We start from the raw sequence: 144179 nt of genomic DNA, 5'->3' as shown, positions 1-144179 counted from the left end.
ATCGCTTTGGTTTACTCCGAGACGCCTCGATACTTCCCTTGTTGAGAGCCCTTGCTGGCACAAAGTAACAGCGCGGACGCGATCGAACCGCGGTACTGACTGTCCAGGCATGGTTGAACACGAGCCGTGTATCTCCTTCCTAGTGGAATGACTGGAAATGATCGGCTGTCGGACCCTCTACGTGCTCATGCATGATGTTTACATCTTTGGCCGGTTTTATCGACGTCTCTGAGCCGTCAAAGGGACTGTGTCGGTGATACAATATCCATATATCTTCAGGAGTTCTGGGAACGGGGTGATGCAAAACTTTTTTGATGTGTGTCACTGACAGGGCTAAAAGATCATTTCACACGATAACTGACAATACAAAAGAAATTGTCGACTAGGACAAAAGGAAAAAATGCATTGTTGCCGAACATGTTTCCAATAGTATGGACTACACAGTAAAACTGAATGAGACACAAGTCTTAGCCAACACATAAGGGCATTATTCACGTCCAACGAGGGAAGCCTACGAGAGACGTAAACATAAAAGATGCTTTGGCAGCAGAGATGTAACGCAATTAATTAGCGACTTATGGATTCCGTCATTTGTGAAAACTAACAACCGTGAATAAACTGCACTGCACAGCGTCAATGGACAGTGTTGCAGTCAACTAAACAGGGCGAAAGCCAGTCAGTCCCTATAGGTGTTGCTAGTCGTCAGTGTAGGACCCGTGAGACCGCGTCTGCGGCGTCATCTGCTTCCTCTAATGGCTGATGGCCAATGTCAACACACAGTAACCCAAGTTGCATGCGTCGGTATCTGTTTCAAATCCGTAAATGAAACGACTTTTGTGCCTACGAAATACGATTTGCGGACGGCATTGGTTTCTGTTATCATTTGAAGAAAACTACTGCAGAATCGCATGAAATGCTTGTCGAAGCTTTCGGCGAACATGCTCTTGGAAAAACTGTCTTTCGAGGGGTTCAAAAAATTAAAAAGTGGTGATTTTGACATGAGAAACGGACTCAACAGGAACTCGCAGAACAATTGAATGTGAAGCAGAAAGCCGCTTCTCTTCGGCTGAAAGCTATTTCAAAGGTGCAGAAAGTGGGAAAATGGCTTCCGCACGAACTGAATTGAAGACAGCCAGCAAATCGAATGATCACTTGTAAAATGCTGCTCGCGAGACACAAAAGAAAGTCGTTTCTACATCGAATTGTGACAAGTGATGAAAAGAGGATATAATTTGAGAATCCTAAGCGTCGTAAATAATCGGCGAATCCAGGCAAACCATCGACTTCCTGTTCAAGGACAAATCGCTTTGGAAAGGTCGTAATGCTCCGTGTTTCGTGGGGTCAGAAGCGTGTCATCTATTATGAGTAGCTAGAACCTGGCGAAACAGCTAACACTGATCGCTACCATCAGCAAACGATCGATTTAAATCGAGCATTACGTGAAAAACGACATGAATATGGAAAAGGCAACACAAACTCATATTGTTCCATGATAACGCCCGCAGGGGGAGGGGGGGGGGCAGTTGGGGGCAGCTGCCCCTAGTGAGAATCCATTCAGTTTACGAATATAAAAAATACCTTTAACTTTACGGCTCAGTTACGTATGATTAAAAATACCTGTAAAATTACCACTAAAAACCCGGAAAATATCGATAAAAAGACGTAAAATGATATAAAACATATGTAAACAGAATTACAGAATGAACTAGAGCAATGAAAAACTTTAAAGGAGAATCGGACTAAAAATTAAAAAATGATGATAAATTTTAAAATGGTATGTTTTTCTTTAAGATATCTCGTTCGCTGAAGATGTGCAAAATTGTTATATATCCGTCTTACAGCTATTGACTACGAAGAATCTTTATTTTTATTTCTACACCCACACGTGGTAGAAATTAACAACAGCAAGTGAGGCAACAATGGGAATAATCAGATGAACCAGCAGTTTATTGTTAACTTTTACAAATGGATTATTGAGGAACATTTAAGCGTTTTTCCTGAAGGCACGCCCATTGTTCGTTCTTTACATATTAAAAGAATCAGTTCTGTCATAAAGGGACGTCAAACACAAGCGTAAAAAAATGATGTTGTTGTTGTCGTGGTCTTCAGTCCTGAGACTGGTTTGATGCAGCTCTCCATGCTACTCTATCCTGTGCAAGCTTCTTCATCTCCCAGTAAGTACTGCAACCTACATCCTTCTGAATCTGCTTAGTGTATTCATCTCTTGGTCTCCCTCTCCAATTTTTACCCTCCACGCTGCCCTCCAATACTAAATTGATGATCCCTCGATGCCTAAGAACATGTCCTACCAACCGGTCCCTTCTTCTTGTCAAGTTGTGCCAAAAACTCCCCAATTCCATTCAATACCCCATCATTAGTTATGTGATCTACACATCTAATCTTCAGCATTCTTCTGTAGCACCACATTTCGAAAGCTTCTATTCTCTTCTTGTCCAAGCTATTTATCGTCCATGTTTCACTTCCATACATGGCTATACTCCATACAAATACTTTCAGAAACTACTTCCTGACACTTAAAGCTATACTCGATGTTAACAAATTTCTCTTCTTCATAAACGCTATCCTTGCCATTGCCAATCTACATTTTATGTCCTCTCTACTTTGACCATCATCAGTTATTTTGCTCCCCAAACAGCAAAACTCCTTTACTACTTTAAGTGTCTCATTTCATAGTCTAATTCCCTCAGCATCACCCGACTTAATTCGACTACATTCCATTATCCTAGTTTGCTTTTATTGATGTTCATCTTATATACTCCTCTCAAGACACTGTCCATTCCATTCAACTGCTCTTCCAAGTCCCTTGCTGTCTCTGACAGAATGTCATCGGCGAACCTCAAAGTTTTTATTTCTTCTCCATGGATTTTAATACCTACTCCGAATTTTTCTCTTGTTTCCTTTACTGCTTGCTCACTATACAGATTGAATAACATCGGAGAGAGGCTACGCTACCTGTATTTTACCCCTGCCACCCTCATAATTTGAAAGAGAGTATTCCAGTCAACATTGTCAAAAGCTTTCTCTAAGTCTACAAATGCTAGAAACGTAGGTTTGCCTTTCCTTAATCTTTCTTCTAAGATACGTCGTAAGGTCAGTATTGCCTCACATGTTCCAACATTTCGACGGAATCCAAATTGATCTTCCCCGAGGTCGGCCTCTACTAAATTTTCCATTCGTCTGTAAAGAATTCGTGTTAGTATTTTGCAGCTGTGACTTATTAAACTGATTGTTCAGTAATTTTCACATCTGTCAACACCTGCTTTCTTTGGGATTGGAATTATTATATTCTTCTTGAAGTCTGAGGATATTTCGCCTGTTTCATACATTTTGCTCACCAGATGGTAGAGTTTTGTCAGGACTGGCTCTCCCAAGATCGTCAGTAGTTCCAATGGAAGGTTTCCGCTCCGGGGGCCTTGTTTCGACTCAGGTCTTTCAGACCTCTGTCAAACTCTTCACGCAGTATCGTATCTCCCATTTCATCTTCATCTACATCCTCTTCCATTTCCATAATATTGTCCTCAAGTACATCGCCCTTATATAGACCCTCTATATACTCCTTCCACCTTTCTGCTTTCCCTTCTTTGCTTAGATCTGGGTTTCCATCTGAGCTCTTGATGTTCATACAAGTGATTCTCTTATCTCCAAAGCTCTCTTTAATTTTCCTGTAGGCAGTATCTATCTTACCCCTAGTGAGATAAGCCTCTACATCCTTACATTTGTCCTCTAGCCATCCCTGCTTAGCCATTTAGCACTTCCTGTCGATCTCATTTTTGAGACGTTTCTATTCCTTTTTGCCTGCTTCATTTATTGCATTTTTATATTTTCTCCTTTCATCAATCAAATTCAATGTTTCTTCTGTTATGCAAGGATTTCTACTAGCCCTCATCTTTTACCTACTTGATCCTCTGCTGCCTTCACTACTTCATCCCTCAAATCTACTAATTCTTCTTCTACTGTATTTCTTTCCCCCATTCCTGACAATTGTTCCCTTATGCTCTCCCTGAAACTCTGTACAACCTCTGGTTCTTTCAGTTTATCCAAGTCCCATCTCCTTAAATTCCCACCTTTTTGCAGTTTCTTCAGATTTAATCTACAGGTCATAACCAATAGATTGTGGTCAGAGTCCATATCTGCCCCTGGAAATGTCTTACAATTTAAAACCTGGTTCCTAAATCTCTGTCTTACCATTACATGATCTATCTGATACCTTTTAGTATCTCCAGGGTTCTTCCACGTATACAACCTTCTTTCATGATTCTTAAACCAAGTGTTAGCTATGACTACGTTGTGCTCTGTGCAAAATTCTACCAGGCGGCTTCCTCTTTCATTTCTTAGCCCCAGTCCATATCCACCTACTACGTTTCCTTCTCTCCCTTTTCCTACACTCGAATTCCAGTCACCCATGACTATGAAATTTTCATCTCCCTTCACTATCTGAATAATTTCTTTTATTTCATCATACATTTCTTCAATTTCTTCGTCATCTGCAGAGCTAGTTGGCATATAAACTTATACTACTGTAGTAGGCGAGGGCTTCGTATCTATCTTGGCCACAATAATGCGTTCACTATGCTGTTTGTAGTAGCTTACCCGCATTCCTATTTTCCTATTCATTATTAAACCTACTCCTGCATTACCCCTATTTGATTTTGTGTTTATAACCCTGTAGTCACCTGACCAGAGGTCTTGTTCCTCCTGCCACCGAACTTCACTAATTCCCACTATATCTAACTTTAACCTGTCCATTTCCCTTTTTAAATTTTCTAACCTACCTGCCCGATTAAGGGATCTGACATTCCACGCTCCGATCCGTAGAACACCAGTTTTCTTTCTCCTGATAACGACATCCTCTTGAGTAGTCCCCGCCCGGAGATCCGAACGGGGGATTATTTTACCTCCGGAATATTTTACCCAAGAGGAAGCCATCATCATTTGATTATACAGTAAAGCTGCATGCCCTCGGGAAAAATTAGGGCTGTAGTTTCCCCTTGCTTTCAGCCGTTCGCAGTACCAGCACAGCAAGGCCGTTTTGGTTATTGTTACAAGGCCAGATCAGTCAATCATCCAGACTGTTGCCCTTGCAACTACTGAAAAGGCTGCTGCCCCTCTTCAGGAACCACACGTTTGTCTGGCCTCTCAACACATACCCCTCCGTTGTGGTTGTACCTACGGTACGGCTATCTGTATCGCTGAGGCACACAAGCCTCCCCACCAAAGGCAAGGTCCATGGTTGATGGGGAAAAAAAAATGATATCTTCCTTGAAAAATAATCTCCGATACAGTATCTATATGACGAAAAATACATAATTAAAGATAGATACCTATAGCCGGTATATTCGAGATTTTAGTAACTGTAAACAATGCATATGTGATTAGGAAAGACCGCTTGCATGTTAACAAACTCTGGGCATTACTAATAAGCTATAATAAAATAAAGTGTACCTATGGTCTAGGGGTGCCGGCACGGTAGCTCAGCGTGCTCGGTCAGAGGGTTAGCTGCCCTCCGTAATAAAAAAACTGAGTGAACGGATCAACAAGGAACTTCAACGGGCGTCAGGGGACGTCCGCCACGAACAATTGCAACGAACTATAACGAACAAAATGAGATTTAAAAAAAGGGGGTAGCGTCTTTGATTAATAATCAGAACATCTTCGGTTGCGGGTTCGATACCCACCACTGCCTAAATTTTGACAAATAATCAGCATTGGTGGCCGAAGACTACCGGCATAAGAAGTGAGCCTCATTCTGCCAACGGCCTTGTCAAAGCGGGCGGAGGAGCGGATAGAGGTTCAGGGGACTCTCTTGTCCTAGGGGTGGGAAATTGCCCCTAAAGGTGGAAGAATCAGCAATGATCAACGACATGAGGATGCAGAAGGCAATGGAAACCACTGCATTAAAGACACGTAACGTGTATCCACAGGACATGTGGCCTGTAGTTGAAGAAGTGTCATGATGATCTCTCCATTGGCAAAAGATTCCGGAATAGTCCCCCATTCGGATCTCCGGGAGGGGACTGCCAAGGGGGAAGTTACCATGAGAAAAAGATTGAATAATCAACGAAAGGATAATGTTCTACGAGTAGGGGCGTGGAATGTCAGAAGCTTGAACGTGGTAGGGAAACTAGAAAACCTGAAAAGGGAAATGCAAAGGCTCAATCTAGATATAGTAGGGGTCAGTGAAGTGAAGTGGAAGGAAGACAAGGATTTCTGGTCAGATGAGTATCGGGTAGTATCAACAGCAGCAGAAAATGGTATAACAGGTGTAGGATTCGTTATGAATAGGAAGGTAGGACAGAGGGTGTGTTACTGTGAACAGTTCAGTGATCGGGTTGTTCTAATCAGAATCGACAGCAGACCAACACCGACAACGATAGTTCAGGTATACATGCCGACGTCTCAAGCTGAAGATGAACAGATAGAGAAAATGTATGAGGATATTGAAAGGGTAATGCAGTACGTAAAGGGGGACGAAAATCTAATAGTCATGAGCGACGGGAATGCAGTTGTAGGGGAAGGAGTAGAAGAGAAGCTTACAGGAGAATATGGGCTTGGGACAAGGAATGAAAGAGGAGAAAGACTAATTGAGTTCTGTAACAAGTTTCAGCTAGTAATAGCGAATACCCTGTCGAGAATCACAAGAGGAGGAGGTATACTTGGAAAAGGCCTGGAGATACGGGAGGATTTCAATTAGATTACATCATGGTCTGACAGAGATTCCGAAATCAGATACTGGATTGTAAGACGTACCCAGGAGCAGATATAGACTCAGATCACAACATAGTAGTGATGAAGAGTAGGCTGAAGTTTAAGACATTAGTCAGGAAGAATCAATACGTAAAGAAGTGGGATACGGAAGTTCTAAGGAATGAGGAGATACGTTTGAAGTTCTCTAAAGCTATAGATACAGCAATAAGGAATAGCGCAGTAGGCAACACAGTTGAAGAGGAATGGACGTCTCTAAAAATGGCCATCACAGAAGTTGGGAAGGAAAACATAGGTACAAAGAAGGTATCTGCGAAGAAACCATGGGTAACAGAAGAAATACTTCAGTTGATTGATGAAAGGTGGAAGTACAAACATGTTCTGGGAAAATCAGGAATACAGAAATACAAGTCGCTGAGGAATGAAATAAATAGGAAGTGCATGGAAGCTAAGACGAAATGGCTGCAGGAAAAATGTGAAGACATCGAAAAAGATATGATTGTCGGAAGGACAGACTCAGCATACAGGAAAGTCAAAACAACCTTTGGTGACATTAAAAGCAACGGTGGCAACATTAAGGGTGCAACGGGAATTCCACTGTTAAATAGGTGGAAAGAATACATTGAAAGCCTCTATGAGGGTGAAGATTTGTCTGATGTGATAGAAGAAAAAAGAGGAGTCGATTTAGAAGATATAGGGGATCCAGTATTAGAATCGGAATTTAAAAGAGCTTTGGAGGACTTACTGTCAAATAAGGCAGAAGGGATAGATAACATTCCATCAGAATTTCTAAAATCATTAGGGGAAGTGGCAACAAAATGACTATTCACGTTGGTGAGTAGAATATATGAGTCTGGCGACATACCATCTGACTTTCGGAAAAGCATCATCCACCCAATTCCGAAGACGGCAAGAGCTCACAAGTGCGAGAATTATCGCACAATCAGCTTAACAGCTCATGCATCGAAGCTGCTTACAAGAACAATATACAGAAGAATGGAAAAGAAAATTGCGAATGCGCTAGGTGACGATCAGTTCGGCTTTAGGAAAAGTAAAGGCACTAGAGAGGCAGTTCTGACGTTACGGCTAATAATGGAAGCAAGGCTAAAGAAAGATCAAGACACGTTCATAGGATTTGTCGACCTGGAAAAAGCGTTCGACAGTATAAAATGGTGCAAGCTGTTCAAGATTCTGAAAAAAGTAGGGGTAAGCTATAGGGAGATACGGATCATATACAATATGTACAACAAACAAGAGGGAATAATAAGAGTGGACGATCAAGAACGAAGTGCTCGTATTAAGAAGGGAGTAAGACAAGGCTGTAGCCTTTCGCCCCTACTCTTCAATCTGTACATCGAGGAAGCAATGATGGAAATAAAAGAAAGGTTCAGGAGTGGAATGAAAATACAAGGTGAAAGGATATCAATGACACGATTCGCTGATGACATTGCTATCCTGAGTGAAAGTGAAGAAGAATTAAATGATCTTCTGAAAGGAATGAACAGTCTAATGAGTACACAGTATGGTTTGAGCGTAAATCGGAGAAAGACGAAGGTAATGTGGAGTAGTAGAAATGAGAACAGCGAGAAACTTAACATCAGGATTGATGGTCAAGAAGTCAATGAAGTTAAGGAATTCTGCTACCTAGGCAATAAAATAACCAATGACGGACGGAGCTAGGAGGACATCAAAAGCTGACTCGCTATGGAAAAAAAGGCATTTCTGGCCAAGAGAAGTCTACTAATATCAAATACCGGCCTTAATTTGAGGAAGAAATTTCTGAGGATGTACGTCTGGAGTACAGCATTGTATGGTAGTGAAACATGGACTGTGGGAAAACCGGAACAGAAGAGAATCGAAGCATTTGAGATGTGGTGCTATAGACGAATGTTGATAATTAGGTAGACTGATAAGGTAAGGAATGAGGAGGTTCTACGCAGAATCGGAGAAAAAAGGAATATGTGGAAAACACTGATAAGGAGAAGGGACAGGATGATAGGACATCGGCTAAGACATGAGGGAATGACTTCCATGGTACTAGAGGGAGCTGTACAGGGGAAAAACTGTAGAGGAAGACAGAGATTGGAATACGTCAAGCAAATAATTGAGGACGTAGGTTGCAAATGCTACTCTGAAATGAAGAGGTTAGCACAGGAAAGGAATTCGTGGCGGGCCGCATCAAACCAGTCAGTAGACTGATGACAAAAAGTAATAAAATAAAGCGAATCTGCCGACAGACAAACTACTACATGTGTACGTGGTCCCATTAAGAATGGTACCGATGGTGAGAGTTCCATCTCGGAAATGTTGACTTACAAGGTACTAAAATGTCACCCTCTCTTTTCCCACCTCACTAGGTACAAACCTCTTCATAAACCTCAACTGGCAACACAATACAGTTGCACAACAAAACACACTCAGCAAAATTTTATTCTTTCAAATTTCAAATAATGGTTAACAATTGTCAGACGCTAATTTAAATTAGCGTATTGTATTATGTTCCTTTTCGTTTGCTGAAGAAGTGTTCGAGGGTACTGTGTCGCCACTAATATCGCTACCTGTCTGTAGAAGTAGGTAATATTCGTCATTGGAACTACTGTCAATGAACGTGATCTATCAGGGTGTGGCGTGAGCCACCTTTATTTCCGGAACATTCTAGATGCGTCTTGCTATGTTCTAATAGGAACATATTGCATAAATATTTCCACATATATCGGAAGTAACAATTATTATTAGTAAGAAAACAATTTATTGGCAGAATACGGTTAAAAAAAAATCTGGGAATATATATGAAGCACGCGCATGCGCTTATCGCAACTGTCACTTGCAATAGTCAACAATGCCATGCCTGTCCGTGCCTCGACATGAGCCATCGTTCGTGAATTGGACTATAATACTACAGCGCCTCAGTATGCATATATTATGCTGCCACTGAACACAGTCCTTGAGAGTGCTGCGTTTTTTTTATTGTAAAATAAATGAATAATTTTAACGGTATAAATGTCTTGTAGACTTTAATTCGTGTTGTCCAATGGAAAATGCCACACGTAAGCTACGCGATTAGTGATTGTGAAATGTTTGACCTCCGCTTTGTCTTGTGGAAGGCTGTTACGTAAGCTACGAGGAAATGCTCAGCGTGCAGTGTGAGACCGAGTGCCGATGACGCTCTGATACGAGCCACACGTAACAACACACTCATCGCAGGAGAAATGTGGATCTACTGCTTGCCGCGGTCCCAAACTGTATCAGACGGGATGAGAATAGCAGAAGTGAATAACATTAGCTGTATTCATCGGTAGATCACTTTTACAATGACTTCGGACGTGTTGTGGTGTCACAATTTAAGAATAACAAAAATAACGTAATTCTCATTATAGGGTGTTAAAAAAATTCAGTGGCCAAACTAACAGGGATGATAACGGAGACGAAAACAAATATAATGGTTCAAATGGCTCTAAGCACCATGGGGCCTAACATCTGAGGCCGTCAGTCCCCTAGACTTAGAACTACTTAAACCTAACTAACCTAAGGACAGCCGGCCGCTGTGGCCGAGCGGTTCTAGCCACCTCAGTCCGGAACCGCGCGACTGCTACGGTCGCAGGTTCGAATCCTGCCTCGGGCATGGATGTGTGTGATGTCCTTAGGTTAGTTAGGTTTAAGTAGTTCTAAGTTCTAGGGGACTGATGACCACAGATGTTAAGTCCCATAGTGCTCAGAGCCATTTTTTTTTAACCTAAGGACATCACACACATCCATGCCCGAGGCAGGATTCCAACCTGCGACCGTAGCAGCAGCGTGGTTCCGGACTGAAGCGCCACAACCGCTCGGCTACAGCGGCCGGCTAACAAATATAATGACGCGAAAAATCGTAGCACCAAAAACTAATTAATGTAGAGTAATGAAATTTCGGGAATACATATTTATATAGGTAACATACGTAAGTCATTAACACTGCAACATCACAGGCTAATGTAAGTGCCACATAACCCAATGTGAAATGCTGGTGCATTATTAACTGGTGTAATCACCAGAATGTTGATTGCTAGCACGTAAACGTCCATGCATTGTGTTGTAAAGACGCTGGATGTCAGGTTGTAGTATGGACTTCCATGCCTGTGGAGCTTGGTCGGTCAATAGAGGGACGTTTAATGCTGTTTTTGGCTGACGCTGGAGTTGTCCAATGATGTCCGTATATGCACGATTGGAGACAGATATGGTGATCAGCAGGCCAAGGCAGCATGTCGACACTCTGTATACACAGTGGTATGTGAGTGAGTGTTATCCTTCTGGAAAACACCGTCTCCAATACTGTTAATGAATGGTATCACAGCAGGTCGTATCACCAGATGAGTACGAATTTGCATTCAGTGTGTGTGCGATAACCACGAGTTCCTGCTGTCATACGAAATCCCTCCCCAGAAGCAGGTACAGCCGGCCGGGGTGGCCGAGCGGTTCTAGGCGCTCCAGTCTGGAACCGCGCGACCGCTACGGTCGCAGGTTCGAATCCTGCCTCGGGCATGGATGTGTGTGATGTCCTTAGGTTAGTTAGGTTTAAGTAGTTCTAAGTTCTAGGGGACTGATGACCTCAGCAGTTAAGTCCCATAGTGCTCAGAGCCATTTGAACCATTTAAACAACAGCTCCAGATGTAGACCCAGTGTGTCCAGCACGCGGTCAAGTCGGTTGCTGACCCTCAACTGGCCACCTCCTAACCACCACACGGCCATCACTGGAACCGACTTAGAACCAGCTTTCATCAGAAAACACAACAGACCTCCACCCTGCCCTCCAGCAAGCTCCTGCTTGACACAACAGAAGTGGTAAATGATGGTGGGTTATGGTCAGGGCACCTGGCTCGCAGCTGACCTAGAAATAACCGATTTGTAACAGTTCGTTATGTCAATGTGGTGCCAACTGCTGTTCAGATTGCTGCTGCAGATAGAGTACGGTGCTCCAGAGCCATACGCAGAACACGACGGTCTTCCCTCTCGGTAGTGCCACGTGGCCGTCCGGATCCCGATCTTGCGACAATACGTTCTCGTGACCACCGGTGCCACCAGCCATGTACAGTGGCTACATTCCTGACAAGTTGTTCTGCAACATCGCGGAAGGAGCATGCAGCTTTTCGTAGCGCTATTACACGACCTCGTTCAAACTCAGTGAGGTGTTTACAGTGGCGCCTTTCTTGCCTTAAACATATTCTTTACTAACATAGCTCACCACGTCTAATTTCAAAGGTAACTAACGCTCATGACCGCTACAGCGTGTACTTAAAGCAAACCTGATGTGGGCACTCTTATGCGACTGGCACGAAATTTGGATAGACATCATCTTTCGAATGTTGAAACATACCTACCAACTTTCGTTTACCTCGCACAACTCCTTCTATTTGTTTCGATTTTTTTCCGTCAGTGTATATTTCGTAAATTAACCACGTGTCGGAAACGCATATTGTTCGAATACTGAGCATGCAGGAGGTTATTGTGCATGACTGAGAATAAAGCGGTGTTAAATGTTTTTCATTGCTTTACTGTTCGAATCACGATTACAATACAATACGTTACAATAAATACCGGCACCATTAACCTCATCGCAGAGACGGATCGAGGTAGGAGGAAGTCCAGTGTTCTCTGGGAAATGGTGGTGTGTTCTGTCTTCGTGTGGCTGCTGCAAGAATTCTTGCAGCCAGTTCCGTTTCCGGGTCAACATCTCCGCTTTCAAGTAGTTCGAAATAAGGAACGAAATGATTACTAAGCCAAGATCTTAAGCTGTCGACAGGCATCGATACACATAATCGGGGACAGTTGAAAATGTGTGCTCCGACCGTGACTCCCCAGGATCACCTGCTTACATAGCAGATGCTCTATCCATCTGAGCCACCGAGAGCACAGAGGACAGAGCGACTGCAGGGACCTATCTCTTGCACACTCCCCACGAGACCCAACTTAATGTCCACACACTACATTCGTAGTGCCCCTGCTCGTTACACTCATTACTCGCGGCAGACAATCTTACCGAGTCCCGTAAGAGTTCGGCAATGCGTGCGCATCCGCACAGAAGTAGAAGGTCAATGGCCTGTTAGCCGTAACTATATATGAAGATGGTATCTGTTCTTTCGGACATCTTCATACCAAGTAAGGAAGTTTAATGCCTCCCCGGCAGTTCCTACGATTACCGAAAGTACTGGTTATCACTGCTCGGACTGGTTCTGTCGGCTGGTCCCGGCGGAGGTCCTCCCTCGGGCGTGGGTGTGTGTGTTTGTCCTTAGGATAATTTAGGTTAAGTAGTGTGTAAACTTAGGGACTGATGACCTTAGCAGTTAAGTCCCATAAGATTTCACACACATTTGAACATTTTGAACTGGTTCTGCAGTGTGCACTGGGGCCGCATCACACTGAAACCACATTATCTTTCTTTCTATGTTCCGCCTTCAGTCGCACCGTAAACAAAGTTATGTCTCGCAGTTCTCCCCATGTGTAGCGCTCCATGTTGACACTGCAACTGTCATGCATAAACTAGTGCTACTGACTCTGTGTTGAAGAGCCTGACGTCACAACATACTACGTATCTGAAAATAAAATTTTGCGTAACAACGTTAGACACAACGAATTTCACCTGTCCCACTCGTGTATTAAATATGCATGCTCAGTGCTCACGAAGTATAGGTTTCCGAAGTACAGGTTTCCGACAAATGGTTACTTTACCAAATATAATTTCTTTTGTCTCCTGTATCATCCCTGTTAGTTTGGACACTGATTTTCTGAACACCTTGTATACGTGTTACAGTAGAAACCATCCTACTATTTGCCTGAAGTAATTTATGGAAACCACAGAAAATACAGTATGGCCTGATGAAGACTGGAGCCTTCAGCCTTCCGAATACGAGGCCAGTCTCTTTAAAACAGTTCAACCTTATTCGGTTTATCCTCAGTTTACAATAGTTTTGTAAAGAAGTTACGTAATAATGTAAAAGGCCAACGTTACACTGTTCATCCACTTGTTACTCCCAAGTCCTCCACCTATTACAATTTTTTTTAATATTTTGTATACCGCATCTTCCCGTCTGCTAGCCTAAGAAATTTAGTCCGCTTTCCTCTGAGCCGCGCGGGTTAACCACGCGGTCTCTGGCGTCTTGTCACGGTCCGCGCGGCTCTCCCCTCCCCTCCCTTCCCCCCCCCCCCCCCCCCTGCCCCCGTCAGAGGTTCGAGTCCTCCGTCTGGCATGTGTGTGTGTTAGATTAAGTAGTGAGCGATGACCTTAGCAGTTTATCCCATAAGACCTTACCACAAATTGCCAAATCTTTTTCCTCTGAGTGAGATGTTGAGCTCAGAAATAAGATAAGATGTTATTATTAGACATCGTATAGCTTTGGGAGTACAGTCTTCCAGAAAAGGAAAAAAAAATAGAATAAAAAAGAAGAAGAAATGGAGTATGAAAATGTTGTGTGAAGTGATAAATGTTTTAGTGTCGTAATTTTGTTTATTTATTTATTTTACTTTTTAATAAACCCTTGGTATGTGTTGTCCAAGTACTCCATCACTTTGCTTAACAGGTAAGTTTTCACTGCCTGTTTGAAAAACTCATTTCAGTAAGCCCGTCAGTCTTTTTGGGTAATTTATTGTACAGTTTTATACGTTGGTAGAAAAGACTCAATTACATATGTAAACCTTGAGACTATGTTACTCACAACTGGACAAGTGAGTTATCATACGCAGCCATACATCCGAAAATCACTGATTTGCTGATTTATATATGCTGACTGATGCGACGAATGAAAATTTATACCAAGGCCGGGACTCCAACCCAGGTCTCCTGCTCATGAGGTAGAAGCGCTACTCACTACGCCACCCTGGCATGGTGGCTTTGCATACCTGCATGGAATATCCTTGCATGCCTTCCTCCCCAGTTCAAATTCTCTTTCACTCCTCAGCCCACTTGATATATTCCCCCTAAACTCCAACAGCATTGCAGAGGCTGTCCAGCTGCATTGCAACAGCAACTCAGAATCGAACTAAACTGGGGGTCCTATCTGAAGTCCAGCATAAGTTCCATACCCAAATGAAACTATATGGTTTCAGAGAACATTTCGAGTCTCAATCATCTCTGAGGTATGTACGCAGACTGAAAAGATGAATGAAAATTAGTACTAAAGTTAGGATTTGAGTCCAGGTCTCCTGCTCTCTAGGTAGAAGAATTAACCATGACGCCACCCTAGCACAGTGGCTTTGTGGAAGTGCACGGAATACCCTCGCATGTCTCCCTCCTCAGTCTAAATTCCCGTTCATGCCTCAGTCCACTTCGTATTCCCCGTAAACTTAAACAGCATTGCAGAGGCTCTCCAACCGTACTGGAGCGCCACTTCAACATCGAACGTTGATGGATAGCATTTCTGTCTAATGAACAGGAGACCAAGATTCAAATCCCGGCCTTGGTAGAAATTTTCATTCGTTGCTTCAGTCTGCATACATACCTCATAGATGTTTGAGACCCGAAATGGTCTCTGGAAACCCATATTTTCATTTGATTTCTGTTTTGCTGGTTGTTTTCAAAGTTATTTACTCAAGCAGATCGGGAAACTTTCGAAATGATAGAAACCACGTCATGACGTCACAGATCTCACCTGCTTCGTGTCCTAATTAGCGTTCATGTTACATGGGATAAAAGCTTTAGCGTATAAATGAGCGAGCGACAATAGAAAAGTGTTTCAGAGACCCATCGTAGATGCCTGCAGAAGCACATACCCTGGGGTTTTGGAAAAGGATGCACTGGTCCGTGATTCAAAAAGAACAAGGATCCAGCAAAGAGGGCAAAGAAGGCGTGGAACATTTTGAACGTTACTAATGATTAAATACTGTAGACGAAGAGGGGCTGGTAGCTCATTGGTCACTGCTTAGGACAGGACCCACCAACGATTCGGGAGGATTTCAAATGGCGGTGAGATACAGTAGGTAAGTAGAGGGGATGAAGAGTACTGGTCCCCACCTTATGTACAGTGAATATTTTCGTTGGCGTGGAGTGTTCGTTGATCGGGCAACAATATGGTTACACGGTGAAAGCAATTATTAGAATGGTGAGAGTTTGGTGAACATGTGATGTGACTCACACGTAACCTTGAAACCAGCCTGTTCCGTCAGACGCTGGGATTCGAACGGGGGTAAGCAACCTCGAACCAAGCGGAGCGTCATCTAATAAAACAAGCGAGTATGTAGTAACTATTCGGAACCCTTATGAAAATACTCGTAACACAGATGTTGAGCAAGCAGTGACTAGAAGTCCATGACAGTCAGCCAGATAACTCACGTTAACCCTGAAAGTTAGTGAAACATAGCTGAGAAGGTCTCTTCAAGAAGGTCCTAGTATTCGCTCTTACAAACTTCAGACAGTCCAATCTTTTAATGCAAGCGACTGTAAACGAATCCGGTTCAGTGTTAATAAGCTCAGTATTTAGTATTCGCTCTTACAAACTTCAGACAGTCCAATCTTTTAATGCAAGCGACTGTAAACGAATCCGGTTCAGTGTTAATAAGCTCAGTATTTTAGAAGCTGTGCTGTTTCTCCGGGTGCAAGGTATCTCTTTAAAAAGTTTGACGCTACGGAACGTTTACCTTCACAATTTTGGAATCGAATAAGGTTAGCTCGGTTATTCTCTGTCACCCTATCACACCACTGACAACTGACAGATGCGGTAAAGTGCCTAATTCCGGGTAGCTGCATGTCTCCCTTGCTTGGTGCTGCACTCAGAACCTCGCTTCGACCTCCAGTATTGAAGGTCATTCTGATACTCCATTATGAGTCTTGTGCCTGTGCTGTTACCGTTTCGTTTTCCACAGATATTTTTGCATTGTGGTCAAGATGAACACTTTTAACAGAGTTCATTTGGAAGTTCTTCCTCGCCCCAGTTAACACGTACTATCAAAATGTTTCATATGAGACAGTAGTATGAAGCATATTCTTACTTATCTGATTGATAAAAGTTTCGTCCACAGCTCACTTAAGGGATACGTTGTGCATAAATAGAAAAAACGGAAAAGTGACGGCCCCTAATACCAGGTAGTAAAAGGTTACTCTACTTCGGGTACCTGAAATTTGGGGTGCCTTATACAAACAGATATTCGGAATTTTATTCCAGATGCCACCTTTCATGTGGTTGAGAGACAAAGACGTGGTACCATTGATGGACAAGGTATATTGCAGAGCCGCAACAATATAAGTGGCTCCAAATGGTTTCAAAAATTGTGGGCTCTATTCTTGTGACCCCGTCATTTTTTCGTCTATGTATTTACCTCCTCAGCAGTATGCAGAATATGCTGATAAGACCTCAGAAGCTACAGCAGGGCCATTGTGGACAATAGTTACTGGAATGGAAGGAGCAGCAGGTCCCACTTTTGAAACCAGCTTACCTGCTCTGCTTCCACCATCAAGCCCAACATCAAGAGCAGGCAAAACAGCAGTGTCGATGGCATCTCCTTTTAAAAAGGCTTTGGAGCAGTCCCTGGCTGAAGGGAAAAAGAAAGCAAGTACCAAGCTGACAGCAAAGACACGACCTTCAACAATGCCTACTCCAAGAGGTCCATGTGCTGCATCTGATAGGACTTCAGCATCTGAGGCCACCAAAAGGTAGTTCTCCGGAAGAAAAAAAAAACAGAAAGTCACGAAGCAGCAGGATCATGGAGAGGGAGACCACGATTCAAGCACTGATGAAATCATCTTGAAACACTCATCATTTGAATGTGAAGAGAGAGAGGAGTACTTTTTCTGCGACCAACTGATACTTGTAAAGAGACCTGGGATAAGAGGACTGGTTGCTTTTGCTGATGTTGTGAGTTTTGTGCAGGTGTCGACGATGATACTCGGAAACGTTTTAAATGTGTCAAAAAGCACTAAAACTGAACATTTTTCTCGTTACGGCTGAAAGGTCTGAGCAGTAACCGAATAAAGACTTTGTTACTAATTCATTATACTTTTGAGTCTGTTTTACAGTCTGTAATTAGGAAACCTAAAAACCGGGAATTAGTGACGATATTTTCCGGAAGTAAAAACCACACGTCTTAATTCTTTCTCCTGTTATTACAGAATGAGAAAATATTCGGAGGATTTCTTCAGTGCTAGTATTTAAGTATTCTCTAGTAAAATTTGAAAACGGTACCCGGTAATAGGGCAGTTTCTGCTATTAATAGCCACTAAAATGAGTCTTGTTCCAAAAAGAAAAATAGCTAACGTCAATAAGTGATACTGCAAAATTACCGTTTCGTATATGCAGCTCCCTCTCGCATCCCTGCCACGTTATTCCTTTGTCAGTGAACGAATGCTCGATCACAGCTCAATTGTAACGACGCATCAGAAGCTGTATTATAAGTTGAGCGGACCAAATGTTAGTTATTCCTTTAATAGTGGCTTTGGAGTGCTGCAGATGATACCAGGCAGTTATGTAATCGTAACTCATGGTACTGACAGGGGCCGGAGATTAGTAACATGCCTTACCAATGACAATTGGTGTCAAACCAAAAAGGAATTGATGCCGTCGGTGAATGCAAACCGATATCATCCACCTTCCGAGCGAACAATTCGGAGGAAACTGCATAAACGAACACCGAAAGTAGGATAGCTCGAAAAAAAGTCATTGGTTACAGCGTCACATGAAGCTACATGTATTATATGTGAGTGACCACACAGAAATTGGGCAATAACTGACAGGAGGAGTGTGCTCTAGTCCAACAAGTGACAATTTTGCCTCTTTTCAAATGATGCAGGGTGTCGAGTGGTCCAACGAGACATCTGATCCACCGTGTGTGGAGGGTGTAGCTGAAGTCGGAGGTAGTTCTGTAGTGTTCTTTATACCATTCACTCAGGTTACCGTGGACAAAAACGAGTGTATTTGTTTCAACATCCTCTGTTACCAAACATCGCCTTGTCTTCTATAATTTCATGAGTATTCTGTGGACATTCACATCTTCCAAGGTGACAACCATAGAGTAGAAATACCACCGGAGTGAGCATTGCGTTCTGCACATGTCAACATTAAGCTGGAACTGTCACGTGATTTCGGGGGCGACGCACTGTGTTCAAGGCCAATTCACGTTTGTTATCACGTCACGGTGCGGCATATCAAAACATTCCATAATGCATTCCAAAATGACATCATTCATACAGGTCGTCTACAGACCGTCACATGACGGCACGACACGTCAAGATTTCTAGAGAAGAAAGTTTTGACGGTATCGTCGTCCGCTAACATTGTAAGTTAAACCATTTTCGCCCAGCACCCTCGTGTTATAGTAGTGGATTTCGCGCTTCTGTTTCTTGAAGGATTATGTTTTGTTTTCGTGGCAAATTGCAAACGTTCCATGACTACTTGGATATTTTTTTGCATTGAGCGTTCTTCCACAAGCGGAATCAGACATCTGAAAGCGAAAAATTATTTAAGTTTTACGATAATAGAAAAGAGCTGATGCCCAAAGTGTACGTAAAGAACAACAAAGTTGATGAAGCAATTTCCATTATACAACAGGTTAAGCGAAAAGGTCAGTTTTAATGAAGGAGAGAAGTAGAGCTGTTTATGACGTTATTGGCTGCGTAAAGAAAAATAGTGGCTAAGATAAACTGACCCCATTGATTCCTTTATAGCTATTGCTTGACGTGTTTATATGTATATATTTCACCTAGCAAATAAATTTCGATGTTTCGAAATCCTGTTTCACTTCCCAGAACTTGACCACATAAAAGTCATCGCGAACATACGTTATGAAGTTCGCTTTGACTTGTCGTTGTCGTTATTCTCAATTCCGATACTATAGTTTACATTTTGTATCACACATAGCAACTCATGACTGCACAGTCGCGACATGAGTGCTCCAAGCGACGATCAAGCTACAGTTCTGAGTACGCAGCCGGATTAGTGCGAGTAGTTGCGTTTATATTAATCTGTAACATAGTTGCTACAATGAGAAGTGTATGTTGTGTAATAAACATCGATACTAAGAAATGACACGTCAGATGGCTTTGTTTAGTTTCCTAAGGACACTCGGATGTATGAAACGATACATTATAGGAAATTTATTTACCATTATCTTGTGACCTACAGATATTTATTTAAGAATGCCATTTTCTTTTAAGAACAAAAAAATTGTTATTAAACAGCAGAAGACATGACCTTTTGCAGGAAAACTCCACATATCCACACAATTATGTAAAGCTTTGTTCATTACACTTCCAGTCATATCCGTGAGTGTGGAACGCAGGAAACTTGTATGGAATGCAGTACCTACGTTATGTAACGTACCAACTAATCCATCACAATTGTAGCTAAAAGGAAAACCACAGAGACTTGATAAGGTGAAAAAACAGTTGACCAACAAGAAGAAACCAATTTCACAGTTGTTGCTACATATGATCAACAGACCACAAAAATTTTCAACTCTTTCGCTGTTGAAGTAAAACTAGTTAAGATTACAAAAATATCCCTGCATTTGAAAGTCGAGCGAAGTGTATTAATGTGCGAATCATTAGACTCCACACAAAATTGTCAGGTATCAAGGAAAGTGCCTGTCGCAATAAGTACATACAACAGAAGTATATGTTTCTCATGCATGAAATATGTGTGTATATTTTCTTCATTTCATTGCTATAAGCCGCAAGTATGCATATATTCGACAGTATTTCTTCATGAATAAATGGTATCTTATCACACTGAATCAGTGATATTCGGCTGTTTTTCAATTTATTTACGATAATTCACGTTTCTTGATGATTTACTAATGCTTCGAATGCAAAAAGTGTAATATCTATTTCGTTAATTTTGTACAAAAATAATTGAGAACAAACGTTAATCTGACGGCTGCTTTCTTGCCGCTAGGAGCGACAGTGCCATTCCAACTGCCAGATGGTAACAGTTGTCACAGCAGTTGAGTGTCACGACTGTGTATGTTAGACAGTGGTTCGGTACTGGGCTAAGCGAACTGGCGTAACATGTGACAGACAGTGCAAACAGACGCCAAGGTGGCGGTACCGTGACGTTATGCATGTTCATTTTGCTCGTCAAAGGCAAGAGCCCAGTTTATTCCACGTGTCAAATGCAAATTGGTACGGTGTCTACTAAACGCCTGTACCAAATCTACAGCACCTACAAGGCAATCTGTCTGCACTACAGATATGACGACATTCAAAATTTATAGGATGCATTACAGAAAAATCTACGCCGTCCCTAGCTCACTAGACCACAGCGGCAATGTATGTTGACAACAGGAAATCAATCTTGCGCATTTGAATGCTCACTGCAGATATTTTTCTACCCTACAGCGACAACAGGCACGTTCACTGTCTGCATGTGTACGTTATTTGTTTGTGGAGCATTCAGACACCCAACTGCACGCTGACTGTCCCCCTAGATCACACAATCTTTATCCCGTAGCGAATATACGTGACAATCTGGACCAGTAGTAAAACGTAGTGGTAGTAGTAATAGCTTTATTCATCCGTAGATCTGTTTTTACAAGGATATGGGACATGTCAAAGTATTTAGAAGTTTAGATCAATTTAAAATAAGCTAATTCGTACACACATATACACTCCTGGAAATTGAAATAAGAACACCGTGAATTCATTCTCCCAGGAAGGGGAAACTTTATTGACACATTCCTGGGGTCAGATACATCACATGATCACACTGACAGAACCACAGGCACATAGACACAGGCAACAGAGCATGCACAATGTCGGCACTAGTACAGTGTATGTCCAACTTTCGCAGCAATGCAGGCTGCTGTTCTCCCATGGAGACGATCGTAGAGATGCTGGATGTAGTCCTGTGGAACGGCTTGCCATGCCATTTCCACCTGGCGCCTCAGTTGGACCAGCGTTCGTGCTGGACGTGCAGACCGCGTGAGACGAGGCTACATCCAGTCCCAAACATGCTCAATGGGGGACAGATCCGGAGATCTTGCTGGCCAGGGTAGTTGACTTACACCTTCTAGAGCACGTTGGGTGGCACGGGATACATGCGGACGTGCATTGTCCTGTTGGAACAGCAAGTTCCCTTGCCGGTCTAGGAATGGTAGAACGATGGGTTCGATGACGATTTGGATGTACCGTGCACTATTCAGTGTCCCCTCGACGATCACCAGAGGTGTATGGCCAGTGTCGGACATCGCTCCCCACACCTTGATGCCGGGTGTTGGCCCTGTGTGCCTCGGTCGTATGCAGTCCTGATTGTGGCGCTCACCTGCACGGCGCCAAACACGCATACGACCATCATTGGCACCAAGGCAGAAGCGACTCTCATCGCTGAAGACGACACGTCTCCATTCGTCCCTCCATTCACGCCTGTCGCGACACCACTGGAGGCGGGCTGCACGATGTTGGGGCGTGAGCGGAAGACGGCCTAACGGTGTGCGGGACCGTAGCCCAGCTTCATGGAGACGGATGCCAATGGTCCTCGCAGATACCCCAGGAGCAACAGTGTCCCTAATTTGCTGGGAAGTGGCGGTGCGGTCCCCTACGGCACTGCGTAGGATCCTATGGTCTTGGCGTGCATTCGTGCGTCGCTGCGGTCCGGTCCCAGGTCGACGGGCACGTGCACCTTCCTCCGACCATTGGCGACAACATCGATGTACTGTGGAGACCTCACGCCCCACGTTTTGAGCAATTCGGCGGTACGTCCACCCGGCCTCCCGCATGCCCACTATACGCCCTCACTCAAAGTCCGTCAACTGCACATACGGTTCACGTCCATGCTGTCGCGGCATGCCACCAGTGTTAAAGACTGCGATGGAGCTCCGTATGCCACGGCAAACTGGCTGACACTGACGGCGGCGGTGCACAAATGCTGCGCAGCTAGCGCCATTCGACGGCCAACACCGCGGTTCCTGGTGTGTCCGCTGTGCCGTGCGTGTGATCATTGCTTGTACAGCCCTCTCGCAGTGTCTGGAGCAAGTATGGTGGGTCTGACACACCGGTGTCAATGTGTTCTTTTTTCCATTTCCAGGAGTTTATTTACAGAATTCTAGTTAGAGACAGTCATTAGATTTACTCCTGGTATACAATACTTTTCTTACAAATAACTTATTAAATAATGTAATACCACACTGTTCACTCATATCTCACTATCAGTCACTGCACACACTATACACACATTGTTTCATAACACTTCACTCACTACACACACACACACACACACACACACACACACACACACACACACACACACACACACATACACTGGTGACACTGTGATCTCTGGACCATTTTCTGTACTGCCTCTTCCCATTTGCTATCCTGAAAAACTGAGTCAACATCCCTCCATAATGAGTGAGATGTTGAGCTCAGAAAGAAGAAGAGGTGTTAGTTTCGTGCTATGCATAGCTTGGAGATATTTCTAGGAAGGAAAGAGGAAGGGAAAAAACATAATGTGTGGGTGCTATGTGGAATGTTGGATGTTTTATAATCATTATTATTATTATTATTATTTATTTGTATAAATTTTGTATCAAGTTCCTGTTCTGTTTTATCTAAGTAATCTTTCAATGTATAAAATGTATTGCATAACAAGTAATTTTTAGCTGCCTTTTTAAATAAGTGTAGTTTTGCAATTTCTTTAATCTCTTTTGATAATTTGTTGTACAGTATTATTCCTTGGTAGAAAATACTGTTTTGAGTTTAATGTTTATTTTTTCTTGGTAATTGTAAGTTGATTAACATGTGACAGACAGTTGTTGCATGGTCATGGACAGAGCCGTTAGTGCAATAATAATTTTTTATGTGTACAGTAATGTGTGCAGTAATAATTTTTTACGTGTACAACTGACTGGTAAATGTATCCACATGGAGCAGTTAAAATCCCCAGTGTTTTGAACATATCTTTACAATGAGCTCGACTAGTATTTTTGGTTATTATTCTTATGGCTGTTTTCTGGAGTTTGAAAATTGTGTTCATATTTTGTGCATTTGTTCCCCAAAAAAGAATGCAGTAGCTAAAAATTGAGTGTACATATGAATAATATGTATTTAAAAGACACTGCATGTTACACACTGATGGTAGGATTCTAAGGGCATAACATGCTGATGACATTCTGTTTGCAAGTATCTTTGTGTGTTCACACCACTTCAACTGAGAATCAATGTTCATTCCCAGAAATTTTGCATTTGTTACACAGTCTACAAAGGTGCCATTTACATTTAATTTAACATGGTCATTTTTCCTCTTGAAACTGAAATTCATGGTTCAAATAGCTCTGAGCACTATGGGACTTAACTTCTGAGATCATCAGTCACCCCTAGGGCTTAGAACTACTTAAACCTAACTAACCTAAGGACATCACACACATCCATGCCTGAGGCAGGATTCGAACCTGCGACCGCATTACTTTTCTTTATGTTTAATGTCAGTTTATTGCTTATTGACCAATCATAAACCTCCTTGAGAGTTTCATTTGCTTTCTCGGCAAGGAGTTCTGTTTTTTTCAGTGACTATAATATTGCTGACATCAGCGAAGAGAATTTTTTCACCATGAGTAACACTACTGGGAAAGTCATTGATGTATATCAGGAACAGTATTGGTCCTAATATTCTACCTTGTGGAACACTTATATTAATATATTTTGATTCTGGTAAGTGTTTTACTAAATGTATGGATCTATTTGAAGTATGTGTTATCTCTACTCTTTGTACTCTGTCTGTTAGGCATGATCGAAACCAGTCATTAGCTATTCCTCTTATTCCTAATGCCTCTAATTTATTTAATAGAATCTTGTGGTCGACTGTATTAAACGCCTTAGAAAGATCCAAAAATATGCCTGTGACACACTCATCTTTATCAAGAGCATTTAGTACAACTTTTGTGAATTCTACTATGGCTGACTCCGTATTTTTGTCCCTTCGGAAACCAAACTGTGAATTGCTTAAAAGATGGTATTTATTCAGGTAAATCATTAATCTGTCTTTCATAATTGCGTCCATTATTTTTGAGAATGCTGACAGCAGGGAAATGGGCCACTAATTTTCTATGTCTTCTGCATTGCCTTTCTTAAGCAAAGCAACGTCATAGGATCGAATCATCGGTGGCTGTCTTCAGCTGGACATGGCATACTTGCAAAAACTTGTAGACTGTCTTCCTCGCCAAATTGAGCCTTTTTTGAAGGCTATTGTGTTGGTGTCTCCCGATAATGACTGCGGAGATCTGGTCTGGGTCTGGCTCTGGTCTGGGATCAGACCATCTCAGTCGCAATTTCTGATACGGAAATATATTTCCGTAAATAAATGAATCTGATTATGGACAAATTTTTTTGTTATTAGTTAATTTTCAAACAATATCATCGTTGCCAGGGAACGTTCTGGTCAAAAGCCAGAAAAAACAGGAAGTGAATGAGTAGTAACCCATTACTGTAAAAACCTTTGCCCAACTGACCCGACATGCCAGACGTAGCGGTGACGACTGTAACAGTGTGTGAGGTGGATTGTATCAGGCAGTCGCCAATATGTACCCCTCTCCACTGCGGCTGGTGCCCAGGGAAGCTTCGCCTGATTGCTGCAGGAAGGCAGTGATTCCTCATGCAGTCACAGTTGGATGGTGACAGAACGAAATTTTCACTGTGCAGCGGAGTGTACGCTAGTATGAAACTTCCTGGCAGGACACTGGGAGATCAGGTATTGGCAAAAGAAGAGCTGCGGCGACAGATCGTGCGTCGTGCGTGGGGAGCTCAGTGGGGAGAGCACCTGCTCGAGGAAAGCAAATGTTCCGAGTTCGAGACTCGGTTTGGCAAACGGTTTTGATCTGCTAGGAAGTTTCAATAATGACACTACCTGCGAGCGTAGTCGCTATGTCACTAACAAGTACAGTACCGCGAGGAGGAAGAGAACAGGATACCACTACAGTATTTTATCAATTCTGTGCTAATGAAGAACTTCATAACACTAATGTTTGGGTTGCTAAATGTAACAACATGACGTCAGTTGCGTACATCTGTTCACGTCAGGTGTATCTAGAAATTTTTGAATAAATAATATTTGAGATAATTGTGTTTTGAAACCAAACAAATAGAAACAACAGAAAATCTGCACTTTAAACTGTAACAGACTCTACGACTTACTACTGTTTATTTTTTCAGATCAGTTATTTCAGTAAACTCTCATTAAGATCACGGAAAGTTCTCCAATATAGATGAAAAATTAGTACGACCTTGAAATTGAAGTCTTAAAATACATGGTAAATGAGTTACGTCATAAGCTAATTACCAAATAATACAAAACTGGAAAAGGTTATCTAAAAACATAGAATAGCATCATTTTTCACACTGGTTAGGGTCCGGTGAGATGTATCAGGAGCTCTACAACCACTCACTCAGTATTAGTCTGTGCAGAAGAACACGAATCTAAAGAATAACTACTTTACATCACATCATTTTATGCTGCCGACATTTCAAGTACCAAAAATAAATACGCTATCTCGTTTCAGGCATCAGCTACTCTCTATCAGGAAAATATTAAAATCGCGGCTCATAACTGTGTCGTTCTTTTCAGCACCTAGAAAGCACGCGGGGTGCACCAGCATTTTGCAACGGAGCGTACCTCTACTAGTAACACTGGCTCACTACCCACGGTTTCTATGTGGTCACTTCCAACGTGCACAGACTGAATTCAAAAAGCGCAGTCAGTTGTGACTCGTAGTTTCACAATGAATGATTTACATTGCTAATAACGATAGTTGATACAGAGGACTGCTTGTCGTTGTTACGTTGATAACTTTATGCTAGTTCTCATTCTGCTCCAAGACTTACATCTCGATTATATTTATTTTGGAACTGGCTACCAGATGCCATACTGGAGCTACAGACGGGTCACTTTCACTCTGGCAATCCCTGTCGCCCCGGAGCTCTGTTCTTGTCGGAATCATTATACAGATGCCACATAAAATAAATACGAGAGGCGCTCAATAATTAGTGCAACATATATTTTTTTCTCGGCTAATTTCGGTTGAAAAAATGAGGGAAGTTGTTGTGGGACATCGTGCAATATTCTTGCTTCAGCCCATGTAGTTTCATGAAATTCCGATACGTGGCGGGACTGTACGTAACCTCCAGAACGGCGTCTGTGATGAAGATGTGATCCGAACACAGAGCTATCAACGAGTCTGTTTCGGCAGAAAATACTCATAGGTACTTGCAGAACGTCTACTGAGGCCAGGCAGTGAACAAAAGGATAGTAAATTGTTGGACGAGGTGTTTCGCATCATCCCAACGACGTCCCGAAAACCAGTCCGAGCTCTCGCGTGCCGGCCAGCCGCACGGACCTGTGACTCCTGCAGTGATGGAACGTGCAGACGCTCTCAATCGATGAGATCGAGGCATCGCACTCAAACACCCCCCTGCTCAACTGGACGTCTCTGCCTGTAGCGCTGACACACTTGTCCATCGATCGGGCTACCCAAAGCTGTGTCTTCGCTGGGTTCCTCGCCGCCTAACAGAAGACCATAAAGAGCAAGGGAAGATCAACTGTGGGCAATTGCTTGCGCATTACGTAGCTGATAGAAACAATTTTTTGTCAAGCACCGTAACAGGGGAGGAAACGAAACGGGAATGCGTACATGGGCGCCACTCGACTTTGCCTCAGAAGACAAAGTTCAAAGCCGCACCCTGAGCCGGTGAAGCCATGGCGACGGTCTTCTGGCACTCTGGAGGAGTTATTCCGTTTGATTTCCTCCCCTATGGTGGTGCAATGACCAATTCTAAAGCGGGCTGCGCTACCCTCATGAAATTGAAGAAACGACTGCAACATGTTCGTCGACAAGTAACTACGAACGAACTTCTCCTTCTCCATGACAACGCAAGGCCTCGCACACGTCAGCGCACCCGAGAGGAGCTCATAGCACTTCGTTGGACTGTTCTTCCTCGTCCACCGTACAGCCTGTATCTCACACCTGCGACTTAACATTTGCTATGCACAGCGGAAGAGACACTCCGTGGGAAGTAGCATGTGGATGCTGGTGATGCAGCGGGACGTCAACATACAGGCCCTCCCAGTAAGGTGGCGTAAGGTGGACGCATTGAACGGAGATTACATTGAAAAAAAAAAAGATGGGGAATAATAACGTGTATTAGAATCCTGAATAAAACCAACTTGCTTAAAAAAAAGAAAAAAAGAGTGTTGCATTATTTATTGAACGCCTCTCGTATCGAAACCGACTACTGCTTAGTGTCTAATTATAACAGTGAGAAAATAATGTCCCAGATTTTGCTTCATCTACATCTACATACATATTCCGCAATCCACCATACGGTACGTGGCGGAGGGTACCTCGTACCACAACTAGCATCTTCTCTCCCTGATCCACTCCCAAACAGAACGAGGGAAAAATGACTGCCTATATGCCTCTGTACGAGCCCTAATCCCTCTTATCTTATCTTTGTGCTCTTTCAGCGAAATAAGTTGGCGGCAGTAAAACTGTACTGCAGTCAGCCTCAAATGCTGGTTCTCTAAATTTCCTCAGTAGCGATTCACGAAAAGAACGCCTCCTTTCCTCTAGAGACTCCCACCCGAGTTCCTGAAGCATTTCCGTAACACTCGCGTGATGATCAAACCTACCAGTAACAAATCTCGCAGCCCGCCTCTGAATTGCTTCTATGTCCTTCCTCAATCCGACCTGATAGGGATCCCAAACGCTCTAGCAATACTCAAGAATACGTCGTATTAGTGTTTTCTAAGCGGTTTCCTTTACAGATGAACCACATCTTCCCAAAAGTCTACCAACGAACCGAAGACGACTATCCGCCTTCCCCGCAACTGCCGTTACATGCTTGTCCCACTTCATATCCCTATGCAATGTTACGCTCAAATATTTAATCTATATGACTGTGTCAAGTGCTACACTACCAATGGAGTATTCAGGCATTACAGGATTCTTTTTCCTATTCATCTGCATTAATTTAGATTTATCTACATTTAGAGTTGCTGCCAATCTTTACACCAATCACAAATCCTGTCCAAGTCATCTTGTATCCTCCTACAGTCACTCAACGACGACACCTTCCCGTACACCATAGCATCATCAGCAAACAGCCGCACATTGCTATCCACCCTATCCAAAATATCATTTATGTTGATAGGAAACAACAGCGGACCTACCACACTTCCCTGAGGCACTCCAGATGATACCCTCACCCCCAATGAACAGTCACCATCGAGGACAACGTACTGGGTTCTATTACTTAAGAAGTCATCATACATGTGAATTAACGATGTTCTCTCTTCACACCCTATTCATCCTTGCCGTTCTGTGTGCTTCCTTCAGCGAGACACAACGGCGTGTAAGCCCTGTCGGTACTAGTCCGTGTTTGGTCACGAAGCCATTTCTTCACTGTGCGAATCATCTCTTCGTCGTCTTCAGAATGTGTTCGACGAATGCTATCATTTCATTGCCCACGAAACTGGAATTCTCGGGGAGCTACGTCAGAGTTGCAGGGTGAATGAGGTAACACTGTCCAGCGGTGTTTCGTGATACGTTCAGAAGTCCTTAAACTTATCATGTTGAATCAACCCCACGGTTTGTTACGGCGCCGAAGTCGATGGAGACGCTTCTTGAGTGTGCTTATTGTGTTCATGTATGTCTCCGAATTAGTGATACTGCCTCTTTCATCACATCAACGTCAATCACACCCTAAGACTCATCAGACACAGTCATCATGCTCTTACTGGCGGAAGTTGTTCCTTCAAATTTTTTTTCTTCTGTGGAGAGTGCGGATGGTGACATTCCATCGATTCTCCTTTTGCCTTGGGCTAAAAATAGTGAACACACGTTTCACCATCTGCCACGACCCGGGAAAAGGTGGTCTCCCCCTTAGCTTCAAATGTGACAACAAATCAGTACTAATGTTTTTTGTATGAGACCTCTTTTCCACCGTACGACAGGACGCAATACATCTTACACACACTTTTGAATTCCAAGGACGTACTTCTTTCGTTCATTGAGAGCAGTAGCACCAACTGTCGAGTCGTAAATGCGTCGATCCTCGTGAATGAGAATATCGGCATGATAGAACATCGCAGGAGTGGCAGCCGTGGATAATCTCCGTACGCGCTACAAATCGTGGAGCTACGCAGAACCGCCTTCTGATAGCCTCACCCTCACTTACACACGCCATTTTTGCTCTATCTGCCGGAGGCATCGGAAATCTTGCAAGCGCACTAAGAAACTTCAAAGAATTCACACCTAACGTTTCACATTCGAGACAATTTTAATAGGCTGAGAAAAAAAAATGTGGAGCATTACTTTCTAGGCTGAAGAAGTACTGGTTTGGTAAACACTATTAACGCCATACCAAAGTGGAGCCTCGCAACCTCTATTTTACAATACAAGAAGACTCACAAGGGTAGGTCAGAGTATTCTGGCACGCACCAAAATCTTACCATTACACGCAATGTTCTTTAAATTTTTGTAGCAATAATTTTTTGGTTGCCTGTGCTGACTAAATACACGTCTTCCAGCCGACTGAAAGTATGAAATTATTGGCAGATTGGCCGCAGCACCTCAGACGCGAAATGCAACACCTGGAAAGTGTTCTGAGGAGCAATGGGTACTCCACAAACGATATTAGAAATGTAACAGAGCCAAACACTCGGCGAAGTAAGGAATCAGACAAAGAAATGTCGCGTACGGCCTTTCTGCCCTACATTCCCAGAGTGACGGAAAGAATTGGCCGTATATTGCGCAAACATGGCGTAAAGACGATTTTCAAACCGATAAGGAAGATCAAAGAGTGTCTTAGATCGGCAAAGGAGAAGAGGGACCCACTTGCAATGTCGGGAATATAGCGTATACCATGCACATGCGGAAACGTTTATTTCGGAATGACTGGACGATCCATCAACGCCAAGATCATAGAACATAAGCAACATTGCAGGTTTGGGCAGGTGGAGAAATCGGCCGCGGCAGAGCACGCACTGAGTGAGACCGACCACGTAATAAAATTCGCTGACACGGAAGTTCTGGCTGTAGAGAAGCACTATCACACGTGCTTGTTCCGAGAAGCTGTAGAAATACAGACACACGCGAATAGTTTCAACAATAAATAGGAAAGCTTTAAGGTAAACGGATCCTGGCTTCCCGTACTGCAGCGAACGACCGTCGCAGGTAGCAAGAGGAGAACCGCACCGGTAATGACCGCGGTGAAGCCCTCGGACATTGGCGCGCCAGGTACATATAGCGTGCGGCCGCGAGCTCGGCTCTCGTTCATCACCGGCAATGGAGGGTGAAGCTTTGACAATGCCAGCCACTCGTGCTGGCGAAACGTCAGAAAAATCACTAGATGAACGTCGGCCGAAGAACCCGAGACAGAAGCCAATAGGCAGTTTGTCAATGCTTTTACACATTGATAAATCCAGGCACAACCGAAAAGCCGTTCTCAGAGTTCCGATGCAGCCAAACCAGCGTGCTTTCGCTGCAGAAGAAAAGATTAATTCTGAAAACAAACATGTGTGCTGTGACGACGCTCCAAAAGTGGTAGTCCATAGTGCGTGCAGCGAGAGAGCTTTTGTGATGTTTGGAGAGTAGAAAAGAGATACAACTCTCAATTCAATGGTCTCATTTCCGAGCTGCCTCTCAGTGCCCCTCCACTCGTTTCCGTTGTTGTTCCTGTCTCTTTTGGGCCCACGGCTTTCCCGTCTTCGGCTTGCTCTTTTCCTGGAAAGAAATCACGTTCCTATTCAATTTTAGAAGAATTTCCAGTTCTCATAGATCTTTTTAAACTTTTGTAAACCATGTCCATATTTTTTAAAAAAATTTTAGCTTGAAAGTACGTTACTATCCTTATAGGTATTCTTCCTGGTCTCATTCGCGACACATTGTCATAAAAGGCATCCTGCTTCCCTACTCGAGTCACTTATCTTCTTCGTGATTGTGACACCTACTGTACTCGCAGTTTTCTTTGATAGGATGCTTTCACTTGGGTATTGAAACTTCTCTGCCTCATTAATGTTTCCTTTTTTTCCTAGGCCGACCTCAAGTTCTCGTGGCGCTGACTTTATATTTGTCAAAAAGTGCGTCTTCTCAAAGGAAATGCGAAACTCAGCCATCGCTGCCTCTGTCTTCAGTTGGTTATGTAGTTCCGCTGTCGTATCTGTGGCGTCTGAAAAGATCACTAGATTATCTGTGAAAGTTAGACCGACGATTGCACGAATCATATCCTTGTAGTCTAGTCTTACTCCATTTTTTTCTACCCCTAAGTTGTTCATTTCTTTCCACCATTTTCTGATGATCTTTCCTAAAATGTAGTTGAGGATCAGAGATGATAGTCCATTTTCTTGTCTCACTCCCAACCTCATTACAAAGGAATCAGAGATATCTCCTACGAACTTCACTCAGGAGGTGCTGTTGATCCAATTTTTGCTGGATAACCACTTTTGTATCGTGTACTAAGCCAAACTCTGCACGGTTTTCATTTTTTTAATAGGGCTTCGATCAATTGAGTTGTATGTCTTCCCTGTTCCTAAGTTTCAGATTTGAAAGGATGGACTTCAGATTCATAATCCGCTCAGCATATGATTTTCCCGTTCTGAAACCGCCTTGGTGTTCCACCAGTTGTGGATACATTGGTTGTTCCGTCCTATTCTGCAGAGGTTGTTAGCAGGACAGAGATGCCACGGTAGTTGTTCACATCTGTTCTGTCTTCTTTATTGTTTACTGATTCTAGTCCTGTTTCTTGAAAACAGCAATGGACCTTTAACCATACCAAATTACATTTGTGTCACACATTATGACATTTCTTTTTTTTCCTGTTCTCAGAGAGATAGTGGTAGCACTGAATTTGCGTAGCAGGGTAGGAAAGAGAGGGACAGCAGAGAGTCGTGAATATGTCATTGCGTCCGCGAAAGGAGGGGTACCAGGTTCGAGTCCAGCTTACCCCACAACAGTGAAATATTCGTGCTAGAAACAACAAGACATTGCTTAGAATATAACGCTTCGTTCACGCGGAAATTATTAGAAGCATTTGACCACAAAGAATCAACAGTCTGCCTGTCGAAAATATGTTCCACGATTCGGCTGACGTTCTTTAGCGAATAACAATTAGGGGCCACGAACGTTCGACTGGAAACCTGTTGGTCGCGCATATAAATGTCTTTATACCAGGCCGAACGTTGATCAGTCAGGCTTAACGGAGAAAAAATGGGAGATTGTATGAAACGAAAGCGGCATTTTAATCGCGGACTGGGAAAAGCCCCAGTGCAAGCTTGTTGCGACAGGTAAAGCTAGAAACCAGTTTACACCTGTCAACACCATCACATTGAAGATAATTACGGACAACAGCATTTCCTCAGAACTAGAAAAGGATGGGATGCAAGAAGACTTACCACGTGTGCCACCTGTCCGAGACGAAGCTGTTACGTACTGAACCGGAATTAGAGTCGACTCTGCCCCCTTCCCTCCAAAGATGGATAGCGCCACAGTTTCAGCTTTTTAATCCCGGTGGCTTTTCCAGAATGAATCAGACATAGTCAGATACAAGTTTTGAGTGTGTCCAGGACTTAAGCAACGCTTTTGTTATGACAGCTGTGACTATCCGAAAGTAACTATTCATTTTAAACAATGTTGCTGAAAAATTATCGCTTTGCTAGCGCGGAGGTCACAAACTGACAGAGTGCAAAAACTGTGGCCTCCCTTGGGCGTCATTCTGCGCCCTATATGCAAGCTCCCTCGTAAAATATGAAACAAGGCAGTGGTGGCGCTGGAGCTCTGTCGACAGTGTGGAACATGCACCTAGGTGCACCGTTGAAGCACACTGTGTTGGAAGATCTCATCAATACATATCACACTGTACGCGGAGGTCATACAAGTCACGGGATAGCGAGATGACATGTATAGATGGTGGTAGCACCGCGTAAACAAAGCACTGTATAAAAGAGCAGTGCATTCGCGGATCTGTCATTTGTACTCAGGTGAATGTTGTGAAAACATTACCGACGTGATTATGGCCGCACGACGGGAATTAACAGAACAGAATGGTAGTTGGAACTAGACGCATGGGACACAGCATTTCGGTAATCATCAGGGAATTCAATATTTCGAGACTGACAGCGTCAAGAATGCGCTGATAATACCTGATCAAGACATTACCTCTCACCGTGGATAACGCAGTGGCCGACAGGCATCACTTAACGACCGAGAGCAGCGGCGTTCGTTTAGAGTTGTCAGTGCTAACAGACAAGCTACAGCGCGTGAAATAACTGCGGTAATCAATTTGGGAGTGCGACGAACATATCCGCTAGGACAGTGCGGTGAAATTTGGCGTTAATGGGCTATGGCAGCAGACGACCGAGTGCCTTTGCTAACAATACGAAATTGCCTGCAGCGCCTCTCCCGGGCTTGTGAGCACGTCGGTTTGGTCCCATAAGTCCTTACCACCAGACAACCGGGTCAGGGTGAACGCTTTAGACACACTGTACAACAAGTGCAGCAAGGTGGAGGTCCCCTGCTGTTTTGGGGTGGCATTATGTGGGGCCGACATAAGCCGCTGGTGGTCATCGAAGGCGCCGTAACGGCTGTAGGATACGCGAATGCCACCCTCCGACCGATAGTGCAACCATATCGGCAGCATATTGGCGAGGCATTCGTCTTCGTGGACAATTCCCGCCCACATCATGCACATCTTGTGAATGACTTCCACCAGAGTAACGTCATCGCTGGACTAGAGTGTCCAGCCAGAACGCTCCCCAGACATGAACCCTATCGAAAATGATTGGGATAGATTGAAAAGGGCTGTTTATGGACGACGTGACCCATCAACCACTCTGGGGGACCTACGCCGAATCGCCGTGGAGGAGTGGGACAATCTGGACCAACAGTGCCTTGATGAACTTGTGGATAGTATGCCACGACGAATACAGGCATGCATCCAATGCAAGAGGACGTGGTACCGCCGTGTACAGCAATCTGGACCACCACCTTTGAAGGTTTCACTGTATGGTGGTACAACAATCAATAAGTAGTTTTTATGAGCAATAAAAATGCTGGAGATGATTTTTGTTCCAATTTTCTGTACAGGTTCCGGAACTTTCGGAACCGAGATGATGCAAAATTTCTTTTGATGTGTATATATGATTCCACACATCCTTAACAATATTTCAGAGATGTTCCTTCAAGGATATATTAACTTCCCTGATACGTCTGTCCACTTCATCCCAGACCATTTCAATGGGATTACAATCGGAGCTTTGGGACGGTCATACCATATCATTCAGTACTTTCTGTGTTTCATGTGATGCAATGAAGTTTGTACAGTATGCCGACCGATGTTCTGGGTCATTTGCTGTCGTGAGGTGAACCCTTTCCCTATTGAGCACAATCCACTTTGTGCTGAATGATACTGAAGTATGCGGTGGTATTGCTTCTGATCCACACATCCTTCTATTTTCACAACGCCGCCAACTCTATCTCTGGCAAAACATCCCCAAACCATAATAGAACCTTCACTGTGTTTAACTGTAAGTAGAACATATTATGGACTACCCTTTCCCCTACAAATCGGCGAACAAATATTCTCCTTCTGGTTCCAAAAATCTCTAACTTCGATTCATCGGTACATAACACCTTCGTCCACTCTTTCGATGTCCAACTACGATGTTTTCTAGCCCATTCAAGTCTCTTCTGTTTATTTATGGGCCTTAGAAGGGGTTTTCTGCTGTGACACATCGATTTCAAGCAAGCTTTAATCAGTCTCCTTTTCACTGTTGCAACAGATATTGTTGTCGTGTTCATTTCTACCAATTCTGCACGTATTTGGGGCGCTGTTTTCAATCTATTTCTCTTACGGGTAATTCTGACATATTTATCATCACTTAGCTGTTTTACGAGGTCGTCTTGGTCGTGGTATGTCTTTATTGCTACTTGGCGAATAGATAAAAATGCTTGGCTAAGTGCTACAATTGCAACATGTTTTTCTATGGATATCTCTACTCGTGGAGCCATACTAGCAATGTGCACACTTCAGTGTCACGAAGGAACTGACGTGCGGGAACCACATGTAGTAATGAATGCCGTTCGCTGCGGACATGACATCACTACAGGGAACAACACAGGTGCAACAAATGCGGCATCCGTTGGAAAATAGGTAAACATGCGAGATAGGTACATAAAATTTATGTACACAATATTGTTTGTTGGATACTATTGTATCTCGGTGACCACATACAAAAGTCATAGCATGTGTACAACTGTTGTACTATTCCTTTGCTTCGTCATCCGAGATCTTATCTACAGAGAACTGGATGTCATTTACTGGCTGCATTGAAATTAACCCTTTATTTGGCAAATGGTGAAAATAAAAAGAAAAAATTTTTAGTGCTTATATTTATTTATTATGTTTAAAGAAATACAATTCAGTCAGTTTTAGAAATTTTTGACAAAAATTATGAAAATTATGAAATGTTACTTACAAGCAACATTGCCAGCAGTAGACCACATTTATACATATTATAGAGAAAACGTGTTTGCCAATAACCTCAAGCAAAAGGTTTCCTGTGCGTGAATAATTTAATTTATAAACACATTTATGCATTCCTGTTGTGTAATAGAACTGTTTCATTTTCTCTTCTAGTTCTTCTTGCAATGGAATTTTTGGAAACAGTTTCTCTTTGGAACGAAGCACAATACTAGATTGCATTTTGAACACATAACTGTGGAAAATCCAGATGGACAATAACGACAACGACCTTTGGGTCCGTATACAGGCCAATGCTCCATATTATCAAATCGGACATCTTGTGTAACAGTCGGAGCTGTTGGCTTCCTCCTCTTCTTTTGTGGTGATGTTATGTCTATTGAGGGCCTTCCTACTTTCCTTTTCCCTGAAAACATCAAACCATTGGCAATGTCTGCCCTGAATGACTTCAGTGAAGTCTTCTTGTCCATAGATTCTCTTCGAAATACCAGCCAGGCATTTACAACACTCAGCTCTATCATAAATACAAACAATCTCATGTACCAACACGTAGTTTCCATTGGTACTCTGTAGAGCTCTATCACCATACCAGGAAGATCAACTCCTCCAATATGCTTGTTGTACTGACGTACAATACTGGGACAGGGCACTTCAATTCTTCTTTTTTCATTGCTGTCCCATCATTTTACTGTTGATAGTGGTTGGACACCACAAAATGATCTTGCAAGTGTCACGATTTTATTGCTTTGAATATCCGCCGTAAGCATATGTAATATACTAATGGCACATGTCCCAACTATGGGCAATTTTACTCACAGGCAACATAAAAGTTTTATACTATTTACGTAATTAAAAACAATATTAGATTGAAATATTTCTGCTGTAAACTCACCTCTGGGGTTTTCTTGAAGAAAATCTGCTAAGATTACTGCCAATTTATTGAAATCCACTCTTTCAGAACCAAAATAAGACACCCCTGTTGCTCACACGAGGAGATCTCTGTAACACCACTGCACAAACTGCCATCTCGTATGGAAAACCTTGAAATATTACAACAACTGGCATTCGCAGTGTGTAAAGGAGCGTTGCCTGGAGTCAACAATGCCAGTAAAGGGCACTGGGAAGTGTTTGTTGTCCCATAAGGGCAACGTAAATTTGATGTTGCTTGAGAGCAAACACTGCCAAATAAAGGGTTAATGAGCGGTATTAGAGTGTTTAAGTATATATAAACATTATAATTAACAGTTTAACTTTGCGAGTTTGCGACTCCACGCTCTTAACCATACAGCTACCGCAACTGTCGGATACTTGTCGTTCAAAATTTCCTCATATTCTACGTTTAAGTCTTCAGAGAGCGTTTTACCTTTTGCTATGGTCCAATCTGGCGAAACATTCTAGGAACCTGAAAGGGGCATTTACCTACTTCTATTAATACAGTTTGTGCCAAATCGGTGACCCTCAACCCACGCGCTCTTGTTCTTAGATTAACATTTGAAATAAGATCTACCTAACATATAATCTTACTTTCTTCTTCTAAGATCAACAGGAAAACGGCCTGTACAAAAAATACTTTCATTGTAAAAGAACGTGGTATTTAACACTTTCGCTGTATTGATTTTATTGGTTCACACCTAGTTTCACCCTTCTACATCATTCTCAGGTGAGTTTGTGGATCTGCAGTAGAAAACTATGCCTTACATCCTGAAATGTCAGCATATTTAAATCTGTGTTTTCTGTCGTTTTCGTTCACAAATATTGTCTTATTTATCTATGTAGATGTTAAGCTGTCAAACCAAAAAAGACAGCACTTGTGGACCAAAATGAATAGCAAACACAAATTTAGAGAAGACCATATTTTTCTCTCGTGGAACCACAGAATCACTTGAGAATGGCCTAGAAGGCTGAAACTAGATGTGAAAAAATAAAATTAATACAGGAAAAGTGAATAATATCACATTCTCTTGATAAATTCATTATATTGTACCCAATGTGTAAAACAAACCTTTCACACTAAATTTGCTCATATACTCAGTTTTTTATGACCATCTAATGCCCTTTGACTTGCAAGGGTAGCAATCGTAACTAAACTGAATATATTAACTTGAGCTGTTTAAATATGTACAAATTTCGCAATTCAGGTAGGCATTGAACCATTGTGTACTAGACAATTCTTCCATGTTTTGACCCATGCTACCTACTCCTAAAACATGGAAACCAAAGCAGTAGCAGATATTCTTTCACAGTATCAGAGTTGAATAAGTGCTCCTAACCCTTCAAATATGTAATTTAGAGCCCATGTTTACTAGACTTTTATGCTTGAAATGATCGATCGTTCTTGTCATATCCCTGAATATCGAACGTTCCTCTTGGGACACCATGTAAGTAGTAGGGCAATGGTGGCATGGCGCCACTCTGCACTGTTGGTAAATTTATTCAAGATGACGGACCCCCTCCGCCTCTCCTCCCCCTCCCCCCCCCCACCCCACCCCCATATCTGGAAAGTGATGGCAGAAAGAACAAGTCTGTGCTGGGCCGCCAGATAGGAGGAACACAAGTCTTTCTCCTATCCTCTTCCCTCCCCTATGTGGGCATTGGCGGGGAAAGGGCTCAGTCTGTGCTGGGCTCCTGGATAGGGTTGACGTAAGTCTTTATTTTGCATTCATTCTTTATTTAAACAATTTGAATTGTCATAGGCAGTAGCTCCATCCAGTGCGTTTACCTTGGAGTCTAGAGTCCAACTGACCAAGTTCCCAACAACAGCACCAGAGGGCACTGTCGTCACTTCCTGTCTCCCAGCCCCATGTCGTAATTTGAGATGGGGGTCTGAGTAAAAGATGTGGGAAAAGGCCTCAGTCTGTATCTAGCTGCTGGACTGAACATAATTGTTTAATATGTTCAGCTGATGAGATGTCTGTACTGGAGAAGTAGGAGTTTAACAGGTATCATGCATCTGAGGACTGTGTCGATAGCAATAATATTTGGTGAATACGCTACATGAAATAATGAATATGCAGCAGGATGGGACTACGTCACGCTTCGCTACTCATATTGATAAATGCATTTGCTGTTACTGTAGATCATACGATAAAAGTACAGTCAGTCTTCCAAAGCATAAGATGTAAGACATTCATTCCAGAGTCTCCACGCCCAGCTAGAAGAGAGGCAATGCTGCAGGCTCCCTGCCCCAGCCGAGCGAGGTGGCGCAGTGGTTAGCACACTGGGCTCGCATTCGGGAGGACGACGGTTCAATCCCGCGTCCGGCCATCCTGATTTAGGTTTTCCGGGATTTCCCTAAATCGTTTCAGGCAACTGCCGGGATGGTTCCTTTGAAAGGGCACGGCCGATTTCCTTCCCAATCCTTCCCTAACCCGAGCTTGCGCTCCGTCTCTAATGACCTCGTTGTCGACGGGACGTTAAACACTAACCACCACCACCACCACCACCGGTCCCTGCCCCAAGAGTCTCTGCTCCGGTTTATGGCACGGCCGAGCGGTAGCCACAGGAGCAGCCACATACTTCCTTTTGTGCTGGAAATACCCCAGCTTTCCTCCTCATCCCCATTCCCGGTGCACGAATGCTCTTTGTTGTTGAACACGAATTTCTTCGAGAGCTATTACATTTAATGTTGCGGAATATTGTCACATACATAACTGAAGAAATCACAGGAACTAAAAGTACCACTGCACAAAGAAAGACAGAGAGAGAGCATTGCAGATGACGCGAGAACATTTAGAGAATTACACGTTTTATTCTGTGCAATGCCACCACCGCCACACTTGAATACGGACTGTAAAAGGATCGCGACACAGTTGTGAAACCATCCAAGAGATACTTCGCGCACTTTTGTGGGAAATACCGTTGTCTTCGAACATGAGCTGCTTCAGGAATTACTAAATCTACGTGAATGTTTCTCTAAATGCACTTTCAAAAATATCGCTGAACAGTAGTTTGCCTCAATTTTGCGATGAATATCGCCACACTCGAACATGGACTCTAAAAAGATCGCGCCCAACTTATGAAACCTGCCTGAGACACTTCACATGCAACCAATATCTGATTTTACACGCTAAACGACGATATTTCGAAATCGAAATAAATAACTTCCTCACCATATTTCGAGTCTTACCTGCTTGTTTGAAGGCACTGCCAGAGATAGAAAAATTTCTGAGTCCTACAAATGCTGTAGAGTTAATCACTTTTCTGAAACGGTGAGTAAGTTGAGTTTATATTTGCTGCTGGAGTCAGGGATATTATTTCCTTCACTCCTGGAAGCACACACTGGTGTCCAAGAACAGACAAGAAAATCAGAACAATTAAAAGCACTGACCTACAGAAGGGAAAATGGCTGGATTTTTTCGGTGATTTTTCGATGTCCTAAAGCTGCAGGTCTGGAGACGCTCTAAAGCCATAATGGCAGATGGGGAGAGTGTCCTGCCAGAGGTGGATGGTTTGCCTGCACTTGCCTCTGATCACTCGAACAAAGAAGACATCACGTTTGTCTCAGAACTTTCCATAGATACCTTTCACCCATCTTGTTCGAACCACTCTGTAGAGGCTCCTATACCCTGTGAAAAGGATGTCTTGTGAATGGAACATTCTGATTGGCTCTTACTGAATTTACCTGACAGACTGCTGCTGCTTTTGCTGGCGGTGTGGTGCACTGTCCACCACGTTCTGCAGGCAGACAAATTACGAGACTTTCAGCGCCAAGACTATTTTGTACAGATCGAGGGGAAAAAAAACATATAGTAGTAATATGGCACTGACAATTGGCCCCGCAAAAGTGGTCTATAGATCATGAAATACGAGAACTGCCCCCAAAGACACTTCCTCAATTACTCTGCTCTGCTACTGCCAATGAAAGCTTGAGGTTTTCAGCGTGAAATCGATCTCCAACTGGGGTATATCACCACATACCATATTCACGTAATAAACACAATTCGTACACTGAACCATACAAAATCATCACTTCTGTGTCCTGCATAAAGCTATCGGCCACAAGTCACTCGTACATATGCCGTGAAGACAGAAAGATACCAAGAAAAACTTAAGTACATGCACCATACTTATAGTCACAGCACTAGATATTTCACACGAGGTCAGTCAGTCATTCACCACAGCTAACAGTCACAAGTCAACTGTCCCTGCACACACACTGGCCCGAAGCGCGATCAGAGCGCTCTCCGAACTGTTGTATAATGGCTGGGCTGTTTCCCGTCTGCAGAAAGACTTTACTGTTTCTCGCCTCGATCTGGTTGCTTGCTGCCATACTTCCCGCACCCATCCACATACTTTGGGTTACAAGAACATGAGTGTTTTCACATTTTTTGCCAAAATATCGTGACATTTAGGCGATAGTTCTCGATATCAAGCACATAGCAGTATGCTACAGATCGTTTCCATTGAATAATTCCTAACACAAAGAGTGGAAATTATTTCTCTAGAAACCCGAAACTTTAGCAAGTTACAGCGAGGTGGAATGTGCTGCAAACCACAGTGTCACAGGAAACTTATCTCGTCTGCGACGATCTTTACCTGGAAACTCGAATAAATAAACTGGTAGTTCCATCGTATTATTTTTAACGAATACCGATGTCAATGATACAAAAGATTCCAAATCATCATTCTACTTCATTAAATGTTTCTCAAGTCTACAGAACCACCAAATGTCTCGTCCAGTTGGCTGTTTTCACCACCTGGATGTACACAACACACACAGTAGTCGATGTTCTCTCAACCAAATAAACCGGACAATTCACATGGAAGGATATAATTTCCCAGGGCAAACCCACTTTCACATTGAATCTCCTGTTATTCCCACGGAGAACACAAGTGATCATGAAGGCTGACCAACACATACTGAGTCAGTTCCCTATTCAGCCGCCTAGAGGGCGACACAGTTAGGTCAGCTGTATTCCTGTACCCCAGCCGTGGTCTCCAGTCTGTATAGCTCCTGTCATAAGACGGAAATCTCCATTGTTCCAGCCACAGGATACAGCCACCACAAGCGCTCACGCACGCCAGCAGAACCGTCCTAGGAAACCTGCCACATATACGAATATTTTATCACTGTATTTACAATTAAATATTGCGATTTCAGGCTGAACCTGACGACATTCAACAATGAGCAAAGTATCGGAAATACCCCCTCCTGGCGACGGTGGCTCTGGAAATATCAAAATCTGTATCTTTCTTATGACTGGATATAATTTTCCATGTAAAAAAAACTCTTACATTCCCCTTGCGGCTATCGCGCTTTTCCACGTCAAATCCATACCTTCATTACAACAGCACAAAGCCATTTTCTTTGCACATGTCGAAACAAAGACATACTTTATAACCCGACTGATTACAGTGAATCTATCGCATTGCAAATAACTGAATGCTAGAGATACCAAACAGTATCGAGCGAAAGTCGCCGTGCGCGATTAGCCGAGCGGTCAGTGGCGCTGCAGTCATGGACTGTGCGGCTGGTCCCGGCAGAGGTTCGAGTCCTCCCTCAGGCATGGGTGTGTGTTTGTTCTTAGGATAATATAGGTTAAGTAGTGGTGGTGGTGGTTAGTGTTTAACGTCCCGTCGACAACGAGGTCATTAGAGACGGAGCGCAAGCTCGGGTTAGGGAAGGATTGGGAAGGAAATCGGCCGTGCCCTTAGGTTAAGTAGAGTGTAAGCTTAGGGACTGATGACCTTAGCAGTTAAGTCCCATAAGATTTACACACATTTGAACTTTTTTTTTTTTGGAGTGAAAGTCCGTGATGAATGGACATGTCTCATTTGTTTTTCTTGCGAGTGGTACCAGTGTATCTTTGGAAGAGAGCCGTAATCCCCTTACAAGCCGCGAGATGTTAAAAACACGATCGCAACTGTCACAAACGGTCTTAGTTCTACAGGTACACAGAAGTATCGCTAACGATATGCGTGTTAAATACTATACAAGGTTTATAAATCGAGATATGGTGATGCTTCCGAATGAAGTGGTCTTCCACAAAAATACAGCGACATTGAATATAGACGGCGATCGCGGGATGTGTATTGTTGTTGTGATTTTCATTCCTGAGACTGGTTTTATGCAGCTCTCCATGCTACTCTATCCTATGCAAGCTTCTTCATCTCCCACTAACTACTGCAACCTACATCCTTCTGAATCTGCTTAGTGTATTCATCTCTTGGTCTCCCTCTGCAATTTTTACCCTCCACGCTGCCCTCCAATACTAAATTGGTGATCCCTCGATGCCTAAGAACATGTCCTACCAACCGGTCCCTTCTTCTTGTCAAGTTGTGCCAAAAACTCCTCTTCTCCCCAATTCTATTCAATACCCCATCATTAGTTATGTGATCTACACATCTAATCTTCAGCATTCTTCTGTAGCACCACATTTCGAAAGCTTCTATTCTCTTCTTGTCCAAGCTATTTATCGTCCATGTTTCACTTCCATACATGGCTACACTCCATACAAATACTTTCAGAAACTACTTCCTGACACTTAAAGCTATACTCGATGTTAACAAATTTCTCTTCTTCATTAACGCTTTCCTTGCCATTGCCAATCTACATTTTATGTCCTCTCTACTTTGACCATCATCAGTTATTTTGCTCCCCAAACAGCAGAACTCCTTTACTACTTTAAGTGTCTCATTTCACAGTCTAATTCCCTCAGCATCACCCGACTTAATTCGACTACATTCCATTATCCTAGTTTGCTTTTGTTGATGTTCATCTTATATACTCCTTTCAAGACACTATCCATTCCATTCAACTGCTCTTCCAAGACCTTTGCTGTCTCCGACAAAACGTCATCGGCGAACCTGAAAGATTTTATTTCTTCTCCATGAATTTTAATACCTACTCCGAATTTTTCTCTTGTTTCCTTTACTGCTTGCTCACTATACAGATTGAATAACATCGGGGAGAGGCTACAACAATGTCTCACTCACTTCCCGACCACTGCTTCCGTTTCGTGTCCCTCGACTCTTATAACTGCCATCTGGTTTCTGTACAAATTGTAAATAGCCTTTCGCTCCCTGTATTTTACCCCTGCCACCATTAGAATTTGAAAGAGAGTATTCCAGTCAACATTGTCAAAAGCTTTCTCTAAGTCTACAAATGCTAGAAACGTAGGCTTGCCTTTCCTTAATCTTTCTTCTAAGATAAGTCGTAAGGTCAGTATTGCCTCACGTGTTCCAATATTTCTACGGAATCCAAAATGATCTTGCCCGAGGTCGGCTTCTACTGGTTTTTCCAGTCGTCTGTAAAGATTTCGCGTTAGTATTTTGCAGCCGTGACTTATTAAACTGATAGTTCGGTATTTTTCACATCTGTCAACACGTGCTTTCTTTTGGATTGGAATTACTATATTCCTCTTGAAAACTGAGGGTAGTTCGCCTGTCTCATACATCTTGCTCACCAGATGGTAGAGTTTTGTCAGGACTGGCTCTCCCAAGGCTGTCAGTAGTTCTAATGGAATGTTGTCTACTCCCGGGCCCTCGTTTAGACTCAGATCTTTCAGTGCTCTGTCAAACTCTTCACGCAGTATCATACCTCCCATTTCATCCTCATCTACATCCTCTTTCATTTCCATTATATTGTCCTCAAGTTCATCGCCCTCGTATAGAACCTCTATATACTCCCTCCACCTTTCTGCTTTCCCTTCTTAGCTTAGAACTGGGTTTCCATCTGAGTTCTTGATATTCTTACAAGTGGTTCTCCTTTCTCCAAAGGTCTCTCTAATTTTCCTGTAGGCAGTATCTATCTTACCCCTGGTGAGACAAGCCTCTACATCCTTACATTTGTCCTCTAGCCATCCCTGCTTAGCCATTTAGCACTTCCTGTCGATCTCATTTTTGAGAAGATTGTATTCCTTTTAGCCTGCTTCATTTACTGCATTTTTATATTTTCTCCTTTCATCAATTAAGTTCAATATTTCTTCTGTTACCCAAGGATTTCTAGCAGCCCTCGTCTTTTTACCTACTTGATCCTCTGCTGCCTTCACTACTTCATCCCTCAAAGCTACCCATTCTTCTTCTACTGTATTTCTTTCCCCCATTCCTTTCAATTGCTCCCTTATGCTCTCCTTGAAACTCTGTACAACCTGTGGTTCTTTCAGTTTATCCAGGTCCCATCTCCTTAAATTCCCACCTTTTTGCAGTTTCTTCAGTTTAAATCTACAGTTCATAACCAATAGATTGTGGTCAGAGTCCACATCTGCCCCTGGAAATGTCTTACAATTTAAAACCTGGTTCCTTATCTCTGTCTTACCATTATATAATCTATCTGATACCTTTTAGTATCTTCAGGCTTCTTCCATGTATACGACCTTCTTTTACGATTCCTGAACCAAGTGTTAGCTATGATTAAGTTGTGCTCTGTGCAAAATTCTACCAGGTGGCTTCCTCTTTCATTTCTCCCCCCCCCCCCCCCCCTCCCCAACCCATATTCACCTACTACGTTTCTTTCTCTCCTTTTTCCTACACTCGAATTCCAGTCACCCATGACTATTAAATTTTCATCCCCCTTCACTATCTGAATAATTTCTTTTATTTCATCATACATTTCTTCAATTTCTTCGTGATATGCAGAGCTAGTTGGCATATAAACTTGTACTACTGTGGTAGGCGTGGACTTCGTGTCTATCTTGTCCACAATATTGCGTTCACTATGCTGTTTTTAGTAGCTTACCCACACTCATTTTTTTATTCATTATTAAACTTACTCCTGCTTTACCCCTATTTGATTTTGTATTTATAACCCTGTATTCGCCTGACCAAAAGTCTTGTTCCTCCTGTCACCGAACTTCACTAATTCCCACTATATCTAACTTTAACCTATCCATTTCCCTTTCTAAATTTTCTAACCTACCTGCCCGATTAAGGGATCTGACATTCCACGCTCCGATCCGTAGAACGCCAGTTTTCTTTGTCCTGATAACGACATCCTCTTGAGTAGTCCACACCCGGAGATCCGAATGGGGGACTATTTTACCTCCGGAATATTGTACCCAAGAGGACGCCATCATCATTTAACCATACAGTAAAACTGCATGCCCTGGGGAAAAATTACGGCAGTAAACCCTTGCTTTCAGCCGTTCGCAATACCAGCACAGCAAGGCCGTTTTGGTTAGTGTTACAAGGCCAGATCAGTCAATCATCCAGACTGTTGCCCCTGCAACTACTGAAAAGGCTGCTGCCTCTCTTCAGGAACCACGCATTCGTGTGGACTCTCAACAGATACGCCTCCGTTGTGGTTGCACATACGGTGCAGCTATCTGTATCGCTGAGGCACGCAAGCCTCCCCACCAACGGCAAGGTCCATGGTTCATGGGGGGGGAGGGGGGATGTGTATTAACAAACCAAAACTTCGGGTGCACGTCGCCGGTGGTGTAATCTCGTAATATAATCACCGAATTTAGAAAGTGAGTCAGCTAACGAACGTGGTATGAAGTTGGTATTTGCAACTCCCTCATGTCACCGCTAGATATTTCTCCAGTGTTTGTAACACATTCTATCCCAATGCCATGTCAGAGGTTCTGTGGTATATCCACTGAGTTATAGCCGATGGTTGATTGAGAATGATCACACACAGTAGATGGCGTGCTATGCAGCGAATCATTTTTTAAAAAAATGCAACGCTTGATTGAGATCGTAAGAAACATACACTGACTTTTCAGATCTATAGTGTTATGCTTACTGTTATGTCTGGGATTTGGAATCAAGTCTTTCCATTCAACCAAATACCTGTGTTTGATCCTATGCAGTTGGCTTTTAATCATTACAGCCACTAGTGGATCATATTCGTGGCACGCTGCCAACTGTGTACAAAGTGTAAGGCCAGCGCTAAAGTGAAGCTTTCTCCTGTAGCAAGAGGTAGTAGTAGAAAAAGACAGGATGGGAGCTCGAAGAAGGACAAGGATTTTGCTACTGCATTGTGATGCATCTCCAAACTATATACAGGTACTACAGTCCAAAGGAGATCTGCGTCTCTCAGGGTACATTCACGTCTGTCATCCAAACATTCTCTCTATAGTCATTGTTCTGTATCATCCAACAGAGAATAAAAATACCACGAACTATAAAAAACTCCGCTAATTTCATCCAGTAAAGAACTAGATAAGATATTACCACGTCCTTGTCTTATATCAAATGCTATGTGTTGGCTACGAGCATGTGTGGCCATTCTATTAAATATGCTGGTATTGATCCACTCACTGATCCAGTGTAAAGTTTCATCGCCTGTAGCACAGGAGGAGCATATCCCACAGACTATCAGTCGCAAGAGACAGGCCCTGTGTTGTTCGATACACTTTTCTTTCTGTTGTAACACACCCAAGAAATGTATTACTACAGCTTTGTCTACCACCCTAAATTTTTTTTTCCACCATGACTTCGAGGTCTGTGTCAGGTTCTAAGCTGACATAAACACATTTTGATTGATTGGCTCTCACAGAAAACTAGACATCGCATGGTGTAAGTTATGTTGCTGTTGCTGCTACAACACACACACACACACACACACACACACACACACACACACACACACACACACACACACACACAGAGGATGATTTTAAATAAAAAGGACAGTCACAACACATATAATCTCGACGAGTTTTGTTGCATTGTGTGTGGTTCGTTTCCAAACAGCTGTGTGAAGGTGTTTGATGACCTCTACATTTAAAGTCATCTTTCACAGAGATACGGTAGCAGGTGGTTCAGTGTTCCATTTTTTTTCCAGCATAAAAATCAAGCACCAGTACGCCGGTCAGGAATGGCAGAGCAGAGGAAGCTGTGAAGAAGATGTCAGCCAATAGTACGCTGACCAACCCCTCTCTGAGCCGACGCCGAGACAGCAGCGACCTCTAGGCGAAGAGAACCATGCCGCCTGGCTGCAGCCCAGTTGAAGACTAGCCATTCTACGAGCTCTACAGAAGCTACTTAGGAACTGTATTGTTTCCCTTTTATTACGAATTATATACACTGAAGAGACTTCTTATTTGTCTGGCGCTCATTGCTTGAGACAGACCATTGTAAATTCTCAAAGTATTCTCATTTCTCTTATTGTAATAAAAATTCATTAATACGATTTGCTTGAACTGCTGTCTAGTGATCCGAGACAGCAGGTTTCCTAGGCATCTCATATTCGACAAGTAGGTAGTACACAACATTGGCGACGAGAAGGTCAACGAATCCCACAGTGGCAACCTGTTATTGCTCGTGGGCTTTTTGACTTTGCTGGCACCTTAATTCTACATTAGCTTCTCTTTGCAGGGGTGTATTGACTTGCTTTAGCATTATCTCTAACCGTGCTTCTGCTAATCAGAGTTTTCCGGTGGACGTTGCAAAAATTTCTTTGCTTTTGTATTTATTTTTATTGCTTACCTTGTCTGTTTATCACACTTGCTTCTCCCACGATGAGCAGGCCACCTATCCCACCCCCTGCACAGGTGCCTCAGCTGCAAGTGATGGGTGCAGCGCAGCTAATGCAGATGTTTCAGTTTCAGAGTCAACAAATTTCAACCCTGCTAAACAGAGTGCAGCAGCTACTGGCCAACGCTGCACGCCTGTCCGAACAACAAACTACATCTATCGTGGCTCCAAGTGCTATACCGCCTTTTCGTCAGTTTGATGAACAAGAAGAGGAATGGCTCAAGTCGTTTGCAACAGTTTGAAACCCATGTAATTGACCGGCCAGTGTGGCCGAGCTTTTCTAGGTGCTACAGTCTGGAACCGCGGGACTGCTACGGTCGTAGGTTCGAATCTTGCCTCGGGCATGGATGTGTGTTAGGTTAGTTAGTTCTAAGTTCTAGGGGACTGATGACCTCAGACGTTAAGTTGCATAGTGCTCAGAGCCGTTTTCAGCCATGTAATTGCTCACAACATACCAGGTACTGTGAAACTCCTGTATTTATTGTCCATGGTCGAAAATACAGCATTCAGACTTACTCAGAAGCTATTTGCTAACGTCACTCCGAGTGAACTTTCGTATCCTCAGGTTGCAGATTCGCTAACTATCTATTTTGACCAACAAGTGAATGTGGTAGCAGCTAGGTACCAATTCTTTAATTGCAAGAAACGGCCAGAACAAACTTATCCTGGGTGGGTAACAAATTTACAGGGTATGACGAGGAAATGCAAAGTCAAATGTGCTTGTGGTGCTTTATATTCAGATGTTATGTCGCGTGGTGTGATCGTGTATAATGTAACAGATGTCAGACTTGGAGAACAGATTTTGAAACAGTCCGATCCATCAAGTGCCGTGTTGGCCAATAAATTTGGGCAGTCACGAATTTGTCGCTCCTTGCTCGCGACTGTCCCATTAGGGAGCGGCAGCTTGCTCATGCCACGCCTTGTAAACATTTCTCCACGCTGTGTAAGCAGCTCTCTAACCGGGCCAACAGAATTAAGTCCTGTCCTCAGTGCTATTAATGGCATAAACGCCAATACTGCCAATCCCGACAAGCGCAGTGTTATGCTTCTGGCAAGAAGCAATCCATTTGTTTGCAATGGAAAGATAAGAATTCTGCACATTCACAAAAATAGTCACACGGCCCATGTCATAAATGTATTCAACACCTGCAATAGGTATAGCAAAACTAGCAAGAGAACAGTTTCTTTAGTGCTACGCCAATCTAACAAACTTCAGTTGGACATGGGTGCCTCAGTTACTTTGCTAAATCGTCACACGCCTGTCTAAAACTAGCACGCACCTGATGGCTTATAATGGACAAGACATTCCCGTTGTAGGAAAATCTACTTTTCGTGCTATGTACCGCTCGCATACATGAACTGTGACTGCCACTGTGCTACAATGACGCGATTGTGAAAACGTATTTAGCCTTGATTCATTTCATTTATTTGGCATTAACATTCAGGACAAATTGTTGTGAGTGTCTGCATTCCATGCAAAAAAGTGTGCTGCAGTCATGTACGCAAGCACTGTTTCGGTGCTACCCTTCCCTGGAACGTGTTGCCCCTCTACCAAGACTCTTTCTCTGTCTCAGACAGGTGATACCAGTCAGGCATTATGTGGTAATTAACAGCGCACCATTGGATGGGTGGGATGGAAAAGACACCGACGATGTACTGTAATAATGATCATTACAGTTGATAGTGCGATCAGTTTTAGAAATTTTACCGGTATTTCAATAATGACCAATGACGCGGTATCATGCTTCCCAATTTCTATACAACCGCCAAAACCGCCCCTCCTCCACTTTGCGAGTACCATATACTATATTGCGAATGTAGATAGCTGACTGTGCAGTATGTCCATTCACTGTTAATTCTCTAACGTATACAGCAAAGTACACTGGACAGCGGTCCACATATTTCTAGCACTTCGATCATAGTGCGTAATTTACTATTACGATTTCTCATCTTTCCCTATGTGGATAGGAGTCCCGGAGCATTCTCACATTCTTATAGACTGAAAGATCTCGTCGCATTATCTTTGATGAACCCTCGCTGCAACACTGTCACCAATTTAATCTGCAGCTGATCAGAAGCATACCGCTACATTCCACGTCTCATAAAGGAACAGAGCGAGCCGAGTTCATAACTGCTGTTCCACACCAATATTACTCAAGGCATCCGTCAAAGTACACAAAATCTCTCCAGATGCGCGCATGTCGAGAAGGTTAGTACCCCTCATCGGTGTACAGTAGATATGAAAGTGTTGTGATGATATAACAGACAGTTCAGGAGAAGAAAACGTGCGGTTTTCATGCGTGATGGAGCTCCAGAAGGACGGAGTTTGAAGCATTTTTTGCAAATCAACTGCGCCATCAATTCTATAGTGCTCGTATTGTTGTAGTGTCTGGTGTCAGTACCAAGGAGGTATTGCTATGAGAGAACATAAGCACTTGCACTCCTAAGGCTACACGGTTTTGCACTTAAACACGCTATAAGTTAGAGCACTACGGTTTCCGAGCTATTAGTAATGTGGAATGCAACGCTGTTAGTATTGCAATGTAAGAAATATATTTCCAACACATGACACGCATTTTCCTTACTTGCATTCTCTGCAGTAAACTATGGTGAAAAACTGTAAAACGAAAAAACTACTTCCTTGAAACATCGACTCTTTGTAAAACATGCGCAGTATAGCTTTCCAGAGGCGTATAGTTTCCACTCTTTACACGCGATCACGGTTGAAAAATTACTCTACGATCGCATCAGTCCTATAATATATATATATATATATATTAACGGAGAATGTCTTTACAAGGAAACAGACAGATGCGTAGCAGCGGTGTTTGACATGTGAAATTACACATAATGCTGCAGCTAACTCAGTAAACAGGACATCTGTCAAGTAGATACGCGGATGTTGCACAGCCTCACAAACACTCGTCGCTATCTGAGAATCACCGTAGCTATGAAACTGAAGACTCGATTTCATGCCCAAGACGCGGCAGGGAAGTGGAGTGCGTCACATTAATCTTTGTTCGTCTAGAGGAAGGTGCGGAAGTAGGATGGACATCATCGTCACATGAATTGAAAGTCCTCTTATGACAGATGTTTGGCCGTTAATTTTCACTTCTTTTATCAGTGAAGTATCTTCACAATGGTACCCGTGGTCTAGGGGTAGCGTCTTTTTTTTTGTAATCAAAACGTCTTCAATCCCGGGTTCGATCCCCGCCACTGCCTAAATTTTGATAAATAATCAGCATTGGCGGCCGAAGACTTCCGGTATAAGAAGTCAGCCTCATTCTGCCAACGGCCTTGTCAAAGAGGGCGGAGGAGCGGATAGAGGTTCAGGGCACTCTCTTGTCCTAGGGGTGGGCGAAAGAATCAGCAATGATCAACGACATGAGGAGGCAATGGAAACCACTGCATTAAAGACACGTAACGTGTATCCACAGGACATGTGGCCTGTAGTTGAAGAAGTGTCATGATGATCTCTCCATTGGCAAAAGATTCCGGAATAGTCCCCCATTCGGATCTCTGGGAGGGGACTGCCAAGGGGGAGGTTACCATGAGAAAAAGATTGAATAATCAATGAAAGGATAATGTTCTACGAGTCGGGGCCTAGAATGTCAGAAGCTTGAACGTGGTAGGGAAACTAGAAAATCTGAAAAGGGAAATGCAAAGGCTCAATCTAGATATAGTAGGGGTCAGTGAAGTGAAGTGGAAGGAAGACAAGGATTTCTGGTCAGATGGGTATCGGGTAATATCAACAGCAGCACAGCAGAAAATGGTATAACAGGTGTAGGATTCATTATGAATAGGAAGGTAGGGCAGAGGGTGTGTTACTGTGAACAGTTCAGTGACCGGGTTATTCTAATCAGAATCAACAGCAGACCAACACCGACAACGATAATTCAGGTATACATGCCGATGTCGCAAGATGAAGATGAACAGATAGAGAAAGTGTATGAGGATATTGAAAGGGTAATGCAGTATGTAAAGGGGGACGAAAATCTAATATTCATGGGCGACTGGAATGCAGTTGTAGGGGAAGGAGTAGAAGAAAAGGTTACTCTTTTCTTCTGTTCTTTTATTTTATTTTATTTTATGTGTGTAATTCTATTTAATTATGTTGCTGTGTATTTATGTACTGAGTAAGGATACTGAAGGAGTAGCAATTTTTCCATCACGCTACTATACACTTATGTCCCCTCATAATGCCTTCTCTCTCCCTTAATACAAAAGGAATACCACTCCTTATCTACTCTTAACAGTATATAAATACACAGCAGCATAATTAAATACAGTTACACACATACAATGAAATAAAACACAAAAAACAGAGCACTGTTATGTTGGCAACACTACACATACTTAGAAGTATAAAGATAAATAGAGAACTGTGGTGTGCGAAAGAGCGTGTTGTGTAAAACGTGAGAAATGGATATTTCTGCACAGCAGCTAAAAATTAGACTACAAGTATCAGTGTCTAACGAATAAAAACTGCAAAGGTGTGTTAGGAGACGGCATTTCTGGATGTAGGCTAGAAACCAAGCGGAAATCACCGTAAGTAAATAGCAGCATATTGTTAACAGTTTTTCGATCTTAAAAACAAATCAAATTATACATATATTTAATTACAGACCACTGATAATGCTTTATCTTAATAAAGCGAAATGCGTCTGGTGAGAAAAAAACACGCAGTTTGTTGTAGTTGCAACGACAGAAAGAAAATACCCTCAGGAACAGGGTCATTCTTTAACATGACAGACAATGAGACAGGTATTCTGGCTAGCGTCGGACGCTACACCATTCGTTTAAGTATTGTGCAGCAACACATGCTATGTCCGGGAGCTGATAAAGCAGGTATTTCACAGTTAAATTGTGGAACATGGCAGATATATTCGTTTCTTAAAAAACGCCTTTTTCTTGGCTACAAAAAAACTTTGTACCACCGAAATCAATGATCGCTGGATAGAAAATTAAAATCACCCAACCGAAACCAGTAAAGCGCACCTGATGCGATGACACCTGCACGACTCTACACTATCCGACCAAAAGTATCCACACATCTGATAGTGCATATTACTGTGGGGTGCGTAAACCCTTCGCCTTTATGACGGCACTTTCAATGACGTCACTGAATCTCTGTGAAGGAGAGGCAGCCCCTTCCTACCATAGAAGGTAGTCTACTGATGTTGAATAATGGGGCCTGGGGCAAGATCGAAGTTCTGTCTCATCCCAACGTGTTGCATGGGGTTCGGATAGGGACGCTGGCAGGCCATTGCAATTCAGTAACGTTACTACCCACAAACCATTGCCTCACAGATGCTCCTTTTTGACAGTGTGCGTAATCATGCATATGCAAACAGTTATCGTGTACGAACTGTTCATCTACTGTACACAGTACGCAGTACTGTAAAATGCGTTCGAATCCTCCCGCAGTCAGCCTTTTCTTAAGTGCAGTAAAGGAACCACACCACAGCCACGAAAAACAGCCCCATACCGTAACACCACGTCCTCTGTAATTCACTGTCGGCACTACACGTGATGGGAGGCAACATCCTCCAGGCATCCGCAGATCCAAAGCGTTCCATCCAATAGCCATAGGGAGAAGCGTGATTCATCACTCCAAATCGCTCGTTCCAAGGACTCCACTGTCGAGTACCGTAGCTCTTTGTGCCACCTCAAGCTTTGCTTACCACTGACTGGAGAAATGTATGGCCTATCATTGACTGTGTGGTTATTGTACCCCATTCCTTCCAACTTCCTGCGCAAAGTCGTAAATGCAGCATTCCTGGACTCACTTTAGCTGCGGTTGTTCTTTCGCGGTTCCACTTGACAATCGCATCATCAACAGTCGACTTGAGCAACTTAAGAAGCGTTGAAATGTCCCTGACGGATCTGTTACTCAGCCGACATCCAACGACTGGTAGAGGTTCGAACTCACTGAGCTACCCCCAGCGATCCATTTAAAGAAGCAGGCTCGCCTTTTGCGACATCTAGAGGTCATTTCCGCATTATACAAGGGTGTACCGGTACTTTTGATCAGATAGTTTATATAGACAATATGAAAGAGCTTGTTCCCCTCCGAATACCATTTTATATTATTACGTCTCTGGAGCAAGGCAGATAAATAGGTGCAGTCGTGTTTTCATGCAGTGTTATCGGACCGATACGCTTAAATATGAGCCTGTATCGCTGAGGTCTATATATTTCAGAATTGTGGAGTACTTTTCACTCTCGACTACAACGATTTTTTTTTTCGGGACCAAAAGTCACAAACAGCACATTTTTGACCTCACTTCGCTCTGTCCGTCCACCACATCCTGGAAGTAGCACACCACGATGCTTGATTTGACACCGTGCTCGTGGAGTACCGCAAGGCTTTCGATGCAAATTCGTTCGCACAAATTACGAAATTACGAACTATTGCATCTCCTTTGAGAATGAGTTCAGGACTATGTTGGAGACACACTCAGTACATCGTTCTTAAGGGGAAAAAATCGTCAAACGCAAGAGTAGGTCGTGACGATGGTGAATTATTAACAAATAGAAGAGGAACGACGCTTTGTGCAAACATTGTCAATTCACAGTACATAAATATAAAGTGTTGACCAAAATAGGGGGGAAAACCAATTATTGTTCGATTACACAATCGGGGATACAGTCTAAGACAATAAAAACTGCGCACCACGAAGGAATTATCCGAATGGGGCGGAAATCGGTAGATGTGATATACATGTACAGCAAACAAATTATTAGAATTTCATAAAAATTGGATGATTTATTCAAGAGAAAAAACTTCACAAATTGAGCAAGTCAATAACGCGTTAGTACGCCTCTGGCTCTTATGCAGACAATTATTCGTCTTGACATTGGTTAATAGAATTGTTGCATGTCCTGCTGGGGGATATCGTGCCAAATTCTGTCCATTTGGCGCGTTAGATCATCAAAATACCAAACTCGTTAGAGGTTCCTGCGCATAATAACCCAAACGTTCTCAAATTTCAGATGGATCCGGCGACCTTGCTGGTCAATGTAGGGTTTAAGATACACGAAGGCAGTCAATATAAACTATTGGCCAATATCTTGCTGAAATGTAAGTCACAAATGGCAACAAAACGAAGGTAAATTGTCATCGACGTACCGCTGTGCTGTAAGGGCGTCGCGGATGACACCCAAAGGGTTTGAAGCAAAGCAAGCGCTGTATCATGTATAAGATACAGAGGCGAGCGAGTGCACGGGACTTACCCTAGTTCACTGCTAGTAGCGTCACGTCATCGTAACGCGCCTGCATATAGTATTGCACCACATTTAACATAAAAGTAAAAATTAAGATTTGTGTGTAAAACTTTGTTAAAGTATAGTTCTATGTAATAATGTTTCAGGTAACAAATCTTAATGTTATAAAATTAGTAGTTTACGTAAAATTCACGTTTTGAAAGAAAAATAGGAGGCGCTAAATAATGACGCTAGGAAGCCAAAATTTGGTGAGAAGGTGCAGTAAGAAGTCATTAATGAGTGGTGCTGGTTTCCAAAACCATAAAACTAAAATTGACTCCAGAATCCGCGTTTTTCGGAAAAATCAGAGGCGCGAAATAATAGAGCTACAATATTGAAAATTGGTAGGATGCTTCAGTTCACCCTAATAATAATAATGGAAATACCACAATCAGTTACCTCTTCTAGTTTTTTTTAGTAATTTAGTAAAAACTACTTTTGTGAGTAAAATGTACATAAGCATTATAGATTAAGTACTTTAAATTTTAATGATAAAACAAATTCTTTAAGACCAATGATCAGATAGGACAATTAACAAAGCTACACCAAGTTTTAGTCTTGTAGCATAATTAACAGCTGATACAAGTCTTGATAAAGCTATGGTTCAGAGGTAACAATCTACCGTTAGTTCCATTGTAAAAATTCTAGAGAGTAAAGTTTTAATTTTAGCGGGCTGAGATTTTCTACGTGCTTCTGTACTGCTCAGATGTATGTATACAAAAATTGAGAAGTTTGTAAAGCTATTATTAAATGTGATATTTAAGATTATGTGCCTGAGATAGCGATCATTTGGAGGCTACAGGCATCTGCATAGGAACGGAAAGAACAGATGCTCTCTTGGCGGTACGCGCCGGAGCTATATAAAAAGAGCGGCAGAGGCAGTAGGAAGCTCACTCCGCATTAGACCAACGCCTAGTCCACGCGAGCTTAACGTCCGATCGCGCCTCGCCTCGGGTGACGTCATAGCGGGCTGTGACATGCGCGTACTTAGCAATGTAAACGGACATTGAAAATCGCGAGGACTGTACACCGTCCTGGGTCGTTTAGACTTTGGTAACAAACTGTTATTGTGCCGTCCGTGTGAAGTATAATTCCGCGTGGCAAGTGGTGACTAACTCCACTTTTAAGGCGAGCATTAATCTTTTTTTTTTAACATTATTGCGAACTATTAATAGAGCACCGTTAGTTAGAGTAATGAACTATTCGGGAGGAACTTGCTGTAGAAGTCGCCTCTGAACTATTAAACGATTGGCTGAATTAACAATATTTAATGTCTTTAGCATTTTCAGAAGTTTCGAGTAATTTGTGTGAGCCTTTAAGATAATAAAATCTTGTTTGGAACTTTAAATTTTATTGAAGCAGCCCTAATCTCGTGAAGAACTATGGATATTTTTCGTTTAGCTGGGCTGTACAGGAATGTGGCCGTGCAGACTGGGAACTAAGGTCAGTAAGTTTCCCTTCGCTTTCTGACTGGCCACCAAATTAGTTGCCAGGCTCGCGTGATTTAAGGTGGCAATGTTCAACTTTCATTCAACATTAAACAACGACTTCTTCGCCGTCCCACATATGTTGCATCGGCAATAGTCTGTTACGTGAAATGAACATTCAAACAACTCATTCGACAACTTCTTCGCCGCCCCACAGGTTCCTGCTGTGGAATGAAATGGCACTCGCCACCATCACTCCTGGCTGTTGGGCCGTTCGATAGGCGACAGTCAGGGTGGTATCCCACCACTGTCTGGAGCATCTCCAGACGCGTCTTCGCTTGTCATCGAGACTCAGTTCGAAGCGGGACGCAACACTGAAGACATTTCTACTCCAGTCAGTGAGATTCCAGGCCGAATGTGGACGACACCATTGAAAACGGGCTTTTTGGTGTGCAGAGGTGAACGGCAGTCGACGCAAGGGGTTCCGTGAGGTCAGCCCCCTCTCTGTCAGCCGCCTGTTAGTGTTTCTCATGGCCACTGAAGCACCGTTCGGATCGATGATAATGATGGATCCGGGGCTTTGACTGCCTTTCTGACGACTCCTTGGTTCTCACGTTCTGTCGTCTTTCTAGGTGATCGTTTCCTTCTTACCTCTGTGCCCGATCATAATCCACTGATTCCTGCCAATAAAGGTGTACAGTGGCATCACTCCTGCTGAGATGTTGAGCGATTCGCCGATTACTCCAGCCGACTCCTTTGAGCCTAACTACGAGTCCGGTCTCAAATGCTGACATCTGCATTGACGCGCCTCTTTGCGCGGCATATTTGCTGTCCAGCTGATCAACCCAAGTTTAGTTTACTTATTTTTTTCATTGTTAGAAGGTAACTGACTGGAAACAGCAGAAACCGTGAGATATTCGGGAGCAACCGTCCGGAGCGACCTAGGGCGGAACGACCACTCAAGACCACTTGCGGGGAAAGCCGATGGTGGAGTGATGCTCGCTGGGAGAGTGTCAACGAACTGTAACTCGCCCCAGATAACGGTAGCTCAAAAAAATGCACGCTCGTCCGATTCTTAGGAACTGGTTTTCACTATCGGAGCCCTCACCGGGTAGAATTAATAATCGGGTAGAATTAATAGCAGAGAGGGGGAATATCTGTAGAAGAGCGGCGCGGTTCGTCTCCACATTGCTTAGCCGGCGCTATAGAGCTGCAGAGATGCCCAACAAGCTCCAGTGGGAGACGTTACTAGGGAGGTGGTGTGTACCACGGGGAGGTTTACTGCTTAAGGTTCAAATGGCTCTGGGCACTATGGAACTTAACATCTACGGTCATCAGTCCCCTAGAACTTAGAACTACTTAAGCCTAACTAACTTAAGGACATCACACAACACCCAGTCATCACGAGACAGAGAAAATCCCTGACCCCGCCGGGAATCGAACCCGGGCGGTAGAAGCGAGAACGCTACCGCACGACTACGAGCTGCGGATTTACTGCTTAAGTCCAAGGACGTACGTTCCATGCAGAGTGTGACAACATGTTACGTTCTCCCACATACATCTCTCTAAATGACCCTGACGGAAAAATCAAAGTAATCTGCAACGGTATTACGCGTAGCTACACTACTGGCCATTAAAATTGCTACACCAAGAAGAAATGCAGGTGATAAACGGGTGTTCATTGGACAAATATATTATACTAGAACTGACATGCGACTACGTTTTGGGCGCATAGATCCTGAGAAATCAGCACCCAGAACAACCACCTCTGGCCGTAATAACGGCAATGATACGCCTGGGCACTGAGTCAAACAGAGCTTGGATGGCGTGTACAGCTATAGCTGCCCATGCAGCTTCAACACGACACCACAGTTCATCAAGAGTAGTGACTGGCGTATTGTGACAAGGCAGTTGTTCTGCCACCCTTGACCAGACGTTTTCAATTGGTGAGAGATCTGGAGAATGTGCTGGCCAGGGCAGCAGTCGAACGTTTTCTGTATCCAGAAAGTCCCGTACAGGACCTGCAACAGGAGGGCGTGCATTATCCCGCTGAAATGTAGGGTTTCGCAGGGATCGAATGAGTGGTAGAGCCACAGGTCGTAACACATTTGAAATGTAACGTCTACTGTTCAAAGTGCCGTCAATGCGAACAAGAAGCGACCGAGACGCGTAACCAATGGCACTCCATACCATCACGCCGGGTGATAAGACAGTATGGCGATGACGAATACATGCTTCCAATGTGCGTTCACCGCGATGTCGCCAAACACGGAGGCAACCATCATGATGCTGGATTCATCCGAAAAAATGCCTTTTTGCCATTCGTGCAGCCAGGTTCGTCGTTGAGTACACCATCGCGGGCGCTCCTGTCTGTGATGCAGCATCAGGGGCAACCGCAGCCATGGTCTCCGAGCTGATAGTCCATGCTGCTGCAAAAGTCGCCGAACTGTTCTTGCAGATGGTTGTTGTCTTGCAAACGTCCCCATCTGTTGACTCATGGATCCAGGCGTGGCTGCACGATCTGTTACAGCCATATGGATAAGATGCCTATCATCTCGACTGCTAGTAATACGAGGCCGTTGGGATCCAGCACAACGTTCCGTATTACCCTCCTGAACCCACCGATTCCATATTGTGCTAACAGTCATCGGATCTCGACCAATGCGAGCACCAATGTCGCGATACGATAAACTGCAATCGCGATAGGCTACAATCGGACCTTCATCAAAGTCGGAAACGAGATGGTACGCATTTCTCCTCCTCACACGATTCATCACAACAACGTTTCACCAGGCAACGCCGGTCAACTGCTGTTTGTGTATGAGAAATCGGTTGGAAACTGTCCTCATGTCAGCATGATGTAGGTGTCGCCACCGGCGCCAACCTCCTGTGAATGCTCTGACAAGCTGGTCATTTGCACATCACAGCATCTTCTTCCTGTCGGTTAAGTTTCGCGTCTGTAGCACGTCATCTCCATGGTGTAGCAATTTTAATGGCCAGTAGTGTAAATGACGTGGTTACGAATAATAATATATTTAAATTTCACGTTGACCGTGAATTGGTATGCGTACACTAACACTTCTTTAGATGCTTAACAGTCTATATGCTCGTCTCTTTTCAGACAGAATAAGAAGAGGAAGGAAAACACTTTTTGTAAAAAATTACTGAGAGAAATCGTCGTAATATAGTCACTGACTGTCTTTGTAGATCACAACGAGACGTCCCCAGTGGTGCGATCACCTTTTTGTAAGTATCTATGCGGTGATGTAGGTTAAGATCTCAGGTATCACACATTGCAGCCATTCAACCTGATGGGCCCTAGTTTGCGAGTAACTGACGAAAATTTGGGTATTTTGCATACCACTCAATAGCATTAAAAAAGTTGCATTCATCATCTTATGAAGTTTTTCATTTGTTCCATTTTTCTTTATATGATTCTTTTCCCAATCGCAATTTTTTGAATATTAATTTAATTATATTTATCTACTAAAATATTCAATTACTTGAAAATTTAGACCTAACAGTTAAAAACCAGAAGACGAAATAATCTATTCGTGTTTGTGCATAGATGTGAAATATATATTTTTGTTGCGAGAGGGGCAGTTTTTTGCACGGTAACTGTCTTACAAATATCAAAATGTAACCTAAATATCTACTGCACTATAGACAAAATAATGCAGATGAAAATTTAAATGGAAGGTGGGTTAGTAAGTAAAACGAAATTTAAGCAAAGTGAGATATAGATATAATGAATACAGTGATTTGGACGAAAAAACACGGAGATAAAACAAAAGAAATTAAATCCAAATGTAATACATAAAATTAATTTAAAACACATGAACAAATATTTCAAGTGCAGAACGAACCATTGGAAGAAAATTGAGATTAAATGAAGAAGTTGATATTGTGATTAAAATTATGTGACAAGTAAATATAAATTTAAAAATTACACGTAACTCCATTAACTGAATAAAAATGATGATTGAAGTCATTTCGGCAAAGGTTTAATTTTTTTAAAAAAAGCGGTCTTACCACACATTCAATTACTTGAAAATTTAGACCTAACAATTAAAAACCAAAAGACGAAATAATCTATTCATGTTTGTACAGAGGTGTGAAAAATGTATTTTTGTTGCGAGAGGGGCAGTTTTTTTGCACGGTAACTGTCTTACAAATATCAAAACGTAACCTAAATATCTCCTGCACTATAGACAAAATAATGCCGATGAAAATTTAAATGGAAGGGGAGTAAATAAGTAAAACAAAATTTAAGCAAGGTGAGATATAGATATAATGAACGCAGTGATTTTGACGAAAAAACACGGCGATAAAACAAAAGAAATTAAATCCAAATGTAATACATAAAATTAATTTAAAACACATGAACAAATATTTATTGTGATTAAAATTATGTGACAAATAAATATAAATTTAAAAATTTTACGTAACTCCATTAACTGAATAAAAATGATGATTGAAGTCTTTCCGGCAAAGGTTTAAGTTTTTTTTTTTTTAAAAAAAAACGGTCTTACCACAACTGGCAAGATTCGAACCCATCACCTGCTCCATTCAAACTTATTATCTTATCCATTACACCACGCAACCACACTACATAGTCTATCTTTTTTAACGCTATTGAATGTCACACAAAATTCCGAAATTTTTGTCAATTACTCGCAAACGAGGACCCACCACGTGAATGGCTGCAGTGTGTGATACCTGGAATCTTAACCTATACTACCGCACAAATATAGAAAAAGTTTGTATCTCTCCGTTGGGGACCTCTCCTTGTCAGACAACCAAAGTCAATATTTAAACTGGCACTCCACCGCGCTCTTCTCATGGAGGTAGTGTGCTAATGTTATAGGGCATCCGACATTGCTTTAAAGCAACTCACATGTCGTTTCAGCGCATACTCACAATGGTTGCAGGAGATGTAGTAAAGCTTCGGACTTATTACGGAGGGCGGCGTCGACCAGATGAATGCTGAATCCGGCGACATGCAGGGGATTACCGACAGTCGGCCACGCCCAGCGTCTTTCAGGGGTAAAATAGGAATGTATATATTTATAGGGGTGCCTGTGACTATGTGGGCCAAAATTACTTGGTCATGAAATGAGTCGGTTTACAGAAATGTGAAATTAGAAAAGTTGTAAACAAATCAAATTAAAAAGTTAATAAACACGAAAAAATAGTATTTTTCTTCTGCTGCTGACTAGTGTTGCCCCTGTCTGTCTGCCTCATTCCGTGGACGTACTGGACCAACTGCTGTCCCAAGTCCTGGTTGGTGATGATGATGTTTGGATTGTGGGGCGCTCAACCGCTCGGTTATCAGCGCCCGTACAAATTCCCAACCTTTGCTCAGTTCAGTAGGTTATTGAAATCTATGGATTTCTCCACAGTCTGTCTTATAGCGAAAACAGCATCTATTGTGATACTGTTTCTCGCGAATCCTTCATGTTCTTCCACTATTTTTATACAATTCTGCATTCTTTCTCTAATTACTGATGTTAACAGTATCAGGCAGGGTAATTCCCCAGTAATTATCTAATACCTTTTTATCTCATTTTTTGCGCTAGAATTGTAATACTTGCTTTCCATTCTCTTGGTATCCTTCCTAACTTCATGATACTGTTAAATAAACAATGAAGCTGTTGATGTCATACCTGTCTCCCCGTATTTTATTACTTCATTATACAGGGTGATTTTTTCCACGGTGTACAATCTCTAAGAATTGATCGACTAGAGGATATGGAACAAAAATGTTAAATACGGACTGTACCATGCAGTCACAGTTACAGTATGTGTTGAAAATGGTTTCCATGTGCCTCAACGCACGTGTGTAAGTGCCGCAGCATGTTCCCTCTACACGTTCACATCGGTCAGGCTGCATCTGAACAGTACCAAAGGCAGCATAAATACACTGCTCCAGTATCTCCACATTTGGAGTGGGCTCTACATTCACGATACTTTTGGGATGACCCCAAAACCAGAAATCACACGGGTTGAAATCCAATGAAGGCCATGCAACTGGCCCCCCTCGTCCGATCCGTCGACCAGGGAAGACACGATTGAGATGCATCTGGACATTATCAGTGAAGTGGGCTGGAGCACTACCATGTAGCAGCCACATAGCCCTTCGAATCATCAATGGCACTTCTTGCAGCAACGGAGACAAAGCCACCCGCAAGAAACGCCATTAGTTCCGGCCTGTTAGACGATGTGGAAGGAAGACTGGTCCCAAAGTACAGTCACCAATTATCCCGGCCCACACATTCCAACTGTACCGATGTTGATGATTCGCTGTCATCATACCATGGGGGGCTCTGCAAACTATCGCACAGATGACTGTTATGAAAAATTGAAGATACCACTTCACCAAAAGGTAGCCTAATCTGTGTATAGGGTGGATGCACAAATCCTGGAATTGTGGTCGTCTGGTGAAGAACCCAGTGACAAAACTGCTCCCGATGTTGAAAGTCTGTCGCCAGTAAGCCCTGCACACGCAGTAACTGATAAGGCTAGTAACAAATGTCATGGAGAATGTTCCACAGGGTCGTCTGGCTTACCCTGTACTGGCGGGCCAACTCCCTGGTGCTGACACTGCACTCCACAGTGTTAATCACATTCTCCTCCAGGTCTGATGTCCGAACATTTCCGGTACGTCCTCCATGATTTCCAGCTTCCTCAAACGATCCTGTCTCAGTCAGACGGCGAAACACTGTTGAAAAAAATTAAATGCCATGGTTGTTGTCGGCGGGGATAGGTCTCGTGATACAACCTTGCTGCCCGCCGTCCGTTGCCATTTGCCTTTCCATAAGGAGACATCATATCGACAAGCTCTCGATTCGAATACGGAACCATTGTGTATAACGCTCTCACACATCTACTACAAGGTGACTCATCAAGGGAAGTGAATCTGACACAACATTGCCAATTACTACGGTAGGAAGGGCGCTAGGGCATGACGTATGAGGAACAGAACCACTCTCTAGGAGGAAACAATGCATACTGCAATTGTGGCTGCATGACGCAGCCCATATTCGACCGCAGTCTTTATAACGAAGTATGATTCAATGAATGGTCTCTAGCATGGAAAACATGCATTTCCGGACTTGGCTTCATTAGACCCTTTTACTTCCGTATCCTCGCGTAGATAAATCCCTATAGTTTCCAAACGGTGAGAAAAATCGTCATGTGTATGCCATCTGGTGCTGGAGATTTTCTATTCGAAGCCATTTTACAGCAGTGCATGTTTCATCCAATGGTAAGTCCGTCTGGTTGTCATTTTCTGGGCTTCGGTAACTAGTTTTAATTTTCACCACTGTAACGTCCTTACACTGTAGTTTAAAATAATTTTCCCCACTGAATTCTGCTTACATTGTGTATCTGAATGTGTTCATTAATATCCTATTTTTGCTTGTTGGGCATCCATCATACTTTCTTTTGTGATCAACGAAAGGTCTCGTTCGGTCACTTTTGTATATCGCTCCCAATAATTCTCTTTTATTTTTCGAATATCCGCGTTCACCCTATTACGAATCATCTTTTACTGCGTATAATCGTGTTGACTTCGAGTGGCTTCGTATTTTAAGAATGCTTTGTCCTTCCGAATAGATAACTCTTTATTTACGAAAAAATAGTGAATAGTGAAAACAGAAATAAATGACACATCACAAAGGAACATTCCAATTTCTTATATTGAATAGCAGTTTGTCAGGAGTAAACTTTTCACCTTGAGGATGAAGGGTTGGGCTTTATGACTTTTTTTGGTTCTACTGAAAGCCTGTTGACAATAAAAGAAAGTATTATGCAAGTGTAAATCGTTTTTCCGTCTGGCGTTCGCTGCCTGAATGCTCTAGTTTCCTCTGAATGAGTCAGTATTGTAAACAACAGATTTCATGAGCGGGGAAATGATAGCTGTACCCAAAGAACCGTCTACCACATACTCTACCGTGTCTTGCGGAGTGTCGATACAGATGCAAATGAAAAAGACACTGCCGACGCTCCCTCGTGGACTCGTGCTTCATCTCTAACTGCAGGGCCTTACGCCTTGCTTGTCCCTCCATCCTTACAACCCACGCTTGGTGTGTTCTGAAATTAGCTTTAAAGACGTCGTAGGATACTGGTCACGCTTCGTTTCTTTCCCCACTAGCAGCGGATTCCGGTTCCCCGACACTGCAACTCGTTAGCAGATCTGTGCTAAGACGTGTTTCTTCTATTGAGGTCAACACAGTTCTCTCTTTTTGCTGGCTATATAATGGTTACGTAAGGTGGCTGTGTAGCACTTGCTACTGGCCTTGACAGGTGAACCGATGCCTCCTTCTACCGTCCCTATACCTATGCCCGTTCTGAACGGCCCAGTGCGATTCTCAACGTATCTGAACTAAGTTTACAAATACACTGAAGAGCCAAAGGAACTGGTACACCTGCCTAATTTCGTGTAGGGCCCCGCGAGCACGCAGGAGTGCCGCAATACGGCGTCGTATGGACTCGACTAATTTCTGAAGTAGTGCTGAAGGGAACTGACGCTATGAATCCTTCAGGGCTGTCCATAAATCCGTCAGAGTTCGAGAGGGTGGAGATCTCTTCTGAACAGCATGTTCCAAGACATCCCAGCTCAATAACGTTCATGCCTAGCGAGTTTGGTGGCCAGCGGAAGTGTTTAAACTCAGAAGAGTGTTCCTGGAGCCACTCTGTAGCAATTCTGGACGCGTGGTATGTCGCACTGCCCTGCTGGAATTGCTCCAAGTCTGTCGGAATCCGCAATGGACATGAATGGATGCTTACGTAAGTGTCACCTGTCAGAGTCATATCTAGACGCACGCTCCACACAATTACGGAGCCTCCATCAGCTTGAGCAGTCCCCAGCTGTCATCGATTTATGTGGTTGTCTCCATACTCGTACACGTCCATCCATTCGATACAATTTGAAACGAGACTCTTCCAACCTGGCAACATGTTTCCAGTCATCAACAGTCCATTGTCGGTTTTGACGGGCCCAGGCGAAGCGAAAAGCTTTGTATCGTGTAGTCATCAAGGACACACGAGTGGGCCCTCGGCTCCGATGATGTTTCGTTGAACAGTGCACTCGCTGAACTATCTTTTTCTGGCCGCAGCGATGTCGGAGATTTGATGTTTTACCGGATTCCTGATATTCACGGTACGCTCGTGAAATGGTCGTTCAGGGGAATCCCCACTTCATTGCTAACTCGCAGATGCTGTGTCCCATCGCTCGCACAATATTCATCATCTCATCTGTGGTACCTTTCGCATCTTTGTTAGTTTATAAAGCATTGTCCGCACCTGTTTTTAAACTTGACCAAATGTATGGGACTTTCCATTTCAGATAACATTTTTAGGCAGCACTAATCTCTACATGACCTCAGTATGGGAATTTTACCGTTATTTCTGACGAAGACTTCAAACAGATGGACGTTGGATGTTCAGGTGCACCTCTTCGTCGCCTCGTTTCACTTCAACTCCCAGCTGAATTTATTGTTCAAGTCATATTGTTGTTTCTGCTGTCGCCTTCCTAGTTTTGTTGTTGTGGTCTTCAGTTCCAACACATTTGACGTAGCTCTCTTTGTTAGTGTATTCCGTACAGTAGTCTTCATCCTTGCCAAACTCTTTTAACCTACGTCCACCTGAACCTAGTGACGCCTTTGTCTCTCTTTATAAGTTTCATTTTCTACACTTAGCTCAGTTATCAAATTAATGACCCTATCATCTGATCCCTTGTTTCAGTAACGATCTGCCCTAAATATCTTTTCTCCCCGCATTGACTGAGTATCCATTCTTTAGTTATTCGATCGACCGAAAAACAATCTTCAGTACACTTCTGTAGCACCACATTTCAAAAGCTACTGTTCTTTTCTTGTCGGTATTGCTTACAGCGAAAGTTGGACTTCCATAGAGTGCTACACTCCAGATTAGTGCTTTAAGAAAAGACTTCTTAACACTTCATTTTATACTAGATGATAACATATTCCTCTTTTTCTTGAAGAGTTTTTTTGGGATTGCTACAAAAATTTTTATATAATCTTTACTTCTAGCATCACTAAATAGTAAAAGTCGTTTACAAATTTCAGTTTCTCACTTCCTAACCTAATTTCTTCATCATTACGAGACTTCATTCTACTGCACTTCATTACCCTTGTTATACGTGGATATTGTTCATCTTATAACCTGTTTTCAAGATGCTATTCATTTCGTTCAACAAATGTAAGCCGTTTGCCGTCTCTGACAGAATTACAGTGTCATCAGCAAGGCTAGAAGATTTTATTTCTGTTACCTGAACTTTAGTTGCCTTTCCAAACTTCTCCTTCGTTTCCCTTTCTCCTTAGTGTACTGATGGAAAACTGTAGGGAAAACTCTACACGCTTGACTCATTACCCCGCGCGGGGTAGCCGCGGGGTCTCAGGCGCCTTGTCACGGTTTGCATGGCTCTCCCCGTCGGAGGTTCGAGTCCTCCCTCGGGCATGGGTGTGTGTGTGTTGCCCTCAGTGTAAGTTAGTTTAAATTAGATTAAGTTGTCTGTATGCCTAGGAACCGACGACCTCAGCAGTTTGGTCCCATAGGAGCTTACCACAAATTTCCAAAAAAAGTCTCATTACCATCGCAACCACTGATTCCCTTTCATGTCCTTCGTCTCTTGTAACAGCAATATGGTTTCTCTATCAGCTGTAGATAGCCTTTCACTCTCTGAATTTTATTCTAGCTCTCTTTCAGAATTTTAAATTGTGTACCAGACAACAATGTCAAAAGTTTTCTTTAATTATGCAAATGGGGGAGTTCATTGTCACAAGAGGGACACTTGCACTACCTTTTTCGACAGTCAAAAGCTAATGTATCAAGAAGTACAAATATAAAGAGTTTTCATTGATACATTGATGATCCTATCAATTGTTGTTTTAGCTTCCCTTTAAATCTGAATATCAAAAGTTTGCAATGTGAGCTGTTAATCATCTTTAACACCTTGTAACTGATGGAACAGCAAACGGACATAGCACTAGCACTCAATGCCCGCCAACATTTAACAAGAACTTAGTGAATTATGCCCTTATTTTCTTTTGAAAACCTTGAAGTTAGACTATTAAGACAGTTTCTACGTGATATAACGTCAATAAATGTAGTGCAAAAGTTGCAAATTCCGCTGTAGCAAGTCCCAAGCCCAGTTGAGAAAGGAGGAGGGGGAGGTGTAGCACCTCGTTAAGAAAACCTCGCCCGAGTGGTAATACCTCTGGAGTGTCCCTCGCCAGGGTAACGGTGAAGACCTCAACGGCAGTGAAGAATGAGATGAAGATCATCGGTAAGGCGGAACTGGGGGAAGAAACAACCCCGCAACCCGATGTCCACGTCGAAGGGGCGGGCAGTCAGCGAACTGAGCATGCTGCTACCAGGCAACAGCGAGTATCAGTTTCGGCTTGACGCACGGAGTAAATGGCGCTTGAGATGGGTCGAAAGCAGCGACTCATGGTTCAAATGGCTCTGAGCACTATGGAACTTAACATCTGAGGTCATCAATCCCCTAGAACGTAGAACTACTTAAACCTAACCTAACCTAAGGACATCACACACATCCATGCCCGAGGCAGGATTCGAACCTGCGGACGTAGCGGTCCGCGGTTCCAGATTGTAGCGCCTAGAACCGCTCGGCCACTCCGGCCGGCAGCGACTCATGGATCGTGATATTTCGACGAGGAAAGGAAATGGAAAATCTATCACATTATTATATACCCTGAACAGCGGAAGACGGAGCATAGTGGCTGCAGTTCGTGGAGTAAAAAATTCCGAAGGTAAATTACTTCCGGTGAGGAGTACTTCAGAGGGTATCATTAAAAGAGTGTCATTAAAAGAGATGACCAATTTAATTTCAGGACGGGACGTGGAATGTAAGAACACTTCGAAGAGCAGGAAATTTGGTACATTTGAAATGACAAATGTACAAATGTAAAGAGCTCATAATGGATTTAAATGAAGTGACGTCTGCAGAGAGTGGTTAAATACTGTCAGATAATTACAAAATGTTTTGTTCCAGTGGATAAAGTTTTGAGTGTGGTGTAGCAATAGTAATAGGAAAACAAATAGTTTAAAGTATGACTAAAGTAGTGTGCCATAGTGATCGCTGAATGTTTGTGAAAATAAGTGCAGACCCAGTGGACACAAAGATAGTTCAAGAGTACATGCCAACATCAGACCATGATGATGAAGTGGAGAATATGTATAATGAAACAGAAGACATCATCCACTCTAAAGCCAGAGGAACAGTAAACACAATAGCTGTGGGCGACTGGAATGGTGTGGTGTCATTGGACAAGGTAGTGAAGCAAATATCGTGGGACGATATGGATTAGGAAGAGGGTACAAGAGAGGAGGGATGCTAGTAAAAGCCTGTCAACAAACCAACTTGGTGGAAATGAACCCATCGTTCAAGAAGAGGTAGAGTAAATCGTGCACATGGAACAGCCGAGGAGACATTAATAGGTATCAAATAGACTACATACTTGTTAAACAGAGGTTTACAGGCAGCATGAAAGACGCCAATCCGATGCCTATTGATGTTATCTCAAGTCACAACCTTTTGGTTGCGGACATGATTATAATGTTGAAGAGAATCCGACACCAATTGAAGGAGAAAGAAGAGATCGGTCCTGAAAAAGCTAAGAGGTAGGAATGAGACAGTAAGGGAACCCTTGGAGCAACAATTTAGTGTAGTGAGAGATAAAAATGCAAGTGCAGTGGCGAAATGTTAAACTGAATCTGTTGAATACGTTAAAGATTGAAACTGGAAGGGAAGCAAAGAGAGCGAGGAAACCCTGGATCACTAATGAGATGCTGAAGAAAGTGGAGGAAAGGAGGAAGTGTAAATATGTTAATTAATAAGAATACAGAAGACTTAACAACACTCTCAGGAGAGAAACAGACAAAGCGTAGGAAAAGTACATGGAAGAAATGTGCCACTAAATAGAGGAATTACAAAGAAGAGGAAGGTACGACCTTATGTAGCAGAAAACGAAGGAACTGGGATATAGAGAGAACAAAGAAGTAAGGAAGGACTTTCGGAATGGAACAGAGAAGTGGTTACTGAATAAGCGAGAAGCTGAAAATATGGGAAGACTAGGTAAAGGAACTCGACGATAAGTAACATCGTCCGCAAGACATCGAAATAGAACAGAGGAGGCAGCTGACGAAGACGCAAAAGAGCCCAACGCACTCACAACGGAAGTAGGGCAGGAGATTAACGACGAGAGGTGGAGGAAATGTACAGGACATGACGACCTACCGGTAGATTTGCTGAAAGAAATCGGAAACGAAGGTTTGAAAGCGCTGACATAACTCAACAACAAAATCTGCGAAACTGGAGAATGGCCTAAGGACTTTTTGGGCGCCAATATGGTTTCCCTTGACAAGAAATAACAAGCCAAGGTATGTAGTAATTACAGAACAATTAGTCTGATACCACACGTGGCGAGGATCATTGCAAGAACACGCAACAGATGGCTGGAACACAAAACTGAAGAAGTACTGGGAGAGGATCAGTTTGGATTTCGGAGAAGAAAAGGAACCAGAGACGCCAGCGGCATGGTGTGGATTTTGTCAAGAGGAAGTTTTGGTTCTTAACGAATAACTTTGCCCTTGTTTTGTAGATTGCCACAAGGCCTGCGGCAGAGTCACCTGGACAGAATTGATGAACATCCTTAAGCAGATATAAATCAACTAGGGAGACCAGAGATTGTTATTCTCTGTATACATAAATTATTTGACGGACAGGGTGGGCAGAAATCTGCGGTTGTTCGCTGATAATGATATGGCGAAAGATCAGGTGTCGTCGTTGAGTGACTGTGTGAGGATACAAAACGACTTAGACAAAATTTCTAGTTGGTGTGATGAACTGGAGCTATCTCTAAATGGAGAAAAATGTAAGTTAATGCAGATGAGTAGGAAAAACAAGCCCGTAATGTTCGGATACAGCATTAATAGTGTCCTGCTTGACACAACCACTCCGTTTAAATATCTGGGCGTAACGCTGCAAAGCGATACGAAATAGAAAGAGGATGTGAGGATTATAGTACGGAAGGCGAATAGTCGACTTCGGTTCACTGGGAGAAATCTAGGAGATTGTGGTTCATCCAAAGGAGACCGCAAATAGGACGCTAGTGGGACCTATTCTTGAGTACTGTTCGAATGTTTTGGATTCATACCAGGTTGGATTAAAATAAGACATCGGAGCAATTCAGAGGTGGACCACTAGATTTGTAACTGGTAGGTTTGCAAGCTATACATAGGTGCTTCGGAAACTCAGTGGGAATTCATGGAGCGAATGCGACGTTCTTTTCGAGAAACACTATTAAGGAAATTTAGAGCCGGCATTTGAAGTTGACTGCAGAATGATTCTGTTGCAACCAACATAATTTGCGCGTAAGAACCAGGAACATAAGAAACGAGAAGTTAGAGCTCGTGTGCACGCAAATAGGCAGCCTTCTTTCCTTCGTTCTATTTGCAAGTGGAACAGTAAAGGAAACTACCAGTAGTGGTGTGGCCACGTGGCGTAAGACCGGTGCAGTTGTGGACTGATTCTCAACTTGTACCTGGGGCGAAGAGTTAACACGCGACTGAACTAAGTGGAAACAAACGGGATGTAGTCTGTTACCACGTCTCTTCAACCTGTATGGAGAACGACTGGCGAGAGAAGCTTTGAAACGATGCGGAAACTTCAGAATAGGAGAGACCCATCAACACCAACAATCAAAGGTATCTGAAACACATGATGAACCAGTTCGTGTAAACTGGAATGAAATATGATATGGAAATCAACATCAAGAAACAGAAAGCAATGCGGATATCAAAACAGCAGAAACCTTTGAAAATAACTGGCAGAATTGAAGAATGTGATGCAATTTAAGTATTTGGGAAGCTTGCTAGATTGTGCAGATCCAGTGACGAGCGACGACGTACTGAGAAGCGTAGGAGAGAAGGAAGCTGTTCTGAACACGAAGGTCAATAGGTTCGGACACACACTTAGACCCGAGGGGCTCATACGCGATGTCATCAAAGGGGAGATCAAAGAAACTATAGGACGAGAAAGAAAAAGAAGAATTCAACGTCTGGGTGACACGAAAGATAGAAGAAGATACAGCAGACTGAAGGAAGAAACTGAACGTAGGGAACATTGGCGTCAAAAATTGTCAAACATTCTCTGTGCAGTGTTACGAACCTGACACTGGGCACAGTACTACATAATACTAACAAAAAACTGCAATCGAAGACCGTCACGTGTATGACAAGGAATTGCCACGGCTGGGACTCATGTGAAGTAGACTCTGTTCCTACTAGTTAATTTTATTATATTAATTTATAGGTGAATCAGTAGTTAACATAATTATATTTCACATCCTGCTTAAATCAGCTTGTAGAAAAGTTTTGTTACCTAGAAATAAAATAAATATCGGTACAGTATCACTTTAAAGCCCTGAGCATCTAATTATTTTCCTTTCAAAAATGCACTACAAAAATTATGCAGATTACTACTCATTCAAAAAGCCTGAATTTTCTGAAATTTCATAATGTAAAGAGTCGTAACATGTCTGACGTCTGGGTTTGGGAGAAGAGCAAGAAATTGTCCAAACTCGATGTAGGACACATCCTCGTCGTCAGCTTTGAACACCTCATTTGTGTCTTCTACAGATCTCATACACATAATCTGTATTTCTCATTTTTATTCAAGAGCCCTTTGTGAAAGTACATCGCATGTGTCTTTGGTTTATTTCTTCCTTGCAGTTTGAAACTCCAATAAAATAAATGTTGCCACGCGGGATTAGCCGTGCGGTCTGAGGCGCTGCAGTTATGGACTGTGCGGCTGGTCCCGGCGGAGGTTCGAGTCCTCCCTCGGGCATGAGTGTGTGTGTGTTTATCCTTAGGATAATTTAGGTTAAGTAGTGTATAAGCTTAGGGACTGATGACCTTTGCAGTTAAGTCCCATAAGATTTCACACAAATTTTAACATTTAAAATAAATGTTCTTGGCAAGATCTTTTCAACAACTGGCTCTGACCCTATAATTTTTCAAGATTGTGTGTCTAAAAGCCTTCGAAATATGATTATTCATCACTCATCTCACAATCCGTTTGAGAGAATGTACACTGACGTAAGTTGAAAAACTTGATTCCAGCATCTGGATATACTTGCTTAAAAAAAGTTTGTTTTACCGTTACATTCATGTAACGTTTCTGCAAGCTATTTCCCCAGTTGCTGGGTCTACAACAGACTCGATGTCCTTCATACAAGGTAACTGCCTTCTGATTTTATCTTTTGTGAAACAGTTTTGCGTTTTGAGTAGGTTATCACCTGTAAATTAAGAATATGAAGTTTTCGGGTCTCTTAAGAAAATCTGCTTGCTATCTTTTTAGCCAGGCTTTCCTATACGAGCTTTTTATAGTGGCTGATTTTCTTGGGAGGCTGGAAGGAAGCACCATCAGTAGCCGAGAAACAGCTTGGCCGAGGTACTAAGGACATTTATGTGATCATATCTGGCAATCACAGTTCTTCCGATAGTTCAGAGTTCAGTTTAAGCATGTTCTTTCTTTTTCTTTCACCTTCCTTCTTACGATGATCAATTAAAATTTTGTTATAGGAGGAAGCCTTTTATCTTTATGTGTAAACATCTTTTTCTATCTGGGTCTGTTTCTTTTTCTTCATGGATGCTGCATTTTCTATAATCTTTCCGAAACTTCTTCTCGAAGCTGTCTCTTACGCTTTGCTGACATTGTTTCCCCATTTTACGAATAAATAATATGTCAATACACGTGTAAATCAGTAAGACATTTCTTATACCAACCAACTTTAAAATGACGAGAAGTGTTGGACGGTCTGGACTTTAATAACAACCGAAAAATCTGTCACGGTGGGACTCAATTGCTTTCAACTTTTACATGTGGTCATTTACATATTAAACAGTACTTTATGGGTTTTCTCATTCCTAAGTTAAAATCAACGAAACTGCTATAACTGCTGAGCTACAGAGTAAACTATTTCACGTTTTTGTCATGGGTGAGACACTAAATACATAGCTGTTTTCGTAAATTAGCTGCATATTAATAGCTTTCCTTTCTTTAAAAACTGAAGTTTTGCTGAAAGATAATGTCCTGCTCTTGAAACTTAACGACTGAAACAACTACTATGGCTGCAATCTCAGTTTAAATAGTTGCCAACATAAGAAGCAAATTTTTTGTCCCCCATCCTCATCTACAGAAGTGCTATCTTCGTTTAACTATATTTCCTCAAACAATTTTGTAACTTCAATAATTTTTTCAGGACAATAAAATTTAACTTTTGTAGATTTAGAAAACCGTGACATAAATTTAATTAAAAATAACATTTTGAAAAGTCTCATGCTAAGTTTCACATGGAATCATCCAAATGCAATAAGTGTAGGTTTACCTTTTTTCACTCTAACTTTTACGAAAAGTTGTAGGGGCAGTACTATTCCTACATTTCTCCAAAACCAAAAGTGATATTGTCCTAGGTCGGGTTCTAATTATTGTCTATTTCTTTTGCGGTACCGTTTTGTAACCATGACCTATTAAAGTGATGGTACTTTAACATCGCGTTATAACATGCTTTCTTTGAAACGGGGATTATTACATTCTTCTGGAAATCTGATAGTATTTCGTTTGTCTCGTTCACACTGAAGCACCAAAGAAACTGGTATAAACAAGCGTATTCAAATACAGAAATATGTAAACAGGCTATACAAGACAACAAGGGTCGGGCGCAGTTGTTAGATCGGTCACTGCTGCTACAGTGGCAGGTTATCAAGTTTTTTAAGTGAATTTGAACGTGGTGTTATAGTCGGCGCACCAGCGATGGGATACAGCTTCTCCGAGGTAAGGGTGAAGTGGGAAATTTCCCGTAAGACCATTTCAAGAATGTACCGTGAATATCAAGAACCCGGTAAACATCAAATCTCCGATATCGCTGTGGTCATAAAATGATTCTGCAAGAACGGTACCATCGATGACTGAAGAGAATCGTTCATCGTGACAGAAGTGCTACCCTTCTGCAAATTACTGCAGATTTCAATGTTGGGCCATCACCAAGAGTCAGTGTGCGAAGCATTCAACGGAACATATCCATATGGTCTTTCGGAGCCGAATGACCACTCGTCTGCCCTTAATGACTGTATCGAGCTGATGGACGTGTGTGGGTATGGAGACAACCTCATGAATCCATGAACCCTGCATGTTAGCAGGGGACTGTTCAAGTGGTGGAGGCTTTTTAATGGTGTGGGGAATATGCAATTGGAGCGATATTCGACCCTTGATACGTCTAGATACGATTCTGACAGGTGACACATATGTCAACATCATGTCTGATCACCTGCATCCATTCATATCCATTGTGCATTCCGACGGACTTGGGCAATTTCAGCAGGGCAACGCGACACCTTTATGAACTTCATTACGCTTACTACGAAACAGCCATTAAATCCTTCTATGGAAGAAAGGAGTTAAATTTCTAATGTACAAGTAAATCGATGCAGTAAGATTATATCCGAATGCAAAGACATTCGACACAGGGTTTTAGAAAAAACGTTGGTAAATTAATGCAGAATTGACATTCTTATTTTAATTGAGAGTTACTGTCGAGTAAACTAATCACCACCACTTGTGATAAATTTATCAGACGTCTACTGTAAGGGAAAACATTCGCAATCAGTCCTCTATAACTGAAATGAATAGAAAAACATTTAAATCAGGCCAGCTTTTTACATGGACGGCAATTACCTAAACTGAAGGATCTTCTGGCTCCGTGTCTTCAGGTTCTCTGTCGCTTGTTTCAGCCAGATTCCACTATGGTGTCTCTTAAACTCTGGTTCAAGAAATCAGTTTCTTGCAATGCTTCTGCGTGTTTTACGCACCTCTCCCAGTCCTGCTGAGTAACATTGTCAAGAGCTTCGCGTGTCACCTTCTCGACATCAGCAAGTTTGAAAGTAGTATTTCTTTTCTCTACTTCTCGCTTTACTTGGGCCCATATCAATTCAGTGGGACTATACTGGCAGTGATACGGTGGTAAACGTACCACTTGGTGTCCCATTTCGTTTGGCAGTTGATCTAATTCGTAAGTCTTTTTGGCACCTACGGTTTCTTCCTTAGACAGGAGTTCAGCCTTTGTTTCATCGACTGAAAATGAAACATTTATTCTTTATAACCACTCCATAATATCTGCCATGCGCCAATTTGAACGTGGTAGCTTTTCTATCCGAATGGAGTGGTAGCTGGCGTTATCCATCACGATAATTGATCCTTCTTCCAGCGCAGACAACAGTCGAATAAATGAATTCTTAAAAACTTCTCCATTCATTTCTGAATGTTAATCGGATTGGCAAAAACATTTCACGCCATGAAAAACAAGTTTGTCCTCTGGTATGAAGCCTGTGGTTAATGAACTAGCGAGGGCGAAGATTAATCGGCCACCTCTACCAATAGGCACTTTCAAACCACCGTTTCCTTCGCAGTCGTGCCATATATACTTATGGTGTGGTTCGGTGAAACCCAAGTTTCATCTAAGTACACCAGAGGCCTGGTGTCTTCATCATGCAGGAAGTGCACTGTACGCAAAAACTTCGCTCTTGCTGCTGCAATGTCTCTGCGTTCTACTAAGAATTTCTGTCCATCATCACAGTTCCTGAATCGGAAACCAAGGGAGGTCTCTGAGCCCGAGTAATTAATTTTTTCACGGAGGTCAGCCTGTATTTTTTTAGCCATTGGATACTCTCCTCTGTCGTAACATCCACGTACAGTTCTATGCACGAGCTCTTTGTTCAAATCGTCAAAGTTGATTTCCGTTCACGTTCGTATCCCTTTCTTGGAGAATAGAAACAGTTATTCATGTCTGGAGATTCTGCCAATGACACAGAATTGCTAATACGACCTACAGTTGACTTGGAGACACCACACGCCTTAGCATTAAGTTTATGAACTTGTGCAAAATTTAAGTTATTCCTCACTTCTGCATTGTCGGCCAGATCAGTAGAAAACTTGAGCACATTTGATATCGTAATTTTTGATTGCTTGCGAATGTCTTTCCACCCTTTACGCACACCAACTGGAGTACTACAAGTAAGCCGTTGCTCGCCACCGAACACACATCAAAGCACCTTTCTAAAGGCAGTAAGACACTGAGAGCAGACGTGAATATACGATGTAGCGCAGCAACACTGAGCTTTTAGCTGCCCTGACTTACCGCGCCACTAACGGTACCTACATGGCAACAAAGCCAAGAGGTAGGCGAATAACAGCCCCGAGCTCCTGCTGGTGGCAGGCAGCAACCATGACCTTGAGGACTCTACTTTCGTGCCGGCCACTATAGTGATTCATTTGACAATCGGCGATCAGATTGCGCTGAGGCCTGTATGTGCACCCTCTGTTTTGACTCCGCAGGCAGTATCTTTGCTGACTTTAGTGCTGTACAGCGTTTCCAACATTCATACAGGTGTACAACCATGCACCACCGACGAGTATGGTCTCCTGTTAACAACTGTGGTGATTTGAATGGGGTCGCATTGTGGGCCAGAGGGAAGCTGGAATGGCATATTGACAGATCACTGCACATGTTGGGCACAATGAATTCGCAGTGTGAAGCTACATTCAGCAGTAGTCTGAGGAGTACTCTCACACCTGTAGACCAGGTTCTGGACTTCCGCGTAATACAGGTGCACGTCAAGATGGACTCACGGTGTAAACAGCCATGGCCGTCTAAACATAATTCAGAGACAAAATCTGGGCATGTGTTGCACCCATTGTGCCATCAGTGACCATTGTGAAATGTCTGCTTGTAGCAGGATTAAGACCATGTGTACCTCTGGCTAGGCTACCACTGACATCACGACACTGCCAAACATCACTACACTGGTGTCGTGAGGGAGATAACTGAAGAGTGCAGTGGTACTTCGTTGTCTTCATTGTGAGTGATAAGAGCAGTTTCTTGCGAATGTTGGATGTACATGTGACGCAGTGTTTCCTCCACACTTCAGTTACAACTCACAGTCATACTTCATGTTTCTGCAGTGTACGAAGTAACCACAGTTGGTTGGCGCCTTGTTAATGCCATTTCTTCAACTGGAATATGTTGCTATCTTTCAGCTGAACAGTGCAAATACGGCTGCTACGACGCAACGCGCGTTTCGTGGTATACAACAGCCCTGGCAGGAAAGACTACGAGATCTCTAGCAAACTGAACATGTATGGGACATGCTGAAGCGAGAACTTACTCATTTTCCACGATTAGCAAGAACCATTGCCGAATTGCAACAAAAGGCGCAAGACGTTTGTGACAATATGTTGTAGGAGGCCATTCTGCACTTTTATGGTCGTTTGCATTTGAGAAAACACGCTTTTGTTGTCACCAGATTGGGTACACCGTGTGTTGATGCGACTGTTTGGGAACCATTTACTGTGATATGTGTGTTTCATCACGTCTGAGTTTTGTTGTCATATACCCCTACAATGATGAACTACGTCTCACTTTAGTTGTCAATAAAATGAATGATATTTTCCTTAACAACACTGTAATTTTTCTGGCAGTGAAAAATAATTTTGTCTTTGGTGGTTCTCTCGTCTCACCTTTATCTGCATCCTCTTCCCTTCTCATAGTACTGTCTTCTAGTTTTTATTCTTGACATATCCCTTTCTTCCACCTTACAGCCTCTGTTTCTTTACTTAGTACTGGGTAGCCATCTAAGCTCTTGGTATTCAAATACTTGCTTATCTTTCCTTAAGATGTTTCCATAATTTTTCCTATGAGCAGCATCTATTTTTCCTGTAGTCAGTACGTCACACTAAGAGCACTGGAGCAAATAAAAACTGTTTTTGGTAACACTTTCGGAGAACAGCGATTTTGTAAGTTATATAAAATTAGTGGAAAACTGTCTAGTTCGCTATGGTAAATTTATTTAAAATTACCGGCTTCAGTCTAGTCTTAGGCCATCTTCAGAATAGTACCATTAGCTGATGGTGCTGTCTTAGGCCATCTTCAAAATAGCACCATCGGTTGATGGTGCTGGTCTGAAGCTGGCCTAAGACTAGGCCGAAACGAGTCATTTTAAATAAAATAACCATTGCGATTCAGACTGTTTTTAGATAATTTTAGATGAAAACTGGTTGAAGGAATAAATCTCATTATTTACTAAGATTTCCTGTGTGTCCATCAGGCTGCCAGGAAGACGTACCGAACAATGAAAAGATGTAGTGTAAATAGGACACACTTCTGTTTTTACAAGGGCAAGGAAAAGACGTGCTCTTCTGCTTGGTGCCAGGATATTTGCAAATCTCAAGGAATGTCACACAAACGGTAAGAGGAAAAGTAGGCTGCAAGCTGTAGCAGAAATCCCATCCTTTTGCACGAAATCAGCTCGTTGGTGGGCAGGCACGTTAAGAACAGTTGGGGAAAAGGAGACACTCGTCGAAACAACTGCCCTCCCATGAAGAACACCATGTCAGTCACTGAGATGGCAAAAATACACTTTAACAGGGATATGTGTTCCACCAACAACCGAAGTGTCCAGTTTAACTCGACATTCGTTTTGGGTTGTATGCAGACAAGAGAGCATGCCTGCATATGGCTGCTGATGTGCTTCTCACCGCCACAGACATAGAGGGGTGGGGTGAAATGCACTCCCCCTGTGCAGCCATGGTTTTCTCGATAACGCCTTCTTTTATTTCAATGGTGTCTGTCCAAAGTTTTAACAGTCAGTATATTCGATCTATTATTTTGAAATTTCTGAGAAATACCATCAACGCTCACTACGGCTTCTCACACATGTAAAGTTCTCCAGCTACAGATTTTCTTAAAAAAATATGAGAATATGTGGAAGTCACAGGGTGCCCAGTCAAATGAATCGTGTTGATTTTCCAACAATTTATAGTTAAACTTTCAAATTTTTCCCACTTGCAAAGCATCTTTGAGGACAAGTACATTTTCCTGGTTCTGTTCTCTGTAATGTTTATCCAACTCACACAAATTACTTTGTTTATCTTTTAATAATGGCTTATTATACATAAAAGTGAAATATGTAGAATACATCACACCTTCAGAAATGCATGTAACTGCACAAAACAGGATGCTTCAAATTCAGTCTTATACTATTCTCAATAACCGGGAAGGCGTGCCAGTCGCCCGGTAGGTTAGTGTCGAGTTCCCGTGTGCCGGCCAGCCTGTGGATGGTTTTTAAGGCTGATTTCTGTCTACCTCGGCGAATGCGGGCTGGTTCCCCTTATTCAGCCTCAATTACACTATGATGGCGATTGCTGCCCAAACACTGTCTTCATGTACGTGTAAGCCATAATTACTCTACCACGCAAACATTTGGGGCTATACTCATCTGGTATGAGATGTTCCCAGAGGGTCCACGGGGGCCGAACCGCACAATGATCCTGGGTTCCATGCGGGGCGGTGGTGGGGTGGGTGGACTGCTGAGGCCTGTTGTGGGGTTGTGAACCACTGAGGGATACGGCGGGCCGAAGCCTCTCCGTCGCTTCTAGGTCCCCAGTTCAATACACAATACAAAATTCTCAGTAACTGATTCTTTCACATGATTGTTACAGCACCAAGTTACTATATGAACAGGCTGATGGTGTGATATTAAAACTTTTCCAGTGCACATACTGTTCTATGAAATTTTCTGATGAAATGCCGGTGTCAGTAACTTGCTATCACGGTATTTTGGCGCAGATTTGTGGCCATTTTCAGGTGTGTGCTGGCGATGATATACTGAACTCCCCTACTTAAGATACCATCAGTGCTCGTAATTCGCTGGACATATGTTATCGAATTACAAGTGCGTCTGCTATATACGTTTCTGAGCTACCTCCAGGGTGTAACTTCGTTCATCAACATCACATCTGTCGTCTTCGTTCCATAATAAAAGGAAGTCGTTTACATGGAGCAAGAATGTTCCTAGTCACATGATTTCGCACAGTGACCATTTGGAAACCTCGGTCACAAGTGATTATGTCCTCAGACAGTCGTATATCTACTTATTCCTTAATGCTGCAATCCCAAAAATTCGGTGCAATGATATTCGGCCCGTCAAATACGGCGATCGATACAGAAGTATAAACGGCAGAACAAGGAAGAGGATGAAGCCTTCAAAACAAGATGACACTTTAGCTGCCGCTTGTCAGTAATGTTTCCAACAAGATACACTGATGGAAATGGACAGTGTTACACCATGAACAGTTTGACCAAATGCTGCCTAACTGATACCCCAGAATTCACATGCCTGTGGGGTGTATTCATTAAATTTCATCATTCTGGAGCTTATTTTCAGCGCAGAAAAGAGCCATTTTTAGTGATGAATAATGCTACGAATACATGGCGGCTATTGGGTGTGTTACCAGAACTTCTCAGATGGAGATCGCAACACTGCATGCACAGAGGCCAAAACATACAGCTGATAGCCATTTCGCACTTTGAGGAAGATCGAGTCACTGGCATCAGGAACATGGGAGCATCATACTGACACTTCACAGACACAGAGGCAAGTGTCCTAGCAGCATTAAGCACCAGAGAAGATCATACGATTTGTGACGATGATATACTGAACTCCCCTACTTAAGATACCATCGGTGCTCGTAAGTCGCTTTTTTAGCTCAAATATGCAGGAATTTGTAAGAACGCCGCAGTGGAGTGTTATGTTAGCTATTGCTTGCCAGCAACTGCAGAATGACAACGTAATGGTTACTGCAACATTTATGCAAAAGAACTGGGTGACGGGCTAGAGGTGCTCAGCAACATTTACGGCGTGCAGCGGTAATAGCCGAAGTGGGCATAACAGTGTCACCACATGAGGAATGCTATTCTGTATCATTCCGCCATTTTGCCGATCGGTTAGGTACGCGAGCGCACCGAACAGTCTTGTTTTCCAAACAGAGCCCCAGCATTTCGAAAGCGATGCCGCACGGTCCTAGGCAACAGAAAGGCTGTTGTCAGTTCTCCTCGCGCCAACCAATCAAAAGCAATCTGCCCCAGATCCGCGCATGCGCACTGCAGCGCCACAGCGGCAGGAACTAGAAGCGGCTAGCAGCCGACACAGACATGCCATTCTACACAGTACCGACAAGTGTGGTTAGAGTATGTAATATTGTTCAAATTTCACTGACCACAGGCTTCCATGAATGCATGATAACGATAGAAATTGACTGTGTTCCGAAAACTGTCATAAATGTCACAATATGTCATTTTATTCTTATTCACATCGACGTCTTGTTTTGAATTTTATGTCTCGGAATATGAGTTAGGTTCAAAAATGGCTCTGAGCACTATGGGACTTAACATCTGAGGTCATCAGTCCCCTAGAACTTAGAACTCCTTAAACCTAACTAACCTAAGGACATCACACACATCCATGCCCGAGGCAGGATTCGAACCTGCGACCATAGCGGTAGACCGGTTCCAGACTGAATATGAGTTAGGAATGGAGTGTAGTACCACATTCTACAAATACATCTATAGAAACACCCGAAAAATTAATTTTTTTCTGTTTTCCGTCGTTCCTTAATTGCTTCCAAATTCATGGAGATACATTCCATCTATGCAACTAATTGAAGACAGTTTGTTTTTTGCCATATGAGTTTCGCTTCCATTATTCGTGATGATGCTGCACTAAAAAAAAAGTGAAACGCTTATGGGAATAAACTGCCTTCAATTAGTTGCATAACACCTCCACAAACCCAACAAATTGTTTAAGAGAGTAACAAAGAATAAGAAGACGCATAGAATGTGGTTGTAGCTCGCTCCTAGAAATCCAAATGATGAATTAGCCTACTTCCCTATATGATATACATCAACGATTTGGTTCATAAAACAAAATTTAAAAAATCGACTTTTCGAGAACGTGTGGCGATTGCAGCTATAGAAGTTCGCTGTAGTTTATAACAGGCATCTGATGAATCAAAATGTTTCATATATGGTGGTACAGTCTGAAAATATTGTGGCGGGGAACTTTCATCTCTGCCTACTGTTGTTAAGGATTCGATCGCAGATAAATACTTGTGACAAGCTTAAGTATAAAGACGATTGTTGCTAGTTTCATTCGCAGCAATTTATGTAGTGTCTTAGATTCCTGTCTGACATCACTCTCGGAAATCGCTTCGTATTCCGTAAAAAAATGGTGAATTATTTATCACAAGAAGTAGTATTAATGTGACTGTCAATTACTGTACGCACAGTAATTTAATCTTTCACTTCTTAAATATATGACAGTCTCGAAATTGGAGAGACCCATTACTGAGAAATCGCACTCTTACGTGTAAATTTAGACGAATATTTCAGAAAAATGGTTAATTTTGACGATTAACGAAGTCTCAGAATGTGTTGCAAACACGAATAGGAAAACAAAATCTTCGCACGAACCTACGGCCTTTGCCCCAGCAGTCCATCGTCTTACCAACTTCGCTGCTACAAGTTGCTTGCTAATGGTGCTGTATTTTACGTAATTTGCAGGGAGATGCAGGGTGACTTCGTTGCCGAATAATGCGGGCGTAAGCCGCGAAGGCATGAAATTTTGGAAGGTTTCCTCTAACAAAGTGCACTAAATTCCTTTGCATTGTTACTTAAAAGTTCTAAAAATGTTTCGATAATTAATATGTAAACCATCTGCGGAAAAGAGTACGCGAAGTCACTAGTAATTTCAGCTAACACTCATGTAATATACGTAACCAGAGCCGATGTCTTGATATTTAATGATCTTTAAACTCTTAATTGCATAAAAATAACAGGTTTTTTGAGAGAATATTGACCGAAACCGTTTCTTTTTTTTATTTTGTAATCATTCACAGTAACTACCTAACCTAACCATATTTCTAACAAACGAAAATAGTGTACTATGAACACACTTTCCAACTGCACGCGTCTTGTGGTGATTCTTTAGTAACACAATCACTAAATCCAAAGCTAAAACCGCTCAATACGTTTACAGTAACACATTATAGGTGTAAAGAAACCACAGCTAACCGAACGACAGGGCCATACCGAAATCCAAAACCTCTCGGCGCAGTTGTCGAAAAATCAGCGGGAAGACGGTTCGCTAACAGGTCTCAGAAGCTTACTGGATAGGAAATTCGGATAAAGAACCGAAAATGACGTCACTGCCGAGACTGACCTACTGCACCGATCGGTATTACAGATATAGAATAAGGCCCCAGTGCAAGAACCACGCTATAAGCTATATGACCAGAGCAGGAAAACAGTTCAACAAGTGCTCTCTGGAGCTGTAAATGTAACTGTGAATGTTGAGCCAAATCCATTCAGACTCCAGCAACACTACCACGATGCCAGGGCTATAGTAGAGGACGAGACGGCTGGGCACCACCAGCTGCAGCCATGGGTTCGAGACTGTGTGAAGGCAGCTGCTTCTCCCACTACGTCCACCATGTGGACTTGGTGCCACCTAACTGTCGACTTGCAATCTGGGCCTGCCACTCCCATACTGCATGTCCCGTGCGTGGCAGTCTTCCCTCATCACTGTAATGACGCAAGTTGGGTCGGAGTCACCTGGCACAGGTGTTGTACAACAGAACACAGTCGTAGTACAAGAGAGAGAGTGCCGCTGACGTCAGGGCCTTGTGTGACACACACACCACTGAGTGGCTGCCGGCCTGGCACCAGCATTGCAGGGCTCTTTGCTGGGGCAGAAGCCAAGAATCCGCTGTCGATGGTCGGCCTGCTGTGGCAGAGTGAGGGACTTGTCAGACCAACCACTCATCCTACAGAGTGCTGTCAAGGAACGACACAGTGGTGCCAACTGTCGGCATCCTCATCAGATTGCTCGACTGGCCCTGACAAATACAGGGATGACAACAACTGATATCCTAGTAGAGGCTTCAGGCAGAATTCCACCACGCACCATCGGGAACAGATTACGGGAAGCGGGATTGAGATCTCAAGTGTCATGAACTGTTTACTTACACCTTACATGGACAACAGAGACTTGTGCAGTATAGATCCAGAGTCATCTGGGACGTTAAGTGAAATTCAGCAATGATTCTCGCTTCTGTTTTTGGCGGACAGGCCACCGAGAGCGTGTCTGTAGACGACGTGTTGAAAGGTCAAACAAAGCAGCGGTTCTTGAAACCTATATCTCTCGAATTACAGGAATTTTGGTGCAGGGAGCCAATAGGATATTATAATGGGACTGATTTGGTAATTGTTGATGGAAGACCGAATGCTCCCCAGTATGTATGGAGTGGCAACCCTTTATGAGCAAATAGTATATTTCAGGAGGATAACGCGACTCCACACTAGTTCACACCACAAACGCCTTGAGGAATGTACAGATCCTTGATTAGCCTGCCTGGTATTTGATTTGTTGCCCATACAGTATGTCTGGGATGCGATAGGAAGACGTATACTTCCATACCAGTCTCCTGCCAGTAGTCTGATACAGTTGACACAGCATGTGCTTCACACATGACAAGAAATTCTTCAAGCGATATTGGGAGGCTGTTTGTACCATGCCACAACGAATACACACCTCTCACTAATGTTGATGACAGGCATCAGTTCCACGTGGGACGAAAATTTAACCATTTAATACCCATATGTGTAAACATCTCCAAATGTCTGACAAATGCCAGACTGGTGTTTCATGGTATTAGACCTTTCATTTCAGCGTGCATGCTCAGTATTTGTAGATGGCGACAACATTTATCCCAGAAATTTAGAATAGATGTTTTTGATATCTTCGGCTGTAGTTTCCTCCCACTTGTCTTTGTTTGGCTTGGTGATCTCGTCCCGCACTCTAATAATGAGGGGAAGGAAGGGGGAGGGAGAAGATCGATGCTGGGGGGGGGGGGGGTGAGGGGAAACCTGTCTCGAAAGATATGAGTGTACTTCCGTCGAGTCTCCAACGTCCTTGGCGCACGCAAACGTGTTATGCAAAATTAAATGGCCGCTGTTTAATTTATTTTAATTATGACTCATGCTGCTCACATGAAACATGTGAATTCCCACAAGGAAATTGAAACTGGTTACCTTTCTAATACAAAAGCAGCAGAACAAATCGCTTTTGTAAACATTAGTGCAGACAAAACAACAAACTCACTGATTTACTGTGCAAGAGTAGCATAGTGTGAATCTTACAGCCTGGTGAAGAAAGTAGACTTTCCAACTACAGTTCAGGGAGACAGCTGCAAGACCTTAGGCAATATCTTCGTCTATTGTGCTCTAGTTGATGAGAACAGCGAGATAAATATTAGTAATGGCCTGTCAGATCATGATGCACAAATAGTAATACTGGAAGAAACCAAAACAGAGTCAGATTCCTAAGTAGTGAATGCGGGATTAACAGACACAATTCCACTTGCAATGAAGATATTTGAAGCCAGTCTCGAAGGGTAAACTCGCCAAGAAGCTTATAATGCCGACGACTTCACGACAAATGTAATTGAAGCGTAGGGTTATCATTCCCAAGATAGTAAAACTACCAGTACAGACGACCATTTTAAATTCTTAGGACTGAGGAGTGATGGAAGGTTCCAAGATCTTGAGGAGAAACTGAATATCGCTATCGTCACTATAAGATTGACTGTAGTGTCTGCAGCCCAACTGCTCAAACGATATATTTCAAATATTTCTTTTTGTGTAGTTTGTAGTAGGAATTAGTATCCAGCCATATTTTACCTCAAATTTTTTATATCGCTGGTCATTTCTTTTAGCACTGGCATTCGCTACTTTTTTGTAAGGACGAGCTAGTCAGCTCTCATCATTGTAACAGTAAAAATAACTGAGTAAGGCAGTGCTATTATGCGCTGACTTGCGGAATCGGTAGGCCAAGATATTATAGCACGCAAGTTTATTGAAACATGGATAAAACCAGGACAAGAATGACTGCGGAGTCTGTCGCCCAACTGCCCAAACTATACGTGTTAAATATTTCTGTTTATGAAGTTGCTGCTAGAAATGGCTACATTTTTCATGGAGATTTAATAAGGCAGTTGTCATGGTATCACAGACTTGGAAGCCAACATCTGCCAAGTTAGTTGCTCCCAATCACTGACTTCTGGTGGAAGTGTTTTGATCAAAACCGCCAGCGTAAGTGGACTAGTTCAAGCGTAATTTCCTTTTATCATGAATTCTGGTTGTGCTGCTTACTTTTACGGTAGTGGTTTTACTTCTGGCATTTGACTTAAGACCGGCCGCTGGTGGCCGAGCGGTTCTGGCGCTACAATCTGGAACCGCGCGATCGCTACGGACGCAGGTTCGAATCCTGCCTCGGGCATGGATGTGTGTGTTGTCCTTAGGTTAGTTAGGTTTAAGTAGTTCTAAGTTCTAGGGGACTTATGACCTCAGTAGTTGAGGCCCATATTGCTCAGAGCCATTTGAGCCATTTGACTTAAGATTTCCTATCAACCCAACTGGAAAAGCTCTCTGGGTGAACGCTGTAAGTAGGAAAGATTGGAAGACGATGAAACATAGCAAAATATTACAATGAAATGAACATCCTTAGCTGCTTACAGGCGTTGAAATACGTCAACGGGGACAGATGAAAATGTGTGCCCCGACTGGGGCTAGAACCCGGGATGTCCGAAAGAACAGATATCATCTTCGTATATATATAGTTAAGGCTCACCGGCCACTTGACCATCTTCTTCTGTGCGAATGCGCAAACAGTACCCGAACTCTTACGGGAACCGGCAACGCGCCGCGAGTAACGAGTATAATGGACGGGGGCACTACGAATGTAGTGCGGGACAATACGTTGAGAATGTGGGTTTCGCGGGAGGCGTGACAGAGATAAGTCCCTGCAGTCGCGCTATCCTCTGTGTCCTCGATGGCTCAGATGGATAGTGTGGTGTCAGCGCCAGACACCACACTTGCTAGGCCGCGGTCCGTTAGTATACGTCGGACCCGCGTGTCGCCATTATCAGTAATTGCAGACCGAGCGCCGACACACGGCAGGTCTAGAGAGACTTCCTAGCACTCACCCCAGTTGTACAGCCGACTTTGCTAGCGATGGTTCACTGCCTACTTACGTTCTCATTTGCCGAGACGATAGTTTAGCATAGCCTTCAGCTATGTCATTTGCTACGACCTACCAAGGCGCCATTATCAGTTACTATTGATGTTGTGAATCATATACCGTCAAGACCGACGTTCTCCATTAATGGATTAAAGTTAAGTATTCCACCAGCTACGTCCGTTTTTTTCTAAATTCTAATTTCCTAGTCATGTTCTAGACCTCACGCCAGCCTGCGTGAGCTAAAACGCGTGCATTTCGGCCTCCTCTACTAAAACGGTGTTGGCTCTCATGCCAACCACAACAGATAGAGCGTCTGCCATGTACGCTGGAGATCCCGGGTTCCAGTCCCGGTCGGGGCACACGTTTTCATCTGTCCCCATTGATGTATGTCAACGTCTGTAAGCAGCTAAGGATGTTCATTTCATTGTAATTTCATTCTAACGAGCTGCATGGTCACTGATGATATCTCTTCTTTCGGACATGTATTACTGGATTAAATATGCATTTAGGATCAGAGAAATCTCTGACGCTGAATTATTCACGAAAGCACTGTAACATTTCCTACTTCAAACACCCGTTGAGTGCACACGACAGAAATTAAGAACAAGAACAAGAAGCAGTCGTAAACTGAAGCCTGGTAACGGTTTGGAGCACCTAACAAGACGGCACCGACTTCAAAACAAAGTAAATCGTAAAGTGGCTCTTGCCCAGTTTCTCCCAAAGCACAATAATATTGAACACCTAGGGGTGAGACTGAGAGGTTGCGCAATACTAATGAGAACATCAAAAACGTTTGTAACACTTTGCGCTGCCCTGAAATATTGTGCGGTCTGTGGGCAGTATTGACGACGTCGTTGGCAGTGTCTCGCGTGCTACAGATTGTGGAGAGTGTTGTGACTAGGATGCATCGAAACGTATAAATAATTTTCGGCATTGTGAGATGTTAGGGCAGTACAAAAACAAAACTGTTACGAATGAACCCTATGATTCTTGTTCAGAAAATACTGTGAAATTCCATGAAGGACGACTTTTTAGAAAAATAATTAATGCAGAATTATAAATACAAGTATGTATAGAGATTTATGTGTGTATACATTACCTGCCCGAACATAATTATTTAGTACATGTATTATTGCATGACACGACACGTTTCCATTGCTATGTCTCAATTACTTGAAGGTGAAACTTCACTAGTAAATTTAAAGTCTTCGAAAGAACTGCCAGTGGCAAAGGTACTGTACATTCAAATAAACGCTGACTTGGCGGAATTGGGCCTCTCATTTTAGTATTTGTTTTCTGATAATGCGTACATGGACATCAGCAGATATTCATGTGGCGGGGGTGGAAGGCCGTGCAAGACTAACATTTCAATTTCGAGAGGCTCTGAGCACTGTGGGACTGATAGCTGATGTCATCAGTCCCATAGAACATAGAACTACTTAAACCAAACTAACCTAAGGACATCACACACATCCATGCCCGAGGCAGGATTCGAACCTGCGACCGTAGCGGTCGTGTGGTTCGAGACTGAAGCGTCTAGAGCCGCTCGGCCACTGCGGCATGCCTTCAATTTCGATGTAAGTGAGTTGGTAAACTCTGAGAAATGTCATGCCACAAGACCTAAATATTATGGTTGACACAAAAGAAATTATATCCCAGAGAACGATGATTATCCACTCAATATTTGTTACACGTACGTTACTTCGATACTTAAAAGAATTGCTGAAGGCATAGCATTGTCTCACTGCGGTCAACCGGGTAGATCATTTGGCTTAACGGTAGAATTATGGGAAATCACTTGTAGAAGTGTACAAGAATTTTTTAGTGAATAAAAACATCGTACTTCAGATTCCAAGGGGGGAGGGGAGGCTGCAAGTACCTGTGTTTGGGGACGCCTATGTACGCTGACAACTATTTCTAGTAATGTCTCAGATGTTGGACCATCAACACATAAAAAGTAATGATAATCTTTTTTTTCGTTCAACCTCAATTATCTGAACAAGTTTTCGTAAGCAGTGTGTATACGTGGACAAGAAAAAAAAAAGATTCCTGGATTTCCGCGTTAAAATTACACTTTCTCCTGAGTGAAAATACACTTCTTCCGTGTTAGGTGACAGTATACTTTTCCTCGGAACTGTAAAACTTATCAATCCTTTGAATGGTTATGACTTTAGACATCGGCGTAGAGCTTCCCGGACCTTTAGAAATCCAAACTCAGAACGAAAATTAAAAAAAAAACTCGTTTTGGAAAGATCTTTGATGTGCAGCATCATGTGCGCTGCATATTTTGTATTACGAAAGTGTACATTTAAATTCCACCAAACGCCGCATGACTTTCCAGTCAAAGCTCGTTCGTGATCTCGCCAGCCGATACGTGATGTAGTCAGCCAATAGCAATATTACTGTCAAGTAGCGCGTACGCACAAGTAGGAAAAGTTAATGGTTTAAATTAACATACGTAGCGTTACTACAAGAAAAGTAAAGCTTTCACATACAATATTCGTGTCAAAGATTAATAAGCTGCAAGAGAAGCTAAGCTTTCACATATAATGTCGATTTTTTTGCGCGTGTTACACATTAAGGTACTTCACACAAATGTGTCAGTAAAATTCTGAGCTCGAAATTTTTCTAAATGTACGTCCTCAAAGACTTGAATTTTAAATGAGAGTCAAACGCTCTGTGATTTAAGAAATTCATCGTACATTCTCATCATAAATCACCTTGCACAAAAGGAAATTTACTTTGAAAGTAACGCTTTTCAAACAACCATTCGCAATATTTTCCCGTGACCTGCTAGAAATAGGTTCGTTTCAGTAGTTGGTAGGGAGCGCCAGAAACAGGGGTCACCAGCGCAGCTACGATGATGCAGGAAGCCCGTATGTCCGTAGGTGTAAAACATTAAAAGATCTTACACTATGTCATAAAAGAAACAAGACGTCAGAGGTTACTCCAAGAACATCGGAATTTCGTGATCCATACTAAAATGCGTAATTCGGCTTAAAGTGCACATTCGTATGTCCAGATTCGGATGCAAATTTTCTTGAGTACCGGTACTGTATTATCTCATGTTTGGTTCTTTATTATGGCTTAATGCCACGTGCTAGAAGATGAAAACATGCACTTTTGAAATGCAGCGAACAGTTGAAACCAGCGCATAGTATGGAATTAAACACTTCGTTTCAAATAAATTGACTGCCGCAGCAGAAAAGATTAATAAAAGTCAAATTTCTTTAGCAAACCGACAAACATAACTTCATTGTTCTTCAAGGCGATTAATGCTTGACCGTCAGAAAGGTGGAGATAAAACCTGAAACTAATTATGCGAACGTACTTTTAATTCATTTGATAGCTCTCGGCCATACATCTCCGTTTTGTTTCCATTTAATGTGAGAGCAATAAATGAAGAGGAAACAGCAAAGTCACTAAACGTAAACACAGGTCACGTGGAGACTACCCATTACAACTCAGACTGCTCTGTCGATCAGCCCCGAATCTCTAATATTTCCGAACCGGGGCAATAATAGATAGTGGCGCCCAACGACACGTCTGTAGCCAGAAACGACTCAACTGCACATGCACAGGAGCCCGCGCGCAACTGCTCAAAAGAATCTAAAGTAAACAGTTGTTACGTCACGCACATCGGAGACAATTTGTTGTTAGGAAGAATTGCATAGTCTTCCCAAAGCCTTTTACACACTTTGCAGTTGGCAAACGCTTGTATGAGCACTGTGTTTTATTTTGTACATGGCGTATTTCCTTTGCGACTTAAGTTTTATTTTCGTTTTCTTTTTTTCTCTCGTTCATGTTTTGTTGCCGCAGTATTATTCTGCAGAAGCGGGATACAATAACATCCTTTGTTAGAGTATTGGTTCTTACCCGTCAAAATCACAAAAATTTAACTGAAAATTAAAACAATGAAAAATTCCCGGAATTCCGAAAACTTTCCGGGTTTATCCCGGTTTTCTCCCGGATGAAAAAATTCCCATGTTTTTCTCGCATCTCCCGGTTGTCCCGGGTCGTATGCACCCTGGACTGAGTGATCTTTGACGCTCTTTTACTCCTTCTATCATCCACCATTTTTTTCTGTTCCAACAAAGTTGAGCAATTATCACAGCAGCAGCATCTTTATCGTCAGCATTCGGAATCCCAATATTATTGCACAATATTACACGGCAGTCAATGGAGATTATCAATAATACTTCAAAATATTATTGTGCGTTATTATTGACCGTCTACGGACCGATTAAGACTGTAGCGCCAACTCCCCTTGCCATACCTCCATGACATTTACCCGAAACTTTTTACATCGCTGATCCTTTCTTTTGTTTTATCGGCATTGGCTTGATTCTCAGCTTGGAAGAGAAAATCAGTGTCTGTCTGCGGTTACCGTTACCTGGAATTAGACGTAAGAATGTGCTTATCATCTCTTAGTATACAAAAAGCAATTAAGTAAAATAGCGCTATTATCCACTGGCTTGCGAAATCGATATGTTGAGAAACTAAGGCACGCAAGTTTATTCAAAAATGAATAAACCCAAGGTTGGAAGAAGAATTTCGTCCGGTGCCGCCTAAACAACGGTAAGAGAAAGAGAAGCAAAATAATATCATTCCATAGTCACACTGAAATATTAGATATGCATACCATATTTTTCTTCTGTTACGACTAACTCTCGTGTTCGTAGAAGTTGTCCCCTATCTTTTGACAATGAAATTCGAGGACTTGTCTGCTTTTCCCACTTATGCTCCGTATCATATTGTGTTATATCTTGGGCAACTCTGTGCACTCATTAAGAACATCCTTAGCCCATACTGATCAGTGGCGTAACTTGTGGCGCTGGCGTACATATCACACCGCGGCAAGAACAGTGACTGACACAACTCAAAAACGCAATGCTTGAGAAAAACCGAATTAGAGAAATCTATCAAACTTTTGTTGAAATAGTACAAGCTTCTTTTAAATTTCACGTTCGTAATTTTTGGCAGTAATTTCCATTATAGTCTACACAACTAATATTGACATGTAGTTCTGTACTCGTCGAATATGAGTTCTTATCAGGCCATTATTAATTAATTCCTTGAGTTGTATTACTTCCGTTGACTTTCTAAAAGCATTTTTGTTATTGCCCCTCTTGTAATACTTTTACCACTTTTCCACACCAAATAATTTACTTTCTTTTACTTACTGTAGTAAAATACGACATTCGAACCCCCATCAGGCAAAATTAGTACTCAAGTTAAAATAAAAATGAAAAACAAGTTAAAGTTGTTGTAATAGGAAAATACAAAATGCAAAATTGTAAATAATAAAAATTAATACAATTTAATCAGAACATCAATTACGTACAATTTAAAGAACACAATTTACGAAAACATGAATCATAAATATGCTTATATAACGTAACAGTACTTTTCGCCGAGAAAAGGGATCCATTATTAATTTTCTTTGAACCATAAATTTCCATTTCTTGCTTGTGCTCTGCAACGCAAAAAATTTACTAATATTTGTAACAGCTGCATGGGTGTCTGAAGGACAATGTAAGATACAGACCCTGTATAAACACAGACATTGTAATAATCAATGACATTAAAAATTACACTCAACTTTCCTTGTACACGAGAAGTGTAACAACTCAGTGCCGCTCTACTTGTTTGATCCACGCACACCCGCCAGTAGCAACACTGACGTGAAACTGTTCTTGTCATGGCATATCATGAAGCAGCCAACAACGAAACTGACACAACTACTCCAATGTGACCAAATTGCAAGATTGAGATGTGACGTTCTTAGTATACATAGCAGAACTTTACATGTAGTTTTCAGTGACAGAAACTAAAAATTACCGTTTTTTGACTTGTGTCACCTTGCTTCCTGGGTAGCATACACCATCGTGGGATTTGTTGTTGGCGATATTGACTCATACGATAGAAACTCTTAACACCCATTCAGTGAACAGTAGACGGTAAATCAGTATGTGTTTGTACAACACTTCCTTGCGCATTTTACACAAAAAGCAAGTTTCATTTTTGACAGCCTCCAGCAAAACTGAAAAAAAGAGTGATAAAACATAAATACCCAATGATAGGCTGAAATATTTCATTATGGTACACTCCTGTACTGTTTAGAGTTCATCGCAGTAGTTGTGAACTTTTTCTGTAATATGTTATTTATTCGTATACTCTCCTACAATTGTTTCATGCTAAATTAATCAGAATTCTGTAAACTATGGGCTTACTCGTCCTTTGACCAAGCATAAGAAGTTTTGACTCGCATCGTCCCACATAACCTGATAAACAATTAAACAAAAATCGAACATTCTGGGATATCTGTCCAGTTAACAAATAGGTGCTGATTGTTTAGTGACAGCGCAAAATACATTAAGTCGCGACATTCTCTGGTGTTAAAGTTGTCACCGTTAGACAGGTGGGGTGACAGGAGCGATCCAAGCGGCAAGAAATCAGTCACATGCGTCATGAAGATAACGAATGTTTTTAATTATTTTTTACTTCATTAACGAAATAATTGCTCATTTCTGCGTTCCATGGCATAATACATTACAAAGATACATGAATTATCGTGAAGTAAATGTAAAAACAGCCGAACCTCACCTATTCAATAACATAAGCTACAACTTATTCATGAAGAGATACTTTCGAATATGTGCACAATTACAACTTACTCTGCTGACAGCAAGAGAATATAAATACATATTTCATGCATGAGAAGCATATATTTCTCTGTTGCTGTCTGTTCTTATTAAGTTAAGCCGTCCTCTCACGGGACATGAAAAGGCACTTGGATGAGGAGTTGATTACGTTACAGCGTTACACCACGGAGCGTGAAATAAAGAATCTGCCATGCTAGATTTTTGCCTCGAGGAGGAAAACGTGTCCAATCATTGCAACATCGTATTACGTCATCAGCAGAACAGAGGAACAGCCATACCATATAGTGGTAAACAACGTATTTGGTGGGCGTTATTTCTCGTGGAATACGTGATAGGAATATAACCTGTTTCACAGCATCAGCAAATTGGGGCTCTCTCGAAACCATGTCGTTTTATTACGATTCTTTATAATAATAGTTGGTGGTGACTTCAATTTACCCTCGATACGTTGACGAAATTACATGTTTAAATCCGGAGATACTCGTAAAACATCATCCGAAACTGTGCCACAGGCATCCTCTGAAAATTATTTCGAGCAATTAGCTCATGAGCCCATTCGAATAGCAAACAGTTGTAAAAACACACTTCATCTCCTAGCAACCAGTAATCCTGAACTAATAATGAGCATCATTAACGGATACAGGTGTTAGTGAACGCAGGGCTGTCGTAGCAAGACTGAATGCCATAACGTCCAAATCCACCAAAAATAAACGAAAATATATCTATTTAAAAAGGCAGATAAAAATTCGCTTGGCGTTTCCCAGAGAGACAGTCTCCACTCCTTCCAACTTAACAGTGTAAGTGTAGATCAAATGTGGCATGAATTAAGAAAAATAGTAGCGACAGCATTTGAGAATTTATACCAAATGAGTTAACAAACGACATGGTAACCAAAACAGGCCAGAACACTGTTGCAGAAACAACTAAAACAGCATTCTAGATATAAACCAACGCAAAAACCCCAAGATTAGCGATCTTTTACTGATGTTCGAAATTTAGCGCGGATTTCAGTGCGAGAGTCCACTTTGTCACTAAAACCTGGCAGGAAATCCACAAAGATTTTGATCGTGTATAAAGTATGCTAGCAGCAAGACACAATCAATGCCTTGTCTGCGCGATAGGAATGGAAATGCTATCGATGACACTTCTGCTAAAGCGGAGTTATTAAACACAGCGTTCGTAAATTCCTTCACCAAAGAAATTCCAGGATTGGAATCAAGAACAGCTGCCGAGATGGGTAACTTGGAAGTAGATATCCTTGGAGTAGTGAAGCAACTCAAATCACTTAATAAAAGCAAATCCTCCGGACTAGATATGTATACCAATTCGGTTCGTTTCAGAACATGCTGATTTAATAGCTCCATACCAAACAACCATATACAATCGTTCGCTTGACGGAAGATTCGTACCCAAAAAACTTGAAAGTTGCACAGGCCACACCAATATTCAAAAAAGGCAATAGGAGTATTCCACTAAGTTACATACCGATATCATTAACGTCGGTAAGCAGCAGGATTTTGGAATATATGTTGTGTTCGAACGTTATGAATTACCTCGAAGAGAACGGTCTACTGACACACAGCCAGCACGGATTTAGAAAGAGTCGCTCTTGTGAAAAACAACTAGCTCTTTACTCACACGAACTGTTGAGTGCTGTCGACAAAGGATTTCAAATTGATTTCGCATTTATAGATTTCCAGAAGGTCATCGAGTAAAAGGGAAGTAATTTCTGGTGTTCCCCAAAGTCGTGTTACAGCCCCTCTATTGTTCCTCGTCTATATAAACGATTTAGGGTACAATATGAGCAGCCGTCTTACGTTGTTCGCATATGATGCTTCCGTTTATCGCCTAGTAGGCATCAGAAGATCAAAACCAATACCAAAACAATTTAGATATCTGTATCCCTGCATAACGAAAAGTGTGAGATCATCCACTCTCGAGTGCTAAAAGGAATCCGTTAAACTTTGGTTACACGATGGATCAATCAAATTTAAATGTCGTAAATTCAAATGAATGCCTAGGAAATACAATTATAAACAACCTAAACTGAAAAGAACACACAGAAAAAGTCGTGGGGAATACTTACAAGATGTAACACATATGATAGACTGCCTACACTACGTTTGTCCGTCCACTTTTGGAATACTGCTGCGTGATGTGGGATCCTTGCCAGATAGCATTAACGGACTACATCGAGAAGATTAAAAGAAGGGCAGCACGTTTTGTATTATAGAGAAATAGGGGAGAGAGTGTCACGAGCCTGATTTTGGGTGGGTATCATTGAAACAAAGGCGTTTCTCACTGCGGCGGGATCTTGTCACGAAATTTTAATCACTAACTTTCTTCTCCGAATGCGAAAATATTTTGTAGATGCTGATTTGCATAGGGAAAAACGATAATCATAATAAAATAAGGGAAACCACAGCTCGCTCGAAAGATACATCTTATCGTTTTTTCTGTGCGCTGTTCGAGAGTAGAATAATAGAGAGTTACTGTGAAGGCACTTAAGTGTGATTTGCAGAGCCACGAAGATGTAGATGTAGATACGAAACTACGTATCGGAAATAAACGGTTTCTTATAGTTGATGTTCTTATTGCTGTAACTTGTGTGTTACGAGCACACTATGGCACAATGATTTATCCACCTCGTTATGTCGAATTTGCAGTGGGAGCGTCATGTAACTTGCATAATAAAGATGACAGTAGAGGGGACTCTTTGCAAACATTTTTTCACTTTTTGTTTTGTAAGAGATTCTCGGTCTTTCTTATTCATTTAAAAGAAGTATTATCTCCAAAGTCGATGTTATTTATAATAAATTATATATTTGGTGCAATTCTTGTTGGAAAGGCAAACGAATGGAATGTTTCCCCAGTGACCAGAAATCAACATGGCTGCCAGTCTACTTCTAAAAGTAAACGCAAGTCACACACTTGAAGTTTTAGCTATTGTGAAACTTTCTGTAAAATACACTACTGGCCATTAAAATTGCTACACCAAAAAGAAATGCAGATGACAAACGAGTATTCATTGGAGAAATATATTATACTAGAACTGACATGTGATTACATTTTCACGCAATTTGGGTGCATAGATCCTAAGAAATCAGTACCCTGGGCATTGAGTCAAACAGAGCTTGGATGGCGTGTACAGGTACAGCTGCCCATGCAGCTTCAACACGATACCACTGTTCATCAAGAGTAGTGACTGGCGTATTGTGAGAAGCCAGTTGCTCAGTCACCATTGACCAGACGTTTTCAATTGGTGAGAGATCTGGCAGGGCAGCAGTCGAACATTTTCTGTGTCAAGAAAGGCCCGTGCAGGACCTGCAACATGCAGTAGTGCATTATCCTGCTGAAATGTAGGGTTTCGCAGGGATCGAATGAAGGGTAGAGTCATGGTTCATAACACATCTGAAATGTAACGTCCACTGTTCAAAGTGCCATCAATGCGAACAAGAGGTGACCTAGACGTGAAACCATTGGCACCCCATACCATCATGCCGGGTGATACGCCAGTATGGTGATGACGAGTACATGCTTCCAATGTGCATTCACCACGATGTCGCCAAACACGGGTGCAACCATCATGATGCTGTAAACAGGACCTGGATTCATCTGAAAAAATGATGTTTTGCCATTCGTGCACCCAGGTTCGTCATTGAATACACCATCGCAAGCGCTCCTGTCTGTGATGCAGCGTCAAGGGTAACCTCAGCCATGGTCTCAGACCTGATAGTCCATGCTGCTGCAAACGTCGTCGAACTGTTGGTGCAGATGGTTGTTGTCTTGCAAACGTCCCCATCTGTTGACTCAGGGATCGAGGCGTGGCTGCACGATCTGTTACAGCCATGTGGATAAGATGCCTATCATCTCGACTGCTAGTAATACGAGGCCATTGGGATCCAGCACAGTGTTCCGTATTACCCTCCTGAACCCACCGATTCCATATTGTGCTAACAGTCATCGGATCTCGACCAATGCGAGCACCAATGTGGCAATACGATAAACCGCAATTGCGATAGGCTACAATCGGACCTTAATCGAAGCCGGAAACGTGATGGTACGCATTTCTCCTCCTTACATGAGGCATCACAACAATGTTTCACCAGGCAAACGCCAGTCAACTGCTGTTTGTGTATGAGAAATCGGTTGGAAACTTTCCTCATGTCAGCATGTTGTGGGTGTCGCCACAGGCGCCAGCCTTATGTGAATGCTCTGAAAAGATAATTACTTGCATATCACAGCGTCTTCTTCCTGTCGGTTAAATTTTGCGTCTGTAGCCCATCATCTTTGTGGTGTAGCAATTTTAATGGCCAGTACTATATGTTCACCTAACTCTCCATTTATGGACACACTCACGTTTGCACCTTGTTGGTAAATATCTGTTTCAGTAATGGCGAGCTGCATCATAAAACTCATCTCATCCTTTCGAATGAAATTACAAAACGAACCTTGATGTTGCTATCTCTGTGATGAAGTACGTTGTTCCAAAGTGTTGGTAGTCAACATAACATCGATAATATGTCTGTTATGTAAGTGCAGAGTGACATTACACACTATAGTTTAACTATATTCAAACAGAAATTATGTATTTCACGTCATTGCACAGCATTAGGTAGTGCTCCTCTAGCAGCAGTTCACTATTCAAGGCATCAATGAGAATAGTAGGGCAAAGGGGGTACTGGCACATTTTGTTTGTGCTGGTTGCATACATTCAGGGGCAAGCATCAAATAAAGGGCAACCTATTGTTCTGCTAATTAATTTATGACACCATGTGGATTGATGTATGACCCCTGGAGTTAATCCATCCTTCTGAGAAACCTCCCAACCCTCCCCCTCCTCCTCCACCACTACTCTGACAAATCCTTAACCCACCTCCTCCCCTTAACTGATATAAGTACACTTTTGATATCAGTTTAACTGACAAATTAATGTAATTGATCAATAAAATATCCCCTCCTCTCCTGGGAAATACCCCAGCCCTCCCCTCCCCCACATCCCCACCTAACACAGAAAAAAAGTGGTGGGAAATTCGCTCAATCTGCGCAGTGCTATTGATGAATTACAAAACTACACTCTTGCAGGTTGGAGATGCTGTATTGTTGAAAAATTTTCGCTCGTGTGATCACCTTGATGTTCAGCGATCGACTCAGCTAGTGCACAATGCCACCACCAGAGGGTGTTCCACCATTGCCTCCTCTCTCCCCACTGGCAGGAAAAATCACTGAGCTGGTGGACTGGAAGAATCCCACTACACGAAATTCAACTACTTCACAGAGATTGTAATAACTGTTATAACCAGGACTAACACAATAAATATATCACTGTTCTATGGTTTATTGACACAACACTGATACGAAATAATTCTTTTAAGAAACACCAACTTGTTGATGAACTCTTTAAGTAAATTATATAAACTGCTGATGTGATTTTTTGCCAGAATTCTGCAGTTCACTTGCACTTCTTGGACATTGGCATAATCAAGTCTGTTGGCATCCCAAGCCTGGTGAACATTTAACTCCAAGTTCCAGTATAACATTCGGATTCTAAGACCAGAGTGCAGTCAAATCAACATCAGACAGCAGATCCACCACGGCATAGTACTTCCTGACTCCGAACCTTGTCGTTACCAGTTGCATCTGTAATCCATGCGCTGGTACTGAGAAAATAATCTATGGTGGTGTCTGCTTCTTCAGTGATGTGAAAATACATTTTTTCAAATTCTGGATCAGGTCCTTACAAAAGGCAGTAGAGGGCATCAGCATTGGCATGCTCAGTCGTGTTGCAGAAGTGCACTCAAAATAAAGCCTAGTGCTGGAGGTGAAGAGCAGTCCAGTCTAGAATCTATGGTGCTGGGCTGAATAAGGAGATCAGTGGTTCATGGTCTGTGACAAATTGAAACTTTGAGCTATAAACAAAAATGTGGACTTTCTTTAATGTGAAGATAATGGCCAGTGCATGTATGTTTCTGATGCATTGGTCACAGGGTGCTCAGAGCCATCTGCCTCCCTGTGAGCCAAGACTGTTCCATACCTGTAACAGATGCATCCATTGCAGCAACTATCGGTTTTGTTTGATCAAAATTTTTGAGGCACAGGGCCACCAACAACTGAGATCTCAACCTGTGAAAGGCGTGCTTGCAAGCTGGTATTCACTGGGAAGGCAGCCCTTTTCTGCATAACTGGGATAAGGGGGAAGGGGGAGTTTCCATTGCCACTGCAGGTAATAACTTTCGGCAGTACAATATCTTCTCCAGAAAGGAACAAAGTTACTTAAGTGTTGTTGGTTTGGAAAGTCCGACTATGGCTTCGACGTGTTTATCCAGTTGTCAAATGCCTGAGCTGGAAATAATATTACCAATGTACTCAATCGCTGGCGGGAAAAAACAACATTTTTCTTTTCTGCAGTTTAGGCCAGCCTCTCTTAAGATGTACAATAAAGATTTCAGATTGCGAAGGTATCCCTCCATGGTTGTCAGTGTTACAATGATATGGTCTATATAGTTAATACATCTACCGATTTTGAGTACTAATTGTTCCAAAAAACATTGGAAAATCCCAGGTCATTTGCTACACCAAACAATCATTTCAAACGATAAAGCTCATGTGGCGTGTTAAGTGTAAGAAACTGCCAAGATTCCACATCAAGGGGAAGTTGGAGTTATGAATCCACTAGGTCTGTTTTAGAGAAGACGTTTCCATCTTTTAATTTTGACAGTAATTTTTCGGTTTGGAAATCAACATGAGACAATCTCTGACTGGACATTGGCAGTTTAAAATCATCACATAGGTGAAACTTCCGATGTGGCTTTCGTACTGTGACTGATGGGTAGCCTTTTGACTAGAAGGAATAGGTTCTAGAACTCCAACTGCAGTTAGGCAATCGAATTCTTTGTTTACGTGGTCTCAGAGCTAACAGAATGGCGGGGGCTTGAAAGTACTGAGGCTGTGCATTTTGTTTCAGTGCGAGGTGCGCCTCACAATCCGTTTTCCAGGGTGAACAGGTCCTGATAATCCTGGCAAAGTGTCTCTATGTCTGAGTACAGAACGTCTTCAGGTACCAAATTCACAGAATCGTCTGTTACAAATCCAAATTTCTGAAAAGAGTCCAGTCCAGACTAGTTCGCAGAAGAATCACTGTTACAACTAAGAAGGTAATGTGGCATGTTAAATTATGATATTTCGTTGGCAGTTCGACTTGACCACATGCTGGGGTTGTATGTTTGTTACACATCATTAGACATCTCATCATTTACTGCAAGGTAGGAGCTCTAAGCTTCAAACATGTGCATTCAGAATGCTCATGTCTGTGCTAGTGTCCACTTGCAACTCAACTGGTTTCTCTGTCATGTGCACGTGAACAAAAAGCTTATTGGAGGTCTCTTGATAGTCTATAGTGGCTACAAATTAACGTCCATCTGTAGGGCAGGAGGCTGTCTTGCCTGATAGGACTTACAGAAGCTAAATACCTGTTGGAAGCAAAGTATTGTCAATTACCCCATCTGTCAGGACAGTCTTCATATTGATGTTTTTCAAAACAATCTGGGCAAGACGCCAATTGTTTCGGGACCCAAGACCGGTCTGATCAGCTCGAGCGGTTCAGAGGACATTGTTGGTTAATGCTACAGCATCTCACTTGTACTGTTGCTACGTCCAAATCGCCACTAGTGTGTCCATTGGTTGCTGGCTCAGATGTGTTTACATTGATGGCTGCTATGTTGATCCATGACTTTAGTTTCTTGCTTGCTGCTTGCTTTACTTCGAAGCTTTATGCTAAGTCCAAAATTTTGTCTAATGATGGGTCTTCAAGTTGAAGTGCCTTGAGCTGAGATCCCTGTTGGGAGTACCCCAATGATCATGTCCCTGATAATTTTTTCTGCGTAGGACTCCTTACTTTTAGGAGTAACAAAATGGAATTTTCGCCCTAGACCTCGCAATTCTGTGGTTGCTTCATCAGGTTCCTAGAATATTTCGCCTAAATGAACCCTCCTCCTCTACCACTACTCTGGGAAACTGCAACACCGATCCCCTCTCCTTCACTGGTAGAAGCATACTTTTGATATCAGATTAATTACATTGATCAATTAATTACCCTTTCCCCTTCTGGGAAATTCCCCAGTCCTCCACTCTTCTCCCCCACTTCCCCCTCCCACCCCGAAAAAATGAGTGGGAAAATCGCTCAATATGTGCAGATCTATTAGTTTGGAAGGTGCAAGTATTACCCTGTCCACCAACTCCATGTCCAAATCACGTAATTACATGCAGCACATTAGAGGCATTGTCTTGTAGGAAAATTTTCACGTGGGTACTCACCTACACATTGAAATGTCACCTAGACATGGGGGGATTGACTGAGCCAGTCCTCAATGCCACCATCAGAGGACTCCACCCCTCCCAGAAAAAACTGGTGAGAAAAATAACTGAGTTGGTGGACTGGAAGGATACCATGATAGGAAACTCAACTACATTGCAGAGGGTATAATAATATATTGTGTATTTTTAAAATACAGACTGATATTTGCATGTAAAAATAAAGTACTAAGTAATTGGTCCTGTGTGCTCATTTTAGTCTGATTTGTCTTCAGCACTTTCAACTGAATTGTCTTCTTTGCAGCAATACAAGTTTCCCCAGGTGAAATTCCCTGATTTCCAGACAAGTTTTAGCATTTTTCCCTGACAAATTTTGAAATCTCAAGGATAAGTAAAGACATACATTGACAAAAAAAGTCAGGATTTCTGTATTTCTCCCCCACATAAGCAAAAATCTTAAGTACTAACATCATCATCATTTGTGATGAACTTCTTTTATATGGAGAAAGCAAGTCAAATGGTGTGCGTGTTTCATTAACACCACTGCTGTTATTTTATTTCAATAAAACACATTTGGCGAAAAAATATGCGTTTCCTTGGAGTCACGAGACAGATTTAAAGTACTTTCAATGATTTCAGAAATAACCCCAGAAAAAGTGGGCTTCTTGAAAGAAGTGTATAAGGCAAGGAAGAGTTGTGTAAACCAACACTATAGGTGACTACCAATAAAATGTTGATTCTACTATGTTTGTTATTGTTGGTTATTAGTCAGTGTGTTCTGTCTATTATTTTACAGGTATTGTGTGAATTTTCTTTTGAGGAATACATGAGTACATAGTGTACAAACTGTCAGTGACTGCAATTTTCTTCGGTTCTAGGTGCTTCAGTCTGGAACCGCTCTGCTGCAACGGTCGCAGGTTCGAATCCTGCCTCAGGCATGGATATATGTTATGTCCTTAGGTTTACGTAGTTCTAAGTTTAGGGGACTGATGACCTCAGATGTTAAGTCCCATAGTGCTCAGAGCCATCTTTGAACTGCAATTTTCTTCTTCTTGTTAATACTTTCTCTTATATATAAATTACTTTCAAAGTGCCAAGATGTACTAGAATAAATAAAATGTTTATAAAATGCTGTACTGTACAATGTACTTGCAGTGAGACAATCACAATTCGCGAAATCTATCACCCATGGCCTCTGGCCCGCTGAGGAGCACTGCAGTCCTGGGTTCTTGGATAAACCAAGAAAATTCGCCACTCTATACCACACACAAACAAATCCAACCTGCAGGCAGATCGATGAGACCAGATTTGATGGGCAGAGCTTGAACATTAGTGGGAAATGATGGGCTTCAGATCGGCTGACACCCACAGAAATGGCCTGCGCTTTTGGCCCGTCGTGGAAGTCCACTCATGTGGCCAGAGCTATTCAGTTTCACAAGTCACAGACACTGTGTTGATGAAATGAGACTGTGGTGATTAATCCAAGCAACAGATAACTTGCACATATGCTCTGATAATCAATACTGGTGAGGACAGGTAGCAACTCACCGTAAAGATGATCGCTGAGCCACAGACAGGCAAGTAGAAGATAAGTTTCTGGCCTTAGCCTTTGTCAGGGAACGAGAGCATACACACATTCACACAGTCACTCAGGCACAACTCATGCTCACATGGCCGCTGCCTCCAGCCACTGCAACAACAGTCTCTGAGAACCAGATCCATAGAAACCACTTCTCATGCCCCCCCCCCCCCCCCCCCCTGCCTCTTGTTGGCAGCTGCTAGACTAGTGGGAAAATGTTGTGGCAGCATTGACTGCAAGCTGAGGTGAAGGATAGGAAGGGGAGAAGCAGTAAGAATTAGGGGAGTAGGGAAGTGTCTCGCGTACTCAGCTGCCCCCCGCTAGTGACAATACATGACATCTCAGTAAAGGAATCATTTCATCTACTGAGACGAAAACGGAATTTTTGCAGTGTTTTTTTTTTTAATTTTCTTGGTATTTCCTGGCATGTTTGAATTTCCCTGACTTCCAGAACTTCAGGCAACCCCACAATTTTTCAGGTCTGTCTTCATTGACTCCTGGCCTTTTTATATGAAATTCGTGGTCTTGTTGACACTGTCCTTCCTTGCTCAGCTATTGAATGCCTGAGTTTTTTAAAGCAAAAGTATCACATTGTACACAAGTGTCCTTGTGAGGAGTGTGCAACTGCAAGTTGAATTCATTATTAATTTTACAAAATGTGTTTCTGCAACTGGCCCTTTCTCTTTACTTTCAGCATGTTAATTGTAAAAATTATAAAGCAACTGAATATTCAAATTTTCTGGTAAATATCTTCTGTTTCAGTTGTCAGATCTAGTATAATGTGATTGATAAAAAGGGAGGCAATGGTACATGACCACATACTACTACAATTTTTTTCTTACACAATTTTCTTACCAGTAACTGTCTTGCCTCCTTTACCTTCACATGGAAGCTCAGTGAGCTCTACCTTTTTTTATTGTTTGGATCAGATTCCATCAAGGGTTTAGAAAGTTTTGCAGAAATACTTCTTGCATGATGTTACTATTCTAACATCAATTATCACATGAAGAATGTTAGTTGCAATTTTTTTATTTTTACTGTCAATAACATTGTGCCACTTTCTGTTTCAGAAAACAATGTAGAACTTATCTTCAGCTGTTGTGTCTCAGATACTGTACTTGATACAGGTAAAGATTCTAAACACATGAAAGTAATCATTTTTGGTGTAAAGTAAAAGATAACAAAAATAAAAATAAAATTGAATGGCCATAACTGGATGGCTTTAAATGTGATAGGAACTACTCACCCCTAGATCCATTATAATTGCAAATAACAGGTTTCCTGATGCTGTCTGTATCTGTATCTTATGGTGAATCTTACTGAATACAATTCAAACAATTTAACAAGTAAAATCCTATTACTTGAACAATTAGGTCTAACATCTGCAGGCAATTAAGAAAATTCAAACAGGTAGTGCAGTGTAGTTCCTAACTACACCACTACAACTGTCCACACAAGATGTGTCTACTTACAGCAGAAACTTGTGCTGCTACCTATCTGCTTGCTGTTTGAGTTACAAATTACATGATTTCCTCTGTTATCATCAGAACCCACTTGAACAGAATCCGAAACCCTATTAAATAAAAGTAAGATAAAATGGCTTTGGATTTTAAGGGGCTCACTTTTTATTAAAAAAAAAGTACGTTAATCTCTACTCCTGCATTTCCCTTTACACTATTAGTCATATTGTTTTACTTTCACTCTGAGAGCCTTTATCTCTGACATGTCATAAAGCCTTTTTCTCATCCCTACATAGAGCAGTACTACATATATTTAGCACTTGTGCCTGTATGTTGTCTTAACTAGACATCAGAAATGTGCTCCATATCCTAACAATTAGTTCAATCTTACCGGTGGGTCTCCAAACACTGAGAGAGTCCACTCATTAGTCTCCACAACTGCCCATTGAACTGAAAACATGTCATTAGAGTTTTTTGTTGGACACAAGTAGACTATACTAGTGTAGAAAAGAGAACAATTACTCAAGTTCACAAGTACAACCAACGACTTACAGCACTGCCACTGCATTGTAACCATTGGATATGATGACTATTACATACTTATACAATGGCTGATCATTTAGCATTTAACCACTATTCAAAAAATTTCCAACAGTTACAAAAACACACACACTTTTGACATGTTATCTAGTTTGTGAGAACAGTACATGAAAACAGTATGAGGAATAAGTGCATTCTCTAAATGGTGATTAAATATTAAAATAAGTTTGCAGCAACCTTCTAAAAAGTTACAGTAATAAATGTCTAACTACAAGACTTGCTATTAGTCCTTAAATTCAAGATGGAAAAAGAAGCATTTTTTGCCACAGAAAGAATGAGTCGATGCAACTGCAGTGCCACCGCTACTCTCAGACTCACATCCTTGGAACTGTAACAGGAAACAAGGATGCCAGTACAGCACTCGAGTAAATTGACACATTGCTTTCTAATGTTTGGACTCATACTTGCACCATTTTTGATCTGTAGTCTTGACTGTTACGTACTGTCCCTTACTTGCAAAGTGACATTTTAATACTTTTTGTTTTTTATTGCTTATGAAGTACCTGTATTATATAAATGTACTGAATCCCAATTTTTCACGGAAAATAGCTGATGAAGGTAGAAATAAATTTGTCTGCCAAAGTAATAGTTTGATAACTGGTATTTAATATACTGGTATTTAATAAACTGTCAAATATGAATTCATCAACTACTTTAATCATTTTCCAGACTCATATTTAAATTGTGATAGACCTGTTGATTATGGGCAAATTAGGAATAATGATAGCTAATTTGATCTTGGTATGTGTTAATTTTGGTCCTAATGAGCAAATATATGTTTACCTATTAAGTGCAATTTACCAATTCCTGTGGAAAGTTTTGCCTTGTGGTATTAGTTGCCTCTTCTGATATGGTGCAACACTGGTGTCTGAAACTTTCTAGAAGCCTATAAACATTTCCAATAAACAATAATGTGTGCAGGAAGACCTTGTAAACACATGTTTCTGCATACTGCCCTATGCATAAAGCACTATTCATTATAGTTCTGAATTCCATATGCACAACTATTTATTCATCCTCTGTAATATTTTGCAACAGCAGGCTGCTAATTTGTAAGTCTCTAAATTTTCAATCTGTGTTTGTACAACCACACTGTGTTTGGATTGTCACACTATAGAAACTTGTTTTATAGTTCACAATTCATTTAATAAGAAGTTTGTTCACTTTTTTATCCCATACAATATTTTGTTACACTACATAGATCTTTTCTTTGCTGTATCTGAAATTTTAGTGCTGCCAGAAACTGATATGCAAATTAAATTGCGCCATCATACCTTTTCACTATACTGCAATAAATTCAAAAAATGTTCTCATGCTATGGTTCATCTTAACACTTTCTTTGCAAAGCGTTACTGGACCAGCATCTGCTTGCATGATTCATATAGTCACTGCTCTCTCATCCTCAGTCAAAATCACAAGGGACTTAAGAGGAAAGCAATGTAAATGATGGCATTATGATCTGTAGTGTTTGTTCATAACTGAGGGTTTACTTGTGTTGATAAGACATACAGCCTTCCTCCCTTTAAATAAATGAAATTTTTAAAAAAGAACAATATAAAAGAATTCCTTGTGAAAGTGAAAGTACTTTATCACTATAAATCTTATCGACTCTTAAGAATCTGTGATATGCAATTATATGAGTATCATTCAGTAGTGTTATGACAACAGTACTCCTGATATGCGATGAATAGGGATTTACCAGAAAAGATGTTTGTAAAAAAAGGAAAACTAAAGCATAGACACATGTAATAAATGTGAAGTTGGACTTTCTTACAACAGCTTTTGAACCACGTCCTAGGAAAGATCAGATTGCCAGACAAGTTTAGAAGTGACACAAAATGAAAGTACTGGTACTTGTGGCAGAATCCAAAGTAGGTATTTAACATGGATGTCTCAGCTTGAATGAACATATCTCAGATCAGAAAGATGACTTCAGCAGCTTTGAAGTTTAAAAATAATGATCTGTGTTTCAATGTAAGTGAGACTCAGTAAATACAATTTTAAATTTAGGATCTGCAAAGTCCACAAAAAAGCTACATAATTTGCATTAATCAATGGTTAAAATGTTTTACATATTCTCCCCATAAAATTGTAAGATTTTAACGTTGATTTGAATGGCTGAGGAAGGTGGCAATGTGGTGATAGTAGTAGTGGTGGGGGCAGGGTGGAGTTATCTGAAACTGCACATCCAGGAATGATTCAAATTTTTGTTTTCCAACATGAGAATGAATAACATGTCATCTCCAATCAAAGAGTTGAGTCCTCCACCATTCCAGTAAAGTGAAATAATTCATAAACAATTCAAAACAGTACAAACTGATACACCAGTTTCTTCACCTCAAAATCCCTTATCTCACTGTTGGCGACATGGAGCTTATACACAAAGAGAGAGAGAACATCACACTTACCTACACATATCCATATGATTAACATTCAAATAATACAGTTGGGTAGATCATCATCAGGGATAACCTCAAACCTTTATGGGAGAAATACTGCCGGAGTATATGACTTCCATACTTTCCAGATGTGTAAAAGAAACTTTTCCATCTAGATATGGTATAGGTCACAGAGAAAATTCGAAAGCTTTCATACACAATTGATTTGAGTAAACCAGTTTAAATTTACATAGAACATGAGGTCTGTCACAAGGATCTGTGTGCTTTGGAACTCACTGCTAAAAAACATTTTCAAAAGCAAACTATTGTTGTTGTTCTTGTCTTCAGTCCTGAGACTGGTTTGATGCAGCTCTCCATGCTACTCTATCCTGTGCAAGCTCCTTCATCTCCCAGTATGTACTGCACTCTACATCCTTCTGAATCTGCTTAGTGTATTCATCTCTTGATCTCCCTCTACGGTTTTTACCCTCCACACTGCCCTCCAGTAGTAAATTGGTGATCCCTTGATGTCTCAGAATGTGTCCTACCAACCGATCCCTTCTTCTAGTCAAGTTATGCCACATACTCCTCTTCTCCCAAATTCTATTCAATACCTCCTCATTAGTTATGTGATCTACCCATCTAATTTTCAGCATTCTTCTGTAGCATCACATTTCAAATGCTTCTATTCTCTTCTTGTCCAAACTAGTAATCGTCCATGTTTCACTTCCATACATGGCTACACTCCATACAAATACTTTCAGAAACAACTTCTTGAAACTTAAATCTATACTCGATTGTAACAAATTTCTCTTCTTCAGAAACGCTTTCCTTGCCATTGCCACTCCACATTTGATATCCTCTCTACTTCAACCATCATCAGTTATTTTGCTCCTCAAATAGCAAAACTCCTTCACTACTTTAAGAGTCTCATTTCCTAATCTAATTCCCTCAGCATCACCCGATTTAATTAGACTACAATCCGTTATCCTCGTTTTGCTTTTGTTGATGATCATCTTATACCTTCCTTTCAAGACACTGTACATTCTGTTCAACTGCCCTTCCAAGTCCTTTGCTGTCTCTAACAGAATTACATCATTGGCGAACCTCAAAGTTTTTATTTCTTCTCCATCGATTTTAATACCTACTCCGAATTTTTCTTTTGTTTCCTTTACTGCTTGCTCATATACAGATTGAATAACATTGAGGAGAGGCTACAACCCTGTCTCACTCCTTTCCCAACCACTGCTTCCCTTTCATGCCCCCTCGATTCTTATAACTGCCATCTGGTTTCTGTACAAATTGTAAATAACCTTTCGCTACCTGTATTTTACCCCTGCCACCTTCAGAATTTGAAAGAGAGTATTCCAGTCAACATTGTCAAAAGCTTCCTCTAAGTCTACAAATGCTATAAACTTGGGTTTGCCTTTTCTTAATATAGCTTCTAAGGTAATTCGTAAGGTCAGTATTGCCTCACGTGTTCCTATATGTCTACAAAATCCAAACTGATCTTCCCCAACGTCAGATTCTACCAGTTTTTCCATTCGCCTGTAAAGAATTCGTGTTAGTATTTTGCAGCCGTGGCTTAATAAACTGATAGTTCGGTAATTTTCACATCTGTCAACACCTGCTTTCTTTGGGGTTGCAATTATTATATTCTTCTTGAAGTCTGAGGGTATTTCACCTGTCTCATACATTTTGCTCACCAGATGGTAAACTTTTGTCAGGACTGGCTCTCCCAACACTGTCATTTGTTTTAATGGAATGTTGCTACTCCCGGGGCCTTGTTTCAACTTAGGTCTTTCAGTGCTCTGTCAAACTCTTCATGCAGTATCATATCTCCCATTTCATCTTCATCTACATCCTCTTCCATTTCCATAATATTGCCCTGAAGTACATCGCCCTTGGATAGACACACTATATACTCCTTCCACCTTTCTGCTTTCCCTTCTTCGCTTAAAACTGGGTTTCCATCCAAGCTCTTGACACTCATGCAAGTAGTTCTCTTTTCTCCAAAGGTGTCTTTAATTTTCCTGTAGGCAATATTGATCTTACCCCTAGTGAGATAAGCCTCTACATCCTTACATTTGTCCTCTAGCCATCCCTGCTTAGCCATTTTGCACTTCCTGTCAATCTCATTTTTGAGTCGTTTATATTCCTTTTTGACTGCTTCATTTACTGCATTTTTATATTTTCTTCTTTCATCAATTAAATTCGATATTTCTTCTGTCAACCAAGGATTTCTACTAGCCCTCGTCTTTTTACCTACTTGATCCTCTGCTGCCTTCACTACTTCTATATGCAAACTATATGCACTTAATATTGTCACTAAGGTGGCTAGTGACAGTCTGCTACAATAATTCGTCACTATGGATTGCACAATTTTCAAGTTGTGTAGCTAGTTCTTAAATACGAGGGCTGTTCAGTAAAGAATGATCATAGTTTTTTTTGACAACATACCTTTACTCAACCTCATAATTTTGATGGTCCTTCTCAAAGTAGTCTCCGGTAAATCCAATGCAGTTGTCCCAGCATTTCTGTTAGTCTTTAAATATATGCTGGAAACCATTTTCTGAGAGGTCCTTCAAAATCGCCTCCGCAGCCTCCACCGCTGCTTCTGATGATTGATAATGCCACCCACGAAGGCTTTTCTTCATGTTAGGGAACAGAAAAAAGTCACATGGGGCTAAATCTTGACTATAGGGAGGGTGCGGGGTGAACTTCACACCAATTTTTGCAAGACATTCAGCAACAACATTGTCAATATGTGGCCGCGCATTATTGTGGTGCAGCATCCAGCCTGCTTCACGGAAATGTGGTCTTTTGCATGTTTGCATGCACAACATGCTGATAAATCATTCCAAGAATATCAAAGAATGAGATGGCCATAACTTTCCCAGTAGAAGAAACCACTTTTGCTTTTTTGGGGGTTGGTGATGAAGATTTTCACACTGAGTTTTGCTGTTTGCCCTCAGGATCAGAATGATGTTGCCAAGTTTCATCAGCAATGATTACATTTGAAAGAAACTCCAGATCTTCCTCTAAAATCAACTTTAACTGCATGAAGACCTGCGCGCAAATTTCCTTTTGTTCGGGAATCAACAGTCTTGGAACCCATCGGTCACTAACACTTGTCATGTGTAATTTTTTGTCACCAACGTGTGGCTGGCACCCAATGAAGTGTGCAGTGCAGTATTTCAGAAACTGATCTTACAGTAATACGTCAATCCTCTCTCTCAACGACAGCAGGAGTGTTGAATCTTTTCTTCCGTAAGAGCAGTAACTCGAGCACTAGGTCTACCTTTCTTTGAAATTGATTGTCTCCCTCTAAACATTTTAAACCACCTTCATTGTGTGCTGTAGGGAAGAACAGACTCTCCATAGGCCTCCTGTAACATTGGAGAGATCTCAGCTAAAGATCTGTTGAGACAAAAGCAGAATTTCAGAGCCACATATTGTTCCTTGTGTATTACCTCCATTGCACCGATGGGCAATACTGAACATGTCTGACCTTGCCTGCCTCTCACAGGCATTAACAAGGTGTCCCAGCAATGAAACTACTACGGCGTGTTTGTTGCACATTAAGCTAACAACATATCATAAGATTACATTTTAGTGCGACAAATTATGACCATACAAAAATTATGATCGTTCTTTTATTGAACAGCTCTGGTAGTAGGGAAGTGTAGATGTGTTGTTATTGCTCACAGCATCACATTATTGAGGTTCAATATTCATATACACCACCAAGACTTGTTTCTTGTCACTTTTATTAGAAAACAGAAACACTGATCTGAAACCTTGAGACCAGACTTAGTGCAAGAGAAGGATAAACAAAGAATGCTGAAGAACAGTGGAACTATAAGCATTAGAGGGAGAGCATGATGATTGTTTTCCTTTTCTGCTACCTATCACATTATTCATGGAAAAGTGCCTATGCTCCAAATTAAGACTTCCTGATAAAATATTGGAATATATATGTGCATGCTGAAGAACATAGGGTGTGTTTCCCCTATGATGAATTCAGTGCTAAAACTACAATATTATGCTTGTTTATTCAATTGATTTGTGCGTCAGCGAGTAAAACACATCTATGAATCTCTTAAACCATTTTATTTCATTATTAAAACAAGCCATGCTTGTTGGACGACATATGTAATTTTACAACTTCAATCAGAAATTTAAATTTTTAACAGATCTTAATAAGTGACAGATACAAAAATAAAATAGTGGGTACACAAATAATTACATTACAGTATCTCACTATCAAACCAGTGATTAAGGAGAGGAAGAGGCATCAACTATCAAAGCCTTGAACACAGTTACTATAAAGATAATTACAAAACTGTAAGTTGACATCAAGTACAATTATGTGGTAATGCATATTAATCCTACAAGAGGCCAATCAGCAAAAAATACAAAGAAGCTGTAAATTCTTTGCTAGTAACACCATAATGTAAGCAATTACTGACAAATGCACAACATAACGTTATGTAACACAGAAAGAGACAAGACTCTCAAGTGGTAATATGCACATAATAATTAGTAATAACAGCAAGCCTTTCTCTTGAGAGCATTTAAAAAAACTTACAACATTAATCAACCACTAATAATTTCCCTTGATTGTGCTATGTCTGTCCTTTGAGTTGTTATTCATAATTTGTGCATAAAACACTTCATTTGTTAAAGACCGTGTAAATACAACTACATTTAAAAATCCATGGTGGAAAGAATAAGCAAAAAATGGTGGCAGGCAACCACACACCCACAGATGAAAAGCCACAGTGTGTCTCACTCTAAACAGGCCTCACAAACAAACATTTCCTTAAGTTACACTTCAAGGCTTTGCATAAAAATTAGGAAATGAAATGAACATCATACCTTGCTCATAGGGAAATAAAGGTGAATCATGAAAGGTGCTGGAAGTGACCGCACTCGACATGTAAACATAGTTGCACATGATGCTGCAGATTCTCAAATGTTGCTAACAGAACCTCTGGTATCACTGGATTTCAGGGATGAAGTTTACTTGTAAATCTTCCAAGTTGTGTGGTTTATTCCTGTAGACCTTGCCTTTTAGGCCACCCCAGAGGAAAATGTCAGGTGGTGTTAAACTAGGTGACCTCGGGGTCACAGTCCTTTCGATATCACTCTGCTGTCATGGTCACTCGAGCCCGTGGCCATCATCCTGTTGGTACCAGCTGAGGTTAAGTTCTTCATCATCCAACTGGTTCACAAATTCCCAAAACATTTCCATGATAACTGCACTTGTCACAGTGGACTTACAAAAAAAAATTGTCTGATGATGCAACTCTGTGATACTGCACAGAACATGCCAATCTTTTGTGAGAGCAGGGGTTGCTCGACAAGTTCATGTGGATTTTCATTACACCACAGACGTTTATTCTGATTGTTTACATAGCCAGAGAGGTGGAACCATGCCTCCTCACTGAACCATGTGTAATGCAATATTCCTGGTGTCAGAAATAAATTGCTGAAACCAAAGGCAAAATGTAATGTGTTTGTCTTTGTCATTGACATTCAGTTCGTGAACAAATGTAAACCTGTACAGATACATTCTGTCTTTTTCGCAGCTCTGTGACGTGCTCCATGACATTCCAAATTCCTGAGATTAATATCAAACAGACTTTGCAGGAAGGGCCGACAATCGTTGTTCATGTCAGTCACTTTTTCTTGCAATAACGGTGGCCGTCCCTCACTGTGAAGATCCAAGACTATTCCACTGCTTTCCAGCATGTTCAACAACTTTTGTATGCAGCATTTAGACGGTATATGCTGGTCACCAAACCATTCAACAAACATTTGCTGACATGTCTTAATGGAACCAGTTTCACAAGAAACAGGCACTTTTCTACGCAGTAGTGATACACTGTCTCTCAACAATGAACACTGAGCTCCAGCTACAGCAACATGGAAACACACTGTTGTGTCGAATGATATTGCAGAGTGTAGTGTTGCCATGTCAAATGTCACAAATTACATGCTGCAATTCCAGTGGAATTACTACATGTCTCTGGAACCTCTTGAGTGGGACACCCTTGTACATTGACTTTCTGATTTTAAGTGTGTGCGTGTGTGTGTGTGTGTGTGTGTGTGTGTGTGTGTGTGTGTGTGTGTGTCGCCATCTCATCTGCAAGTGAGACCTGTCCTCATTTCCTATTAATGGCATGTATGAATTTGATGCAGTTGCAAAGTCAGTTTAATTTAGTATTCTAGAAATAAACTGAGTGACACATACATTTCGTCACAGTAGCATCACTATCTTATATAAAGTCTTAACAGTGACATATGCATGTTTACCAATTTTGTACCAGTTTTTAGTTTTTGTAAGTGATCTACTTCAAAGACCTACATTTTAAATTACTTTTTTTTATACTCAGATACTTGTTTATGTTACAATAAAGAAAAGAACTATTTAATTCTCATTTTGTTCTTACTGCTTCTGCCAACAATCACTTTTAACCAACATAATGAAATTGTTTTACAGATTTCGGAAATCTTTAACAATACACATTAAACTAGAACATGGTAAATTATGAACAAGTGTTGTAAAAATATACACAACATATTGCTTAGCACAGAATCAATAATTTTTGTTTTCCACCTAACTATTTATCTCAAAACTTAACTCATTTCACTAAACATGAATGTCATCTGTGATTTCCTAGCTACAGTCTGTTTAATATAATATTATTATAATGGCGTGGCGCTTGGCTATTTTAATGGCACCAATTCTACTTTAGAAAACTGAAGTAAGAGAAAAGAAGAAAACCATTGGCATATGTATTAATATAAATATTGTTCTCAATAAGGTATTACAGCACACAAACAAAGTACACAGAAAAAAAAAATCTGTGGAATCGCAACATATGTACAACTTCAAACGAGCAAAGAAAAACAATACAAAAGGTGTGCAAAGAGAAACTAAATTCACTCTTTTGTCTACCAAGTTTGTTGTTCACTGGGAGAAATAATGGATCCCACACTTACTGCATCCTCACGGTTACAAGATAATATAGCCCAGCACACGTAAGTAGGCAATTGATAATTCCTGTTGTTACTATTTCAATAAATACACACAAAAACGCAGAAGAAATAGATATCAGCCCTCTTGTGTGCTCTTTTCATACAAGCTCAGGTCCAGCTGTCCAGCTGTCATGAAATACTTCTGCCATGAACGTAACATGTATTACACAGAGTCCAAATGCTGTATTACACAAGATCAAATGCTGTATTACACAAGATCAAAGACACTCTTTCCCACATCACAGTTCACAATGTACTATCCTGTCTCTTCTGCATATGCCGTGCACTTGAAATGGCCCCATACAACATCAAACAGAAATATTCATTCACAAAGTACCCAGACACTGATGATGTCAATCAGGTGTGACCTTCAAGTGTTGATTTTTCTTTGAGATAACTGGCAGGTAGCTGACCTATTTCAAAAAACAACACATGGAGATACCATCAAACATGTGAATTCATCGCACCTACTATGGTCTATTTCTTCTGAGCTAGTTACACCCACAAAAGCCAAAAACAATGTTTCACATGCCATCAGAGTTAATGAATGGGCTAAAACTGTAACTCAGTGTGGTACTACACCACCACCAAATGCGACATGGCGATGGTATTTCCGAAAACTAAGGCATGGCACCAAAAACAGTGGCAAAACACTGCTTCCAATGTCACCTGCACTGTTTTGAGAATATTGCTGATGTGCTGATTGTTGGCAGTTGCCAGTACCACATCTTTAAGATTGTTCCATGTTGTTAATATCGTAACTCCCAGAAACGAAATTACATTGCACCTTAATTCAGATGTTGCTCACAGGTGGAAAATGACTCTTTGCATTGCAGCTGAATACACTACAATGTTTCACTCCATCTGTTCAGACCAATAACTCATGTCCTGGAAGGCAGGAATAATATTCACTACTGTGACATGAACAGTAGCTGTGGTGGCTACCAATCATCATATATTACCACTGGTGTGGCATGTTGTGTCTTCATTGGTGTCAGTCTTTCCTACATTTGGCTGCTAAAGGCTAAGTTTTGATGTCAAAAACATACCTTCATTCATCTCTGTGGTTTGATGGCATTTAGAGCTGAAAGCTCAGTTGGCTTCTGTCACCAATATCCATTATGCTCAAGTTGAATTTTATGCTGATTAGTGTTCCCAGACTTGCTGCTTGGAAGTAGTCAAGTTTGCTGCAATGGGACATGTCTCTGCTGGGTAGTTCAGTAATATTAGTAGTCATGAACACGTGATCTGTTTCCAGTATTCAGGCTAATAATTTGGCAATGACTGATTATACAGACAGCTCTTGGGGGACTGGCAACAGCTTCTGTTTATATGTTCCACACAGCACTGGTCAGGACGCCTTCTTCATGCTCAAGACCTGTGAGCCTCTCCTTCACGTGGCTTACTTCAGATTCGGTGTGCACTTTGGGTGGTTCTAGCTATGTTGGTGATCACAGCGAGATGTAGCTTCACTAAAAATGAATAAACACAGTCAAATCTTTATTAGGGTTGTTGGGATGCCTGAGAACTTAAACAGCAATTAATGACCACGTGTTGTAGCTCTATCTCTGATGCAGTGATACGGGACATGCTCACCTTGTTAATCCAAGATTCAATTCACAGGACAGTGTGCTTGTCCAAAATTTCTCTCTTGCTGGAAAGATCAAACACTTTTTACATATGGACAAAATTAAATGTAACTGGCATGAGTTAAAATTAGTGCAGCTGATGTGGCTTTACAGTCTACTGAGTTTCTTTAAAGAAAGTAAACTAACAGCAGTAAGTGCATGAACAGAAACTGACAGTTCAAAAATTACCTCAGTAACATTGGTTTACAATGAGCTTTATAACAAATCCTTTAGTTTGTTTAAATTAACAATGCAATATTTTTACAAAATCACAGCTACAAGCTAGTTATACCACTACTAGACTAAACTACACTTATAGGCTGAATTCCCTCCAGCTGAATGAACAAAACTTATTCAAATGATGCATATTTCATCTGGTAATAATGTTAACAATTAAAACAAAAATAATATCCTATATTTTGAAAATTTCATCAACTAGTAAAATTTGAAAATTATCCATTGGCACTCTGCTTTATAAGAAATGGTTGCAGTCCAGGGGTTCAGAGATATCACAGTGTTTTGCATTGTACTGTGCGCATTTACACAATAATTAAGGCAAGAACAAGCTGTGAAAAAGGGAATGCTGATGTCCAACAGTTCATTTTCTGTAAATGCAATGAACCAGAAAATAGCTCTGAGCACTATGGGATTTAACATCTATGGTCATCAGTCCCCTGGAACTTAGAACTACTTAAACCTAACTAACCAAAGGACATCACACAACACCCAGTCATCACGAGGAGCAATGAACCAGTGCTTAGGAGAGTAGACAAAAACAAGCATGTTTGTAGTTCTTCACCTCTTGCTACTGCTCAAAACTGTAGATCAGTCAGCTGCCCCTTTATCATTACAATGAATGACCATGGTACACACATTTCTGTGGTATAATATATGTTACCATTATCTGCATTCAGGTTTCTAAACACAATATGCCATTAAACATGTATCACTGATTTATGAAGAAACAGATCAACAGATGTATGTAAATTCATTTAGTACATCACTGATGATGATATACCACCACTACGTGCATTTCACATACTTTAACACAACTCTGTCATGCTGGTTCAGTGTTGTATCTGTCACCATATACTACACAGTAATCTAGAACTACCAATAGTAACAACTTGACTGTTGTGTTTTAGTAGTAACACTATGGTAACAAATATTTAAAAAAGTTGTTTTGCATCCATCATTGTGAGCTACACATCAACCAGAGAGCACGATTACAAGAAAGGTGGATGGATAGTTATATTACGAATTTAGCTGTTGACAAATTGGCAACTTAAGTGTTAAATGGAAATAGCAAATAAACTATCCTTCTTTTTACATGAATGACTAAACAAAAAATAGTTGCAATAAATGGAAATGAGAGAACTTAGATAAATGAGCACTACATGTGTAGCTGCGGACAAAAAATCATAGGTAAAAACTGATTATTTCAAAAATTACATACTACTACCAAATAATAGATTAAATTTGTAGTTAAATATCCCAATAATAGGTCAAATTTGTAGTTAAATACAATTACATGTGTCAGTTATCATTAAGTTATGAGAAAGGAATGAAATGTACATATACAATCTAAAGCTAGAGTTGTATATTTACAGTACATATTGGCTACCTTTTTTCGTTCCACTATTTGTATTTGGGTCTTAGAATTAAATGCAAAAGTATAAAGAAAAGTAGTGAATATTTGCAATTACACAAACCACAGTCAGGACAAAATCGCCTTCACTAAATACTTCAAAGGTGATACCCCTCACTCTATTAAAATAAACTAAATACTGTATTATGATGTACATGAAGAATTCTGTATCATTATTCACACTGACATATGCAACATCTAAAACCTTTTCATATATGGTATTTCTGAGTGCTCTATAAATAGTATATTTTATCATAAAGAATTTAAACAGTTTCAAAACTAGGTACAATGTAATTTCTGCACTATTTACTGGTATGAAAGTGTTACACAATAAAACACCCAGATGATTGAATGTATTTTTCACAACATTTACCATTCAGAAACATCAAGTAACTTACAGAAACAAACTGAAAAGGATTAATTCTTTTTATCAAAGCACTTACATTACTTTTTAAAATTACTCCATTTTATTATGTTCTTTTTAACTCTACACTGCATGGTATTGCTTTCTGACTACACTAACTTTCATTATGTTCTGCAGACATACTACTATTTTATTCTGTACATTTAGTTGATTGTTTCCTCCACATGTAACAAGACAGTCATTATCTGAGGAGAAATAAAGTGCGCACCAGTGAATTTTACTCACTTTTGAGTGTTAAATTTCATAATGTATCTACAAGTTGATGCAACTCCTATCAATTTTTTTTTTTTAAAAAAGAATGTTATAGTGTTACAGATATCTAACAGGAATAAAAGACAAAGCAGATATTAATATTTTCCCTTTAAGTAAGGTTCTGTGTAAACAAACATTTTTGTTGTCATTTTGCAACACCATGCATTCAATCATAGTATTATTGTGTTAGCTGGCACTCATCACTCACAAATTTCATGTGATGTCACAACTATTATTCAGTTTCTATTATCAAGATAACATGACTACCAAAAATAGTCTGTTTTATGGATAATGATAGATAGTGAAAAGCATTGAGAGAGGAGATCTGGTTCTCAATACCAATGCCAAGTGAAAGTGAAGATGAAACTGGTGATGAGGATTAAATTTGTGAAAACCCAGAGGGGAAATATTAATCTTATTGTTTCTGAAGCGAATACTTCCTGTCTAGATGTGACTTCAAATGAATCAGACTGCGCTGTGCAGTCAATGGTGCAAACACCTCAGCAGTTACAACAGGAACTTCAATTGAGAGTACAAGTGGATGTTCTCCTGGAATATTGGTTCATGGTAAGACATTAAATACAGCACAAATAAAGAAAAGATGAAATTTATCCTGGAATATTGGTTCATGGTTTGACATTAAATACAGCACAAATAAAGAAAAGATGAAATTTATCATGGAAGAAAAGAGAGATTGTTCTATGTAATTAAACTTTTTTTGGGAGAGACACTTTAGCTGGCGAGATAGGACTTCTTTTCATATTGTTTTACTCAAGATATTTTGGAGTTGACTTCATGAGAATCTACACTTTGTAGTACTCAGGTTAATTTGTCTAAGGCCTCCAACATCGCTGTAGAGAATATCTGGAAGCTTTTAGGTGTCTTGTACACTTTCTTCTGTTGTTACATTCTGTGACAATGTAAAGGAGTAGTAATATGGGCCTATCAATTGTACAAGACAGTATTAATTTCAACAAACTTGGGCAAGTGAGGTGCTTCTTGCATTTTCAAGATGATTTATCAAATGCTTAAGCACAAGACAAGATGAGAAAGATACGACCTAGTTTAACACATCTGAATGAAAGATTTGGTTCAATCAATTCCGCACAGAGGAGTCATTAACTGTAGAAGAACAGATGTGTGCCGTTAAAGTCAGGTACCATCTGAAAATGAATATGCCAGCTAAACCATATAAATATGGTTATAAATTGTTTTTACTGTGTGGTGTATCCTGGTACATCTACAAAATGGTAATGTATACAGTACATGAACATGAATGGAACAAGAATGATGCAGAACCTGATTTTGGACCCAGCAGCAATGTGGCTGTTAGATCATGCTGGAATGTACCTGAGAATGTAAATCACAAAGATTATTTTGATAATTATTACACATCAGTACCATGCTAATTTATTTAAAGGGAGCAGTGTTTTCACAAGAACAATAACTGTTTCAATAAATATCACTTAGAATAATTTTAGTCTTCAGATTTATTTCACATTTTGAAACCAGTATCTGGCCTTGAAAGTCACAGAAGCTCATTAATACAAAATTTAAATTCAAAGCTAAGCATATCACGAAATATTAAGTTCATACAATGTACGTGTTCGAAGATTTTCTTGTTTGATGTGCTCTTGTAAAAGTGTTGTTTGTGGAAATGTGAGTTATGCCTGAATGTATGATGTTTTGAAGCAGCAACAGGAAACAAATAATGAATTTCACACAGTTAAATGAGTGATATAATTTTTCAATATTTTCCGTGTCATTGGTGGACCTATTTTCTTAGGGCAAAAATTAAAATGCATGCAGTGTATGGTTAATAATATTGCTAACACAGGGACAATAATAAACCAGTAGTTCAGTAATCTTTACCCAAATAAAATATAAAATAAAAGATTGAAAAATATATGTCATATCCACTATTGTGATTAACAATTTTATATGTAACATGCCTAAGCACTTGCTACTCATTGTTGTTGTTTTTATATTTTTATAGTATCAGATAAACGCTGCTTTTAATTAGCTTACCTCCATCCAGCTGCATGTTTCTAAAGGACTCACCAAAGCAACTTTATAGCAGCACTAAAGAAAAGGCACGAAGGGGAAAGCCACCAATGCTAGTGACCTTTCATTTTCATATTTTTGCCAGTTGACGACTAAGGCATTTACTTTTGTGAAACTGGACACTGTGATTTTGAAAGGTATTTAAAAACTGTCTCTGCACGTATTAAAAAGTAGTTGCAAAAACTGATTTTCAATACATTTAATACTGTAAAGCAACTTTGGCCATACAAAAAATTAATTTTAACATTAGGAAGCTATACAAAATCAAAATGGTGTTTCTGAGGATTGGATCAGGGATGAAGCTGAAGATATACAAAAAACAAACTGGAGGGAAGGAGATGGTCGACCAATTTTTCAAGAAAGTAATGGGTGTGTAGTGTTCTGAGGTTCTTTAACAATTAATGGAGGAGCACAGATGGTTGAGGGTGGAAGTCCATTGGAATTACAGATGTCGAACTGAGTAAAATAATATGGTTTCAGTATAACAAAAACACTAGTTTGGCATAAAGTAAAATCGTAATGTATTCTCAGCTTTCATAAAGTGTTACAAATTCCAGTTTATTATGTGTGAAATATCTAAAAATGGTGGCAAACACTGTGTTTCACATGTGTTAAACTAAGTAACTGTGACAGTGCATCTATGTGACTGGGAATGAAGACCTAAGAACTGCTCCATAAGATCCAAATCTCTTAATAGACTCAGTATTGAAATATGAAATAATTCAAGCTTTGAAACGGGGTACAAAAGCTGTACTTATGAGACTCGGTGACAGTGCAAAAACTAAGTAAACATAAACCCTTTGAAAAGAGCATCTGACACAGGTAAATTAATGTAACCACTGAAGACAAAGCCATGTTCCCACAACATGCTACTTAGTGTCAATGCACAAAAAGGGGAGAAGACAATAAAACAAGTGTAGTTACAGAAAAAGGAACTAATTCTGATGTCATCCATCCAAAAAGGCGAGGCAACACATATGTCTGATTAAAAATACTGTCTATATACCGGCCAGTGAAAACAAAATAGTTTAAGAAACTGTGTTTAAAGGTGCCAGTAATGTTGCATAAGATAAAGCACCTAAGTAGATGAAATAAAGTTACAGGTCAAAAAACACTTTCTGGTCATCTAAAGTATTAATACTGAGTGATAGTTAAGGTAGGTACAATAGAAACACACCAGAGAAAATTCGAATCAGAAGGTGACATTCAGAACTTAATTAAGCAAGAGGGTTCTTAACATGAAGTTATTAGTACAACTGATAATTTAGCAGAAGCTTTGGTGGACAGTGATACTGTTATATTAATGGCTGGATCAAACAATACTTGAACACTTATATCATTACATTCTTGAAAACATTCATAATATGTTAACCAAGTGTTCTCCAGCTTAATAATAAGACAAATTTAATTTTACACCCAATTCCTAAAATATTCAACAAACTGTATGAACGAAGAAATCAGATTGGTCAATCATGATTAGTTCAAGGCATAAACTGTTCAAGCTCATATAACAAAAGCAGAATATCCATAAATTCGAAATCAAAAAACTGTCACTCGGTAAATTCATGTTTCATGGTTTTCACTTAAACAGAAAAGGAAAGGAGCAAATATGCAACATGTTTTCTTCATTCGTTAAAATTCAAGCTTTTACAAAGTGGGTATATTTGTCTTTAAACCAAGAAGCCTGCCTGGACCCATCAGTGTTTTGCCAATATAAAAACAGTGTGAAAGCAAGTTAAACAAATGCTGCTCACCAAGCGGATTCCCTTAGAAATAACACAGCATAAGGAAAGCAGAATCCAGAGAACCAGCTGATATGGGAACATCGCTCACTATTTCCACCTCTGAAAATACGGAGTATTATTTTACAGCTGACAAAAATGCTAGATGTAAAAATAAGTAAATGGTCAAGCAAGAAACAATATATCTCATACTTCAAACTTTAAACCAGAATTTCAGTCACTGTCCAGTGCGGCGAATGAAATGCAAATGTTATTAAGTGATTTGACTTATATTTCTGTTTCAGTTTTAACTGAGCATTGTTTGACTGAAAGCATATTAGAACTGACATACCTTCCTCAGTTCAAACATTTAGCAGAGAAATACTCTGACATGACATGACAAGAAAGAAAGACAGTTCAACAATTAACTGGGAGAGGTTTTGGAGTTTTCCTGCATCTCATGTTTCCATTTTCTGCCTGTTAGAAAAAGGCTTTTCCCTTGGCCTGTAACTATAAATATTCACTGTTTTCACAGCCTGTTTCTAAAGCATCATTTCATGTGAGTAGCATCATACAGAAATGAGTACTAGTGAACAGACATCAATTGGTTTCTTTCAACACTAGAATTTTTGCTGATACTTTTCTAAGGTACTGTAGGGTCTCAAAATATACAAAGACACAGAAATGCACTAAATTCCCATTTTTTATACCAATGTACATAAATTCAGTTATGGACCCACTCAAGGATCAATTCTTGGGCCACATCCCTCATCCTTAATCTTTATGTTCTAGCAGGAAAGATTGACTATTGGGACCACAGAACTTCTTCAAATGACTGCAATATTATAATTAGATCCTGCGATTAAGACATCTTGGAGCAAACAGCTCAATTTGAAACCAAAAACTAAGCACTATTTTTCGAAACTGACAGGCTTATTACTAATTCTGAAAAACACAGTGACAGTTTATTTGCACAAAAAACTCCACTGTTGACTTCCCATAAAATTAAACATTGATAAGTTGTACAGAAAATTATTCAGACCAATTTTTAAAAATGTGGCCCAGTTAACCTAATTCTCTCCTATTATTTTTAACGAACAGTCATGACAGAAAAATGATGAGACTATTCTAAGAAAACATGAAATATAATGCAACAGGTTTTGTGAAGCCAGGAGCAACAGCAAAAAACATTATTGGTGTTGATTTACAAGGCAAAATGTCGGGAAAAGATGACTATGTCATGTGTATAGCGAGTGCAAATCACGTTGCAAAAAACGAAGCAAATAACTGTCTTACTAAACTAAAGAAATTCCTGGAACGCAGTAAACAAAAAAATACGATAGCTGCAACATTATCACACATATTTGATCTAATGTATCACTCATGTGTAAACAAAGAAATCCGAAAAACTAACATTAAAATAAAGCAGATGTGTTCTTTGTTTGGGAAATGTAGCGTCCTTGATATAGGCAAATAGGACAGATGCCAGCATACCAAACATGGAATGCATCTAAATTATGAAGGAAAAAGCTTTGTATGTAAAATCATAAATTAAATCATTGCAGACAGAGAGAGAGAGAGAGAGAGAGAGAGAGAGAGAGAGAGAGAGAGAGAGAGTGAACAGAAAAATTCCATCTACGGTATGGGACCAGTATCAGCAAAAGAAAAAGAAGCACCCTCAAAAGCAGCAGAATCGTCAGTGGCGGAACCAGCAGCTAAAACAACATATTCAGTGGTAATTATTGCCCGTCCTACATGCAACAGGACACAAAATCAGCGTTTTTTATTGTAACACAAGAAATGATGATTCAAAGTTGCGTGAAGCATCTCTCTCGTGTGTTCAATATGAGTTTTCCGCACCTCAAGCAATACTATCAACTAATGTACTGAAAAAAAGCCACTCCTAGCAAATGTCACACAAATGCAGACGTGAGAAACAATCAAACTTTGTCTTTATTCCACCAAAATATATGTAGCTTCTAGAATAAAATAGACCAGTTGCTAATAAATTTAAAAGAAGAGTGTGAAAGTCAGCCTGATATATTGCGTTTCTCAGAACATCACGTTATGAGTGGAATCCACATGCTACAGATTGAGAACATTAGTTTAGCTACTCATTACTGTACATCTGTTATGGAAAAAGGTGGTGTTGCAATATTTATAAAAAATAATATAGTGTATAAATCCCTGGACTTAGGCAAATACTGTGATGAACAACATTTTGAGGTGTGTGGGATCGAGTTAACAGCAGACAGAGCAACTGTTATTGTTGTGGCTGTTTACAGGGCACCTGCTGGAAATCTAAATGTATTTCTAAGACAAACTCAATCACCTCTGTTCCACCTATGTAGGAAAACTAAATCTATCATTGCTATGGGTGACTTCAATGTGGACACTTTAACAGAAAATAGAAACAAAACAGACTCTGAATATTTAATGTACTGTTACAATTTAGTACCAGTGGTGGGCACTCCAATTAGAGTACCTGCCAGCTCTAGCACTTTAATATATAATGTATTTGTAGATAAGGAAATTTGCAATAATTTAACCATGAAAAATATTATAAATGGTCTCTCTGATCATGAAGGGCAATTCCTCACTCTAAACCAAATGAATGTACAAAGAAAAGAAAATTTCATTTGGAAAACATCTAGGATTATAAACAGACACACCACTGAAACCTTTAATCAGCAATTACAGCTTGTGGACAGGTCTCCTGTATATGCTACAGTTGATGTTAATTCAAAATTTAATATATTTATCAATGAAGTTAGAAGCCTTTTTGAAGAAGCATTTCCTAAAAAATCAGTGAGAGAAAACCTGGTAAGATGGCAATGCATATAGATGTGGCAGTAAATCGGTCCATAAATTGCGAGTATTTAGCGTCTATAAAGTGCAAGCTATGCGACAAAATTGTATCAAGTGTTCAGTGTTGCATATTTGGTACCATTCGCATTGCTTCGCAAAAATAAATCAAGGAAACATTTCGTGTATGTGTGTAACAAAGTGTAACGGACGTCTGGCAGTGAGTGAAATGTGCTGTGAAAATCGTGAAATCATAGGACTCGAATCAAAGCAGAAAGAACTGAAAGCCGCAAGAGAACATGCTCTGTTGTTGGAAAACATTATTAAAAGCCTATCTGACCCATCACATGACTCTGTGAACTTCAGGAGTACAGTGAACCAAAGAAATGTGTAAACCCTAAATTTGTTTCCAGTGAGTTAAAAGTCCCGTTAAGAAATCGATTTCAGCATCTTATTACGGATTGTGAACTTAAAAATGTTGAAACAAGCAACTCTCACCAAGACTATGAATCGGAATCGGCGGGCAGGATATTTACAAAATATAATGTAACTTTCTCGATGTTGCAAACAAAGTGACTCCTAAAAACTTTAGTACGCCTACAGTCTTGCTTGCCGACAGCCACGGAAGAGGAATTGCAGGAATTCTTTGTTTCCAGCAGGATCTCAACATTACAAGTGTTGTGAAACCTGGAGCAGGCCTAAAAGAAGTTTTGAAAGACTATAAAAACAATAATTACGTGACACGAAGTGAATGCATTGTAATATTGGTCGGCGCAAACGATGTGTATAAGAATAAACTAATAGTAGCAAACAGAGTGCTAAGAGATGCGTTGTGTACAACAGAGGATCAAAAAGTTATTGTTGTAGGCATACCACACAGACATGACCTTACTGAATCATCTTGTGTGAACAGAGAAATCCAAAAAGCAAGCAGGGTGTATAAAAAGATCTGCAAGACCACTTCAAATGTTTTTTTCCTCAGTATTGACGATGTTGAAAGACAGCACTTCACAACACATGGAATGTACTTAAATAAATGGGACAAATTATTGCTAAGTCAAAAAATCAAAATGTTTGTGGATAGTGTTTCTCCCAGATGTAAGAAAAGTGATCCTATTCCACTACCACTGGTAAAGGACACCTGCAAAGTATCTTCTCTACCACGTACTCCAGTTGCAACAGCAACACAACATCAGTTATCACTTATTACAAAAGAACGTGTTGGGAGAAAAGAAGCTCTAACTACAGTTACACGTAGAACACCCCATTCACGAACTAAGACAACAGAAACAACAAAGGTGGCAGCATATTCAGCAACAAGTGTACCAACAGGTGATCCAGCTGCCCATTCTGCAGCAACATTTGAACTACCTACAGTGGGAACCCAGCCACTTAGATCATGTCATGAAAAAGAAGAAGAGACCTCCAAGAGCAGAAGCAGTATCAAGTGTAGCGGGCAAACGGAAAACTGTACCTCCATTACGTCTAAAGGATTTTTTAGTAGAAGGCAGCAAGGGGAAGAAGCTCATAAGATAAAAAGTGCCGGAAATTTAATAGCCTCTCAGCAAAATAGTGCATCTGTAAAGAGAGACAGGTTTGATTTTATAATCTGTTATCTTAACACTGAAGGGGTAAGGGATAAAGAATTTATTGTCAATGAATTTGGATTAGAAAATAAGTTTGATATCTTTTGTTTAAGTGAACACTGGGCTAGTGAGAGTGAATTTACATTTATTTAATTTGATAATTATAATCTAGTCAGTAGCTACTGCAGAAAATTGCATTTAACAGGTGGTGTGGCAATCTATGTTCACTTAGCGGCACAGTCAATAAATTAGATCTAGATTTTCTGTGTGATGAACAAAACTTTGAAGCTGCTGGTATCATAATAGACAGTTGAAATTTCCCTGTACAGGTCACCTAAGGGTATAACCAAAGTATTTTTAGAAAAACTGGACTTGCTGTTACATGTACTTACAGATACTAGATGGATACATTATGATATTGTGATAGGTGGAGATGTGAATGCTGATGTACAGTCACTGAACTCCAAAACCTACTAAGACAGTGCAACTTACATTCCGTCAATAACAAGCCTACAAGAGACCATGCATGTCTTGACAATATTTTTGTAAATTTTAAACAACAGAAGAATCATGTTGTGTGACAGTATTTCCATATTCTGATCATGATTCAGTATCTTTAAATTATACAAGTAGGTTCCCTCTTGATAAGAGTAACTTAAATAAGCCTGTCCCAGAAGTTGTGGTCACTAGACCAGTCACAGATGAGAAAATTGACAGGTTTCGTACGTCCCTTTCTAACAGATTGGTTTGGCCTGTGTTGTTATGACACATATTATACTCTAAGCAATTATCTACCAGCAAAGGTACTACTTGATAGGTTTCTTACAGCATTTTTGGGACACTTTAATGACTGCATTCCAATAAAGAAATGCAAAGTAATTGACATTAGAGTCCTAAAAGCAAAAGTTCCAAATAGACAAAATACATGGTATACAAAACAGCTGTCTACTATGAAAAATCAAGTTATGTTGTCGTACAATATTTATAGAACTCTGAAAACCAACCATGCTAAATTAGCCTATGTTAGATCTAGGAATGAGTACAAAAAAAGCAATTGTGGAAGCCAAACAAACACACAATCTCAGAAGTATTGACAAATCCACCAGTAAGTGCAAAGCAGCATGGACACTAATAAATAGTGTCGCCAAAGATAAAAGAAGTGACAAAATTCGTATCTCTCCCCAGGAATTTAATGATTTTTTTTATTAAATCAGTTGAGGAAGTGCTATAATTAAACCTGAAATCAGCTCATCACAGTTACTGTCAAAAAATGTTGCTAGGTCATCAACAAACACAAGCACTTTCAGTTTTTCTGAGGTCTCACCTGGTTTTCTGTTAAGAATAGTGAAGCAGTTAAAATCATCAGACAGTGTAGACATATATGACCTGTCTTGTAACATGCTGAAGAAAGTAATAGACTGTAAAGTTTACCCCCTAACATATTGTATAAACAAATCTATACTGGAGGGTTTTTTCCCTGATGAGCTTAAACTGTCTAGGGTAGTTCCAGTACATAAAAAAAGGAGATAAAAATTCTGTCTCAAGTTACAGGCCAATATCCACAGTCCCAGTTTTTTCAAAACTTCTAGAGTTCATAATTTACCAACAATTATCTGTCTACTTTGATAACATAGGATTAGTAAGTGGATCACTGTATGGCTTTAGGAAAAACCTGTCAACCATTGATGCCATAGACAATGTTGCTAAATACATCCATCAAGTATTTGAAGATAAATGCTTTGCTCAAGTGACTTTTTGTGACCTAAGAAAAGCCTTTGACTGTGTAGAACATACACTATTACTTGAAAAAATGGACTTTTATGACGTTAAAGGTAACAGCCTTAAGATATTAAGATCATATTTACAAAACTGTAAGCAAGCCGTCTGTGTTGGGAAAGAAATGTCCAGTATAGAACAAGTTGACGTAGGTGTTCCACAGGGATCCATGCTGGGCCCTTTCCTTATCCTAATAGTGATAAATTACCTGCCATCACTTATTAAATCAAGAACAGTACTCTATGCTGATGATACAATGTTTCTGAGGAACAGTGATGATCTTAATAGCCTTAAAACATGTGTTACATAGACAATTGAGCAAGCTTCACTCTGGTTTAAAGCAAATGGGTTCTTGCTTAATGAAAACAAAACCCAGCAGATGGTATTTTGTTTAAAAAACAAGTTTCCATCAGATGATCCTAGTTGTGTTCAATTTTTGGGGGTATATTTGGATGATAAAACTTTTTGGAATCCACATATTAAGTATATTAGTGGTAAATTGTCAAGGGTAGTACATTTGTTAAGGTGATTAATGCACTGTGTAGCTAAAAATTATGTTCGAGTATCTTACTACTCATTTTTCCAAAGCATCATATCCTATGGTATTATTATATGGGGAAACTCCATTTGTATGCATGATATACTATTGCCGCAAAAGAAAGCTATTAGGATAATTACAGGCTCACCGTACAAGGCTCATTAAAAACCTTTGTTTACTCAACAAAAAACCATGACAGTAATAAACCTATATATTTATTATGTTTTAATCTACACAAAAAAGAACTTACCTAAAGTGAAACGCAGGGCAAATATACATTGTTACAGCACTAGGACAAACAGCTATATATATACTCCCTACCACAGACTGTCAAAATCAGTTAACAGTTATGAACTTATGGACCAGAAATTATTTAACAAACTTCCACAAGCTACACAAAATTTACCGAGCAACAATACAAACAAACACTGTATGACTGGTTAGTTGTAAACCCATTCTACAATATAAAGGATGGCCTGTGATATTAAACTGTAACGTTAATAACAATTCTGTTATTTTATGGCATGTACTGTATCGTATTATGTGTATGACTGTCTATTGCTGTAATGGCTTAAAGACAATAAAATTATTATTATGTTCAAATCTGGAAATAAGCCTTAGATTACTAAAGGCATCAAAATCTCTTGTAAAACAAGAAGAGAACTATATGCTGCTGCCAGGAGTTCAAATGATAACAGTAGGATTATACCCTGTAAAATCTACAATAAAATTCTGAATAAGACCATTCAGGCAGCAAAGAACATGTGCTTGAAGGCAGAAATTGACAACTCGAGCAATAAAGTAAAAACTATCTGGAAATTTGTAAAGAAGGAAATGGGGAAAAATGCTCTTTGTAGTGTAAATATTCAAATCAAAAGTGAGGGTAATCTTGTTAGCGATCCAAAAGCAGTTGCAGACACATTCAACAACAATTTTTTTAACAGTAACAGAAAAAATAGGTTCACAAGGGTCCATGAAGAAAGCCATCAATCTTTTGAAAGCTAGAATACCTGGTTTAGTACAACACATGAAGGTAAAAACAGTCACTGTTCACGAAATTGAAAGAGTTATTAAATCCCTGAAAAGTAAAAACTCTGCTGGAATTGACAACACTTCTAACAAATTATTAAAATAGTGCTCCAGCTATGCAAGTTAATTCCTTTGCCACATTTTTGATGGGTCACTTAAGCAAGGAATAGTTCCTCAGAGGCTTAAGTATGCAGTTGTAAAACCGCTGTATAAGAATGGGGATAAGACGGATACTGCTAACTATAGGCCAATATCACTACTGACAAGCTTTTCAAAGGTTTTAGACAAACTAATGAATGCCAGGATAGTTAAGCATCTCCGTGAACACAATATCTTCAGCAAAAGTCAGTTTGGATTTCAGAGAGGTTTGTCAACAGAAGATGCAATATTTGCATTTACTGGCAAACTCTTGGAATCTATCAACAAAAAACTGAAAGCGATTGGCATATTTTGTGACCTAACAAAAGCATTTGACTGTGTAAGTTACCAAATTCTTTTACAAAAGCATCTCAGTATAAGTGGTGCAGCAGGGAAATGGCGTGACTCATATCTGTCAAACAGGAAACAAAAAGTTGTAGTAGATAGTCAATATGGTGTCCCATTATCTTCAGAATGGGGTACCATCACATGTGGAGTGCCGCACAGCACAGTTCTGGGCCCCCTACTTTTTATTATATTTATAAATGATCTCCCTCTCTGTACGGAATATTGTTGATTCACCATTTTCGCTGATGACACTACACTACTTATTGATAATTCACTAGATAAACTTGAGGTAACAGCAAATAAGGTTTTAAATGAAATGGTGAACTGGTTTAAAATTAATGGTCTTTCTTTAAATTACTATAAAAGAAACTACAATCAGTTCCACACAACATCCAAAGATGAGGAAATAGTAGTAAAAATAGGTGAGCAGACAATAACCAGGGTATATTCCTCAAAATACCTAGGCTTGCATATTGATAGCAAACTGAATTGGTCAAACCACATCCCAGGTCTATGCAAAAGATTAAGTTCAGCAACATACGCATAGCGCATTGTTTCTTCTTGTAGAAATATGGAAACCATGAAGTCAGCATATTATGGTTACTTTCATGCAATTATGGCATTTGGAATTATATTTTGGGGAAATCAGCCACTGGCTAAATAAGTACTGTGTATACAAAAAAGAGCCATAAGGATCATGTGTGGAGTCCATCCTAGAGCCACATGCAGAAATCTTTTTAAGAAGCTTGAAATACTTACATCCACTGTACAATATATATTCTCTTTGGCACAATATATATTCTCTTTGATGTGCTTCATAAGGAAATAAAGATCCATGTTTAAGCTGAATAGTGTGTATCACAGTCACAATAGTAGAAGGAAACATTATATCCACTATGAACAGCCAAATCTAAGTGTGGTGCAGAAAAGAGTTCATTTCAGTGGCTGTAAGATTTCTAATGCCCTCCCTTCAAGAATGAAGTGTTTAGTAGATGACGATCTCCTGTTTAAAAAAACCTTAAGGCAGTTCCTATTGCAAGGATCATTTTATACAATAGAAGAGTTCCTGAACTACAGTGTTTAACATTTCTTGTATCGTAAATTGCAAACGTATGCCAAAATTTGTATTTGTAATACTGAATATTTTTATTGTAAACATATATTTTGCAATATTTATTTCTCTGTAACATTTATTATTTTGTAATCTTTATCTATATCTGAAATGTACTTTTTGTTGTGGGACCTAAGTTACTGTTTACTGTTTTTGTTTTGTAATCTCTATCCATCTCTAAAATGTATTTTTTGTAGTAGGGCCTAAGTTACTGTTTACTGTTTTTGTTTTGTTTTATGCATTACCATAAATTCTGGCCAAAAGCTTGTAAAATTGACACATTTCATATCCTTTGATAGTGTCACAACATGGATCATTGGAACAAGAGATAAATAAATAAAGTAATTAAATAAATAAATAAAATAAAGACAACAGAAAAATTAAAATAGTGAAGCAGTTTAAATATCTTGGAGAGATTATATCACACAACTTGGATGGAAAACCTGCCTGGTAAGAGAGAATCAATAAAATGATAAAACCTCAAAAACTAACATGGTCTACATACAATAAGAAATTCAAATAAAATTAAGACACTACAAGACGGTGGTAACATATGCAAGTGAGACTTTTTTAAAGTCACTGAGGGAAACAAAGTCGATAAAATACTAAAAGTAGAGAGAAGAATACCTGTAACATGCATAAATAAAAAATACCAGAAGGAAGGACAATGGCGGATAGTGATGAATGAAGCAGAGTACAGGGAACTGGAGCCCATCACAGATATACATAAAAAGAGGATTTCTTTCTTTGGCAACATAATGAGGACACCAGAAACCAGATTAGCAAGAAAAATTATGCAGAAACTGAGGAATCTGAAGCAACAAGTAGGATGGATCAAGGAAATTAAAGAGGACATGGGAGAACGAGATATAACCTTGAATGATCTCCAAAACAAGACAGAAAATCTCAAGAAACTGAAAGACAAGAAAATATGATTTAAATCAAAAGTAGACAAATGACACACAATGAAAAGGGTGTTTACAGATGAGGGACGATCAGAATGAATGAGAAGATACTGAGCAATTGAGAAAGAATGAAACATGCGCTTACTGAAGAAGAGGACCAGGAGATGATTCACCAAAGTGGTCCAATGAGGACGTAAAAGAAAATAATAAACAAACTAAACACAAAGTCCCCTGTAGTCCAATATTCCAAAGTCTTATTGTACTTACTTCACCTTGTTTATGTATCTATGAAACATCCCTCTTCACAAAAGGATGGACCTTAAAAGAAGAAAATATCTTTAAACATAGCTGTGACTCTCACACTCGTGATACTAGCCAGAAACATGTCCTACACATAATACAGTAGGTACTTAGTACAAACATTCATAAAGGAGGAGTGTATCAGCTACATATCATCTTATTTTAAACAAAAGTGAAAGTTACTTGCTTGTCCACTGTTTATACTCTGTTTCTGAATTTTTTGCAGCAGCATACAAAAATGAGTATAATACTGATCATACTTATTGTTGTCAGTCACATTGTATGTTTTCATAATTGATACACATACTGGGTGTTACAAAAAGGTACGGCCAAACTTTCAGGAAACATTCCTCACACACAAAGAAAGAAAAATGTTATGTGGACATGCATCCGGAAACGCTTACTTTCCATGTTAGAGCTCATTTTATTACTTCTCTTCAAATCACATTAATCATGGAATGGAAACACACAGCAACAGAACGTACCAGTGTGACTTCAAACACTTTGTTACAGAAAATGTTCAAAATGTCCTCCGTTAGCGAGGATACATGCATCCACCCTCCGTCGCATGGAATCCCCCATGCGCTGGTGCAGCCCTGGAGAATGGCATATTGTATCACAGCCGTCCACAATACGAGCACGAAGAGTCTCTACATTTGGTACCGGGGTTGCTTAGACAAGAGCTTTCAAATGCCCCCATAAATGAAAGTCAAGAGGCTTGAGGTCAGGACAGTGTGGAGGCCATGGAATTGGTCCGCCTCTACCAATCCATCGGTCACCGAATCTGTTGTTAAGAAGCGTACCAACACTTCGACTGAAATGTGCAGGAGCTCCATTGTGCATGAACCACATGTTGTGTCGTACTTGTAAAGGCACATGTTCTAGCAGCACAGGTAGGGTATCCCGTATGAAATCATGATAACATGCTCCATTGAGCGTAGGTGGAAGAACATGGGGACCAATCAAGACATCACCAACAATGCCTGCCCAAACGTTCACAGAAAATCTGTGTTGATGACGTGATTGCACAATTGCGTGCGGATTCTCGTCAGTCCACACTTGTTGATTTTGAAAATTTACAATTTGATCACGTTGGAATGAAGCGTCATCCGTAAAGAGAACATTTGCACTGAAATGAGGATTGACACATTGTTGGATGAACCATTCGCAGGAGCGTCAATCAGATGCTGATAGTGTCTGCACACGCTGTACATGGTACAGAAACAACTGGTTCTCGCATAGCACTCACCATACAGTGATGTGGTCAACATTACCTTGTACAGCAGCAACTTCTCTGATGTTGACATTAGCGTTATCGTCAACTGGACAAAGAATTGCCTCATCCATTGCAGTTGTCCTCGTCGTTCTAGGTCTTCCCCAGTCGTGAGTCATAGGCTGGAATGTTCCGTGCTCCCTAAGACACCGATCAATTGCTTCGAACGTCTTCCTGACGAGACACCTTCGTTCTGGAAATCTGTCTCGATATAAACGTACCGCGCCACGGCTATTGCCCCGTGCCAATCCAGACATCAAATGAGCAGCTGCAAACTCCACATTCGTAAACATTGCACTGACTGCAAAACCACGTTCGTGATGAACACTAACCTGTTGATGCTACGTACTGATGTGCTTGATGCTAGTACTGTAAAGCAATGAGTCACATGTCAACACAAGCACCGAAGTCAACATTACCTTCCTTCAATTGAGCCAACTGGTGGTGAATCGAGGAAGTACAGTACATACTGACGAAACTAAAATGAGCTCTAACGTGGAAATTAAGCATTTCCGGACACATGTCCACATAATATCTTCTCTTTAATTGTGTGTGAGGAATGTTTTCTGAAAGTTTGGCTGTACTTTTTTGTAACAACCTGTATGTGAGATGTACTGAATGATTATTTCAAAATCATACCATATATAACTTGTATCTACTATCTCAAACACGACTTGCCCTACATCATATGTGCAAACCATGTAACAAATCACAATTAACCTTTTATAGGATACTGGTAAGTATACTTACCACCAACCTCTTTGTACAGAAGCATCTGTTTACATAGGCTTTTATTGTAACAATTCACTTCCTTTAACAATTTCTGGCAGAAATACATGCCACTTTTTGAATTCCCACCTCACCGTCTTCTAAATATGTAAAGAGAAGTGAAAGTGGTACGCATTCTTACCAAAGAGTGTCTCTGGTCGTAGCGTTGTTGACAGAAGTCAACAATTGTCAATTACGTGTTCTGCAAGACAGAAACATTTCAGGTTAGTGCATTACAAGGTAAGGCAATAATTCTATGCTTAATTCTGTGTATATAGTGTGGTGTAAATTATTAACTTTCGTTATGTGCTGAAATATTTATTACGATAAATAGCTTCTGCTTTGTGTGAGCTGGAAAGAATAGCTGAAAATGGGTCATTTTCAGACTAAGATTTCTCGTCCTTCTAATGAAATTGTCGATTACAATTACATTTTGTTAATTCACTGAAGAGTATTTTCTTATGTGGTGGTTACAATTTCATTTTCAAAATTGCAGCTAAGATGTTACTGCATTTAAATCATACACGCATCACCGAAAGGTAGGTTACAAATGATTTCAGTGACGAATGTTAAAGTTTTCCTTTATTTATTTACTAGTTGAAACACCATTAAAAATGTGTTAGTGTTTACTGAAGGGATTATTTCTTAGGTAACAGTCCCATTTTGATGGCTCTAAACAGAAGAGGTCTGACAGAGGAGGGAATTGTTGAGGAGTTAAATAGAGTGATGGACGAGATGGCTGATGATTCAGAAGAAGGTGGGGATGAAGATGCAGATGATTGCTTACCAGTTCAACTACACACATCCCCAACATCCGCCAATGATGCCTGGTCATCTGACAATGGTGAAACTTACTTTTCAGTTGTTGACAAAACAGAAACAGAAATTGAAAATGAAACTGGCCATGCTGTAAGTGAAACTTTCTCATGGTGCAGAGCTGGGCATGTAGCCTAACTGTTCTGCAACACTGTTTTTTCAATGCCTTTTGGCATATTGAACATGGCTGAAGTGAGTGTGAGTAGCCCAATGGCAATTTTGAACCTAATTCTGACTGATGAGTTCTTGGAGCAGATCACTGCTCAGTCAAATTTTATGCTACACAGAAAAGTAATCGATTAAATTTAAATGTTGATGAACTGAGAGCATTCTTAGGAATACTTGTTTTTATGGGATTCAATCCATTACCTAGTGTTAGACTGTATTGGAGTAATGACAGAAACTTTTATAACAGTAGAGTTGCATAAGTGATGCCTGTAAAATGTTTCTTGAAAATTAAGAGATTTTTACACCTAAATGGTAATTCCAAAACGCCAAAAAACTGTTTTTGACCAGTTATACCAGATTATACCAATGTTGGATCACCTCAACAATTTGTTCCATCCTGCCAGATATTTGTCAGTTGAGGAATCTACGGCAGGATTCAAAGAAAGAAGTTCCTTGAAACAGTATATACCAAATAAACCAATTAAAAGAGGTTTTAAAATCTGGGTGATTGCATGGGCTGGTACAGGGTACTGTCTAGGACTGTCAGCATATGAGGGCAAAGAAGAGGGAGGCAACAGTAACAAGTCCTTAGGTGAACGTGTCATAGAAAAACTTGCACCTCCTTATGAAGGTCTTGGATACTGCTTGTTCTCTGATTTTATTTTATTTTTTTCAAATGTTATAATGATGTAAAATCTGCTGAGAAAAAATCTGTTTGCTTGTGCCACAATCAGACAAACATGAAAGTTCTTTCCCAAAGATACATTAGCTGCTGACAAAACTCTAAAAATTGGAGAATCTCATATAGGTATGGCTGGAGACATAGGGGTACCAAAATGGAAAGACAGGGGAAAGAAGTATGTTACTGTAATTAGCACACTGCATAAAGCTTAATCCAAATGTTTTGTTCTGAGAACTAATAACAAGAGTGTTAGGGAAAGTGTTCCTTGTCCTGAATCAATCAGGGAGTACAACTTACATATGGGAGGGGTGGATCGTTTTGATCAGCTTCTCTGTACCCACAACATATCAGGGAAATCCCGACGACAGTGGATAAAATTATTTTATTATTGTATTGATGCAAGCATTGTACACAGTTACATCCTCTACAAAGATACAGTCTGGAAATGTGTGTGTGGCACAAAACCTTTGAGTCACCTGAAATACACGTCACAGATAGCAACTGAAATGATTGGTTTCTTCTCTGCACGTATCAAAAAGGCCCAGTAATTCAGATTGGAAGAGGAAGGGAGGGAAATGCTCCTGTTGGCCGAGCAACTGAAGCCAATACAATTCGTTTAACAAATGTAGGGCAGCATCTACCAGCAAAGGGCCCTACCTTTCGACGATGTGCCCACTGCAGTACTACAAAGAATCAAAAATGCCCCACCACAGTTTGCATAAGATGCAATGTAGCCCTGTGTTTGCCATGCTTCATACCTTTCCACACACCCAATTCGTAATTATGAGTAAAGTTCCATTCAGTTGGTTTTGTCAGTGATTTTGTTCTTAACAATAACAATTATTCCCACACCATCCTTCAGCTATTTATAACAGCTGTTCATGATGTAGATTTCTCAAGTATATCAATTTTTTTTTCATGTTTGAAGGTGCACATGGCTCCTTCTCCCTCCCTCCTCCCCCCCCCCCCCCCCTTTGCCCCCTCTGCACAGGCTAACAGAGAACTGTTGTGGGAGAAAAGTAATCCGGCCACAAGGTTAATATGTCAAATTCTGAAAGTGATAAAGCCCACATGAATGGATAAATGCCTATACGGGTTAAATTACTCCTTTAGAATGTGTGTCATAATTTCAGCTTTGGAACGTATTTTATTTGTTAAAAATAATTCCTTTAATTATGAATCATTTACGTATTTCACTAATACTCATGCATCTCACAAGAACTCTTGTTGTTTAAGACATAGGAGACTTTATCAAAAAGATTTTACAATCAGAAAGGGACTTCAACTGGCATATGTACTGGAAGTGATGGAGCGTGAATCATTTGTATTGAAAGGGTTTTTACAATACTGTTACATCATGTTTTCTTTTGTACATTTGTCACCGCACAAATTTTAATGACGAAGTAGTGCTTTACAGGTATTAGTTCAATGGAACTAAAGGTAATTTAATGGCTACATATAAATTAGACGGTTGAGCATGGTGACAAAAATGAACTAATTTGTTTTAGTGTTACGGTACTTATAATGGATGTAAATCTGATACAATCATAGTATTTATTTTAAATATTTATGTTTTTTTCTAGAAGACTATTACACATTATATGTAAAATGCAGGTGGGGAGGGGGGAGGAGGAGGAAAGGGAAGGCATTACGGATGTCAGCTGCAGTGGGACATTATCTGGAATCAGTGGCGACTAGTGAACATATGTTTTAGACCGGGATGTGAAACCAGGATCTCCCTTAGGCACATTAAACATTGCAGGTCAGGAAGCAACAGCTACAGCAGCAGCAACAGTAGAAGCAGCAATTTACAAGATGGCGTCTCGTATAAAAGTACTTATGAACCGCTCTGTGAAAATTAAATTCTGTGCATCTGTAAAGTGTATATTGTGCAGCAGAATTGTTCGCAAAGGGATCAGAATTTGTTCTACATTCCAAAATTGGTACCATACAGAATGTTTCGGCGTTGGTACCTTTAATAACTATATTTGAGTGTGGTGTCTCATCGTGCAACTGTCGTCAGGCAGCAATCAAAATGTTTACTGAGGGACACAATGAAAGTGTTTGGACTTCTCTGCAACGTGATATGGAAATGTGTGAATTAATTATATTATTTTTAAATTGTAAGACATTTCCAGCGACAGATGTGGACTCTGACCACAATCTATTGGTTATGAACTGTATATTAAAACTGAAGAAACTGCAAAAATGTGGGAACAATCGACAGGAATATATTAAAAGTATGATGAAAGCCCTTCATAGTAATTATGACAATATTAGAGACGACAAAAACTGTGAATATGTTAATACAAATGACACCAACAACTGTGACTATGTTATGCATCGTAAACCATGTGAAAACACATTCCATACACTAGTACACAGTCATCTCGGTGCACTTGAAACAGAAATAAGTGCACGGAAGACTGAAACATATAATGAAAGCAGTACAAACATGCATGCGCAAGTGACCACAATGTTAAGTATGCAGAATGTGAAGAAGACAATAACAACTAAAGGTACTGTGAACTGTGTACAAAACAGGTTCAAATAACTTCGCAAGCTCCCAGATATAATGTGACTATACATAACTTAATCATAGCTAACACTTGGTTCAAGAATCATAAAAGAAGGTTGTATACATGAAAGAATCCTGGAGATACTAGAAGGTATAAGATAGAATATATAATGGTAAGACAGATTTAGGAACCAGGTTTTAAATTGTAAGACATTTCCAGCGACAGATGTGGACTCTGACCACAATCTATTGGTTATGAACTGTATATTAAAACTGAAGAAACTGCAAAAATGTGGGAACAATCGACATGAATGGAGGAAAGAAATACAGAAGAAGAAGGATGGGTAGCTCTGAGGGATGAAGTAGAGAAGGTAGCAGAGGGTCAAGTAGGTAAAAAGACGAGGGCTAGTAGAAATCCTTGGGTAACAGAAGAAATATTGAATTTAATTGATGAAAGGAGAAAATATAAAAATGCAGTAAATGAAGCAGGCAAAAGGAATACAAATGTCTCAAAAATGAGATCGACAGGAAGTGCAAAATGGCTTAGCAGGGATGGCTAGAGGACAAATGTAAGGATGTAGAGGCTTCTCATTAGGGGTAAGATAGATACTGCCTACAGAAAAATTAAAGAGACCTTTGGAGAAAAGAGAGCCACTTGTATGAATATCAAGAGCTCAAATGGAAACCCAGTTCTAGGCAAAGAAGGGAAAGCAGAAAGGTGGAATGAGTATAAAGAGGGTCTATACAAGGGCGATGTAGTTGAGGACAATATTACGGAAATGGAAGAGGAGGTATATGAAGATGAAATGGGAGATACAATACTGCGTGAAGAGTTTGACAGAGCACTGAAAGACCTGAGTCGAAACAAGGCCCCGGGAGTAGACAACATTCCACTGGAACTACTGACGGCCTTGGGAGAGCCAGTCCTAACAAAACTCTACCATCTGGTGAGCAAGATGTGTGAGACAAGCGAAATACCCTCAGACTTCAAGAAGAATATAATAATTCCAATCCCAAAGAAAGCTGGTGTTGACAGATGTGAAAATTACCGAACTATCAGTTTAATAAGTCACAGCTGCAAAATACTAACACGAATTCTTTACAGGCGAATTGAAAAACTGGTAGAAGCCGACCTCGGGGAAGATCAGTTTGGATTCCGCAGAAATGTTGGAACACATGAGGCAATACTGATCCTACGACTTATCTTAGAAAATATATTAAGGAAAGGAAAACCTACATTTCTAGCATTTGTAGACTTAGAGAAAGCTTTTGACAATGTTGACTGGAATACTCTCTTTCAAATTCTGAAGGTGGCAGGGGTAAAATACAGGTAGCGAAAGGTTATTTACAATTTGTACAGAAACCAGGTGGCAGTTATAAGAGTCGAGGTACACAAAAGGGAAGCAGTGGTTGGGAAGAGAGTGAGACGGGGTTGTAGCCTCTCCTTAACGTTGTTCAATCTGTATATTGAGCAAGCAGTAAAGGAAACAAAAGAAAAATTCGGCGTAGGTATTAAAATCGATGGAGAAGAAATAAAAACTTTGAGGTTCACCAATGATGTAATTCTGTCAGAGACAGCAAAGGACTTGGAAGAGCAGTTGAACGAAATGGGCAGAGTCTTTAAAGGAAGGTATAAGATGATCATCAACAAACGAGGATAATGGAATGTAGTCTAATTAAATCAGGCGATGCTGAGGGAATTAGATTAGGAAATGAGACACTTAAAGTAGTACAAGAGTTTTGCTATTTGGGGAGTAAAATAACTGATGATGATCGAAGTACAGAGGATATAAAATGTAGACTGGCAATGGCAAGGAAAGCATTTCTGAAGAAGAAAAATCTGTTAACATCGAGTATTGTTTTAAGTGTCAGGAAGTCGATTATGAAAGTATTTGTATGGAGGGTAGCCATGTATGGAAGTGAAACATGGACGATTACTTGCTTGGACAAGAAGAGAATAGAAGCTTTTGAAATGTGGTGCTACAGAAGAATGCTGAAGATTAGATGGGTAGATCACATAACTAATGAGGAGATATTGAATAGAATTGGGGAGAAGAGGAGTTTGTGGCAGAACTTGACTAGAAGAAGGGATCGGTTGGTAGGACATGTTCCGAGGCATGTAGGGATCACCAATTTACTACTGGAGGGTGGCGTGGAGGGTAAAAATCGTAGAGGGAGACCAACAGATGAATACACTAAGCAGATTCCAAAGGATGTAGGTTCGAGTAGTTACTGGGAGAAGAAGAAGCTAGAGGCTTGCACCGGATAGAGTAGCATGGAGAGCTGCATCAATCCAGTCTCATGACTGAAGACAACAACAACAACAATAATACACTGATAGCCATGGATGTGGCCTTGCTGAAATCTTACGCGATAATTATTGTGTAAACACTTCTTCCATTGTAAAAACCAGGGCACCCATGGCAGAAATCACACGGAACTTAAATGATGACAAATTATCCAGTTCGAGTCAATATGCAGTCATAATTGGGGGCGCTAATGATGTGTACATGAATTACTTATCCAAAGCCACTAAAAATTTGAAGAAAACTTTGAGTACTGGAAGAAGAATACCAGCAATTATTCTTGTTGGAACTCCACAAAGGCATGGCCTTATGAACGCTTCTACTGTGAATAAAGAGATCATAACGCCAATCAACAGTTTGGGAAGATCTGCAAAGCATTCCAGAATTAACATTTCCTGTCTATAGATTCCCTGGAGAGAGAACATTTCACACAACACAGTCTACATCATAACAGCAAGGGAAAAACACTACTAGAACGGAAAATTCAAAACTTACTTCGCTCATTAAACAGATGCATGAACAGTAAACAGTCTCTGATAAATCAGTCCACAGTATCTTCTGCAAAACAAAAATTGCCATCAGAAACAGAACAGGCTATACTATTGGCATCAGCAACAACAGTACCTACTACACCTCCAGAAGCATTAGAAACCAGCCGCCCCTTGTGCAAAAGATGAGTGTCTCCACCAGGCCATCTGAAGGATTTTTTATTCAAGACAGGCAGCAATCAAACAACAAGGTGAGCACTGTGAGGGTTTTGAAAGACAATATATCATTACTACATTATATCAAAATGTCCAGGATCTAATTAGTAAGATTGCTGAACTAGATGTGTTTTTGATGGCTCAATTAAAGGATATTTCAGTTTCATGAATAAGTGAGCACTGGCAAAAAGAAAACCTAGCTTGTACAGCCAGAATAACAGGATTCAAACTGATCAGTAACTCTTGTAGAGAGAATTTTAAAGATGGGAGGAACATGTATATATCTGAAGCAAGGAACTGAATGTAAAGAAATTAAACTCAGTACGATAAAACACATTGAAAAAGAGTTTGAATACAGTATGT

Source organism: Schistocerca gregaria, chromosome 5 (genome assembly GCF_023897955.1).
Source record: "Schistocerca gregaria isolate iqSchGreg1 chromosome 5, iqSchGreg1.2, whole genome shotgun sequence".
Taxonomy (NCBI): Eukaryota; Metazoa; Arthropoda; class Insecta; order Orthoptera; family Acrididae; genus Schistocerca; species Schistocerca gregaria.
This window is presented reverse-complemented; position numbering follows the sequence as displayed.